This window comes from Oncorhynchus mykiss, chromosome 29, assembly GCF_057628025.1.
Source record: "Oncorhynchus mykiss isolate SJ-2025 chromosome 29, ASM5762802v1, whole genome shotgun sequence".
Lineage (NCBI taxonomy): Eukaryota > Metazoa > Chordata > Actinopteri > Salmoniformes > Salmonidae > Oncorhynchus > Oncorhynchus mykiss.
The window spans coordinates 41,354,899-41,465,085 of NC_143050.1; the positions used below are offsets into that span (position 1 = coordinate 41,354,899).

The window sequence follows — 110,187 nt, forward strand, 5'->3', positions numbered from 1 at the left end:
CATTTTGCTTGGCAAATAAGAGTGAAAATGGTCTTCCATAAAGTTGGTGCAAACTTCCAATGCATTTCAACAATATTGCCAGATGGCCAGGCATGAATTACATTTGACATGGTCTGTCAGGTGCGTGAATGAGGACCCAAAAGCGAATTAACAAAACAGAGTTTCTTTAATGACGAAACACATGTAGGCTCAGATGGACAGGCAGATTCCGACAGGACAGGACAAGGTTAGATGAACTGGCAGATTCCGACAGGACAGGACAAGGTTGCAGCAAACACGACGATAGTCTGGTTCAGGCATGAGAAACACAAACGAGAATCCGACAAAGACAGGAGCAGAAACAGAGAGAGATATAGGGGCCTAATCAGAGGGAAAAAGGGAACAGGTGGGAAAAGGGGTGAACGAGGTAGTTAGAGAAGACAAGGAACAGCTGGGGGAAAGAGGGGAAGAAAAGGTAACCTAATACGACCAGCAGAGGGAGACAGGGTGAAGAGAAAGAACAGGAACAGGACACAACATGACAATACATGACATGGTCACTTCTGCTGCCTGTCAACCCACTGGTGTTGGTAAGTACATTAGCTAAGTAGATAGCTGCTACTAGCTAGCTAGTAGCTACTTTTGGTAATGCTCGCGAGCCAGGCTTGCTATGAATCACAGATGAAAGGGGAATGTTACTGTAGCTAGATAAATAAATCAAGCTAATGTGAGATGTGATGTAGCATGTCAGAGGAAGATATGCATAGCTCACGTCAGGGAGCTACCTAGCTAACAACAGTTAACTGTAGCCCATTGGTATTTAGGGTCAATACATGGCAGGCACTTGGATACTAGCTTGCTAGCTAATCATAGGATGTGGCCAGCTTACTTTCAATAATGTTTTAACTCGAACTGGCTAGCTAGCTAAAGTGATCGCCAACTCATTTAAACTCAGACAAAGATATGATAACTAACCCAGATTTGCAAGTAAGGTAGCAAGCAAGCATTCGGGGACATCGTCTGCTTACTCCGAAACAACATGCCTGTTGCCTGTTTATTGTGTACTATCTAGAGCATAAAAAACACGGATTGGCGCACTCCCAGAAAAAAGTAGTTTGAGTGGAGGCGCTGACTAACTGCGAATAAACTATTAACTATCGAAATAAAGAGAGTCACACACTCCATATATAAACTCCCAGTAATTTATTGGGTATTTACCAACATTTTGGCATCACTGTGCCTTCTTCAGGGTAATGTCATGATTACTTGAACCAGGTTATGTAGACAAACAGTGCAATTAGTGCAACCAATGACAATAGTGAGGGGTGTGTCATAATAATGAAGTTAATTAGAATGAATTAGTGAAACTTTTAAAAAACAATAGTTTATGGCATATTAAATATTATGTTAGGCTATTGTTATCATATAGAAACATATAGAAACAATGAATATTGTACATAATATTAGCATCAACATACATTATTGTTTAATTCAATTTCACATATTTAATTGTTTCGTATTTAATTTAATATTTGTTACATGTAATTGCAACAGTATAGCTTTAGACCGTCCCCTCGCCCATACCCGGGCGCGAACCAGGGACCCTCTGCACACATCAACAACAGTCACCCACGAAGCATCGTTACCCATCGCTCCACAAAAGCCGCGGCCCTTGCAGAGCAAGGGGAACTACTACTTCAAGGTCTCAGAGCAAGTGACGTCACCGATTGAAACGCTATTTAGCGCGCACCGCTAACTAAGCTAGCCGTTTCACATCCGTTACACTCACCCCCCTTTTGACCTCCTCCTTTTCCGCAGTAACATGTGATCCGGGTCACGGCACCAATACAACAGTATAACTTTAGACCGTCCCCTCGCCCATACCCGGGCGCGAACCAGGGACCCTCTGCACACATCAACAACAGTCACCCACGAAGCATCGTTACCCATCGCTCCACAAAAGCCACGGCTCTTGCAGGGCAAGGGGAACTACTACTTCAAGGTCTCAGAGCAAGTGACGTCACCGATTGAAACGCTATTTAGCGCGCACCGCTAACTAAACTAGCCGTTTCACATCCGTTACATAATCTTTTGGTTCAACTGTAATGCATAAAAGCACCATCAACAGGGGGAACACATTAGGTGTACACTAATAAGCTGTAGAAAGAATATATCAATTTACAAGACTTGTTCATAAGAAAGAATTGTTCGTAAGGGCCTGAGATCAAAGTCAATATTCAGACCACTAGGAGTCAATGTTTTAGATAGGATATCCAGTAAGCCTCCCTTTATAGTAGTAGGATCTCGATGTTACCTTCTCTCCTTGGTAGAGCAACATGCTCAATTCCTGTGTATTTGAGGGAGGAAATTGGATGGTTAGCTTCAACAAAGTGAGCTGCTACTGGATAGTCAATGTTCTTACACCTGATTGAGCTGCGGTGTTCAGCTATGTGTTTTTTTTGTATTTTCATTTGTCCTACGTAGGCTTTTCCACATGAACAGGCGATGAGACAGATTACTCCCTTGGTTTTGCATGAGATGAAACCCCTAACAGGAATTTTACGACTTGTATATGGGTGTCTGAAGAAGGATGTTTTTATAGTGCTATTGCACTATGCGCATGAGCCACATTTGTAGTTCCTATTTGGAATGGATGTCAAGAGTGTCTAAGTGAGCTCAGGGAGCATGTCAGATCTCACCAAGCTATCTCCAAATTGTGACCACGCTTATAGACCACCAGTGGGGGTTCCTTGAAGAGGTGTGCGATTTCTTTGTCTGATTGCAGAATATGCCAGTGCTTTTTCAGGATTGCTTTAATTTTCTCCAAACCCTTGGTGTACATAGTGCAAAAGACGGTTGCTTTGTTTTTCTTCCTTGGTTGAGTTTTTAGTAATTCCTCTCTTGGTTTTTGAGATATTCTCATCATTGCACCATCAATAGTTTTGTCCTTGTAGCCTCTCATTTTGAATTTATCTGTAATGTTTGCTGTCAAAATCTGTCTAGTGGCCACAGATTTGTTTTACCCTGCATAACTGGCTATATGGTAGACCATTCTTGAGGGGAAGGGGATGCATATTATCCGCATATAGCAAGGTGTTGCGGTCTGTGGGCTTTGTGTATAAGTCTGTGTGTAATGCATAATTTTCTTTGATGATCCATAAGTCCAGGTACTTTATTTTTCTCTCATCAGTCTGCATGGTGAATTTGAGGTATTCAGAGTTGTCATTTAGTAGAGTTTGGAATTAATTTAGTTCCTGCTGACTTCCTTCCCAGAGCACAAAGACATAATCTATTTGTCTCTTCCATAGGATGATTTTAGAAAGCATAGGGTGTGTTTCTGTTTTGTACAGGAGTGCTTCTTCAAATTGTCCCAAATACAGGTTTGCATAGTTGGGGGAAAAGGGGGAGTCCATGGCTACACCCCAAATTTTGAAAGAAAAAGTCTATGAAGTAGTTATTGGATAATACCAGTTCAGTAAATTGTAAGAAGCATTAATTGTATGGAACAAGGGTAGAGTCTCTCTGCTGAAGGAAGTGTTGTAGTGCCTGCAAGCCTCCGGTGTGTGGGATGTTAGTGTACAAGCTCTCCACATCAAAAGCGGCCAGCAGGGTGCCCTCTTGTATCCTTCCTAAGCCCTCTATCAATGAGATAATGTGACTAGTGTCTTTGACATAAAATGGGAGATTCTCAACCATCAGATTAATGTGGTAATCCACAAATGTAGAAATGTTGGATGTCACAGAGTCGATTGCTGCTACAATGGGTCTACCTGGAGGAGACACTTGTTTGTGTAATTTAGTGACTGTATAGAAAGTTGGTATCTTGGGAAATTTCACATATAAATTCATCTTCTTTTTTGGTGATTTGTCCTGATTCCAAACAGCTTCCACTGTGGATGAGATCTTATGCTGGAATTCTAGGGTAGGGTCATAATTCAGTTTGCGATAGAAGTCACCTTTAGATAGTTGTCGGCAACATTCATTCACATAGTCACATTTGTTTTGTATACAAATTCCTCTTCCTTTCTCACATTTTTTTTGATAATCGAAGGCTCTGACTAAGTCCTTAAGAGCCATTCTCTCGTCTCTACTCAGGTTATCATAGGATTTCTGTTTCTGTTTGTCTTTCAGTAGGTCACCTACATCATCTTTAACAATCCTACAGAAGGTTTCTATGGACGCATTGCTTTTTGCTCTAAATGTGGTTCTCTCAGAGTTCTCAGGTACCTCATCTGGGTTAATGGCTCCATCTCCTTATTGACTCATGGTAGGACATGTAAATCTATTGATTAGCGTTGTAGACCTATGTATACATCTCACTGAGGATGAAATTTCAAGTGGAGTCATGTCAGTTTCACTGTTATCAAAGAACTCTCAGATTTCGGAAAAACTTGAATAGATCTATCTGGAAGTCAAAGTCATTAATGTATGCAGTAGGGATGCAACGGTACAGTGGGCCCATGGTTCGGTATGTATCAAATAAAAGTGTGTGCTTGTATGACTCTCATGCAACACATAGCTTTTCATCTCCTGATCCAGTACATAGTGAACCGTCAAAGTGAGGTAGCTTTGAGTTGCTCTGGAGTTCCAACTATCAGTGGAGAGAGCTAGATAGGGTGTCTGTCAATTCGTTTTCAATTTCTCTCTGTGATGTTTCATAAAGTTTGGGAATAACTTCGCTGCCAAAATGTGTGCGGGAGGGGACATTGTAACATGGTAAAAAAAATGCCATCAGGTGACAAAATCCCGAGTCAGTAACCACCGAATAGGGCTGCAAATCTTTGGCTATGAATACTCCCACTGCTTTCATTATGTCTGTATGTTTTTCTGAATTTGTCGACAATTTGTTGTTGAAAAGCAGCAGCGAGAGATTGTTGTGTTTTCGCTAAGGAGTGGACTCTCCTTGCTCCTGCCCCACCTGCAAGGGATACGGCCGGGTGATGGCGACGTAAATGACACATCATGTTAGAAGTGTTTCCACTTGAGTAGCCGACTGGCAAAGCAATGCTTGCAGACTGCACTTTGTTTGTTTACGGTCTTCTTACGCTCGTCATCGTATTGAACGCTGAATCCAAAATGTTCCCGCACAGCATGTTTGAAAGACCGCGGTGCCTCTTCAAATTTGCTTCTCTCTGTCTCGCTAACGCTCGCCATTGTCACTTTGGAGCTGAGAGAATATTTGTCTTTAGTTTCCCCTCTCTTCATGGGGCCCATTTAGCAAGGTTTCCTACTGAGATGTCATTGCAAATCGTCCACTGGTTGTCTTCTTGACGCTACCCATCCCTGTCGCGGGATCATTTTCGTTAGCAACCGCTGAATAGCATTCAAATTCATGAAATCACAAGTGCAATATTGCAAAACACAGCTTAGCCTTTTGTTAATCCACCTGTCGTCTCAGATTTTGAAATTATGCTTTACAGCGAAAGCAATCCAAGCGTTTGTGTAAGTTTATCGATAGCCTAGCATAGCATTATGTACACTTAGCATCAGGAAGCTTGGTCACGAAAATCAGAAAAGCAATAAAAATGAACCGTTTACCTTTGATGATCTTCGGATGTTTTCACTCACGAGACTCCCAGTTACACAACAAATGTTCCTTTTGTTCCATAAAGATTATTTTTATACCCAAAATACCAACGTTTGTTTGTCGCGTTATGTTCAGAAATCCACAGGAAAGAGCGGTCACGACAACGCAGACGGAAATTCCCAATAGTCTTCATAATGTCCACAGAAACAAGTCAAACGTTTTTTATAATCATTCCTCAGGTAGTTTTTAAAATATATATTCGATAATATATCAACCGAGTGTGTAGGTTTTTCAATAACAGCGGGAGGAACAATGGGGGCTTTACTCTGTAGCACAAACCTCACTCTGAGAGCCCCCACCTATCCACTTACGCAATGTGATCTTTCACGCTCATTTTTCAAAATAAAAGCCTGAAACTATGTCTAAAGACTGTTGACACCTTAGGGAAGCCAGAGAAAAGGGAATCTGGTTGATATCCCTTTAAATGGAGGATAGGCATGCAAAGGAACAGAAGGGTTTCAAAATAAGAGGCACTTCCTGATTGGATTTTCCTCAGGGTTTCACCTGAGGAAATTCTGCTATACTCACAGACAATATTTTGACAGTTTTGGAAACTTTAGAGTGTTTTCTATCCTAATCTGTCAATTATATGCATATTCTAGCATCTGGTCCTGAGAAATAGAACGTTATTTTTCCAAACATAAAAATAGTGCCCCCTAGCTTCAAGAGGTTAAGGGGGAGGGGTTGGGGTCACTGCGGTTTCCACATTTTGAGACATTACTGTTGAATAAAGTTTCTCAGCCCTCAGGAGCCCCCTAACGGCCTGGGGCCCCAAGCAGTTGCCTGCCTGCCTTGCCTGTACACAAACTGTGCGTCTGGTTCTGTGGATCTGAATGTACAATGTGCTTGTAGTCTGCAGCTCAATAAGCTGATTTCCAAGAAGGCGTTGCAGTCAGACGTCTTTGTCTTGTCTCGTCCAATGTATATATCTTTTTATATATATTTTTCTTCGCATTCTTTTTAATAATTTTCCTAAACCTCAACTAAATACTCTCCTGCAACCTGCCTCACCCAATGTGGCGTGGATCAATTAGTTTTTCTATTTCTATTTACCTCCGAACTGGAATACCTCAACTGAAGCTAGCTAGCTAACTAGCTACCAGCTATCAGTCAGCTAACCACTGCTAGCGGTCATCAGCTAACCTTTAGCTCGGAAAGAGCTCGCCAGTTCGTACAACGCGTTTCAAACCAGAGCATACCGGACCTATTTTTCTCTCCATATCCCCGGATTCCTACCGCAAACTCTGAACCTTTTCATCTGGATCATGGCAGCTAGCTAACCGCAACCCGGGTTGACTACTCCTGGCTAACGTTTCCATCCCGCGACCGCACGAGGAGGCAAAAACAGATGTTCCCCCATCGTAACGTCCCTCTAAGGCCCTTATGCTAGCTCGCTAACCCCGGTCTGCTAACTGCTAGCTTGCTAGCCCCGGGTCTGCTAACTGTCTTAATCGCTGTGTTCCCAGCAAGCCCAACCACACACTGGACCCATACGATCACTTGGCTATAGATGCCACTCCGTAATATCAATATGCCTTGTCCATTACTGTCCTGGTTAGTGATTACTGTCTTATTTCTATGTAGAGCCTCTAGCCCTGCTCAATATGCCTTAAGCAACCATGTTGTTCCACCTCCCACATATGCGATGACATCACCTGGTTTAAAAAAACAATATCTCTCTCATGCTATGCCTGCTATGCGGCCAGTTCTTATAGCCTTTAGCCGTACCCTTATCCTACTTCTCCTCTGTTCCTCTGGTAATGTAGTGGTTAATCCAGGATCTCCAGTGCCTAGCTCCACTCCTACTCCCCAGGTGCTCTCATTTGTTGACTTCTGTAACCGTAAAAGCCTTGGTTTCATGCATGTTAACATTAGAAGCCTACTCCCTAAGTTTGCCCCCCATCTATCTTCTGAGCTCGTGCTGCTAGGTGACCTAAACTGGAACATGCATAACACCACGGCCATCCTACAATCTAAGTTTGATGCCCTCAATCTCACACAAATTATCAATGAACCTCCCAGGTACAACCCAAATCCGTAAACACGGGCACCCTCATAGATATCATCCTAACTAACTCGCCCTCCAAATACACCTCTGCTGTTTTCAACCAAGATCTCAGCAATCACTGCCTCATTGCCTGCATCTGTAATGGGTCTGCGGTCAAACGACCACCTCTCATCACTGTCAAACGCTCCCTAAAACACTTCAGCGAACAGGCCTTTCTAATCGACCTGGCCGGGTTATCCTGGCATGACATTGACCTCATCCCGTCAGTCGAGGATGCCTGGTTATTCTTTAAAAGTGCCTTCCTTACCATCTTAAATAAGCATGCTCCGTTCAAAAAAATGTACAACTAGGAATAGATTTAGCCCTTGGTTCACTCCAGACCTGTCTGCCCTTGACCAGCACAAAAACATTCTGTGGCGTTCTGCAAATTTGATTTGATTTGCATTAGCATCGAATAGCCACCGTGATATGCACCTTTTCAGGGAAGGTAGGAACCAATATACACAGGCAGTTAGTAAAGCTAAGGCTAGCTTTTCAAACAGAAATGTGCATCCTGTAGTACAGACTCAAAAAAGTTCTGGGACACTGTAAAGTCCATGGAGAATAAGAGCACCTCCTCCCAGCTGCCCACTGCACTGAGGCTAGGAAACACTGTTACCACCGATAAACCCACAATAATTGAGAATTTCGATAAGCATTTTTCTACGGCTGGCCATGCTTTCCACCTTGCTACCCCTACCCCGGTCAACAGCCCTGCACTCCCCACAGCAACTCGCCCAAACCTCCCCCACTTCTCCTTCACCCAAATCCAGATAGCTGATGTTCTGAAAGAGCTGCAAAATCTGGACCCCTACAAATCAGCCGGGCTAGACAATCTGGACCCTCTCTTTCTAAAATTATCTGCTGAAATTATTGCAACCCCTATTATTAGCCTGTTCAACCTCTCTTTCGTATCGTCTGAGAATCCCATAGATTGGAAAGCTGCTGCGGTCATCAACCCTCTTCAAAGGGGGAGACACTCTATACCCAAACTGCTACAGACCTATATCTATTCTACCCTGCCTTTCTAAGGTCTTCGAAAGCCAAGTTAACAAACAGATTACCGACCGTTTCAAATCTCACCGTACCTTCTCCGCTATATAATCTGGTTTCAAAACTGGTCATGGGTGCACCTCAGCCACACTCAAGGTCCTAAACAATATCATAACCGTCATCGATAAGAGACTACTGTGCAGCTGTATTCATCGACCTGGCTAAGGCTTTCGACTCTGTCAAACACAACAGTCTTATTAGGCAGACTCAACAGCCTTGTTGTCCAGACCTCTGGCAGTCTCTATGGGGGTGCCACAGGGTTCAATTATCGGACCGACTCTCTTCTCTGTATACATCAATGATGTCCCTCTCGCTGCTGGTGGTTCTTTGATCCACCTCTATGCAGACGACACCATTCTGTATACCTCTGGCCCTTCGTTGGACACTGTGTTAACTAACCTCCAGATGAGCTTCAATGCCTTCCGTAGCCTCCAACTGCTCTTAAATGCAAGTAAAGCTAAATGCATGCTCTTCATCCGATCGCTGCCCGCACCTGCCCGCCCGTCCAGCATCAATACTCTGGACTGTTCTGACTTAGAATATGTGGACAACTACAAATACCTAGGTGTCTGGTTAGACTGTAAACTCTCCTTCCAGAGTCTCCTTCCAGACTCTTAAACATCTCCATTCCAACATTCGCAACAAAGCATCCTTCACTCATGCTGCCAAACATACCCTCATAAAACTGACCATCCTACCAATCCTAGACTTTGGCGATGTCATTTAAAAAATAGCCTCCAACACTCTACTAAACACATTTGATGGAGTCTATCACAGTGCCATCTGTTTTGTCACCAAAGCCCCATATACTACCCACCACTGCGACCTGTACGCTCTCCTTGGCTGGCCCTCGCTTCATACTTGTCGCCAAACCCACTGGCTCCAGGTCATCCACAAGTCTCTGCTAGGTAAAGCCCCACCTTATCTTAGCTCACTGGTCACCATAGCAGCACCCACCCGTAGCTCCAGCAGGTATATCTCACTGGTCACCCCCAAAGCCAATTCTTCCTTTGGCCGCCTCTCCTTCCTGTTCTCTGCTGCCAATGACTGGAACGAACTGCAAAACCTCTAAAGCTGAAGACTCTTACCTCCCTCACTAGCTTTAAGCACCAGCTGTCAGAGCAGCTCACAGATCACTGCAGCTGTACATAGCCCATCTGTAGACAGCCCATCCAACTTCCTCATCCCCATACTGTATTTATTTATTTATCTTGCTCCTTTGCACCCCAGTATCTCAACTTGCACATTCATCTTCTGCACATCCTACCATTCCAGTGTTTAATTGCTATATTGAAATTAATTTGCCACCATAGCCTATTTATTGCCTTACCTCTCTTATCCTACCTCATTTGCACATGCTGTATATAGATTATTTATACTGTATTATTGATTGTATGTTTGTTTATTCCATGTGTGACTTTGCTTTATTGTGGCCAGGTGGCAGTTGCAAATGAGAACTTGTTCTCAACTTGCCTACCTGGATAAATAAAAATAAAATAAAAAGCAAGTTTTGGAAATTATAGGAAAATGACAGGCATATCGTAATTCCGTGGTTCACGTGTGCGTATTGAACCGTAGGGGGCGTACCGAACGGTTCGACAAAATACTGTGTACTGTTGCATCCCTAGTATGCAGTGGGTACAAACGATAACCCCTTATTGAGAACACTGAGGTGAGCTGATGTCAGGGTCCTACTTGATAAGTTGAAGACGTTTAGCTCCTGTTGGACTGGGGGCCCATCCTGTCTCAATCGGTAGGTGTCGCAGGGTGGTAGTGGATTTCTTCTTCCCCCTCTTATGTGCTGGGGGTGTTGGCCTCGACGGTGTCCCAGCCCTCTGTTGTAGAAAAAACGCTCACCGTTGGTAGAGGAGCCAGAGTTAGCTCTGTCTGTGGATAGTCGGTCTGACAGAGGAACTCGGCGTCTGTCATCGGCTTGTCTCTTCCGGGTTTTGTGGTTTCTTGTGCTCAGGATCTCACCAGAGGTATATTAATCCTTTGTTCTTTTCCTCCAAATCACGTTTATACTTCTTCATTTTCTTCTCCTTCAGTTCAGTCATAATCTTAGTCTGAAGTTCAGCGTTACTCTTAATGAGATTATCCAGTTTGATAGGGTCATTAAGCTCGTCTCGTAGAGCTTGCTGTGAATTTTCAACTAAGGTAATATCCTTTGTAAGTTGTTCGATGATCAGAGTCATCAGGTCCAATGAACAGTTATTAAGTATAGCACACCATTGTTCACAAAACTCTTCAGTGCGTTGGCCAAGTGAATTTATCTAGGGCAAAAATAAATGAAATATGGTGCAAATATAGCTATGGCTCTGGCAGCAAAGAGCAAAATGTATCAGCAAGCATTCAGCAACATACACAGCTGGTTGCATAGTACCGGCAAAGATTTTTATAACTAACCCATATTTCCGTCAAGGAACAGCTACTATGTGAAATGTAGTGTGCAATAACTCAATTCGCCTTTGCACTCATGAACAACGCAATTTTTATAAAGGGTAAAGTCTACTAAACTTAGTCCACTGTGTTTGTAACATATTTTAGTTTGGGAACAGAAAACTGTCTTTAGATCAAAGGTTTCATCTATGAGAACATTTGCAGAGTCCTTACCATCTTCTCCAACTGTCCACCACTAGGCACCTCTTATCACCATATTTGGTGGTGAGTAGAAACGCCAAACGGATGTTTCAGATTTATACATCCGTTGAAACTCGTTGTTCTGTGTTAATGGCTAAAATGTGCATTGTGTGCAAGGGCGAATTGAGTTATTGCACACGCACACTTCTGCTTTCCTTAACGGAAATATGCAAATGAATGCTAGAACGTGCCAATCGGATTTAGCTAGCTCGTGCTTGGCTCTGCCCACATTTTTGCTTGATCTGCCCACTATGGTTAATTTGCTCCCATTGGAAATGACAGACTGTGGTCTGTCATGGGTAAGAAATCTTTGGTAATGTTGTCAATGTCACCGTCTTGAATCTATTCTGCAGTATACATTATTTCCAAACTAGAGATAATCATTTTTCTTCGCTGTATGTTTATTGAGTGATATTTATTTAATACACAGGCTATGTATAAAACCTGGTTGATTTGTTGTTCAGCAGTGTCCTGGGAATGCCCCTACCATTTAAGGAGCTGTTACAGAAGGCTGAGGCAGTGGCCAGACACCAGTCCCGCTTCAAAGTAATGGAGGACACTTGACTCAGGTTGGTCAAATTTGACCTGATTAATGTTCAAAATACTATCTGTCCTGGAATTCACCTAACCACCACTGATAACGTAATCTGTGCTCTGTGTATACAGTGCATTCAGAAAGTATTGAGACCCCTTCCCTTTTTACACATTTTGTTACGTTACAACCTTATTCTAAAACATCTCATCAATCTATACACAATACCCCATAATAGCATAGCGAAAAACTATTTTTGCTAATTTATTTTTAAAAAAAATGAAAAACATAAATACCTTACTTACATACAGCACCAGTCAAAAGTTTGGACAAACCTACTCATTCCAGGGTTTTTCTTTATTTGACTATTTTCTAGAATAATATTGAAGATATCAAAACTATGAAATAACACATATGGAATCATGTAGTAACCAAAAAAGTGTTACAGAAATTAAAATATATTTTATATTTGAGATTCTTCAAAGTTGCCACCCTTTGCCTTGATGACAGCTTTGCACAGTCACCTGGAATGCTTTTCCACCAGTCTTGAAGGAGTTCCCACATATGCTGAGCACTTGTTGGCTGCTTTTCCTGGAATGCATTTCAATTAACAGAATGTGCCTTGTTAAAAGATATTTGTGGAATTTCTTTCCTTAATGCGTTTGCACCAATCAGTTGTGTTGTGACAAGGTAGGGGTGGTATACAGAAGATAGCCCTATTTGGGGCCACTCCTCGGTAAAAGGCACATGACTGCCCGCTTGGAGTTTGCCAAAAGGCACCTAAAGGACTCTCAGACCATGTGAAACAAGATTCTCTAGTCTGATGAAAGCAAGATTGAACTCTTTGCCCTGAATGCCAAGCATCGATTGAGGGAAAGATGAACGGAGCAAATTACAGAGAGATCCTTGATGAAAACCTGCTCCAGAGTGCTCAGGACCTCAGATTGGGGCGAAGGTTCACCTTCCAACAGGACAATGACCCTAAGCACACAGCCAAGACAATGCAGGAGTGGCTTCGGGACAAGTCTCTGAATGTCCTTGAGTGGCACAGCCAGAGCCCGGACTTGAACCCGATCAAACATCTCTGGAGAGACCTGAAAAAAGCTGTGCAGCGACGCTCCCCATCCAACCTGACAGAGCTTGAGAGGATCTGCAGAGAAGAATGGGAGAAACTCCCCAAATACAAGTGTGCCAAGCTTGTAGCATCATACCCAAGAAGACTCGAGGCTGTAAACGCTGCCTAAGGTGCTTCAACAAAGTGCTGAGTAAAGCGTCTGAATACTTGTGCAAATGTAATATTAATGTTTTTTTTTTAAATACATTTGCTCAAACAAATTTCAACCTGTTTTTGCTTTGTCATTATGGGTTATTGTGTGTAGATTGATGAGGGGGAAAAAAATATTTTATTCATTTTAGAATAAGGTTGTAACATGACAAAATGTCAAAAAAGTCAAGGGGTCTGAATACTTTCCAAATGCACTGTATCTGTGTCTTGCATGTTGTAAGGAGGTGTACCCTTCCACTGTGCCCATGGACTACTGCTTGGCCCGAGTGTGTAATGCCAACCAGTCAGTGCCATGCTGGTACGTGTCCCTTGTGAATTAGCAGTGAATCAGGATCTCTGATTGGCTATGGTCAACCGTGTATTTACTGTTGGCTTCCATGACTGTATGGTGACAGTCTTTCTCTCTCTTCCTCCCTCTGTGATCTAGGAGCTGGGTCGGATATAGGCGCCAAAGTCAGGCTCCTTCATGACCAGTATCTGTGATGAGAGGGGCCTGGAAATGATCTACGCTGCCATGCCCATCAGACGTTAGCATACACTTCAGAAGGGACAAAAGGTAATAAAACAGTACATCACAAGTATTTAGTAATATCACGCTTTCAGTACAAGTCACTCATCAATTTCAGATCGTTTTTTGAGGTCTGTTCGATTTCGGTTTCAGAAAAATAATCAAAGTTTTAAATTTCGGGCCTCCCGGGTGGCGCAGTGGTTAAGGGCGCTGCACTGCAGCGCCAGCTGTGCCATCAGAGTCCCTGGCTTCGCGCCCAGGCTCTGTCGTAACCGGCCGCGACCGGGAGGTCCGTGGGGCGACGCACAATTGGCCTAGCGTCGTCCGGGTTAGGGAGGGATTGGTCGGTAGGGATCTCCTTGTCTCATCGCGCACCAGCGACTCCTGTGGCGGGCCGGGCGCAGTGCCCGCTAGCCAAGGTTGCCGGGTGCACGGTGTAGCCTCCGACACATTGGTGCGGCTGGCTTCCGGGTTGGATGCGCGCTGTGTTAAGAAGCAGTACGGCTGGTTGGGTTGTGTATCGGAGGACGCATGACATTCAACCTTCGTCTCTCCCGAGCCCGTACGGGAGTTGTAGCAATGAGATAGTAGCTACTACAACAATTGGATACCACGAAATTGGGGAGAAAAAGGGGTAAAAAAAAATAAAAATAAAAAAATAATAATAATAATTCAATTTCAGCTTTGATTTTTTTTAACAATAGATGCATTATGTGGGTTCAATGCGGTAACACATAATAAAACAATTGATGGTAGTGGTTGCCCATTACTATCACTTATTAGGCTCTAACCATCATTTATTCACATTACTTTAATAAAATATTTCAGTTGTGTACATTACATTTTTATTTTATTTAAGTCATCATCTCATGTCTGCTCAGGCAGTAGCAGCCAGCCAACCAGCCATCTATCAAAAAGTCATAATTCAGGCTAGTAGGCTGGCTAGCTGCTAACCTAGCTGCATAGCTGGCTGGCTTCGTGGCAAATAACACTGAAACATGCATGAGAGCACCAGCTGTTGTGGAAGACTGTGACCACCCTCTCCGCAGCCGATGTGAGTTAGACCTTTAAACAGGTCAACATTCACAAGGCTGCAGGGCCAGACGGATTACCAGGACGTGTTATGCGAGCATGCGGTGACCAACTGGCAAGTGTCTTCACTGACATTTTCAACCTCTCCCTATCCGAGTCTGTAATACCAACATGTTTTAAGCAGACCACCATAGTCCCTGTGCCCAAGAAAACAAAGGTAACCTGCCTAATTGACTACCGACCCGTAGCACTCACGCCTGTAGCCATGAAATGCTTTGAAAGGCTGGTAATGGCTCACATCAACACCATTATCCCAGAAATCCTAGACTCCAATTTGCATACCACCCCAACAGATCCACAGATGATGCAATCTCTATTGCACTCCACACTGACCTTTCCCACCTGGACAAAAGGAACACCTATGTGAAAATGCTATTCCTTGACTACAGCTCAGCGTTCAACAACACAGTGCCCTCAAAGCTCATCAATAAGCTGAGGACCCTGGGACTAAACACCTCCCTCTGCAACTGGATCCTGGAGTTCCTGACCACCCCCAGGTGGTAAGGGTAGGTAACAGCACATCCGCCACGCTGATCCTCAACACAGGGGGCCCCTCAGGGGTGCGTGCTCAGTCCCCTCCTGTTTTCCCTGTTCACTCATGATTGTACGGCCAGGCACGACTCCAACACCATCATGAAGTTTGTCGATGACACAACAGTGATCACCGACAATGATGAGGCAGCCTATAGGGAGGAGGTCAGAGACCTGGCCGTGTGGTGCCAGGACAACAACCTCTCCCTCAACGTCATGAAGATAAAGGAGATGATTGTGGACTACAGGAAAAAAAGGACCAAGCATGCCCCCATTCTCATCGACAGGGCTGTAGTGGAGCAGGTTGAGATCTTCAAGTTCCTTGGTGTCCACATCTCCGTCAAACTAACATGGTCCAAGCACACAAAGACAGTCGTGAAGAGGGCACGACCAAATCTATTCCCCCTCAGAAGACTGAAAGATCTGGCATGGGTCCTCAGATCCTCAAAAGGTTCAACAGCTGCACCATCGAGAGCATTGGTTGCATAACTGCCTGGTATGGCAACTGCTCGGCCTCCGACCACAAGGCGTTACAGAGGGTAGTGCATACGGCCCAGTATGCATACGGCCCAGTACATCACTGGGGCCAAGCTTCCTGCCTTCCACGACCTCTACACGGTTTCAGAGGAAGGCCCTAAAAATTGTCAAAGACTCCAGCCACCCTAGTAATAAACTGTTCTCTCTGCTACTGCACAGCAAGTGGTACCGGAGCGCCAAGTCTAGGTCCAAGAGGCTTCTAAACTGCTTCTACCCCCAAGCCATAAGACTCCTGAACATCTAACATCTACCCCCAAGCATTACCCCCCCCCCCCCCCCTCCCACCGGTATCCCTCTGTGTATAGTCTCGCTATTGTTGTTATACTGCAACTCTGTAATTACTTGTAACTTTTATTCCTTACTTGTATTTTTTATTTTTTATTGCATTGTTGGTTATGATCTCGTAAGTAAGCATTTCACTGTAAGGTTGTATGTGGGGCATGCGACTAATGTGACGACCCTCCCACTCTGTCTGCCGTATTCTCTCTTTGTTGTTTCCTTATTAGGATGCTGGTGGGTGGAGTTGGGAGGGTCGTCAGCTACATGGGAAACACCTGGGCCCGGTGTCTCCCAGGATAAATACATCACTTCCCCATTCATGGAGGAGACTCTCTCCATGCAGACACCTTTATGGATTTTGTTGTGGTTCTTGGTGGTTTTCGGGTTGTTTGCTTTAGCATCTTTTAACACCCTGCATCATCACATTCATGCACACAAACACTCACTTACACTACTGATTACACACACCATTGTATATTTTCCTTAGTTGCTTTAGTTAATAAATATATTTTTTGTTACGCCTTATCTCCACGTTGTCTCCATTTTTTGTTACGGGCTCTGAGCCGGTTCGTGACACTAATACAATTTGATTTGATTAGAAGGGCATGCAACCCATAGTTGGTCAATTCGTATAGGGCTTTTCAGTCTCAAAACTGTGGGCGACGAAACAACGGAGCCCCATTCAATGTAGGGACTCAAAGTGGGCGGAGGGGCAATTATCATGTGAAGCTTGGCAAAAAGCAGCATGACTTTTTGACATAATTGTAATCCTAACCTTAATTTCCTTGTGACACACTGAGCTTCCAAACTCTGATTTAGACACAACTGACTGACCCAAATTATTATATTTACACTTTGTGAGGTTTAATCATGTTATGTTTTAAGCTGGTAGTATTTGCCATTCTGCTTTGCTGTGAAATGTACTGCCATGGTTTTCTCCTCCCTCTGCAGCAAGTTGCCACGTTGAAACAAAAAATTATACCTTTGTAAAATAAACTAGAACCCTAGAGATTTGAGCCCAGTAAGCAATGTTAGTATTTTTTACATTTTCATTTTTCTAAATTTGTGGTATGCTTTTCTAAATATCGTATTTCCCCATTAGAGTCCATCTCTTGCGGAAGTAAAAAATGGAATACTCTACATTGTGACACTTATACTTTAAGTTAACTGTTTTCTCCTTGTCTGCAATTGATGCTCAACTGGAGATGAAGGTGGACTTCATGAATTTCTCCATGTCTAAAGGGCTGCCTTTAAAATGACACATTTTGGGGATGGTAAGTGTTGAAAGTATTTTTAAAGATAATAAATGTTTATGGAAATCAAAGGTTTTTCATTAACTTGTCATGGGCTGTTTAGGCTATATTCTTACCCTTAGACACATTCTGGAATCTTTAGCTGTCTTACAAAATCATAGGTGGGGAAAGTAAAGATGAGCCACAAATCGTTTCCTATGAAAACAATGCAACAGTAAACATGTCGTCCCCCACAAATGATGCAGCTGATTGGTGGTGCTTCCTATCATTCAGAAGTTATGTAGCATGCTAAGGTGACAATGCCTGACATGGACGTTTCCCAGGTCCGTTGAATGTTCAAAATCAGTGTAAGAACACTTTTTAAAGCCAAAAAGGATAACATGATCAAACTTTCAAAATGAGTCATTTTTGGCTAGCCACAACAGTCAAGTAGCTAGCTAGGTAGCTGTTTAGCTTTCTAGCACATTCACTAAATAACAAGCTAGTTAGCTACCACATGTTATTGTCAAAATGTCAGAGTAGCTAGCAAGCAAGATATGCCGAATAAGTCTAAAAACCACGAGCGCAAAATTCAGATTTGACCATTCAGACAAGTGACATGTCCAGGAATCAGATTTGCATAGTATTGGACTGAAAACGCAACGTGGCTTGAAATATCTGATTCCATGTACTTTTTGCCTGTTCAGACTGCAGGAAAAAGAACAGATTCGAATCGGATATGCAAAATAAATTGGATTTGAGTCACTTCAAACTGTCAATGTGAGTACGGCTTTATTGATTTAAGTTCAAAACCAATATGCAGAGTGCACATACAACAACCTGAAGTGATTACGTAGCTACACTACCTCCTAGACGCACCGAGGTGCTAGTTTTCCCTAATGTCATTTACAACCACGGAAGTGACGCACATTTTTATGTGAACATCGGCCGGTGGGGACATTTTGAAATAAGTAGCTAGCTGGTATTCGTATGTGTGAATGGATTAAGGTTGACGTTGCAAGTGTATTATTTGTATGTCATACATAAATATATATGCATATATAAAAATAAGATGTCACAGAAGTCGGACACTGAAGAAACAAGCGTGTAACACCCGGTCCAAGGTAAGTTGCTAGCTAGCATGTTCGCCTGCATAGCTAGATACGCCGTCAGTGCTAACTGGCTAGCATACCATGGCTAGCTGAAGGAATGCGTTTTAAATCGAATCGTCACTAGCATAGCTAATGTTACGTCTCTTCCATTTTAGGTAGTTGGCTAACTACGTAGTTATCTGCCCAGCGGGTTCGTGCTAGTATAACAAATGCATGGATGACCATGTTTACAAATCACCCGTCCTTCCCCGCAACTGAATCCACTCGTCAAAAACAATCGATTTATGGGAAACTTGCAGCCTTTCTCAGTAGCGGCCCGCAATTCAGGGCGTTCCTGCATGTGGGCATTCCTGCATTGCGACCAAGCATCCCATTGGTTCCTGTATTAAAGCCCCTCCCCTCCTATTCACCAGCCATCTTCATGCTTGTGAGACACTTGATATTCAGGATTTCCCGTGATTGTCAATGCGATTAAAATGTTTCAAAAGAGAAATGCAAGTATTTGAGTTTTTCTGGAGCAAAGGACACTGTCTACCGGTGTCCTAGCTAGCTACCTGTTTCGTCCCACCAGCTGTGTACCGGAGTCCTAGCAAGCACACAGTGACCTTTGCTCCTGCCTGCCGAACACCTGCCCTCAGAACTGCAGGTTAAGTGGTGCACGACTGGCGGGGGTGAAAGACACTAGCTAGCTACAGTTCTAGCCCCCGCCTCTTCTTTTGTTGGGTTTATCGGCGGTTGTCATCCAACGTTACAGTACAGTAATGCCACCTACTGTACTTGAGCGTCCTAGCTTAAAAATGGACCAATACAAATATGAGGCATTCCTGCAGAATGCCCTGAATTACGGGCAGCACCCTTCGACCCCCCCCTACCCACACACACTAATCTAGCTACCTAGCCAGACAGCTAAGCTACCATTAGCCAGCTAGCAAAGAAGAAAAATAGCCAGCTTCCTTAGGCGTTTGAACCAAACAGTCTGTGTGAAGTTGCATTTCTTTGTGTGTGTGTGTGTGTATGTATGTATGTATGTATGTGTGTGTGTGTATAAAAATGCAGGAGACACATTTCAGTTGAATGCATTCAGTTATACAACTGACCAAGTATCACCTTTTCCCTAAATATATATGTATTGTTGTTCCAGGTGAGTTCCTGCCCAGGCCCACTCTTCTAAGACAGTCAGACCACGGGGCCCTACTCTCAACTAGCCTTAAGATGGCAGACACAGAGGAGTTTGTGGATGGCGAGAACCTTCCAGAGTGTCCTAAACAGGTGGGGTCAGCAGCTGCTTTTAGGGGGGAGCAGGGGGAGCCCTTTAAAACAGAGAGCACCACCAGCTTTCCACCAGGAGAAGAGTGGGACAGTCCCTTGCAGATGGAGGGTGAGCCCAGCCTGCTCTCCATGCCCTGCCTCATGAAGGAGCTAAGGAGAGACTCTCCAGAGTCCCAGCACGCCTCCACCAGCAGTGAAAAGCCCGCCTCAGGCCACGTCTACGAGAGCGACTCCTCCAACCCCTGTATGCTCTCGCCCTCCTCCAGTGGCCACCAGGCCGACTCAGACACACTCTCCTCTGGTGAGGAGGGAGCCGCCTCGCGGGCGTCAGGTGATGAGGGCACCATGGTGGCTGACACCGGGCTGGCAGCAGGGTGCCAAACGTCATCGTCAAGCAGGCAAAAGTCCCGGCGTTCACGTTCTGAAAGTGAGATGTCCACCAACACAATGGCAGCCAAGAAGAACCGCTGCCAGCCGGCTGTGGCAGGAGGAGCAGGCGGCGAGAAGCAGACCAACGGCCGGCTGGCTAAAGTCAAAGGTCACCGGAGCCAGAAGCACAAAGAGCGGATACGGCTGCTGAGGCAGAAGCGTGAGGCAGCGGCGAGGAAGAAGTACAACCTGCTGCAGGATAGCAGTACAAGTGACAGCGACCTCACCTGTGACTCTAGCACCTGCTCCTCTGAAGATGAGACATCAGGCGGCAAGACAATCACCACAGATATCCCAGGTAACAATCAACACCAGACACATTCACCCCAACCCACCCAGCGGTAATATTCACCACATGTATATCCCATGTTAAATACATTTACTACAGACATTCCAAGTAACCCACATTTAGCATACCATGAAGTAACAATCACTATACATTTGCTCCAGACATCACAGGTATAGTGCATTTGGAAAGTATTCAGACCCATTGACTTCCACATTTTGTTACATTACAGCCTTAGTCTAAAATGGATAGTTTTTTCTTTCTTCCTCACAATACCCCATAATGACAAAGCAAAAACTTTTTTCTTTTAGGAAATGGAAATTTTATAAATCAAAAAAAATATTACATTTACATAAGCATTCAGGCCCTTTACTCAGTACTTTGTTTGAGCGAATGTATTTAAAAAAAAAAACATTAATATTACATTTGCACAAGTATTCAGACGCTTTACTCAGTACTTTGTTGAAGCACCTTAGGCAGCGTTTACAGCCTCGAGTCTTCTTGGGTATGATGCTACAAGCTTGGCACACCTGTATTTGGGTTGTTTCTCCCATTCTTCTCTGTAGATCCTCTCAAGCTCTGTCAGGTTGGATGGGGAGCTGCACAGCTATTTTCAGGTCCCTCCAGAGATGTTCGATCGGGTTCAAGTCCGGGCTCTGGCTGACTCGATGACATTCAGAGACTTGTCCTGAAGCCACACCTGCATTGTCTGTGTGCTTACGGTCATTGTCTTGTTGGAAGCTGAACCTTTGCCCCAGTCTGAGGTCCTGAGCGCTCTGGAGCAGGTTTTCATCAATGATCTCACTGTACTTTGCTCTGTTCATCTTTCCCTCGATTCTGACTAGTGTCCCAGTCACTGCGGCTGAAAAACATCCCCACAGCATGATGCTGCCACCACCATGCTTCACCGTAGGGATGGTGCCAAGTTTCCTCTAGACCTGATACTTCGCATTTAAGCCAAAGAGTTCAATCTTGCTTTCATCAGACCAGAGAATCTTGTTTCTCATGTTCTGAGAGTCCTTTAGGTTCCATTTGGCAAACTCCAAGCGGTCTGTCATGTGCTTTTTACTCTGGAGTGGCTTCCGTCTGGCCACTCTACCATAAAGGCTTGATTTTTTGTCTTTCTGGAAGGTTCTCCCATCTCCACTGAAGACCTCTGGAGCTCTGTCAGAGTGACCGTTGTGTTCTTGGTCAAGGCCCTTCTCCCCAGGTGCTCGGTTTGGCCGGGCGGCCACCTCTAGGAAGAGTCTTGGTGGTTCCAAACTAGAGACGTGAAGTAACGATTGCTCCCAAGCCAATGCTGACTGACGCTTCTGGTTATTCATGTTTGCTCATCTGAAATGGATACTAGCACAGGCTTCACTGAGTGTTGAATGTTTTAATGACTGTTCCACTGTTTTAATTTGTCTCCATTCACCATGCCTTTTGAAGATTACAACACATCGCGTCTTCACCACGTAATCCACACGTCGGTAGTGTTCTTGTTGAACTGTGACTGTCGTTATTGGCATGTTGTGGGAATATAGACATCATTTATTGAGAATGTTACAATTGGGTTATTGTTTAGCCTCTAATTTGCTAGTTTGTTCTGTATATGACCTCACTGTGTGGTATTCACTGTGAGAACAGTGTGCAGCGGTAACCTTGTGACATAGTAGTAACCTTGTGACATAGTAGTATCTCAAAGCTGTGACATACCATAGTAGTAAATGTGTCATTCACGTTGAAGGCATACATAGTATTGCGTTGTTCCATTTGATTTCAATCACTTTTTGACCGCACATTATTTTGATTTGAACAAAACTTTCCATATTTATCCTTTGTATAAGTGGTCAGAAATTGAAGTTGACCCATTTTGCATACCCTACCCTACCACGAGACATCCATGTCTTAATCACTGGAAAAGGTAAAGGGTTGAGTTTGATATTTAAATGCATACCAACAGGTTTTTGTCAAACAAATTTGTAAAAACATGTATTTTTTAATCCTTTAACGTCAATTGCTATAATAAAAAAAACTCCCATGAAGAAAATTATTATTTATATATATATTATAATACACACACAGTTGAAGTCGGAAGTTTACATACACCTAAGTTGGAGTCATTAAAACTCGTTTATCAACCACTCTACAAATTTCTTGTTGCCAAAACTAGTTTGTTGTTAAGTTGGTTAGGACATCTACTTTGTACATGAGACAAGTAATTTTTCCAACAATTGTTTAGACAGATTATTTCACTTATAATTGGAACCACAATTCCAGTGTGTCAGAAGTTTACATACACGAAATTGACTGCCTTTAAACAGCTTGGAAAATTCCAGAAAATTATGTCATGGCTTTAGAAGCTTCTGATAGGCTAATTGACAACATTTGAGTCAATTGGAGGCGTACCTGTGGATGTATCTGAAGGCCTACCTTCAAACTCAGTGCCTCTTTGCTTGACATGAAAATAAATAAAGAATCAGCCAAGATCTGAGGAAGAAAATTGTAAACCTACACAATTCTGATTCATCCTTGGGAGCAATTTCCAAACGCCTGAAGGTATCACATTCATCTGTACAAACAATAGTACGCAAGTATAAACACCATGGGACCACGCAGCTGTCATACCGCTCAGGAAGGAGACGCGTTCTTTCTCCTAGAGATGAACGTACTTTGGTGCAAATCAATCCTAGAACAACAGTAAAGGACCTTGTAAAGATGCTGGAGAAAACAGGTTCAAAAGTATCCATATCCTCAGTAAAACGAGTCCTATATCAACATAACCTGAAAGGCTGCTCAGCAAGGAAGAAGCCACTGCTCCAAAACCGCCATAAAAAAGCCATAGGGTTTGCAACTGCACATGGGGACAAAGATCATAGTTTTTGGAGAAATGTCCTCTGGTCTCATGAAACAAAAATAGAACCGTTTGGCCATAATGACCATTTTGTGTTTGGAGGAAAAGGGGGGAGGCTTGCAAGCCAAAGAACACCATCCCAACCGTGAAGCACGGGGGTGTTAGCATCATGTTGTGGGTGTGCTTTGCTGCAGGAGGGACTGGTGTACTTCACAAAATAGATGGCATCATGAGGTAGGAGAATTGTGGATATATTGAAGCAACATCTCAAGAACTCAGTCAGGAAGTTAAAGCTTGGTCGCGAATGGGTCTTCCAAATGGACAATTTTTTTAATTGAACCTTTATTTAACCGGGTAGGCCGTTTGAGAACAAGTTCTCATTTACAACTGCGACCTGGCCAAGTTAAAGCAAAGCAGTGCGACACAAACAACACGTTTACATGGAATAAACAAAGTACAGTCAATAACACAAAGTCTATATACAGTGTGTGCAAATGGCGTGAGGAGGTAAGGCAAATAGGCCAAAGTAGCAAAGTAATTACAATTGAGCAAATTAACACTGGAGTGATAGATTTGCAGATGATGATGTGCAAGTAGAAATACTGGTGTGCAAAACAGTAAAAAACAATATGGGGATGAGGTAGGTAGATTGGATGGGTTGTGTACAGCTGCAGCGATTGGTTAGCTGCTCAGATAGCTGATGTTTAAAGTTAGTGGGGGAGATAAGTCTCCGAATTCGTTCCAGTCATTGGCAGCAGAGAACTGGAAGGAAAGGCGGCCAAAAGAGGTGTTGGCGTTGGGGATGACCAGTGAGATATACCTGCTGGAGCACGTGCTACGGGTGGGTGTTATCGTGACCAGTGAGCTGAGATAAGGCGGAGCTTTACCTAGCAAAGCCTTATAGATGACCTGGAGCCAGTGGGTCTGGCGACAAATATGTAGTGAGGGCAATGACCCCAAGCATACTTTCAAAGTTGTGGCAAACTGGCTTAAGGACAACAAAGTCAAGGTATTGGAGTGGCCATCACGAAGCCCTAACCTCAATCCTATAGAATATTTGTGGACACAACTGAAAATGCGTGTGCGAGCAAGGAGGCCTACAAACCTGACTCAGTTATACCAGCTCTGTCAGGAGGAATGGGCCAAAATTCACCCAGCTTATTGTGGGAAGCTTGTGGAAGGCTACCTGAAACGTTTGACCCAAGTTAAACAATTTATAGGCAATGCTACCAAATACTAATTGAGTGTATGTAAACTTCTGACCCACTGGAAATGTGATGAAAGAAATAAAAGCTGAAATAAGTCATTCTCTCTGCTATTATTCTGATATTTCACATTCTAAAAATAAAGTAGTCAGCCTAACTGACCGAAGACAGGGAATTTTTACTTGGATTAAATGTCAGGAATTGTGAAGTACTGAGTTTACATGTATTTGGCTAAGGTGTATGTGAACTTCCGACTTCAACTGCATGTTGCGTGTGTGTGTGTGTGTGTGTGTATATATATATATCGTTTCTCCCACAATGGTGTAGTTTAGACTGTATTTTGCATAAGGTGAGTTTTGTGTTGTGCCTACCATCAGCAGAGACAAAGCATTCTCTTGAATATGGGGTAGGTATATTTCAATCATAGAATTGACATATCCCTTCAGACTGCTGCAAAAGGATTGTTAAATTCCAATTACTACCACAAAGATGGCTGCTGGTCCAGCCACCATCGAATGTCAACATAAATAGAGGTCTACTCTATTGCCTATATTTCTATTTCAATGGGTTTCCTATGGAAGATTGACAGTATAATGTAAAACCTCTATGTGATCATTTGAAAGTTGAAATGTCAATTCTATTCCCATTTCAGTACATTTATCAGCCAAAACACGACACCCACCCTGTATTCAAGAGCATGCTGTTTCTCAAACAATGGCAAGCACAACACAAACACTTCAAATCATGTAAAATAGGGTCTAAGGTAGAGAACTACCGATAAACAACTGAGCTCATATATCGGGCCGATATTGGCCTTTTCTAGTCTAATGCCGAGGAATATCTGGCTCGGAAAATCAGCAGCAAGCTAGCTCATTCTCCAAAAGAAAGGTTCGGTATTGCGAACTGAATTTAACCAAAATTAAAGTAACCAAAATTAAACTCCTGTTGCAAATATTAGTTAATTTGCCAATCAGGCTTGTGTCGACGTGCCCCGACATGCATGCAATAAGCTAGCCAGCTATCTAGCAAAGCAGACAGCTATGCGATCTGTTAGCAAATATTACGATAACTAACCCTTTAATTTGTGTTGTTGGCTAGCTTGCTATATTAGCTACCTTGCTGGTTAGATAAACATGATGCTATGAGCTAATTGCCAATGTAACTAGCTAACGTTAGTTGGTTAGTTATCATTTTGAGCATGCACCATTTTCAGCAACAAGCCATCTGACTTGCACTGTAAGGTTAGCTATTTCCTGGTGTGCTGATTTGACTAGCCGCAATTGTATCCGTGAATTGAAAAGTCGGATTAGATTGCTATAATAGGGAAATGCGTGTTTTAATATGCCCAAATAAAGGTTAGCAATGGGTTTAGCTACGTAAAGAATATTCCTGCATGTTTATGGAGCAAGAAAGCTGTAGACCAGCGTGTGTCTGAGTACTCACTTCTCAAACCATGGGCAGATTTGAGTAATTCAGACAGAACGTGCATTGTTTTCATTTTTTTTCCTCCTCTCCTTGTTAGATATTATGCAAATGTTATGGCTTGGTAGCAAATTTCATCGCCGTTGATCTAGTTCTCATAGTACCTGGAAACAGCAGCACGTGATATTAGCGATGGAGGGAGATGTGAAAGGGAGCGGAGTTACACTCTATCCAATCGTAGCCGTAGGATGAAGTTACAACCTGCCCATTTCTTGACAGATAGCTGAACTAGCGAATTTCGTCCTGGCAGCTGTTTAGAGATGCGTCCTGACAGTTACATTTTTATTAAAAAAATTAAATCACGGAAAATGACAAACTAGTTTCATACGCATCCGTGATCACAAATAATGACGTTACATAGGACCCATTTGCTTTGAATATATGTTATTTTATGTTCTCAAACTAATAGCAGTGCCTATATAATGTCCTTCCATACAGGCGTGATATGCTGGAGTGATGCTTCTATAACAAATGTTGGCTAGTAAGTCCCAAATGGAAAGCGAACAGATTGTTTGTCATCCTTAGCACCATAGACTCCACTGATCAGCCAGAACAAGCTCAATAACTCAATGCATGCACACGCTCTTATTGAATGGGCATTCACCTGTATTGTGAGTAGGCCTATGCCATCTTAATTTATTTAGGTCATCAAGAGATTTACCATTCAGATAAAATTATTACCGTTATGTCGTTAGATTGGTTACACTTATTTTTTTATTAAATTGATGCATTATAATTCATACATGACTGTATTCATTTTCTAATTTAATGATTTTGAAATCGACCTAAAATATTGGCCATCTTGACCCCCCCCCCAAAAAAAAAAATCGGTATCTGCATCAGCCTTAAAAAAAAATCCATATTGGTCATTCTCTAGTCTAAGCTACAACAAATGTGAAAAATTCAGAGTTGATGTAAAAGGTCAAATGTAAAAATAAAAATAAATTATTAAACATTTGTAAAAAATAGTTTGACAACCCTGTTTGTAAGCTTTTATATTAAACTCAACTATTTACCTTTTCCAGTGATGAAGACAGGGCTGTCTCATGGTAGTGGGGGTATGCAAAATGGGTCAGCTTTGAGCACCTCTCCTAAATGTTGTGGCATTCAGGTCCAAAAAGTTACTTTCTGGCGACTTCTATTATGGTCAAATATGTCTACCTTTGTTCAAATTTAAAAGGGGTGCGGTCAAAAGGGATTGAAATCAAATGGAACCACCCTATTGTGATTTACTTCTCCCTGTCCTTTGTCATAGAGAGACTGATGCAGAATGGAATGAGATGTCTCCATCTTCCAGAGCCTTCCAGTAGTTCACCATGCCATTTTGCACTGGATTTCTAGCCTACCGTGCTGGTTGTGTTGAGGAACTGTTGAATTATTCAATTGTGGCCCTTCCAGTTTCCCCTGGGCGCCAGTCCAGTGTTGTACAGACAGAAGTAGCGCCTGTTTTCAGTGCAGTAGTTCTCGACGCAGCTGTTTTCATAGCTCTGGTTCTCGACGCAGCTGTTTTCATAGCTCTGGTTCTCGACGCAGCTGTTTTCATAGCTCTGGTTGACTGTTACAGCAGATGCTTCAAGTCTATCTAATAGGTTCTAATAAACACCTTTGTTGGCAATGCGGTGCCCATTTTTAGGAGATCCTTATGGGGTAGCAGGTAGCCTAACGGTTAAGAACGTTGGGCCAGTAATCAAAAGGTCGCTGGTTCGAATCCCCGAGCCGGCAAGGTGTAAAAATCTGCCATTCTGCCTTTGAGCAACAACAGCTGCTCTCCTGATTCTGAGGGGTTGGGTTAAATGTGGGAGACACAATTCGGTTGAATGCATTGTTGTGCAACTGAATAGGTATCCCGTTTCCCGTCCAATGATTGCACTAACTGCAGCATCTCGTCAAAGCTAGCAAAAAAATACAAAATCATAGACTCGGTTTATAGGCATTTTTTGAGTACACCATTTTAAGATTAATTATATTCTAGATTGTCACACATTGTCTTATTGATGTTTTATAAGTGACCCTTTGTCTTCCCTGTGACTTGATTTCCTGATAATTGGAGTGAATTGATAGATTTTTATTTGACAATTTAAAAAAGAAATAAAAATAACCACGTGGATACAATGGATTTAAAAATGGGTAGAGGATAACACAAAAATAGAATAATGTATTTCCATTGTCATACCTTTTTTGTATAGCTCAAACAGTTGTCAAGGAGGGCGGTCACATGTTCTAAAGCAGAGGATCACTGGTTCGAGCCTGGTATGGGGACAGGAACAGTGGAGGAAGCTAAACTTAGCAGCACACTGACGTTGGGTTCACAAATGAGTTCTTGAATTACAGAAACAATGTGTTGTTCAACTTCAATCAGTACAATGGGTCAAATATAAATTGCCCTAGTACTGACTTGCCCAGTTAAATAAAATAAACTGTAGATCAAATAAATATAATTATTGCTTTAAGCTCTTGACCTTTCATATTGAGTTTTTTTTTTCTTCTTCTTCTTCTGTTTCTTACTCTGGCATTCCATTGTTATCTCAATGATGTTGCTAGCTGGTGTATTACAGTTTTGGCGTATGGTATTACTCAGTGTTTTGTTTTGTTTTTGTATTACTATGATCAGGGCACCCTTGAATGAGACCCTGGTCTCAATGGGTTTTCCCTGAATAATAATAATAATAATAATAATAATAATAATAATAATAATAAAAAGTTGGCAGTGCGGTGACAAATTTATATTAATTTGAGGTAGCATTGTCCTTATTTAGACTGGGTTAAAGCACAGAAATAACATGGAGGTAGTGGTAAAATGCTTTGCCTGCTACTTGCCTGCTAGTGCTAGATCAAATAGGTCATATATCTTGCTTGTTTAAGTACATTTGACGTCCCAAGGTGGAATTTCAAAACCATGGTACTTTGTGGCTTGGTGCTTCATCTTTAATTATTGTATGCTGTAATTGTACCGTGCGTGTAGTTAGTTTCTTTATTTTATCGCCAAAACTATAGACGGTTAATCTTCAGTAAACACTTTCAATGAAGAGGTACAGCAACTCAATCTCCTAAAACACAAATTTCTGTCCAGAATGGATCTGTAGAACTCCATGTTATCAACCATTACTGCATTCCCTACACAGACCTGACTGCTACAACTGCATGAAAACGTAGTCCGTCATCAGCATGAAAATGTCGATCTGCACGTCAACAAAACTAAAAAAACAAATTTGTAATTTTTTTTATCAAACAAACAAAAACAGTCCACCAGCGTGCGTACATGAAAAGTACTACTGTGTTTCTTATGGCTTTGGCCTCAATGTCTTTAAAGCTGGCTTCTGCCGTGCAGCGGAGGGTTCCGGAGTGAGCGCTCGGATTCAGGGCCTGTTGGACAGCGGTGGCTCGTGGGACAGGAACAGCATTGGCAGCGTGCTGGAGGAAGCCATGACGCGCTTCGCCGTGATGCAGCAGCAGACCGAGGAGCGCTTCCGCGTCTGGATGGAGAAGCTGACGCGCCTCGACTCGGACGACAGCGGCGACTCATCCATCCACTCGAGCGACGCTCCTGTGCGGCACCGTCACAGGGCGCCACGCCCGTCACTGCCCAGCTCCTTCCTTCCCTCGTCGGAGTCGCAGGAGACAATGGCGGCGTACATGTTGGCCCAGGAGAACATCACCATGAGCAGCATGTCCCCCGATCCCCTCAACAACAACGTCCTGCCTGACGTAGTGCCAGTGGCCACCCAAAATGGAAACCCGGACATTTCCGACCCCGGGCTATTGAAAGTGGCTTGTTTGACTCATGGGCTGCATTAGTGCTGTATTTCCCGAATGGATAAAGTTCCATTACCATCACGCACACAGTGATGACTGCAGATGTGCTTATCTGATTTACAAATGTTATCGTTGATTTTAGTCACCAAGCCACCAATTCTACTGAAAGTCCATTATGTGCAGTATTCCATACTAGTTAACCCGGAGAGCATGGCTGTGCATTGCCTGTGTTTTTACATAAAGACTGTACAAGTACAAAAACAACACAATCAACCGCAGTTAGATACAGGTGATTACATTTGAATGGCACTCTAAAGTCCTCCATGCCTGCAGAACTTGAATCACTGTGATTCACTGCACTGAATCCATGTGAAATCTCTTAATGCGTTTTAAACAACTCAACGGAGCCAAATTACTTGTTTGTACTGCATAACATGCATCATTGACACGGACAATGCATATTTTATCGACAGAGACTGTCAAGTCAGGGCTCTCATTGTATTGCTTGCAGTATGGCCTATTCCAAAAGTATACATGTTTACCAGCTAACACACACACACACACACTGTGTCAGTTCGCACAAAAATGTGCATTACAGCACCCCAGACAACCAATTAGGCAGGGGGCTGCTTCATAGCATGTGCCTTGACATACTGAATTCATGCTGGGAATGAGAACGTTGTGAGGAATATCATACTGCCATTTTACTCAGAGCAACAGCCACTAGGTTAGGATTTGTAATTGATTAAATACTGCTCTACTAACAGTAAACATTCTGGAGAGAATTATATTCTTAACGCAATATACCCACTGCCCCATATGATTCCTTGAATTTGGATGTCCAACTCAGAACGTTGTTAAACTTTTATATGTAGGTAGAGTTGATGTCTCTTTTCACCTGAACAGCTGTTGTGGTGGCACTGATACTGTGAAAGATTAGGCCTAATACAGTGATAGCAGTTTTTTATTTGCAGATTGTGGGCCTTAGATGTGTTATCTTTTGTGTTGAACAAGAGATAAAATATCAATATTATTATTTTCATATCCTCAGTGGTTAGTAGGGCCGGAACGATACCTGTATCACAATATTTTTTCCATGGTAAAAAAAGAACACGAAGCAGATCAAACTCTTTGGTCCTTTAAAAAACTGCTGTAGATAAAATATTCTGTGCTATAGCTGGATGACAACATGTTTGTTTCTGACCTTAGTGCTGTTTTCCTAAATGTTAAATCTGCTTGGTTTTTTGTTTCCTTGCCACGATACTAATGCAATACTGGTATAGTCCCGGCCCTAGTAGTTAGGTGTTGGTTGTGTGTTTGTCTGCCAACCTGGCCTGTGCTTGAAGCAAACACAGCCTTTTTTAGACTAGTAGTTGTATTGATAATACTTGTATTATCAAACTGAAACCAGGTTTCACACTAACACAACAGAGTTTGGGTTCCAGAGTGGTAAAGCGTATGTTTGTTTACTGGTTCCTATATCGGCCTACATAAGATACAGGTGACAACGTGGCTTTTTCTGGTTCAGATCCTGTTGCTTGAGTCTGAACAACCTTCTCCAGTTTCTTTTAAAATAATAAAGATGGGGCCTCCCATGTGGCTCAGCGGTCTAATGCTGACCCCGGTCACCAGTGGAACAGTGTTTTCTCCGACACATTGGTGCAGCTGGCTTCCGGTTAAGCTGGTGGGTGTTAAGAAGAGCGGTTAGGCGGGTCACGTTTCGGAGGACGCATGACTCCACCTTCTCTCCTCTCCCGAGACCGTTGGGGAGTTGCAGCGATAAGACAAGATTGAAAAAGGGGGGTAAAAAAAAAGAAAAAAAGAAGAGGACTTCTTAAAACACTACACATTCAGGACAGCTAAAGGAACAAATCTGGAAGCACATTCAGTTGGGCTGTATCTTTTGGTGTATCGCAATTTGCAGATCAAAATGTACTGTGGAATATAGCGACAGTTATCAAATCCACAAGGTTTAAACTGCATTCATTTCTTACTGTTTGCTTGTGATCTTCGCTGTATGTCAGTGTCATATGTGTTCATATGCTCATGAATTGTAGTGATTGACATTCTTTGATACATTTTTTTTAACCTTTTATGTTAACAAGACTTTGTCCACCTTCCATCTCCTGCCTTTAATTTCATGGTGCACAGTTCATTTGATATATTTGGTTTGCTTTATTGTCTGGTATGGATCACAGTACTGTAAATGGTCTTCTATTTGTTTACCACAGTATTGTATCATGTCAGCATCTCACTGGAGAGCGAGCCCAGTTTTACAAGTGCATCAAATACCTTTATGGTTATTCTCCATTGAGGACAGGTATGTTTAACAAAGTGAGAATCTTGGTTTATATTAGTCATTTTTATCTTCATTAGGCCTAGTTATAGGGAGGGCCAAGAGTTGTTCCTGACCCTGTGATTCTGATCAGCCAGGAAAACTCTGGGCCCTTATCCTTTGGAGTGCCTGGCATCTGCTGTGAACCTGGTGCCCTTTTCTCTTGACTTGACTCCCATACGGCACTGTATGCACTCACAAATTATGCAGCCGAGATTCCTATTACAACAGGGATCGACAACAGGTAGGAGTGATTTTATTTTGGCCCCCTCAAAGTTTTTAATAAAGAATGTATGCGTACATAACATGAAGGACACATGCTCTTTCCATGACATAGCCACCCTTTGCCTTGACGGCTTTGCACACCTGGTCTGTTTATTTGAAGAATCTCAAATATAACACATATATTTTGATTTGTTTAACACTACATGATTACATGATTACATATGTGTTATGTCATAATTTTAATGTCTTCGCTAATTATTCTACAATGTAGAAAATAGTAAAAATATAGAAACTATTGAATTAGGTTTTCTAAAACTTTTGACCGGTAGTGTTTATATAAAACACAGTGCACTTGGAAAGTATTCAGACCCCTTCACATTGTTAGGTTACAGCCGCCTTCTAATTTTTGTATTTAAAAATAATAATAATTCTCAGTCTACATACAATACCCCATAATGACGAAGCAAAAAGTACTTAAAAAAACAACATCCTCTTCAGGTCCTCTCAAACTCTGTCAGGTTGGATGGGGAGTGTCTCTGCACAGCTATTTTCAGCTCTCTCCAGAGATGTTCAATCGGATTCAAGTCCAGACTCTGGCTCGGCCACTCAAGGATATTCAGAGACTTGTCCCAAAGCCACTCCTGCGTTGTCTTGGATATGTGCTTAGATATGTCCTGTTGGAAGGTGAACCTTTGCCCCAGTCTGAGGTCCTGAGCGTTCTGGAGCAGGTTTTCATTAAGGACCTCTCTGTACTTTGCTCCGTTCATCTTTCCCTCGATGCTGACTGGTCTCCTGCATCTGAAAAACAACCCCACCATGCTTTACCGTAGGGCTGGTATTGGCCGGGTGATGAGCGGGGCCTGGTTTCCTCCAGATGTGATGCATGGCATTCAGGCCAAAGAGTTCAATCTTGGTTTCATCAGATCAGAGCATCTTGTTTCTCATGGTCCAAGAGTCCTTTAGGTGCCTTTTGGCAAACTCAGTGGGCTGTCGTGCCTTTTACTGAGGAGTGGCTTCCGTCTGGCCACTCTACCATAAAGGCCTGGTTTGGTTGAGTGCTGCAGAGATGGTTGTCCTTCTGGAAGGTTCCCCTTCCTTCTGGAATGTTCTCCCATTCCCACAGCAATTCTGGAGCTCTGTCAGTATCACCATCGGGTTCTTGGTCACCTCCCTGACCAAGCCTCTTCTCCCCCGATTGCTTAGTTTGGCCGGGCAGCCAGCTCTAGCAAGAGTCATGGTGGTTCCAAGATTCTTCCATTTAAGAATAATGGAGGCTACTGCAAAATGCTGCAGGCATTTTTTGGTACCCTTCCCCAGATCTGTTCACGACACAATCCTGTCTTGGAGCTCTACGGACAATTCCTTTGACATCGTGGCTTGGTTTTTGCTCTGACATGCACTGTCAACTGTGTGACCTTATATAGACAGGTGTGTGCCTTTCTAAATAATGTCCAATTAATTGAATCAACCGCAGATGGACTCCAAGTTGTAGAAACATCTCAAGGATGATTAGTGGAAACAGGATGCACCTGAGCTCAATTTCGAGTCTCATAGCAACTGGTCTGAATACTTAAGTAAATTAGGTATTTAAAAAACAAAAATGTTATTCATTTTAGAATAAGGCTGTCACATAACAATGTGGAAAAAGTCCAGGAGTCTGAATACTTTCCGAAGGCACTGTATGAACTGTAACTCACTAAAATCTTTGAAATTGTTGCGTTTTTATGTTTTTGTTCTGTACATTTTCATCTCAAAGCAGTCTCGGACTGCCCGCTGACAGTGCTGCAATGATCTGTCGGATCCCGCTGGAATGCAGCCCTCAAGTGCAGGATTAGGTGGTGACGGGTCCCATCAGGGTCAGACAGCCAGGCAAGACCAGTCTATAGAGTTCAGGGGAATTTTACAGTATGTAACAATATCAGTGAATGATACAACGTTCCATCTTGACTTGATGGGTAGACCTACAGTAGCTACAAGACAGCAGCTTAAAGCTACAGTCTGGGATCTGGGAATAATGGTCAATTATTATTTTCAATTATTGAACCATTTGATTCTATTTTTGGGTAAAATTATGTATAAATGTACACCATGGTAATTCTTTGTCATGCCTTAATTTAAGAGGATCAGATGGTGACAGGGGTCTCCACAGGGTCAGGTAGCCAAGGAAGACCAGTCTGTGACGGAGCTGAGTTGAACGCAACACTTTTATTTTCTCTGTGAAGCAAACCCTGAACTCGCCAGATGCTTTTATTTTTTTAGGCGGCATGACAAACCACAAGTTGTTTTACAAACTGGTCAAGGGGTATTAGAGGCTTTTCCCGATGACACAAAACATGTAAAACAAAAACGTGAAGAAGACCTGGTAGAAGCTATCGATGATGATGACTGGATACAGATGTGTTTGAATGCCCAGTCATGTGCATATCATCTCAGTCATAGATTACTGCAGTTTAAGACCATCCTTAGAATGTAATATATGCCAGTGAAACTGAATTACATGCACTCAGAAATGTCATTCCTCTGCTGGAGATGTAAACACAAAAGGGGACATATTTGCATATGTTATGGTCTTGTGAAGGCTGGCTGAATTCTGGCAAAGAGTATGATCTTTTATCTCAGCATGTCTACAGATTCTCCCATCTCCCTGTTTTATTTTTTAATTTTTTTTTAAAAAAATTTAATTTTTTGCTTAGAAATGTTGATACTGGAGACCATCTGAAGAAACAGTGTAACCAAGCATTTATAGCGGCTAAGAAATGTATTACAAGATTAAGGGTCTACTGGGCAACTTTCATGAGGTCTGGATTACTTGTATTGAATACAGTACGACTAAAGGAGTCTGTATTGAAAATGTGCCCACGTCATGGAAGATACCTATTTCGGCAATCCCTAGCTGCTGGATTGCTCAGTCCTGGCCCTGGGTGTCTGCCATCCTGTGGGTTGTCACGTTGGCCTTGGCCTAAAACACCCTAAACCAATAATGAATGTTTCACTTAGATCCTAAACCTTAGTGGGGTGTGTTGGGTTGAGGTGCTGCAGGGTGGTGGACCACTAGCAACAGGACGGCGTGACATCGCTTTATTATGTGCAAAAAATGATGTAAAAAGAGCTCTATCGTACTATTAGGCCTATGAGATTAATTATTTTGAGAATTTGCTGTTTCTGGTTGTTAATGTATATTTGAGGTGTATGTGTTATGTCATTTTTTTTTACCTTTCACTTGGGAACAACAAAAAAATAAAGATGGGAACTGGTAAGGAACTTGTGTTGGGAGAGTTGAGTTATTGACTAGACTGGTGGAGGTCGAGTGTGCAGGCAGATGGGGCTGGCTGGTCAGTCTGGCTGAAATTTGATATAGAGGATGCCTAATAAAGAGAATCAAGTATTTTTTTTTCTAGAGATGATAAGTTGTTAGGCTATTGGTTAAAGGTGCAACACAATATTTATTATTGAATTACCTTTGATCTAATTCAGTCTTATTAATCACTTAAAAATGTTTCACGTTCTCTTACCTAGCTTGATGACTTTGGGCAATTTTGCTTACTTTTTGTTCTAAATAGAGCTGGCATATTGGATTGTGTAGAAATGCAGGAAATGAGCTTTAGAGGCCCAAAAAGAAACCTGCCAGGTTATGTCCCCCCACTCCTAAAACCAAACCCTGCATTTACAGCTGAGCAAAACAAAGGCAATTATTTAGGTCGAATAGTTAAATTATTACTAGCTTGTTAATTGTCTAGCAACAAAAATATTTACAACTGAAACGCATGGTCATTCAGTACTGCGCATGACAGGTGACATTAAGCAGTCAAGATCATTAATTAAAATATTGGAAGTTGTAGAATGTGGGTTTTTATGATGTATCTGATCCACTCAGTCATTCCATGTCTGAAATCCTATCGTGCGCTGTTATACTAGACCTACAAACAGTCTGCTCTAGACCTACAAACTGCTCTGCTACAGTTTTGTGTACCGTTACATAATCTGCCATGGGGGGCTGCAAGCAACTTGGTCTAACACTTATGATATTGTCAGTGGGGTTGTAACCTTTTCACAGGGAAAATGGCAAAGAATGCATTTGTGCTCATGGAGGTAGCTACGTCTGCTGCGAACACTGAAGTCTGCTAACGTGAGACCTCCTGAGAGACACCGTGATTTGAATAATGAAGTGTTTTCTGTTGTTTCTACAGACGGGCCTCCCGTAGTGGGCCACTATGATATTTCGGACACTGATTCTAACCAGGAGAGCTTAAGTGTGACTGTGGAGAGAGTGTGCCTGCGCCGGACAACCGTGATAACACATGAAAGGCTAAAAACACACAGGGACCAGGATATGGGAGCAAACTCTGGGGCAGTAAGAGTACAGCATCTGTGCTCTCTCTCAGCAGGTCAGTTACAAACTCGCTATATCACACTGAAATTTCCACCCTCTCCGGGATGACTTCCTGTATAATCCGCAGACAGTTTGACAGGCACAAGAAGATTGTTTAGGGCAACAAGTAGTGATAGGAACCAAACTCTCCGAGATGAAGACCTGGTAATATTGTCATAATGATGTAATTTCCTCCATCTCAAGCTCCATGACATAGATACGGTTGCATAGAACATTTTGTACTGTGCTCCGAAGGTTGGAAAGGGGAGATCTTTTGGAGTTTGAAGGAGAAATGACACCGTCTATCTGCTTGTCTTTTCCTTTCTGGCGCTCCAAATGCTGTTTTTCTTTTTGAGGTTGCCTTTTTCTTTTTCGTCTTGCTGTACATGTATTTCATAGCAATTCAGTTAGTCAATTGACATAGCTGTATACTGAACAAAAATATACATGCGACATGCAACAATTTTAACGATTTTACTGAGTTACAGTTCGTATGAAATCAGTCAATATAAATTCATTAATTCCCTAATCTATGGATTTCACGTGACTGGGCAAGGGCGCAGCCATGGATGGTCCAACGATGGGAGGGGGAGCCAGTCCCAGCCAATCAGAATTAGATTTTCCCCACATCAGCTGTCCGAGTGGTTGGTCTCAGATGATCCCGCATCTGAAGAAGCTGGGTGTGGAGGTCCTGGGCTGGCGTGGTTACAAATGGTCTGTGGTTATGAGGCCGGTTGGACGTTACTGCCAATTTCTCTAGTAGAGAAATCAACATTCAACTATCTGGCAACAGTTCTGATGGACATTCCTGCAGTCAGCATGCCAGTTGCATGCTCCCTCAACTTGAGACATCTGTGGCATTGTGTTGTGCTTCTACACCTGCATTGCTTGCTGTTTGGGGTTTTAGGCTAGGTTTCTGTACAGCACTTTGTGACATCATCTGATGCAAGAAGGGCTTTATAAATTGGATTGTGTGACTAAACAGCACATTTTAGAGTGGCCTTTTATTGTCCCAAGCACAAGGTGCAACTGTGTGATTATCATGCTGTTTAATCAGCTTCTTGATATGCCCCACCTGTCAAGTGGATGGATTAACTTGGCAAAGGATAAATGCTCACTAACAGGGATGTAAACAAGTTTGTCCACGAAATTTGAGCGAAGTAAGCTTTTTGTGCACATGGAAATTATTTCTGAGATCTTTTATTTCAGCTCAGGAAACATGGGACCAACACTTTACATGTTGCGTTTATATTTTTGTTCAGTATAAATTGACATAGATCGACTGCAATTTAGAGTAAACCAGATATTCGTGTCCATTAGACTTCCAGAAGAGGTGTGTGAACTGTATAATTTCAGTCTCCCCTAACTTCACAATTCATTTTGTTGTATTTGTTTTACTGGGGTGCAAAGCTCTACATGTCCCTTTGCATTCTAAAGTGTGTTGCATTGTTGTGTTGCAGGTCACATGGAGGCAGAACTGGCCAACAGGGAACCCCCTCAGCACAAGGGCCACATCAACATCCCCTCCTCAGACAGTGAGGTAGAAATAGTAGGAGTGCAAGAAAACGCAAGGTGAGTTCAGAAAGCTTAACTTACAACACACACTGAGGTCACATCTGCCTGCACTGCAAACACTACGAAACTGTAATCGTTATATGGTGTTTCTCTGAAACGTGTTCATGGTCATGCGACTGTTTTATTGCTGCAACAAAACTGTCATTATAGTTTTACTGTGTGACAACGTCAAGGAACTGGTGAACTGCAATGCATAGTTTGCACTTACCAAATCCTCAGTGTAATGTTGTTGCCCAAAGATTGATCTTACATTGCTCTAATGTCTTTGTTGTGTTATTGTGCTGCTTCTCTTAACAGATGTGCCCATCCCAGGGCCGGAGTGATCCAGAGCCTGTCCTCTGCCTGGAAACCCAACTCAGGGGAGCACTTCAACAACAGCACAAGGCAATCCTCCCAGCTCTGGACTACCGTGTCCCCCCAGCCCAACTGGGTGTCCCCTCCGGAGGTAGTGGACCTCACTCTGGATGAGGATACTAGACACAAATTCCTACTTTGAGCAACTTGTGCGCTGAAGACTTCCTTACACCCCTCTCCTCCTCCCCCACCACGGCGGAAGCCCTTCCTGAGTATTACAGCCACCACCTGTGACTCGTGGGAAGTGTCTCGAATGACACCCTATTTGGTCAAAAGAAGTGTGCTATATAGGGAATAGGGTGTCTTGAGATGCAGCCCCATGGACTCTTCTCTTCTTGCTGAGTGCTGTTTGTTTATAACCTATAAGCTATTTTAACTAAGGTGATTCCTGTTCGTTTTTAAAAAATATATAATAATCAGGAGGGCAAGACACTAGAGCAGGTGGAACCATAGAGACGTTTTACAGTAAAACACATAGCAATATTCTCCCTGTCCTGTACCTCATTCATCCCGGAGACTGTCGTGCGTACGTAAGTAGGCACTTTGTGTTCTGTCCGCTAGCTGTAACAAGACTTAAAAGCTGCTGCATGAGGGCGGGACAGGATCAGTGGCTTGAACCTGCTGCACTACAGACTGGTGACCTATTCTCCGACTGACTGGACTGGGATTTCAGTTGATACTAAATGGCAACTGGTACACTTTCTACAGCATGATCCGCCGGCCTGTGACAGGGCTTTGGTGGCTTGACCTGATTCATACATCTCGATAAGAGTCACTTTTTTAGGTGTTAGTATGTTAAGATTTGACCACTGGCTCCACACTCTCACTGGTCAAACTACCGTAATAATGTTGATTTTACCTTACTTCGCTTACAAAAATATATAGCCAATTATGTTTAATTTATACTATTGATAACTGTGCTGTCAGTGACTCGATGCCTTTAAGACCGTAGCTAAATCAAGTTCTAAGCTAGCTAGATAGGAAAAAAATACTATATATTCAAGGAAACAAACAGCATCACTGGTCTATGCTCAGTTCCTGTCTTTCTCTTTGAGTAGCTAGTGGTCAGACACACAGGACAAGATGAGTGCTGCAGTCCTGTTTGTACTTAAACAGTTGCTGCAGCTCTCTGACATAGCAGGTTATGTACAGTACTGTTACTGTAAGACAGGTCTGCTGGCTGTTGAGCCAGCCCGTTGCTATGGAGAACAGTCTGAAAGTGTCCCAGGTGTCATTCTGGTAGTCAGTGACTGTATGACCCTGCAGTGCTAACTGGATGCACTTATATGGATTGTGTGTATGTGTATCAGTGTGAATGAGATATCCCTCCTCCAAACTTTTCGAGACCCCCTTCTGACATCTGAGGAAATGTATCTTCCATTGAACATTAAAAAGCGAAGATTGCCTGAATGCCTTGGAATGTGAACTATTTTCTTTCAGAGTCATGTATATTCTCTTACCTTAAAGTGTGGCGGATTTTGCCGCCTCTACAAAAAAGTTATTTTAATAATAGATGTGAATTTAAGACGTAGATATTAACAAGGAAAGTACTGGTGAGTGTTGTGCCCATTTGGGGGCTTTATAGAGATACCTATTTAATGTACGAATTGTTTTAACCCTGATTCCTCAGGACTACCTGGTTCTCCTGTTTATTGTGTACTCATGCAGTACTTCAGGCTTGGTGAGACTGCAACCACGCCTAGTTAGTTTTTACCAATGATCTGGTATGAAACATCACATCCATTTGAACTGCATTAACCTCTTGGTCTCTATCTCTCTTTCCCTCATTAGAGGGTTATATTGAAGCATTTAATTCACTCCTGCTGGTCACAGAAAGGGAAAAGTCCTCGACACCAGGAACTGAACCAAAGTCTAATCAAATTTTTGTCAACGAAAGACTTAAAATCATTACAGACTTGTGATGTTTAAGCTTTTGACAGCTTTTATTTCCCTTTGCATGTATTAAATTATTTTGAGGTCTATGAATTTATTCTTACGTTGTTTAGTTGATTTCAACTTGAATGTGTTAACATCACCCTCCTTCCAGAGAAAAATACTGTGTAATTTAGATGATGACATGATTATGTTGGAATTTCAGTATCACCATGACGGTTTCTAACTGGCCAGTTTTCTCCACTGCATGCAGCTACCACTAAAATGTACCTTTTTTTATTCCAGACCTATTCTCTTGCATGCAACACCGCTAAGCCCATTCTTGTTGTGTAGCTCTTCATTATGATTATTGTTTGTCAGTTAAGACATTGCTCATACCTTTTAGGCTTAGTGGATTGCTTTCTGTAAGAAACTAGGGCAGCATCACTCAAGTAATGGTTGCGCGTTACATTTTTGTCCTCAAGTTAAACATTGTTTCAACCCGCTCTCAGTAATTTAACCCTTTTGTTCTGTTTAATTTATTTTACTGTCATTATTTTAAATTAACAAGAAATGAGAGTTAATATTTTGCAAGTCCCGGACTTCTTTGAAATGATGTCTGTAGAACAAAAAGGAAACTATTTTAAAACTAAATAAATAACGTATTAAGGACTGTGTTGATTGTGATTTTTATTTTATGTAATTCCCACCATGTACTGTTGGGTTTGTCAGTGTCTTTGCCTTATCAGAGTGACAGGGATGTTTCTGCTTCACTTATTACTTGTCTCTGATTCAATATCTGTGTAGAGCAGTGTTTCCCTTCTTCAGTACCCCAACAGCACAGAGGACTCCCTCTCTTCATGAACAATATGACCCCTCACCCACAAAGGGACAGGGTTAGAGGTCAGGCAAGGGGGACCAGAGCTGTGCGATCTGCCTATCCTAACCTCAACCACGGAGCCCTTCTGCCATCTCTGTTAATCCTGAGGCCACCACTACAGCTGTATGCTAATTCCCATGGCTAGTCCCCTTGTCATTGGTGAGTAGAACAATTGCTAATAGATATTTTACTAGCCTAGAAAATAAATTAAATTGTTATGTGCTGGTATTTTAGGGAACTCTGAAGGAGGTGATTGGATATCTGAGTAGCCGTTGGTTCGTGCCGTTTTCATTGAAATTATGTCTGTGATTGTAGAGTACACACTTGACCACCAGAGGGCCCTGTCCTAGCAGAAATCAAAACGAAATGTTCACATAGGTAAGGACCATCGTTAAGTACCAGTAAGCGAGTCCTTGAAATTAATGGTAAAATACTAGGTTATTCAATATGTTGTAAACAATCCACAGGTTTATATTGCATGTCACCATTTACCTTCCCCTACCCCTGCCATGTCATAGGCATGAACATGGTGTTGACTTCATTTCAGCTAACTGCTGCCTGCTGGAGGACGACCGAGCTGTCACTGTATTGAGTTTGCAATTAATTTCACAAACCAACGATCGTAGCCTACACACAATATTAAACAAATATTTCCACCATGTACTTGCTTGACTCTGCAAATAAATGCAGAAGTTAATCTGTGTGCAGGAATATCCTTTTATTATCCAAAGATAGCTATGTGATGGGGATTTTATTGCCATCAGACTTCCGAGATCAGTGTAACGCTCTGTGTCTGAATATTCATATTTTGTACCAAAATTAACCAAATATCTCAACTGGTGGGTGTCTGATTTATCTGGGCAACAATGCATAGGAATGGTTTTCCATTTTTTTTCTCCTGATTTGATCAATATGACCGTTGTGATTACTTGTCACACTAAGTAAAGGGTCAATTTGATAGTGGGGATGTCAAAGAGTGTTGGTCAGTCTCTCAGTCAATATGATATGAAACTAAAAGGTAAATTAGGTTATATCTGTGGCAGGAGCATGACCTCCATAAAGGCATCGACAGTCAGACTGCGGGGGTGCAGTAAAGAGCTCAGGGTCCTTTGTGCAAGACCATGGGGGATTATAGTGGTGGGTAGGCTAGGCGGTATAAGGGTTGCCACTGAGTAGAGAATGATTGAGTTTAGTGACCCCCTCTACCTCCCCTCTCCATCTGTTCCCATGTCAGACTTGCTCAGCTCCTGTCTTAACTCTGGTGGTGCAGACTGGAGAGTCTAGCCAGGACACCATGGCATGACAGTATCCTTCTTTCAAATAATAGGCCTTCAACAACAAAAATGTCCTGGAGTACATGACACAGGAACATGACACAATGTGTACATTTTTAGCAGCATCGTTATTGGTATGAAAGAAATTCAATGATATGCAACACTGGATGGATCTGAGCCTGATTGACTTGAGTAGATGTCCAGAAGACGGACATTACCACCTCTTTGTAATTCGCAAAACGCAAGTCGCTGATTTGATTGGCTGTCCCGTGTGCCACAGGAAGAGGCTACTAAGAGAGGTGTTCATTGATTGGTTCGTTCTGTCTTTGTATGCCAGGCAGCTGAGCAGCTTGTCGGTTTGAATGTGCAGGGATTGGAAGGGACCATTTCCATGGACCATCTGTCTCACAGGCTAGCGATACAACAAAGGACCCAGGATGGTGTTAGTACATGTCGGATATTTGGTTCTTCCCGTATTTGGCTCTGTAAGAAATAGAGGTAAAGTTATGTATTTATTATGTCATTTTTGGGGGGTATTTTCTCGTTCCTGAATGATGTAAATATTAAAGCCAGCTGCCATCTGCAGTGCCAGAGGCCAAGCTAATAATGCTAGCCAGCCAGCTAACGTTAGCTGCTTAGCTAGCCAGCCTGCTAGCTCAACTTCGCTCGAGCGACTAAAATCTGGGTTTGCAGTAACGTTAAAGGTTGTAACTAATCGAACAAGGTCAAACGAAATACTCAACTTGTGTACCTGATGTAACTAACGAATGCGTAATGTTTGCAATCCTTTCTAGCTTGCAATTCTTATTGTCAAAGCCAAACGTTATCCTGTCAAGCTAACTAACGAAGCAAAATGGCAGCTAGCCAGCCAACACTGCTAGTATGGGCCACCCTGGCTGAGCCAGCCTTACTATTAGGCTGATAGACGCGCAAGGACCATCAGTAGAATAGTCAATTTTCTTACTAACAGTACAGTAGGATATAACTAGCGGAGTCGTTTCTACCAATTTGGCCTACAGTATTCTAACTATAAATGTATGTTTTACACCGTCGACTAATACATTAACTGGCTGTTGTATTTACTCTGGTCGAGCATTTGGTTAGCGAACATCACATCAGTGGCATCAATTGTTTACCCTTATGTATTGTTTTTTGGCGAGTGACAATATCGTGCTAGTGTGTGCTGTGTGGGATTAGTTGACTTCAGCGCACTATTTGGTGTAGGTAGCTTCATGTTATTGGCAGAGGCTGTACTTTAAATCGGCTTACTAAACCCCTCATTTATATACATTTTCATTAAGCAATTAACTCCCGAAAACGACTGCCACGTTCAATCTGAGCTGGTTGGCTGACGTTCGGCGTTTTAAAATGCACTGCAGTCTAGTGACGCGTTTTCTTCTTAGTCAACTATAGTACGGTCAGAAACGCTATCCCGTAGCTTTGTAAATTGTTTTTTTCTTCTCTCAAGCCCGAAACCATACCCCAGGTCTAGTTTTGAGCTATCAATCTAACGTTATATATTCCAGGAAAAACATGAGCACAACTGATTGCCTTTTGTTTCGCTCGATTGCAAACACCATACTCGCCGAAGCGGCCAAAATAAGTAACATCCTCGATATGCATTAAAAGGCTATACTAATCATGTAATAATAATCATATGAACGTGCATTTTAAGAGACATGCATTAGCACCAATGATTTCATTGTGCTTTTATTTGTGTTCTTTTTTCCTGTTCCATAGTATCGAGGCTGGCGCTACATTCCGCATATCTCAGACCTTTGTCCCCTTCCATTGTGTTGCTAACGATCATCTGCTGCTGTCTGCCGTAGCCTCTGCCTGTTCTCTGCATCTAGCTGTATTGTGAACCCCTTCTTCCTCATTTCCTATTTCCATCTGAAGACGACATTGGCATTAAAACCCGAGTTCTCCCACTCATACCGTATCCTTCTGTGTAACAGACTAAAGAATAACACCTTCTCTAGAAAACAGTTTTGTCTTTATTTAAACTGTCATGTTGCTCTTTAGTAAATAACCCATTGTAGCCTTAGACCTATTACTACAAAATGTCATTGTGATTCTCCCATTCAGTGTGGATAGACTACATTCTGCTGTAAATTTCTGTAAAGTGGATACATTTTGACCCCTTGGCCCCTCGATTAGATTATAGCCCGGCTTGATCGAAGCTGTCTCCAGTCATCCCTCTTGAATCTAAGGTGCATTGTACCAACTTGCATTTGTCAATTGGACCTGATAGCCTGTTTGAAACACATCACATTCATTCCCCCTTCCAAATGCTATCATCCTAATCACAAATAACCAATTGGACAACTGGCTGCAATAAATCTGCATTCTAATTTGCATGCCCTTTCCCCAAATGATCCTAAATTGCCACCTTTGATGGTCCATGCACCTGTTCTGGTGGCTAAACGGCCAGCCATAATCCTATATGTGTGTACGAGCCTTTGTCTCATCTAAATGAATGAACCCATTTAGTCTGTCACAGCGAATCGGCGAGACTTGACTTGCTTTTTAATATTCCTTTTGTGATCCAGTCATGCTAAATTCCCCAGTCTCAACACCTCTACAGAATGCTATCCATTTTACAGGGATGTGTATATCCTGCACTGCTGTAGAACTCCTTTTAGAATCAAAATGTCTTTATTCTTTGGTTGTGGTTTCTCTACCTTATGTTCTTGTATTAGAACCTAATGCATGATCATTTTTTATTACTTTTATGTTTTCACATTGAACAGCAGATTCCAATGTAATCTTGTTGTAGAGATGTCCCTGCTGTACTGAAATGTGCTGTAGCATACACATCTACTCATTGGATGCTGCTTCTGTTCTGTTAACCCTACAGAGCATGGTCGGGCCTTGCCTTTGGTCTTTATTTGCATGTAGTTATATTATTATTACTATTATCACACAGTGCCACACATACTAATATTTTCCAATAAAGACTTGTAGTATTTTTCCTAACCTTCAGTGTGCTTTTTGCTGATTTCCATGCGTGTGTGTCCCCACCACCGTGCCATCACTAAGGCAGCCCCCCTCCTCCTCCTCTCTCTGTGCTCTCATCTCTCTCTTGCGGAGGCACTTCAAGGTGCTGCTCTCTCCCCACTCCCAATCATAGGATTAGGGACAGTCAAATCACTTGGTCCTACTGGGAAAATACATTTTGACTTAGACATGGGAGGCAGGGATTAATGTTGGAATCATAGTCACCCCCCCAATCAATACACATTCCATCTGTATTTGACTCTTGTCAGCTGTAACACATTGGTTGTTTACTGTAGTAGTAATAGTGAGCAAAATCTGTTTCTTCCTTTCACCCTTTTTTGTCAGTCTCGGTTTGTTTTTTAAAGATTGTTGTAATCTGGTTACAAAACTGTTATTCCGTATATGCACCATATGTCGCACGCAACGGATGAATTTGGCGTTGAATCTTTTGCAAAATAATGAATCTTGAAATAGTGTCTTTCAGAAACTGACCAGAACGGGAGATTGAGTGTTGTTATGAGGCTGAATACACACCTTGAAGTTCCTCTACATGACACCCAACATAAAACACTGATTTACATGCTATGGAGGTTATGCCGGTTCTGTTTACTTTGGTGTTCTTGAATAGAGTTTTGACACGTGGCACCAGCCATTCAATAGCTGTACAGACTGAGTTGGTCAACATAAAGCATTTGAATTGTTATATTTGCTATATAAACTAGCAAATAGATAGACTTGCCTGTATCTGAAAACTAGCAAGTGAAACCTTTACTTTGACAACACCACAGCGCAAGGAACAAGTGATGTCTTTACCTTGACATATACACTTAGATGCATAATTCTCTCTTGCTTCAATATGGAATGACACCTAGCTGTTCAGGTGAGCTAGATCAATCAGCATCAAACTGAACTCAATTAGCAAAACAACTTTATACAATGAATGAATGATACTGTATTTAAAATGCATTTGAACAGCTCAATACACTTTGCAGTAAAAGACATTGCATCAACCCTAAGTCGGTATAAATCTGTGACAAAAGCATAAAATCTCTGAGTTGTCTTGTTTTACCTTTTGGATAATGTCTTAAGCAGACTTCTGTGGTTGTATCAGTTTTATACACAGATGAAGTTGGATCTGATTTAAGTGCAATTTGAAAATGGGCAAACATTTGTACAAGGAAAAGGTAAAACAGCTTTTGTCGGCTAGGCCTATTTGTTGATGATATAAATTTAGGCTAGATTGTTAAATTTGGTCTACACATGACCAATTAAATAAAAGTCTGCAATGATGGTGCAGAGCACTTTTCGTGCATAGTCAACTGCCCTCGTTTAATGGTTATCTCATGTTTTTGGGAAAAGAGGCTTTCTATGACAGTTTCTTGTACCAAAAAACCTAAGATATCTGGCTAAGGTTTATAGCTTTCCTACCTAGCGCACACAGGTAAAGGTTATTGTCACCGCCTTGTTCTTCAAACGCTTACAAGGTCATATTCGGCAGTCAATTACAAATGATTCAACCCTACTGTAGTGTTCCATGCAAGCAGCCACTTTAGACTTTACATGTGTATTCTAATCATGTGATGAAATAATGCACAAATCACTAGAATTGATATGTGCACCTTATCTTACTATACTTTAGTATGCACTGGACACCTACATCCATAATGAGTTATGAATCTTTTGATACTTAGGGTTATTTATATGTAAAACATAAGGTGTTTCTTAGCTACCCCCTCAAACCAGTTTCCAATTTCCTACTAAACCCTGCACTTGGGCACATTACATGCCATTACATCAGATAGACCTAGGTACTAAATCCTTCATGATTGGTTGATAGCTACTGCACTGATTAGCCTACACATGACCTCTTCACCCCTCTATTTGTGCACTGTAAAGTAATGGGATGCTTATGCTGCCGAGGGAATGGGGTGTGTAGTGTAGATGGGGATTATGTTGGGGGGAGTAGTAGCAGTGATTATAAAGCTGCAGAGACAGCCGGGTTGGACGTCAGACTGCTGCATTCATGGATGGGCAGGGCTACAGGCTTGTCAGTCAAGAGGGGGAGCTATGCCGCAGCCGCACCATGAGGGAGGGGCTGGGTGTGTGCGTGCAGCTCTGGAGGGTCTGAGCACAGATATGCACCAGTCAGGAGATTTGCAGCCTGAGCTCAGTACAGAGGTATGAGCAGACAGACAGTCAATTATAGGCTATAGAGGCTGTATGCTGCTCAGTCTGTGTCAGTGGTGCAATGTGTACCAAATAAGGTGTATTTAGTAGGCTATTTCATGGTCCATTTATGATTAGAATCATCAAGGGTTCTCTCCAAGGAATGTAAGAGGTGCTCGCACACCTTGTGACAGGTGTTCAAAAATGAAATATTGTTATATCCAAATCTAATAAAAATGTATGATCATGTTTCTCCTTTGTTACTGGGGTCAGTTTAACTGTTTGTTATTGAGTTCTGTAATATAAGTAGCATTTGGATTTCAATCCCAATTTTCTTACATTTATGAATATCGTAACATAACAAATGTAAAGCCTTCCGTCAGAACGGAGTGAAAATGCTTTGAAATGGCATCCTCTGGAACAAAGCCAGAAGCCAACAGTTTTTTTCCGCTCTACTTCCTCAGCCAGCCAACACAATTTCTCCTCTTATGGCTGAGGTTCACTGGGTTTCCTGTGTCTCAGGGCAATATATACTGTATCAAAAGAACAACCAAGCAGAATATGTCATCTTGGTTTGTGACTAGAACATTCAAACTCCTTTGAATTACGTAGGCTATGATGTAGAGGGGGGGGATTATACAATTTTGAGTTGATCTGAAGTAACCTTTTTCGGGTTGTAATTTAAATAGTCCAACCACTGTATCAGATAAATACATTTGTCACTTGAATTGGTTACACAATGTGATTCAACTATCAGCTAAAAGTATCAACACCTCTGCTTATCATAATCATTACAGAGGCAGTTCTACTTGAAATTCCCCTCTGAACAGTAAAGATAATGATTAAACCCTCTCGTCTCTGCATCAAATTAGAACGAAGTTGCATAGCTGTTTTATGAGCCATTCTTTATCATTTATGGAGGTCAGTAGTATCGTTTTATTATCACAATAATAGTCAGAGCACACAGCTTGGGTGATTCCTCACGAAACTATAACAAAAAAAGAACATGACTTTGGGGATTTTCACAATGTATTCCATAGAAGGGTCCTTTGGAGGAAGGATTGTTGACATACATTTTACATGTATCTTAAAGCTTAATTGAGAAATAATTAATTGAAGTTGGAATATTTGTGACATTTTGGCCTTGCTCTGGCCTCCTTTAAGACTCCATAGTGTTTCATCCGGTAGGTGCTACAAAGCAAGAATTGATGTCATATGAAGCTTTTCCGCTTGCTCTGTAATCTAAGTAGTATTTTGATTTCAATCACAATTTTCTTATGTTCATTTATGAATATTGTAAAATAACATGAATATTGAAAATATACCATTTTTTCATTTGGCTATTTTTTCAATACATTGTTTAACATAATATACTCTAAGGGCATATACAAGTTGAACAAATGTCACCTATATGTCAACTAGACTTCCTCCGAAGGACCCTTCTATGGAGTACATTTTAAAAAAAAAAATACTTTGGCTTTTTTGTTCTTGTTTTGTGAGGAATTACCTGCTTGCTGAATAAACTAGGCCTTGGAGTCCCAGACCTTGGAGTCTGCTCCCCGGCTCAGACAGCTGGGGGGCTATAACGGGGGCTGAAGGAGCAGCTGCCTCCCCCTCCTCACCTCCCTTCTGTGTGTAATGGATATTGATTGTTTGGCTGCGACCCAGCAGTGTGCTGATTCAGCAGGTTGGCCAGCGCTTCACAACTCATCCTTTGAGGAACAGAGAGACAGACCGAGAGGCGGCATTAACCCGGGGGTGATACATGGGGAATATATCAGCAGCAGTTTGCCTCAGATGGAAGTGTAGGATTAGCTACAGGTCTGCACCTCAATAGTCTAATTGTCTGTATTGGCTTCCTCTTGTGTCCTTTCCTTCTAGCCCAGTTCTCTTTCAGATCTGTGTGAAGGACGGTTCCCAAAAGGATCTTAAGTTCTTCATTAGAACCTTCGTTGGAGCGTCGTTAAGTCTCCGGGCTGTTTCCCAAAACCATTGTTATTAACGTTGCACTTAAACGATCGTAATCTAACGCCTGCCTCAGACCACTTGTAGAGCGCTAAATGTGTAAAAAAAATAATAAATTGCCCTCCCGCATCACTTCATACACAGATGTCCGCTAAACATAGAATCACTTAGGTTATCCGTCTCTGACCGCCGATAACTTCAGAGTAAAGTTGACTACAAATACAAAGTTACCACTGTCTTTGCAATTGATACAAACAAGCGACATATTAAAAGGTGCATCAAATGAAAACCAAGATGACTTCATTAAAATATAAACAGTAGGCTATAAGCCTATTTATTCAATCATATTGAAATACATTTAATGTTCAATTGTGTTTTATTTTGCTACTTGTAGGCTACTTTCTGTAATTTGTCTCAATATATTTCATGATGTGTAGCCTAAAATGCGGGCAATGATGTGCCAAGTAGGTGATTTTGCGAATTTTTATTGGGCAAGCATTAGAATAAGCCACCTCAATATATGCAGCCGTAGGTGGTAATATCTCTCTAGGAGCTGATCCGTCTGTTAAGCTATTATTTCCTTTCTTTCGATCTTATTGGTATAGAAACACCCTCCAACCACGCACTTAGCGACCTTTCTTTCTTCGTGGTGTTTTGGGGAACGATTGTTATGTCTTCGGGCCGTTGTAGGAAAGATGCATCATTAAAAAACTTGTAAGCTTAAGTTCCATCAGGAAACTGGCAACCCTGGACAAGTGAAAGCAATTTTGGCATGTATATCTGCCATGTTGTGTTCACCTGCCTTGTCTTTCCAGATCAGCGAAGATATAAGAAAATGAGACAAGGAGAGGACCCCACTTTAGACTATTGAGTCGTACCCCAAGTGGCTGGTGGATCTATCAGTTGATCCCATAACGCCAGGCTCCATAATGAGAGAGGCCTAGTGTTCAGAGGTCTGATGGTAATACTGCAGTTACATCTCACAGCTGGAGAGGCAGGTAGACAGTGGCTGTTTTCCTTGTGAATAAGTAGCATGTTGAACGTTGAAAATATGTACCGCCACATCACGTTAAACATTCTCATACACTGGAACTCCGTACCATATGAAAATATGTGTTCATTCAAGGTGCAATTAAACCCAGGGTACTTATTTATAACTTTTATACAAACCTACTTAAGCAAAAGTCCTCATCAAACCTTGAAATTAAACTTAGCTGATATTATCAGAGACCTGCTTGAAGTCCAAATCAAACTAAAGGCCAGTCGGTCGGTGCCCAATGATCCCCTTCACTCCCAGCTGACTCTGTAGAACGGCAGGATATGAGCTGGATAGTTTGGCTCTCTCTGGAGGTTAGAGGTCGCTCCACTTTGTCAGTTCTTCATCTGCTCTTTCATCTGTTTTGTGTTTTCTTCCTGGGTGAGGTCACTTTCTGTTTTCTCTCTGTGTATGATTGATCTGTATGACTGTGTGTGAGTGATCTCGTGTGTGTGTGTGTGTTGTCAGTTTGTTTCTGAATGTGTTTTTACGATTGTGTCCTGACTGTTGGTTAAAACTCTGTGTGCGTGGTTTTGGTTTCTGTCTGAGAATGATTTGTACGTCTCCTGTCTGTTGTCAGATTGTTTGTCTGATTTTGTGTCATTGTGCTATTATTAGATCGGTCTGTGGCCGGCAGGTAGCCTAGCGGTTAAGAGCATTGGGACAGTAACTGAAATGTCGCTGGTTCAAATCCCCAGAGCCAATTAGGTGAAAGATCTGTTTTGATGTGACAAGTAATACACTTTACTATAATTGCTTATGTAAGTCGCTCTGGATAATAGCATCTGCTTAATGACTAAAATGTAATGTAAAATGTCTGTGTAGTTCTGTGTGATGTTTAATTGAGTGTGACTGACTCCCTCTATCTGTTTGGCTGTTCACTGTCTGTCTGTGATTGGTGTGATCACTCAATCTTTCTACTCTCTCTGGCGTCTTCTTTGATTGGGTGAGTGTTCTCTTGTCTTGGTTGATCACTCTGTCTGTCTATTCTCCGGGTGGGTGTGATTCTCTATCGTCTGATTGGCTGAGTGACTTTTCGGGTCTTGTCTTGATTGGTTGAGGCCTACTTCCTCTAAATCCTGATTGGGTGCGCTTGTCTCCCGCAGGAGCACACTTCACCAGGCATCAGCACAGCCATGCTACCTCCTGCCGACATTTTAACCTGGTGGCCCCCCAGGCTCCCATCTCAGCAGAGTTCCCCCTGGGCCATGCCAGCCAGCCCCCCCAGACTGGCCTGGCCCCTCACCTGTCCCCAGCCCCCCACCAACCTCCGGCCCTGCCGGCCCCCCCTCAGTTCCAGGACGTCCAGGGGCCTCCGTTTCTACCTCAGGCCTTACACCAGCAATACCTCATCCAGCAGCAGCTTCTAGAGGCGCAACACCGCAGGATCCTCCCACACCCCCGGTATGACCACACACTTTTTTAAGCTCACTCTCCAAGACACTTTGACATGCTCAGTTAAACACACTCTTGGATGCTCATTAAGACACACACTTTGATACACTTTATCGCTCCTTCTTTCTCGCTCTCTCTCACACACACACACACACACACACACACGAACAGACATTAGAGCACTACAGCCCCTTCCAAATGCTAATGGATGTAAATGCCTCCTTCGTGCAGGCGAACACAGGAGCGCGTTCCTCTGAACCCTCACAGGCTCCGCTCGGGGTATGACTACACCCCTCCCCTCCACGTCCCCCAGCCAATCAGCCAACAGCCGCGCTACCTGGCCGAGGGCACAGACTGGTGAGTCACTGTTTGAAATTAAACCGGGAACCATGGAGACGTTAAGTCATTGTTCCACCGCCGCGTCTGTCAGGCATTAGTGTGTTTGTTGATTTAGGTGTCTCTCCACCTGCATGTAGGGAGCACCTCAGGAGTGTTTATGGCTTTGGGTAGTTACTCATAAGAACAGATCTATTATTAGCATACCCATTCCAAATCCCAACCTTAACAATTTGGGAGGTAAACGCTAAACTGACCATAGATCATAGCTCAACTGTCCTGCCGTTCTTGATTTCTTTTTTTTTCTTTTTTTTTGTATTTTCTTCCACTTTACATTTTAAGTGTTTGACATTTTACTTAATTGTAAGGAGCTAGTAACATGAGCACTTTTTGTCTTTATCTCTGTCATTCAGCCAAGTGAATACAATCTATTTTCTCTCACTCATATAGTACATATGCGACCGATAAAGTTTGATTTGATAATTGTTCATCAGGCATTTTACAGAAGCGGTTCTCTACTATGAGCTGCACTGCTAGCCCGGTGCTCGAGGTGCCAAAATATGACATTAGCTGAAGTATTGAGCGGCCGCTGTGCATGGTTGACCAATGAGCAGAGTTAATCTTGTCAACCAATCAAACAATGTTTTAATGACAACATTCGAGCTGACAACAACCGGGACCTGGTCTCTACAAACAGTAGGCCGATGTTCTTGCGGTTCAATTGCTATTTATCGCAGCCTGTCTGTAAACGCCTTCATATTCTGTGTTGATGTTAATCGAGGTCACTCACTGTCCCTCTGTTCGTAGGGACCTCAGTGTGGACGCTGGCCTCTCTCACCATCAGTACCAGCTCCAGCAGCTTCCACAGCACTATCAGCATTACCTGGCGGCATCCCCCAGAATGCACCACTTTCCCAGGAACACGACTTCTACTCAAGTGGTACATCAATGACTTGGCTGTTTTGGTCTGTCTCTGCTTTGTTGTTGTTTTATGTCTATCTTTATTGTTCAGTGTCTTTGTAGATCTATGCTTTAGCTTTATTTTAGACTTTGTTGCTGCCTGTTTTGGGGTCTATGTTGGTGGTTTGTCTGTCTGTCTCTGTTAACATCTTTTGTTTGGTGTCTGTCTCGCTGTTTTATTAGGTTTAGGTTTTTGCTTCACTTCTGTCCCGTGCTGTATGTTTCGGTCATATCTTACGATGTTCTGTGAATGACTAAAGTGTTTTGTGTGTTTTTTTTGACAGGTTGTACACGAGATCAGAAACTACCCATACCCCCAGCTACACCTGCTGGCTCTACAGAGCCTCAACCCCTCACGCCACGCTTCGGCTGTACGAGAGAGCTATGAGGTAAACGTCCATCTCTAGATGTATCCTACCATTATTCTGTTTTACCTATAGCTGTATTCTATATCTGTTGTTACTAGTGTTATACATGTGTACTAGAGGTCGACCGATTATGATTTTCCAAACCGATACCGATTATTGGAGGACCAAAAAAGCCGATACCGATTAATCGGCCAATTTTTATTTATTTTTTATTTGTAATAATGACAATTACAATACTAAATGAACACTTATTATAACTTAATATAATACAACAAAATCAATTTAGCCTCAAATAAAATGAAACATGTTAAATTTGGTTTAAATAATACAAAAACAAAGTGTTGGAGAAGAAAGTAAAAGTGCAATATGTGCATGTAAAAAACGTTTACGTTCCTTGCTCAGAACATGAGAACATATGAAAGCTGGTGGTTCCTTTTAACAGGAGTCTTCAATATTCCCAGGTAAGAAGTTTTAGGTTGTAGTTATTATAGGAATTATAGGACAATTTCTCTCTATACGATTTTGTATTTCATATACCTTTGACTATTGGATGTTCTTATAGGCACTTTAGTATTGCCAGTGTAACAGTATAGCTTCCATCCTTCTCCTCGCCCCTACCTGGGCTTGAAACAGGAACACATCGACAACAGCCTCCCTCGAAGCAGCGTTACCCATCGCTCCACAAAAGCCGCTGCCCTTGCAGAGCAAGGGGAACAACCACTCCAAGTCTCAGAGCGAGTGACGTTTGAAACGCTATTAGCGCGCACCCCGCTAACTAGCTAGCCATTTCACATCGGTTACACCAGCCTAATCTCGGGAGTTGATAGGCTTGAAGTCATAAACAGCTCAATGCTTGAAGCACAGCGACGAGCTGCTGGCAAAACACACGAAAGTGCCGTTTGAATGAATGCTTACGAGCCTGCTGGTGCCTACCATCGCTCACTCAGACTGCTCTATCAAATCATAGACTTAATTATAACATAATAACACACAGAAATACTAGCCTTAGGTCATTAATATGGTTGAATCCGGAAACTATAATCTCGAAAACAAGACGTTTTTTCTTTCAGTGAAATATCGTTCCGTATTTTATCTAACCCGTTATTTTATCTAACGGGTGGCATCCATAAGTCTAAATATTCCTGTTACATTGCACAACCTTCAATGTCATGTCATATTTACGTAAATTCTGGTAAATTAGGCGGCCCAAACTGTTGCATATACACTGACTCTGCGTGCAATGAACGCAAGAGAAGTGACACAATTTCACCTGGTTAACATAGCCTGCTAACCTGGATTTCTTTTAGCAAAATATGCAGGTTTAAAAATATATACTTCTGTGTATTGATTTTAAGAAAGGCATTGATGTTTATGGTTAGGTACACATTGGAGCAAGACAGTCCTTTTTCGCGAATACGCACCGCATCGATTATATGCAACGCAAGACACGCTAGATAAACTAGTAATATCATCAACCATGTGAAGTTAACTAGTGATTATGATTGATTGATTGTTTTTTATAAGATAAGTTTAATGTTAGCTAGCAACTTACCTTGGCTTCTTACTGCATTCGCATAACAGGCAGTCTCCTCGTGGAGTGCAATGAGAGGCAGGTGGTTAGAGCGTTGGACTAGTTAACTGTAAGGTTGCAAGATTGAATCCCCGAGCTGACAAGGTACAAATCTGTCATTCTGCCCCTGAACAAGGCAGTTAACCCACCGTTCCTACGCCATCATTGAAAATAAGAATGTGTTCTTAACTGACTTTCCTAGTTAAATAAAGGATAAATAAAGGTGTAAAAAAAAAAACGGCCAAATCGGTGTCCATAAATACCAGTTTCCGATTGTTATGAAAACTTGAAATTGGCCCTAATTAATCGGCCATTCCGATTAATCGGTCAACCTCTAATGTGTACTATACATGTTTAACAATTTAGTTTTAACGGCAATGCCTTATCTGTTCTATATCCCGTTACCAGTGGACTTGTAATTGCAAATGCCTAGTGAAGTTCTGTCTAAAGCCTTGTTCTCCTGTGTCCTAGGAGCTGTTGCAGCTTGAAGACAGGCTGGGAAGTGTCAGTAGAGGAGCAGTTCAGACCACCATAGAGAGATTCACCTTCCCACACAAATACAAGAAGGTGAGGAGGCAGCTCTTTCAGCTACAAGTATACACAGAAGTGGAGCTCTATTGCAAATGTCTTAGACCAAGAAGACATCCTCAAGGTCTGTGGGCTTTACAAGTCTCAGACAGGCCTACCTCACCACTAAAGCATGATTCCAAATCATCATAGATACACACAAACTCATCATAGATACACAAGCACAGGTTAGCATTCTGTGTGGTATGATTATGGTGCTGTATACAAACAAAGTAAAACATTTTTTTTTTTTTTTTTTAAAGCAATGTCGCTTACTTCTGAAGCCTTTTGTCTCTTTTTAAAAACTCTTGAGCACTGATGACCCCATTTGATTATGGTCTGGATATGTCATTCGATTGGTCCACAGAGGAAGCCTCTGGATATGAAGATTGGTGAGAAAGACGAGGAGACTGACGTGGATGAGAAATGTACCATCTGCCTGTCGATGCTGGAGGACGCAGAGGATGTCAGGTAATGACTGTCAGGACCCTCTGAATAATGAGTAGGCTGCTACTGATATGCTCCCAAAGGTGATTTGTTGTGTCCATTTCTGCGTCTCGTCAATCAATAACCTTTGGGAGCATATCAAATATCCTGAACCAGTGTGATGTGTATACCGTATATTTCTTTCTTTCAATATATGTGAATTGATGACCAGACGATTTATCTTCCTCCTTTTCTCCCCCTCACCCGTCCAGGCGGTTACCCTGCATGCACCTCTTCCACCAGGGCTGTGTGGACCAGTGGCTGGCGACCAGCAGAAAGTGTCCAATCTGCCGCGTAGACATCGAGACGCAGCTCCATCCTGACAGCTGATGGCCCGGGGGTGAAGCCTGACGGCCTGGCTGCTGTCAATCACCCTGGTGTGTTTCCTGCTCCCATCCACCCAGGCCCTGGTCCCTCCTCACACGGGTGCTTGCCAAATGTCTCCAGACGTCATGTGACATCACCCTCTGACTCACGCTTTACTGAGCCAATCCAGGATTACTTACTGCACGAGAGAATGGAGTTTCTCTCTCTTCCTCTCTCTCAATAAAAGCACATCCCCGGCAAAAAGACACACACACACACACACCCACACACACACACACACACACAGGGTTTACTAGTTGCTTGCTGGAGGTGGGGTGTTGTTGCCGTCGTGTTGTTGTAGGTAGGGGAGGCAGGTGTGTGTCCTGTTTCCTGTGTCTTTGTAGCATGTTCTTAAAGCCATGACATTAATGTACTGAGTGAAAAACACACTACCCCACTTGCCAGCTGGCCACTCACACACACACACACACACACCTTGCTTATTCTGCCACAACAGGAATCTAAATCAATCACGTAAAAGCCCTGTCGCCATGTTTGCCTACAGATAATTTGTGGTAGTACAGTAGCAGTATCAGACACAGCAATACAGTAGTTGTACATTTGCTTGGGACTGATGCTGTCATCAGTGTTGGGACATAATACGACTATTTCACCGCTGCCATGTCAGCCTGCCCCAATGCATGGGTTGGCGTGTGTTTGAGTAAATACACAGGTTAGTGAGTGTTTCACCAAAAGAGTTATGGTATCGCTTGACCTGCTGCAGCACGGGTTAATGTGTGTGTTCTGCCCCAGTGTGTGGGTTTCAGTGTGTATATAACCAATGCGTGATCATGCGTGACAAACTTAGTGCGGGTTCAAGTGTGTATCAAGGGTTAAAGGGGAATATAGAAGTTAGATTAACGGTGGTTTGATTGGAGTGCTTGTAGAATACAAAGCCAAATAAGGACTTTAAAAAATGCAAAAAAGAAATGTGGTAAGACCCAATCCCCCATCATGCACTGCAGTGACTGGGTGAGGTGTGGGGCATTCTGGGTATGCAGGAGGGTTAGCTGCCCTGGAAACAGCGACTCTGTGCCATCCCCTCCTGGCGCAGGCGTTATGGCTGAGCAGTGTAGTGAAATGCATGTTTCAATGTTGGCTTGGGCTGTTGTGTTAGCGTACAAAAAAATTATAAGGGGAGGGGAGGGGGTTGTCTGTGCATGACTTAGTTAATCTGAGCTGTGACTATCTTTCTCAACACTAACAAAGAAAAAATAACTGAGCACCATGTCAGTGGCTGTCCCTGACCTGTAGCGTGTGTTCATCCTGCCCCTTTTTGGTGGCAAACAAAATGGAATCTTATTGTGACGTTTACCTTATTGCCTAAAGAACAAGCACATGTGATGATAGATATAGCAACAACCTCTTTCTTTGGTATTGCATTTGCGTTGGTTTCTGTATATTTAGGTATATAAACACGCAATGTTTTGGACCGAGTGAGGAGCTTAGTTGTTGAACTTGTGTTTTTGTGTGACAGATCTCCCCTCGTTGTTGCTATGCTGGTTTCTATGCTGTATTGCTAGAACAACAATGTAGAATGTTGTGTGATGGGGGCAGTATCCACAGTGCACACGGACAGACGGGGGGGGGGGGGGGGATTTAAATGTTGATATTTTATGTTTTCCTTTTGATCTGTTGCCCTGTGACGTTTAAGTCAATGTGCATAAACAGTACATAGCAGTGCCAATCCTTAAGAACCTATCTGTCATATGCATTGTGGACTGAGTATTGAAGCATTAGGAAAAATTGAATTGCCCTGTGGACTTAGTTGTGAAGGATTGGGACAGACCCTTACTGACCTGTGCACTGCCAGTGTTGATACTGCCTCCTCCTTTAGTGGAGTTTTCTATGGGATGTTTTGATAGTTTACACAGGGTGTTGTCAGTTGAGATGCCTTAAGTATTTAACAATCATAATTTATTACTAACTGTAGATATCATGGGTACATATTTAATTTGATATAGTTTGTTTTGTTGCAATTTAATCAATTTATTTAGAAATAACAAAAAATGATTTACCTCATTTTTGCGTTGTTTTAAATGGGAATGCTCCGCATGTAGTTGTATTTTTCCTGAAGAAATTAAACAAAAAAGCCCTGCTGTTTGATCTCTCCCCGAGCCGGCTGTGCTATGTTTACTGTCCCGAGCTGAGCTGTCTGGCCTGCTCTTCTCATGTGGTGCTGTGGATATCTTGGTTACATTCCATTCAATGCAATTTTCCCTTATCCCCTATGCTGTGACGTAGTGGACAAACTGCAATGAAATGAAATGGTTTTTAGTTGAATTGTTTTCCTGTTTCTCATTTTGCACTCTTAGTTTTAACATGGGAACCCTCTCACTGGCATAACAGTTTACGAACATAGATGTATTATCATCATTATTATATACTCTGTCATTTCCAGCTCTCTGCGTCTCATCCTTCTATCCATTCTGTCTGTTACGAAGCATGTTCCTTCTCGTCTTTGTCATGGGATATTTCTCCTTACCTCTTTTCCAGAAAAACATGTCGTTTTGAGTCCAACAAGTGCCTCGCTTCTAGTGTCAAGAGATATTACCTTATGATTTAAACCGCACTAATTTACCCAAAATCCATGTCCAAATAGTGTATAATGTTGTCTTTCCTCCCTTATTCCCTCCTTTCTCTTTTTAAGGTCACCACTGACCAACCTGCAAGGTGAAATAAATATGTCAGCCCCCATAAGTGAAGTGTGGGATCATCCGGTGGTGTGGTTGGCATATTAATGCTTTCACTAACCAAATATATCTGTGATTACCTTATGAGAGAAATGAAAGCAGCTATTTAGGAGTATTTGGACATAACTAAAAAAAGGAGAACAACTGGTTCAACTCTAAATCGTACCTAATCAGACCATTCCTTTAAAATAACTTTGTTTTATAAAAAATGTATGAAATATTTGACCAAAACCTTTCTACAAAGAGGCACGTTTCACTGTGTTCATCGACGCTACACTAATTATTCCCATCTTTCACTTTCCCTTTATTTTTTCATGACCGTCCATCCCTTCCGTCACTCAGAACCCATCCAATGTTTCCCTTCACAATCCTCTCTCAAGGGAAAACAAGAACAGAGGATCTCTTAAAGCACAAACTAACTAAAAATGCATGTATTTCTCAGGTTTGGATATATATATATATATATATTCTCGATGATATATAAGTATATGGTGAAAATATTTGCAGATTACACTAAGAATAATACAAATAATTCATTTTGCTGCTGCTTGCATCTGACAAACAAAAACTGAAGGAAAGAGAAAATATCCCAAAAAGTGCCAGTGAAAGGGCAACCGCCACCTTTGTATGAGATATCTGCTGTTTTAGCTGTGACTGCGCAATGTTTTTCAATATAGGATATTTTATCGGAGAGTAGAACTATTTATCATTAATATTAAAGCAATAGCTCATTAATGATGAGTGTGTTGATGAAGAACTGGATGAGCGTATTGTGTAAAATGTTAGATTCACATTTGGTGGAATTTTGTACTTTATTTATTACTACTAATAATGATTTTAAAAGTTGCATCGCTAAACCCAAACTGTTCTCTTTTTTTTCAATTTTATTTCAAGGCTTGTATATTATCCTTTTTGTATGTGCTCTTTTTGTAATAAATTGGATAAAATGGAAGGTGTATTATGGGTGTGCGTGAGTGGAGGCTAACTTGTGTCCCTAGAAGGCCAGCTAGCCATGACTCTAAATGTTTTTCAAAAAATACTTTCATTGAGAATGAGACATGATCTCCATCCTGATGATGCTGACAATCATGTTTTGATTTGTTTTCCGAGGCTCCCTTTAAAGTAATCAATCTCGCCTGGAGCTGAACACATCTGATAAAGCATTTAAAAAATATGTTTTCAGAAACAAGTGTTTTGAATAAGCAGTACAAAACTGTATACACTTATAAAACCTCATAAAACCTCCTTTGCAACATGTCATCCCTAATAGGTACTTAAAAATGGTGGCACGATCATGTTACCTGAACTTTTGACCCTTTTGTGTTTTAGCCATCAAGTCCAGGCCATGGGCCATGTCCATGGGAAAATGAAATGGCTGCTCACATCCAAACTCCACTTAGTTTGCATCTCTCCATCACGAAGATGCTTGGAAATGGTCCAACATACTGTGAGGCCTTTCCTGCACGGCTGTGCAATTGAGCCCCGAAGCTTATAGTAAGTGCTTGATATAGTGGAGAACTCTCAATATAAGGTCTTTAGTACTTTGGGTAGAGGACCCTGAAGATCTGGCAGTCCACTTTCTTGGTGTCCAGCCACTTCCCACACAGGAAGATGGTGATGTCGTTGGCCGGGACTGAGTCCAGCAACTCCAGCAGGAAGCGGTCCGTCTGGCCACGCTCAAACAGGTCGCGGGACTTCTGCCGCAGCAGTTGGAACCATAGATGCTAATGAAGACGTTGGCATCGGTGCCCACCCCCTTCTCGTTGCTCGTGATAATATTGTACTTGATGGTTACCAGTCTCCGGGCCTTGCTTGCGAAGCTCTCGATGGTCTTGGTCACAAACTTGTCCCTCTTCAGGTAGAGCGGGATCAGGGCGTTGCAGATTAATAGGATCCTGGAACAGGAGGGATATGAAAGGAGTGATTCTCTCTTCCACAAGATGGAGAACTTGTGAGTTTCCACACAATATATTTCTAGCAGCAGGGTCTTGTACCCTACCGAATAAGCACCAGATGGTTGATATATAGTACATGGGTTCAGGCTAGGGGTCATTCACCTGTTGTTTAGCTCTTTCTCTATGACGACGACCTCCTCCACATGCCAGAATGCCTCTCCTTTCACCTCCTTCCCATCCTTGGCAGTGTAGCCCAGGCAGATGCCAGCAATGTCACCCAGCTGTTTGGAGAACTTCCTCTGAATGAAAATAAGACCCATTGCGCGAAAAGCAGTAAAGAATATTACAAGCTTCATTAAATACGTTTTGCAAAGATTTGATCTGAAACAAATAGGTGTGGATTAGATTTTATGAGCTCTTTTCATGCCTGGCGATCGAGTTTATTACTACTAGTGATTGAATTCCATAAGAGCAGAGTATACTGTTGAGAGGCCTGACTCATCAGTCTGTAAAAGAGCTCTTATTGCCAAGTGAGATCATTCTAATCCTGGCTGGCATAACAGTAAAAAAAGAGAAAACCCTCCAACCCAATTATTTCTGCTTATTCTTTACATAAACACAAGCCCAAGAGCAGCGTACCGCAATAACCTATTTTTCTTTGAGTTCTCCATCACAATTTATTTTGATTGCCCCTTCTTCCCCTCCAGTGCGATCCAGATGGTCTCTGCGTCCTCTGTGTCCACCGTGGTGGTAATAATTTCATATTCTTTCAAACAAAAGTACAGACAAAATGCGTTAGCTTGGCCCTGGGGGGACCGAATTCTCTTGAACAGTCCATTAGGTCATTAGTAGAGTCAGTGTCCAGCCCTTGCATAACCCCAATGTTGGACATTTTTGTTGCAGACCTGATTCAACTAATCAAGGGCTTAGAAGGCTAAGACAAAAATGTGAAACTGGGGTTATGTGAGGACAGGATTGCAATAGGATAGGATTCAAAGTAGATTACAGTACACTATAGTAATTTCATCATGATCTGATTGGAACACTGGAAATACAAGAGCCAGGAATTCTTCCTGACTGCATAGCCTTACCAGGAGAAATGCTTGGCCCTACTAAAGAGAACTCAGGCTTGTGTGCAACTGATCTTACAGGTCTTCTCGTTGAGGTCTAGGATGCCGTTGTTGGCGCAGGCCAACTCCCTCGTGATCTGACCGTCGTCCTCATTCTTGGCCAAAGAGCGGTCTCATGGGAAACGGAACGTCTTGTCCAGGGCCTCATCTTTTACATCAATGCATTCTATGTGCTACCCTGGAGCAGGCCCTGATCATGACATATCAGTAGAGTATAAAACAACTGACAGGGTATGAAATAGACAGGCGTGATAAACAATATATCATAAAAACGACCTAGTTCACAGTCGGTGCATAAATACACAATGCAGATTTAGGTATGGAGGGAAGGGCGTACAGCTCCCTGCCATCCAGCACCTCTATACCAGGCAGTTTTAGAGGAAGTCCCTAAACATTGTCAAAGACTCCAGCCACCCAAGTCATAGACTGTTCTCTCTGCTACCGTACGGCAAGTGGTACAGATGCACCAAGTCTGGAACCGACAGGACCCTGGACAGCTTCTACCCCCAAGTCATAAGACTTAACTATCTGCATTGACCCTTTTTGTACTAACTCTTTTGACTCATCACATATGCTGCTGCTATTGTTTTATCTATCCTGTTGCCTAGACACAGTGTCCCTACCTACTGTATAGGTACATACAGTGCCTTGCGAAAGTATTCGGCCCCCTTGAACTTTGCGACCTTTTGCCACATTTCAGGCTTCAAACATAAAGATATAAAACTTCACTTTTTTGTGAAGAATCAACAACAAGTGGGACACAATCATGAAGTGGAACGACATTTATTAGATATTTCAAACTTTTTTAACAAATCAAAAACTGAAAAATTGGGCGTGCAAAATTATTCAGCCCCTTTACTTTCAGTGCAGCAAACTCTCTCCAGAAGTTCAGTGAGGATCTCTGAATGATCCAATGTTGACCTAAATGACTAATGAGGATAAATACAATCCACCTGTGTGTAATCAAGTCTCCGTATAAATGCACCTGCACTGTGATAGTCTCAGAGGTCCGTTAAATGCGCAGAGAGCATCATGAAGAACAAGGAACACACCAGGCAGGTCCGAGATACTGTTGTGAAGAAGTTTAAAGCCGGATTTGGATACAAAAAGATTTCCCAAGCTTTAAACATCCCAAGGAGCACTGTGCAAGCGATAATATTGAAATGGAAGGAGTATCAGACCACTGCAAATCTACCAACACCTGGCCGTCACTCTAAACTTTCAGCTCATACAAGGAGAAGACTGATCAGAGATGCAGCCAAGAGGCCCATGATCACTCTGGATGAACTGCAGAGATCTACAGCTGAGGTGGGAGACTCTGTCCATAGGACAACAATCAGTCGTATATTGCACAAATCTGGCCTTTATGGAAGAGTGGCAAGAAGAAAGCCATTTCTTAAAGATATCCATAAAAAGTGTTGTTTAAAGTTTGCCACAAGCCACCTGGGAGACACACCAAACATGTGGAAGAAGGTGCTCTGGTCAGATGAAACCAAAATTGAACTTTTTGGCAACAATGCAAAACGTTATGTTTGCCGTAAAAGCAACACAGCTGAACACACCATCCCCAATGTCAAACATGGTGGTGGCAGCATCATGGTTTGGGCCTGCTTTTCTTCAGCAGGGACAGGGAAGATGGTTAAAATTGATGGGAAGATGGATGGAGCCAAATACAGGACCATTCTGGAAGATGATGAACCTGATGGAGTCTGCAAAAGACCTGAGACTGGGACGGAGATTTGTCTTCCAACAAGACAATGATCCAAAACATAAAGCAAAATCTACAATGGAATGGTTCAAAAATAAACATATCCAGGTGTTAGAATGGCCAAGTCAAAGTCCAGACCTGAATCCAATCGAGAATCTGTGGAAAGAACTGAAAACTACTGTTCACAAATGCTCTCCATCCAACCTCACTGAGCTCGAGCTGTTTTGCAAGGAGGAATGGGAAAAAATGTCAGTCTCTCGATGTGCAAAACTGATAGAGACATACCCCAAGCGACTTACAGCTGTAATCGCAGCAAAAGGTGGCGCTACAAAGTATTAACTTAAGGGGGCTGAATAATTTTGCACGCCCAATTTTTCAGTTTTTGATTTGTTTAAAAAGTTTGAAATATCCAATAAATGTTGTTCCACTTCATGATTGTGTCCCACTTGTTGTCTATTCTTCACAAAAATATACAGTTTTATATCTTTATGTTTGAAGCCTGAAATGTGGCAAAAGGTCGCAAAGTTCAAGGGGGCCGAATACTTTCGCAAGGCACTGTATCTACCTCAATTACCTCGTACCCCTGGACATTGACTCGGTACTGGTGCCTTGTGTACAGTGGGGCAAAAAAGTATTTAGTCAGCCACCAATTGTGCAAGTTCTCCCACTTAAAAAGATGAGAGAGGCCTGTAATTTTCACCATAGGTACACTTTAACTACAACTATGAAAATCCAGAAAATCACATTATAGGATTTTTAATGAATTTATTTGCAAATTATGGTGGAAAATAAGTATTTGGTCACCTACAAACAAGCAAAATTTCTGGCTCTCACAGACCTGTCACTTCTTCTTTAAGAGGCTCCTCTGTCCTCCACTCGTTACCTGTATTAATGGCACCTGTTTGAACTTGTTATCAGTATAAAAGACACCTGTCCACAACCTCAAACAGTCACACTCCAAACTCCACTATGGCCAAGACCAAAGAGCTGTCAAAGGACACCAGAAACAAAATTGTAGACCTGCATAAGGCTGGGAAGACTGAATCTGCAATAGGTAAGCAGCTTGGTGAGCAAAAAATCCCAGAACCACACGGGGGGACCTAGTTAATGACCTGCAGAGAGCTGGGACCAAAGTAACAAAGCCTACCATCAGTAACACACTACGCCACCAGGGACTCAAATCCTGCAGTGCCAGATGTGTCCCACAGTGCCAGTACATGTCCAGGCCCGTCTGAAGTTTGCTAGAGAGCATTTGGATGATCCAGAAGAAGATTCGGAGAATGTCATATGGTCAGATGAAACCAAAATATAACTTTTTGGTAAAAACTCAACTCGTTGTGTTTGGAGGACAAAGAATGCTGAGTTGCATCCAAAGAACACCATACCTACTGTGAAGCATGGGGGTGGAAACATCATGCTTTGGGGCTGTTTTTCTGCAAAGGGACCAGGACGACTGATCCGTGTAAAGGAAAGAATGAATGGGGCCATATATCGTGAGATTTTGAGTGAAAACCTCCTTCCATCAGCAAGGGCATTGAAGATGAAACGTGGCAGGGCAACGAAGGAGTGGCTTCGTAAGAAGCATTTCAAGGTCCTGGAGTGGCCTAGCCAGTCTCCAGATCTCAACCCCATAGAAAATCTTTGGAGGGAGTTGAAAGTTCATGTTGCCCAGCAACAGCCCCAAAACATCACTGCTCTAGAGGAGATCTGCATGGAGGAATGGGCCAAAATACTAGCAACAGTGTGTGAAAACCTTGTGAAGACTTACAGAAAACGTTTGACCTCTGTCATTGCCAACAAAGGGTATATAACAAAGTATTGAGATAAACTTTTGTTATTGACCAAATACTTATTTTCCACCATAATTTGCAAAGAAATAAATAAAAAATCCTACAATGTGATTTTCTGGAATTGTTTTTCTCATTTTGTCTGTCATAGTTGAAGTGTACCTATGATGAAAATTACAGGCCTCTCATCTTTTTAAGTGGGAGAACTTGCACAATTGGTGGCTGACTAAATACTTTTTTGCCCCACTGTATATAGCCAAATTATTGTTATTCATTGTGTATTTATTCCTTGTGTGATTCTTTTTCTATTATTTCTCTCTTTTTCTTTCTGCTTTGTTGAGAAGGGCCCGTAAGTAAGCATTTCACTGTTCGTCTACACTTGTTGTTGTTTACAAGACGTGACAAATAACATTTGATTTGATAGAACCAATAGGTATGCAGGTTTCTTATTTTGACTTGTTCACTGTGATTGCAATTGGCTCCCCTCCAGGTCATGGCATCATATTCCTGATGACTTATTGGCTGACCTGAGTTGTTGTGCCACACCCGGACCTTGGAGAGCTCCCCGATGCGGAGCACATCAGGGAAATGGATCACGTCGGTCTGCTTGTGATCAAACTTGTTGGATTTCAGAGCCAAGGTCCCAGTGTCACAGCTCTCCCTAAACACAATGATCCTCATGTTGGCGTCAGTGACTGCGCCTGTGGAGAGAGAGGAAGGAGAGTCACCAACTTCTATGAAAAGCTGCAGTGATTTTGTGGCTGACTGGGCTCCGAACCCGGGTCTCATGGGCACCACAAGACTGTGTTAACCCTCTGAGCTTAAGGCCATGCAAACTGAATCCCCTTTGTTATACTTTTACAAATCTAAATGCCTGCTTTTTAAATGCTCAACTTACCATCAGCTGAAACTACAGCCTTCATAAAAATCTATTCACCAATAACCATTCCCCGTCGCCAGACGATAACACAGATTATATAAACCTAATTTCACCCCAAAGGTCTCTGTAAACCTTCCCCATTAGCCACTAACATTCTGCCTTTCAAGACATCACTTCACCATCTGTCAGACATCCTTGAAAATGTATAAAATCACTAAAATATTTACTTCCATAGACTGCCTTTCAAATAGTCCCCTATTAACAACTAACCAACTACCTTATCAAATTAAATCCCTGTTTCCTCTGAGTCACATGTGACGCATGTGCTTGCAAGTTTGTGTGTGTGTACATCAAGTCTTTAACTTGTGTGCGCGTGAATGCCCGTGTGTGTGTGTGTGTGTGTGTGTGTGTGTGTGTGTGTGTGTGTGTGTGTGTGTGTGTGTGTGTGTGTGTGTGTGTGTAATGTTGAGATGGAGGTTAGTGATTCTCTGATGTGATTCTCTGATCCCCCCCCCCCCCCCCCCTACACACACACACGGCCTCAGTGGGAAGATGAGGGCCATGTCTTCAGTAACACTGGCAGCCAATGGCAGAATGAGGAGCTTTTTGAAGTGAGCTCAGACACCTAGCTCCTCTATCATGTCAATCAGCAGCCTGCCTCTCCTCTGCGGTGGAAAACTGTACGGCAAAGGAGCAAAGCCCAGCAACAGCTTTCAGAGTAGTATCTCATTCATTAGCCTATATGAGTCTAAATGGAATGTCGCATTCCACCTCTGCTGCAGCGTCATGTCTCTCCAAGCAGAAAAGAGGCTCCGCTGTGCCACAGAGATAAAGTGAATCAGGAGGATATACTGTAACAAACATCCCAGCTAGTTAGGAACAGGACTTAAGCTGGATCTGGGGCAGTGTATAATAAATGGTGTTGATTTGCAGTGAAAGATAGAGAGTGAGGGACACTGTGATTACAGAAAATTGATGTAAATGTGGTTCAGGGAACTACATAATAGGCTGAATAGGCTTTAGTTCAGTGGAATAATGTAGTCTTGAGATTGATACCTGGGCCTGTATTCATAAAGTGACTCGGAGTAGGATTGCTTTTCTAAGATCAGGTCCCCCCCTGCCCATTTATTATAATCTAAAAGGCAAAAACTATCCTAGATCAGTATGTTTTACTCTAAGACGCTTTATGAATACAGGCCCTGGTTAGTCACATGAACATGGACTTTAATGAGGACTGTAGAATGTGTTGTTTGTCTGACCCACCTCCGATGTCGCTGGTCTTAACCTGGATAATGTAGGTGGTGCTCTCCACCATCTCCTCCTCTTCCACCACGGCAGCCATCTCACATATCATGGTCCTCTTGTGCCCTTTGGTCTTAGACAACCATTCCTCACAGGTGAACTCCGACACATTATCTGTGGTCAGCATGATAATCTGTGGGAAATTATAATTCATAAATTATCAATTAGTCGAAGTCATTAACCCTTATTTGACTAGGTGTGAGGTAAAGTGGCTGACACATTGACCAATTCGTCACAGCAACAACCTTTTCAGAAATTTAGAGTGCATTTTTAAGTGGATTTGCATATTAAAGTGAATGGGAGCCTTTACAACTGCTGTAATTATATTAGGATAAAGCATCAATCAACTATATGTTGTCAGGATAAGGCAATACCTGTGTACAGGACTAATCTGAAGGACAATTCCATTATCTGTAGGACAATACCAGACAAACATCAACAAAGATCAACCATAATCCATAGTGGTAAAATGCAAAAAATATAAATACAGTCAGGTCCATAATTATTGGCACCCTTGATAAATATGAGCAAAAAAGACTGCATAAAATAAATACAAATACTGAGCTATATTGTATGCAAAGAAATTTACATTTTATTATTTTATACTAATACAATTTCTCAGAGAAATAGATTTGGTTTAACAAGCAATTTAAAAAAAGATATCATAAAGATAGGAGTTACAATTGTTGGCACCCCTGTTTTTAATATTCTAGCACCCTCCCTTTGCAAGGTTAACAACACAGCCTTTTTCTAAAATATTTTATGAGATTGGAAAACACTTTGGGAGAGATCTTAGACCATTCTTCCATACAGAATCTTCCCAGATCCTTGATATCCTTAGTCTGCTCTTTACATTCAAACCACAGGTTTTCAATGGGTCAAGTCGGGAGACTGAGATGGCCATTGGGGTCTAAGCTCTCTCCCAAAGTGTTTTCCAATCACATAAAAGGTTTTCAAAAAAGGCTGTGTCGTTATCCTCGCAGGGGGAGAGTGCTAGAATATTGAAAAGAGGGGTGCCAATATTTTTGACCCCAATTCTTTGAGATTTTTCTGCATTTCTTGTTAAACAAAATATTTGTCTCTGGGCAATTGTATTAGTATAAAATAACATAATTTCCCACCTTTTTGGAGCATACAATATAGCTCAGTATTTGTATTATTTATTTTCTTGTCTTTTTGCTCATATTTATCAAGGCTGCCAATAATGATGGACCTGACAGTATATGTAAATACTGTGCATTATGAGCATATCCCTCTTCCCCCCAGTGAGTTTGACCACTTGTCATGGACAGGGTGTAACTGTAGAAAGTACCCTACTGTAAAAACCCAAGGCTCCGGTAGCCTAACCTTCATTAACTACCATCAATATATTCATTTGAGTGAGATTAGCATGCTGGCAGTGTGCCCAGTTCACTGCAGTGGCCATTTGAATAAACAGTGTGTAATCCATAACGTTAGTACACATCTGTTTGGGATGCTGTACAGCTACTGGGTCAGTCCAAGGACATGGCCCAGCCACAGACTGACACGACTGGGTATGAGCCTTGCCTGCTAGTGTTTCACTAGTCTACAGGCATGCTGGGTGATATGGAAAGACATGGAGGGGTTGTTACTGCATAGGAAATGCCTGTGGTAAGGTAAAGTCTTGGCATCGAAGTGAATTTGGGGCCAGCGTTCATATTGTTCTGACAGGGGGAAGCCATCTGCCAGTTCAATATTGACCGTCAAATAGAACTGGAACACAATTATGTCTCAATGAGAAACTTCAAAATGTAGGAGAAAATCTGTAATGTTTCCTGGAGGTGTGTGAGGGGGGTGGTTCAGAATTGTTGTATTGCAATTCTTAGTGCATGTATTACTTCTGTCAACAACAAATACATATCACAACTAATTGGTATGGTAATACATTGAGACAATTAACAATGCCCCTGTGATGTCACATCATAAAATATCAAGGAAGGTGAGTGTGTCATATATTTCATGACAGGGTTATACAATTCAACTTTGTCCAATGTCTTTTTGCTGTCTTGTGTCATTCACAACCCCCTTGACACCACATAAAACAGTAAAACATTGGGATAAAGCATTGTGCTTCTGCTATTGCTCATTACTGAGCCTGTGTCTGTCTGTGTCTGGGGAGAACAGATTCAGCCCAGTATCTGAAGCCCGCCTGCTCCAACCCCACACTGACTGAAATGGGTCAATACACTCATGTGCCATTCAATGAAGCTCACCCCAGATGAACTCTTACCCCTACCGTGCAGAGCTGTGTGAGTGTGTCTGTCCGGTGTGTATGGCTGAATTATGCAGTGACCTATCGCCTGCAGGTAGAGAGAGATCAGTGTGTGTGTGTGTGTGTGTTTGTGTGTGTTTGTGTGTGTGAGAGAGAGAAAGAGCAAGTGTGAGAGAAAAAGTCAGAGGGGATGTTGGGGATTGAGCAACCCGGTGACCTAAGACTTAGGGCTGATGATTAAATCTGTAGCACTGAAGACCTGTGCTACAGCGCAATACAAAAATACAAATGTAAAGGCAATGTTCCTGCGTTAGTGGAGGCTGCATTCACGATTCGCCCAAACGCTGCATATGTCGGCTCAATCAGAAATTACTTATAAAATGTCAATCGCGCCATAGTGCTGAACTTCAGCGATACGGATTGAATCGAGCCCTTACAGACATCAACCCATGTCTCTCCCTTTCTCTCTCACGTGCGTTGGGCACTTAGTTAATAACACCTGTTATTATCGTATTAATAACACCTGGTTAATATCATTCATATTCCATTCACGCAGGTCAATGTGCACTACATGGCCAAATTAGTGGATTCGGCTATTTCAGCCACACGCGTTGCTGATAGGTGTATAAAATTGAAAAACATTGGCAATAGAATGGCCCATACTGAAGAGCTCAGTGACTTTCAACGTGGCACCGTCATAGGATGCCACCTTTCAAACAAGTCAGTTTGTCAAATCTCTGCCCTGCTATAGCTGGAAACGCGTTCTCCGGAGTGATGAATCATGCTTCACCATCTGGCAGTCCGACGAACAAATCTGTGTTTAGCGGTTGCCAGGAGAATGCTACCTGCCTGAATGCATAGTGCCAACTGTAAAGTTTGGCGGAGGAGGAATAATGGTCTGGGGATGTTTTTCATGGTTTGGGCTAGGCCCGTTAGTTCCAGTGAAGGGAAATCTTAACGCTACAGCATACAATTACATTATAGATGATTTTGTGCTTCCAACTTTGTGGCAACAGTTTGGGGAAGGCTATTTCCTGTTTCAGCATGACAATATCCCTGTGCAGAAAGCGAGGTCCATACAGAAATAGTCGGCATGGACGATTAATTAGGGCCAATTTCAAGTTTTCATAACAATTGGTAAGCAGCATTTTTGGATGCCGATTATGGCTGATTACATTGAACTCCACGAGGAGACTGCTGACCACCTGTTACGCGAGTGCAGCAAGGAGCCAAGGTAAGTTGCTAGCTAGCATTAAACTTATCTTATAAAAAACAATCAATCAAGTTGAAGTGTACCTATGATGAAAATTACAGGCCTCTCATCTTTTTAAGTGGGAGAACTTGCACAATTGGTGGCTGACTAAATACTTTTTTGCCCCACTGTATATAGCCAAATTATTGTTATTCATTGTGTATTTATTCCTTGTGTGATTCTTTTTCTATTATTTCCCTCTTTTTCTTTCTGCTTTGTTGAGAAGGGCCCGTAAGTAAGCATTTCACTGTTCGTCTACACTTGTTGTTGTTTACGAGACATGTGACAAATAACATTTGATTTGATAGAACCAATAGGTATGCAGGTTTCTTATTTTGACTTGTTCACTGTGATTGCAATTGGCTCCCCTCCAGGTCATGGCATCATATTCCTGATGACTTATTGGCTGACCTGAGTTGTTGTGCCACACCCGGACCTTGGAGAGCTCCCCGATGCGGAGCACATCAGGGAAATGGATCACGTCGGTCTGCTTGTGATCAAACTTGTTGGATTTCAGAGCCAAGGTCCCAGTGTCACAGCTCTCCCTAAACACAATGATCCTCATGTTGGCGTCAGTGACTGCGCCTGTGGAGAGAGAGGAAGGATATAGATGATTTTGTGCTTCCAACTTTGTGGCAACAGTTTGGGGAAGGCTATTTCCTGTTTCAGCATGACAATATCCCTGTGCAGAAAGCGAGGTCCATACAGAAATAGTCGGCATGGACGATTAATTAGGGCCGATTTCAAGTTTTCATAACAATTGGTAAGCAGCATTTTTGGATGCCGATTATGGCTGATTACATTGAACTCCACGAGGAGACTGCGTGGCAGGCTGACCACCTGTTACGCGAGTGCAGCAAGGAGCCAAGGTAAGTTGCTAGCTAGCATTAAACTTATCTTATAAAAAACAATCAATCAATCTTAACATAATCACTAGTTAACTACACATGGTTGATGATATTTCTAGTTTAACTAGCTTATCCTGCGTTGCAAATAATCAATGCGGTGCCTGTTAATTTATCATCGAATCACAGCCTACTTCACCAAACGGGTGATGATTTAACAAGCGCTTTCACGAAAAAAGCACTGTCGTTGAACTAATGTACCTAACCATAAACATCAATGCCGTTCTTAAAATCAATACGCAAGTATATGTTTTTAAACCTCCATATTTAGTTAAAATAAATTCTTGTTAGCAGGCAATATTAACTAGCGGAATTTTGTCACTGCTCTTGCATTCTGTGCAAGCAGAGTCAGAGTATATGCAGCAGTTTGGGCCGCCTGGCTCGTTGCGAACTGTGTGAAGACCATTTCTTCCGAACAAAGACCGTAATTATAATTGCCAGAATTTTACATAATTATGACATAACATTGAAGGTTGTACAATGTAACAGCAATATTTAGACTTCCGTATTTCACTGTAAGAATAAAAGTTTTGTTTTCAAAATAATTGTTTCCGGATTTGAACATATTAATGACCTAAAGCTCATATTTCTGTGTGTTTATTATAATATAATTAAGTCTATGATTTGATATTTGATAGAGCAGTCTGAGCGGTGGTAGGCAGCAGCAGGCTCGTAAGCATTCATTCAAACAGCACTTTCATGCGTTTGCCAGCAGCTCTTCGAAATGCTTGAAGCACAGCGCTGTTCATGACTTCACGCCTATCAAACTCCCGAGATTAGGCTGGCAATACTATAGTGCCTATAAGAACATCCAATAGTCAAAGGTAAATGAAATACAAATGGTATAGAGAGAAATAGCCCTATAATTCCTATAATAACTAGAACCTAAAACTTCTTAACTGGAAATATAAAAGAAACCAGCTTTCATATGTTCTCATGTTGTTGTGGAATAATCAGAATGGATTGGTAACATAAGTAAGATGTTTTATATTCATCATATGTTTGTAAGTTACTTCTCATCAGAATGTTATTTTTGTATAATACTGTGGCGGGGTTGCAGTATCTGTTCTATGTCAAGACTAAGTTGCTTGGGCCGGAGAGAGGGGAGAGGTCAAGCGTGTATCTCTTGGCTCCACAATGTCTGTGTGCCAGTCAGGGTGTCTCTGTGATCTTGTCAAGATAGGATGGATTTGAAGAAAAATAAAATAACATGTTTTAGGAGACAAAGCTGAACGTTGAATTATGCCGATGCTGTCTTATCCTGTGTGTGTCTTTGCTATAAAGGATCTCAGTTGAAATGTGGAAGGGACTCTCAGAGAATTCATTGATATACACTGAATTGATCTGAGAGTCACAGGGTTGTGATAGAGCTCATATATTACAAATGGACTTTGTGATAACTAACTCTGACTTGTGTGTGGTTTGCTCTCATGATTTGGTAAGAAGAGGAAATTTCCACGATAATGTTCTGAGCAAGGAACTTAAACGTTAGCTTTTTTACATGACACATATTGCACTTCTACTTCCTTCTCACTATATTTTTGAATTATTTAAACCAAATTGAACATGTTTCATTATTTATTTGAGACTAAATAGATTTTTATTTATGTATTATATTAAGTTAAAATAAAAGTGTTAATTCAGTATTGTTGTAGTTGTCATTGTTACAAATATATATATATATATATATGTATATATATATATATATATATATATATATATATATATATATATATATATATATATTTTACATCCTGTGCACCTACGGCTTTTTTTCCCCCCTCCAATAAATCGGTATCGGCGTTGAAAAATCATAATCGGAACCTCTAGTCCCAACATCTAGTGGAAAGCCTTCCCAGAAGAGTGGAGGCTGTTGTAACAGCAAAGAGCGGACCAACTCCATATCAATGCTAATTCTTTTTTAAATGAGCAGGTGTCCACATACTTTTCGTCACGTGAAACATCACTAGACGTAGGCTACTACATGATACTTCAATTTGCCCTATATCCATCGTGAGGTTGCTATAACCTAGCCTACAAATTAAAGTTCATAACGTAGGTGCACAGGTTGAGATAAATTAGAGTAATCAAGGTGACAGACAGTGAGTGACACATTCAATACCGCCTTGCACACTCTTGCCTGTATGTGATGTGCATTCTGACTGAGTGACAGCAAACTTGGCTGCCCGCTGCAAGTTGAGGAGAGACACACACACCCCCCTCCGCACACTGCTCCTAATCTGCAATTGTTTTGAGGTCAGAATGTGTAGGGAGGAATTTTGCCAACATATATTTAGGCATATTAAAACACTTCCGTTTTTTCCGACCACATGTATCATCTGATCCGATTATTAACTGTCAATTTACGAATACGATTATGAGTATGGCCATGTAGGCACAGCTCTAGTACCTTTAAACTCAACTCTGGACCTCGAAGCCAGTTCCATTTTTGTATTGCTCCCCCCTGATTTAGACCCAGGACACCAGGTGTGTGCAATTAATTGTCATGCAGAACAGAAAACCAGAAGGCTCTGGACCTCGTGGGATAAGAGTTGAATACACCTGCTAGTAGCTGATGTGCGGTGTAAGTAATCAATAGTCCAAACAGTCCCAAAATCGTCTGTTTTGCAAGGAAAACCAAAGTTTCTATTGGACGAATCCAGGTCCTTCCCCGGTTAGTTCCGTTAATGAAATGTTTTGCAACAGAATCGGCGGACTGAATACACCCTTGATCACCCACACACAGTTCAATTTCATAGCAGTCACATACAACATCCTCACTATGCATGTAGTGGACTACAGTCAACTCCAATGTGAAGGAAGTTTATGATGAACTTCACCAACAGAGTGGAGCAGAGGCCAGGGTTTGTGTAATCTAGCTCTGACTACATCGATTTGCCCAAGGTCAATAAAAAAAATATCATGAAATGACTACCTTGTACTTATGTTCGTCCTCTGTACTTGCGTGCCTTTCTTTGTTTACTGAAATCTATACCATTTCAAGAAAAGTTAATCAAATACAACCAACTTTTTGCTAGTTTCTGTTTCTCAAATGGCAATTTAGCATGTCAATTGAATCTCCGATGACGTTTGTAAATTATACCTGGGCTATAAAATTATTGTAAAAAAATAAGTATTTCTTTGATTTCTATCTCATTATTTATTAGTATCTCAGGACAGAAAATGTACCAGGTTTATAAAGTTATCTGCCAAATTCCATGTTTATAGCATACTGCCCTTGCATCCCACTGCTATGCTGGCTTGACACTGACGCTAAGCAGGGTTGGTCCCTGGATGGGAGACAAGATGCTGCTGAAAGTGGTGTTGGAGGGCCAGTAGGAGGCAAATTGAAAGGACATATAGCCAAGCCAACAAGAATACTTTTTTCTAAATAACTAGACCATTCAAGGGCAGGCAAAGACTGGAAGTAGTTATGCGGCATTACTAAGACTAGCGAATTATATCAGGATTACCTTCTCTCGACGACGTCAGCTAACTGACAAAAAAGCTAGGGGTAAACAAACTGACATAAGTTTAATGCGACAGCTTTACTATCTTTACCGTCAGTGTTAGCAGGTCGGGTAACCACTCTTAAGTGGCAGAATAAGTATCATGCAAATAATTTGTTGTGACAGCCATGTACAGTGGATGCCGCCGAAGTTAGGATAATTACATGGGACTAACGGGAGTGCCCTACCATGCTGACTACACCGGGCATGCGCATGTTTATTTTGTCAATCCACACCAGACGTGATCAGGACAGGCAGGTTGAAATATCAAAACTAACTCTGAACCAACTATATTCATTTGGGGACAGGTCGAAAATCATTCAACATTCATGCCAATTTAGCTTGCTTTACTAGCTAATTTGTCCCAGGATATAAACATTGGGTTGATATTTTACCTGAAATGCACAAGGTCCTCTACTCTGAAAATGAATCCACAGATAAAAGGGTAAACCGAGTTTGTGTCTAGTAATCTCTCTTCCTTCAGTCGTCTTCTTCTTTGGACTTTATATGGAGGTTGGCAACCAACTTTAAGGTGCATTACCACCACCAACTGCACTGGAGTGTGGACCTCAGTTTACCCATGTGGATATATGCTCCTAAAAACCAATGAGGAGATGAGAGAGGCAGGACTTTCAGCGCATCAAGCGTCACAAATAGAACCAAGTTCTATTTTAGCGCCTGGCTATGCAGACGTGCGAACAGTGTGGATGCAATGATTGAATAATGTATGTGTAAATGTATTTTGCAATGCTCGGGTACATAACGCGAGCGGTGTCGTCAGGGACCTCGCGACACCTCGCCGTGGGCATTTATTAAATTGACACATGCACATTCACACTAAATTGCCATTAGAAATTAGCAAAAAGTAGGCGGTTGTATTTGATTAACCCTTATTGAAAAGGTGTGGATTTCAGCAAACAGAGAAAGGAACACAACTACAGAGGACAAACATAGGTACAGGGTTTCATTTTTTTTTTTTTAAGTATTGACTTGGGTGTATCTGTGAAGTCGGTGGTAGATTCCACAAAGCCTGGTCTCTCGTTCTCTCTCTCTCTGTGAAATCATAAACTTCCTTCATGGAGTGGAGTTTAGTCCGCTACTTTGCTAGTTGCATAATTCCTTCTCGCATCTCCTCCTCTCACCTTTTCCTTTTGCTTGTGGACTTTAGTGCACAACACAACAGCTGTCTTTGACCAAGCGCAAAAACTTCCGTGTCGCAAGGATCTGTACACAATTCCTGGAAGCTGAAAATGTCCCAGTTCTTCCATGGTCTGCATACTCACTAGACATGTCACCAATTGAGCATGCTTGGGATGCTCTGGATCGACGTGTATGACAGCATGATCCAGTTCCCGCCAATATCCAGCAACTTCGCACAGCCATTGAAGAGGAGTGGGACAACATTCCACAGGCCACAATCAACAGCCTGATCAACTCTATGTGAAAGAGATGTGTTGTGTCGCGCTGCATGAGGCAAATGGTGGTCACACTAGATACTGACTGGTTTTCCGATACACGCCCCTACCTTTTTAAAGGTATCTGTGATCAACAGATGCATATCTGTATTCTCAGTCATGTGAAATCCATAGATTAGGGCCTAATGAATGTATTTCGATTGACAGATTTTTTTTATATGAACTGTAACTCAGAAAAATATTAGAAAATTGTTCCATGTTGCATTTATACTTGTAGTATAGTTTTATCTAAAAAGGATAACTTATCTATGTTAAAACTATTCCCCCCCCCCCCCCCGAAATTCACTGAGTAGGATGGTCCTCCCCTTCCTCCTATGTGGAGCCTCCACTGACTGTATGGTACTGTATTATATTCTTACTGTAAACATGGAGCAATTACTGCTCAGAAAGGTCAAATACAAAGACTGTGTTGTATTGAGCTGGTAAACTGTGACATGTTGTCAATGCTGACCTTATCCAGGACCTTACCAGAGCCGTCGATACGAGCCTTCATCTTCCTCAGGGGAGCAATGTCCTCGACCTCCAGGGTGAACATGTCCTCCTGACCCCGCTCAATCCTAAAGACAGCCAGAGTGTGAGCGCAATGCTTTATGGGAGAGTCTTTGTAAACACACCACTAGTCCACATCACATGCACTCTGAAACTACAGTAAGTGCAACTATTCAAATATAGTTTTTTATGTGGATTAATGTGGAATAGAATTGCAGTTTGGTCGTTTCAAAACCACTTTATGTTGGCTAATTGGGGTGTGTTTATTTGGGTGTGTTAAATTTATGCATTTGTTGAAGTGTGAACATTTGGTCATATGGGTGAACTTTTGGGTCAGGTGTGTTTGATAGCGTTTAATCAGTGTGTTTGGTTGCCTGTGAATGTTTGGTCAGGTGTGAGAAATTGGTCAGGTATGTGTTTGGTCAGGGTCAGGTGTGTGTGTGGTAATGTACCTGTCCTCATTATTCTGCAGCAAGATCCCCTCTGTAGTGATGTTAGCCCAGAACACAGACAGGTAGATCTGGGTGTCTGCACTTGCATTCAGAACATCTCCCATCACCACCGTCACCTCATAGATGATCTGACAATTACAGACAGACAATGATTAATAATCAGTCAATAAATCAATCACTCAATCAAATTAAACAATTCATATTTGTTTAATTGATGAGATAACATATGCTGCCAGGTAAACCAAACAGATAAACCAACCAAACAAATCAATGTGACAAAAAGTACATGTTAATACATTTCCTTGTAGGGGAGAGTGGGGTAAGTTGAGCCAAAGGGTTAAGTTGAGCCAAAGGGTTAAGTTGAGCCACCCTTGAATCTAGGAAACCATTCAAAAAATAAATCATGTGACCAAATATTTAGCAAAAGGTCATAATTTCATGGAGTCTGAAGGAAGACAACAGATTTTCACCAAGCCAAATGAATTGTGTTAGAAGTATCATGATGCTTGTGTCTAAACCAAAGTAGATTGTTTTATACATCAGTTGGGGTCTTCATAAGCTTCAATATGAGGTCCTAAACCTAGCATGAAAGTGCATCCTTGTAGCTGAGTGAGCTAATATAGTAAACATTTTTGTTTTGGGGTAAGTTGTGCCAATGGCCATAGGGTAGGTTCAGTCAATGGTTGAGCCAATGGCAAGTTGAGCAAATTGAAGTGCTTTCTTCCCAGGTGTAATACAAGGCATTATTGCTGGGATATGAGGGAACAACAGGGCCTGGCCTATGCTATGAGTGTAAAAAAAAAGTACAAAGTGTTTAAGTGTAAGCCTGTGTTAAAAGATGCTAAAAATGATTAAAAGACAAATATAAATTGTGTTTGGGAAATAAAGATAGACATGGTTTTAAAATGTGTGGGTCATTTTCTGGCCCTCGCTTCATATTCATTGCCAAACCCACTGGCTCCAGGTCATCTATATGTCTTTTCTAGGTAAAGCCCCGCCTTATCTCAGCTCACTGGTCACCATAGCAGCACCCACCCGTAGCATGCGCTCCAGCAGGTATATTTCACGCATCACTCCCAAAGCCAACTCCTCCTTTGGCCGCCTTTCCATCCAGTTCTCTGCTGCCAATGACAGGAACAAATTGCAAAAATCACTGAAGCTGGAGACTCATATCTCCCTCACTAACTTTAAGCATCAGCTGTCAGAGCAGCTTACAGATCATTGCTCCTGTACATAGCCCACCCAACTACCTCATCCCCATATTGTTTTTGTTTTCTTGCTCCTTTGCACCCCAGTATCTCTACTTGCGCACATTCATCTTCTGCATATCTATCACTCCAGTGTTTAATTGCTAAATTGTAATTATTTTGCCACTATGGCCTGTTTATTGCCTTATCTCCCTAATCTTACTTCATTTGCACACATTGTATATGGACTGTTCTATTGTGTTATTGACTGTACGTTTGTTTATTCCTAGTGTAACTCTCTGTTGTTTGTGTCGCACTGCTTTGCGTTATCTTGGTCAGGTCACAGTTGTAAATGAGAACTTGTTCTCAACTGGCCTACCTGGTTAAATAAAGGTGAAATATATATATATATATATATATATATATATATATATATATATATATATATATATATATATATATATATATATACAGTGCCTTGCGAAAGTATTCGGCCCCCTTGAACTTTGCGACCTTTTGCCACATTTCAGGCTTCAAACATAAAGATATAAAACTGTATTTTTTTGTGAAGAATCAACAACAAGTGGGACACAATCATGAAGTGGAACGACATTTATTGGATATTTCAAACTTTTTTAACAAATCAAAAACTGAAAAATTGGCCGTGCAAAATTATTCAGCCCCTTTACTTTCAGTGCAGCAAACTCTCTCCAGAAGTTCAGTGAGGATCTCTGAATGATCCAATGTTGACCTAAATGACTAATGATGATAAATACAATCCACCTGTGTGTAATCAAGTCTCCGTATAAATGCACCTGCACTGTGATAGTCTCAGAGGTCCGTTAAAAGCGCAGAGAGCATCATGAAGAACAAGGAACACACCAGGCAGGTCCGAGATACTGTTGTGAAGAAGTTTAAAGCCGGATTTGGATACAAAAAGATTTCCCAAGCCTTAAACATCCCATGGAGCACTGTGCAAGCGATAATATTGAAATGGAAGGAGTATCAGACCACTGCAAATCTACCAAGACCTGGCCGTCCCTCTAAACTTTCAGCTCATACAAGGAGAAGACTGATCAGAGATGCAGCCAAGAGGCCCATGATCACTCTGGATGAACTGCAGCGATCTACAGCTGAGGTGGGAGACTCTGTCCATAGGACAACAATCAGTCGTATATTGCACAAATCTGGCCTTTATGGAAGAGTGGCAAGAAGAAAGCCATTTCTTAAAGATATCCATAAAAAGTGTCGTTAAAAGTTTGCCACAAGCCACCTGGGAGACACACCAAACATGTGGAAGAAGGTGCTCTGGTCAGATGAAACCAAAATTGAACTTTTTGGCAACAATGCAAAACGTTATGTTTGGCGTAAAAGCAACACAGCTGAACACACCATCCCCACTGTCAAACATGGTGGTGGCAGCATCATGGTTTGGGCCTGCTTTTCTTCAGCAAGGACAGGGAAGATGGTTAAAATTGATGGGAAGATGGATGGAGCCAAATACAGGACCATTCTGGAAGAAAACCTGATGGAGTCTGCAAAAGACCTGAGACTGGGACGGAGATTTGTCTTCCAACAAGACAATGATCCAAAACATAAAGCAAAATCTACAATGGAATGGTTCAAAAATAAACATATCCAGGTGTTAGAATGGCCAAGTCAAAGTCCAGACCTGAATCCAATCGAGAATCTGTGGAAAGAACTGAAAACTACTGTTCACAAATGCTCTCCATCCAACCTCACTGAGCTCGAGCTGTTTTGCAAGGAGGAATGGGAAAAAATGTCAGTCTCTCGATGTGCAAAACTGATAGAGACATACCCCAAGCGACTTACAGCTGTAATCGCAGCAAAAGGTGGCGCTACAAAGTATTAACTTAAGGGGGCTGAATAATTTTGCACGCCCAATTTTTCAGTTTTTGATTTGTTAAAAAAGTTTGAAATATCCAATAAATGTCGTTCCACTTCATGATTGTGTCCCACTTGTTGTTGATTCTTCACAAAAAAATACAGTTTTATATCTTTATGTTTGAAGCCTGAAAGGTGGCAAAAGGTTGCAAAGTTCAAGGGGGCCGAATACTTTCGCAAGGCACTGTATATATATATATATATTTTTAAATATCGGAAATTATTCAGACCATTTCCCTTTTTCCACATTTTGTTACGTTACAGCCTTATTCTAAAATGGATTAACATTTTTGCAAATGTATAAAATAATAAAAACCTTATTTACATAAGTATTCAGACCCTTTCCTATAAGACTCGAAATTGAGCTCAGGCTCATCCTGTTTCCATAACCAGCACTTACACTGGAAAACGTATTTAACCCCTTATGTTGGCATGGCAACAGCTAGGTATCAGCTCTCAGGAGAGGCCCCATCTGAGCTATATCCCGGGCATGGAGCAACTACATCCATCAGCGTATGTGTTGTGACCCTTGCACTTGATGAAGACTTCTGTGTCTAAACGCTGTTTGTGTAACATGGTACAGGAATAAAGCACTCATTGTAGCAGCATTAAACTATGTGCAGGCATTTTCTTTCTTTATCTACAGTATATTTTGTACACCACCACTTTTCTTTGGGATATGAATATTCTGTATGCTTAATGTCATGTGACCCGTACCTCCACCTTCGTGATCTCTCCCACATCAACGCCATGCGACTCGAAGGACTCCAGAGACCCAGAATTGAAGCACCTATTCTCCGCAGGCAGGTCCAGCCACAGCCTCTCCGTCTGGGTGTCCCATGGGTGTCCCATGGTGACCACAGACCCTGCTGCTGGTACTGGCTTCCTTCTCTGCCCCTGTTGAGATGGTGAAGTGGTATGGCATGACCGCAAAGACACAAGGTAATGTGTTTTGACTGTATGTATATGTGTGTATAGTTGTTTCTCCAAACCCTACCTCTACAAAGTGTAATGTGAATAAATACTTATTTCTGGAGTGATCAATCAGCTTATTGCAATGTATGCAACTGGTGAAATACAGTATTTTATCACAACTCTCTATGTGCTTGTGTGTGTGGGTTTATATTGGCCGTATTGTGTTTATTTATTGGTGCTCTTCTTTTGGATGTCCTCATTCGTATTACTCCTCTTGTTCATGTTGCTGTCTACACTCTTCATGATCAGAGCTGAGCTCTTCTTCCTGCCTTGGAAAGTCTCCCTCTCCCCCTCATAACCCTGTGAGAATATACAGGTCAGGTAACACATACTTTGTCAGGGTTCTGTGTGCTCACACACGTGTACGCACTCACACACACATACAGTGCCTTGCGAAAGTATTCGGCCCCCTTGAACTTTGCGACCTTTTGCCACATTTCAGGCTTCAAACATAAAGATATAAAACTGTATTTTTTTGTGAAGAATCAACAACAAGTGGGACACAATCATGAAGTGGAACGACATTTATTGGATATTTAAAACTTTTTTAACAAATCAAAAACTGAAAGATTGGGCGTGCAAAATTATTCAGCCCCTTTACTTTCAGTGCAGCAAACTCTCTCCAGAAGTTCAGTGAGGATCTCTGAATGATCCAATGTTGACCTAAATGACTAATGATGATAAATACAATCCACCTGTGTGTAATCAAGTCTCCGTATAAATGCACCTGCACTGTGATAGTCTCAGAGGTCCGTTAAAAACGCAGAGAGCATCATGAAGAACAAGGAACACACCAGGCAGGTCCGAGATACTGTTGTGAAGAAGTTTAAAGCCGGATTTGGATACAAAAAGATTTCCCAAGCTTTAAACATCCCAAGGAGCACTGTGCAAGCGATAATATTGAAATGGAAGGAGTATCAGACCACTGCAAATCTACCAAGACCTGGCCGTCCCTCTAACCTTTCAGCTCATACAAGGAGAAGACTGATCAGAGATGCAGCCAAGAGGCCCATGATCACTCTGGATGAACTGCAGCGATCTACAGCTGAGGTGGGAGACTCTGTCCATAGGACAACAATCAGTCGTATATTGCACAAATCTGGCCTTTATGGAAGAGTGGCAAGAAGAAAGCCATTTCTTAAAGATATCCATAAAAAGTGTCGTTTAAAGTTTGCCACAAGCCACCTGGGAGACACACCAAACATGTGGAAGAAGGTGCTCTGGTCAGATGAAACCAAAATTGAACTTTTTGGCAACAATGCAAAACGTTATGTTTGGCGTAAAAGCAACACAGCTGAACACACCATCCCCACTCTCAAACATGGTGGTGGCAGCATCATGGTTTGGGCCTGCTTTTCTTCAGCAGGGACAGGGAAGATGGTTAAAATTGATGGGAAGATGGATGGAGCCAAATACAGGACCATTCTGGAAGAAAACCTGATGGAGTCTGCAAAAGACCTGAGACTGGGACGGAGATTTGTCTTCCAACAAGACAATGATAAAAAACATAAAGCAAAATCTACAATGGAATGGTTCAAAAATAAACATATCCAGGTGTTAGAATGGCCAAGTCAAAATCCAGACCTGAATCCAATCGAGAATCTGTGGAAAGAACTGAAAACTGCTGTTCACAAATGCTCTCCATCCAACCTCACTGAGCTCGAGCTGTTTTGCAAGGAGGAATGGGAAAAAATTTCAGTCTCTCGATGTGCAAAACTGATAGACATAGCCCAAGCGACTTACAGCTGTAATCGCAGCAAAAGGTGGCGCTACAAAGTATTAACTTAAGGGGGCTGAATAATTTTGCACGCCCAATTTTTCACTTTTTGATTTGTTAAAAAAATTTGAAATATCCAATAAATGTCGTTCCACTTCATGATTGTGTCCCACTTGTTGTTGATTCTTCACAAAAAAATACAGTTTTATATCTTTATGTTTGAAGCCTGAAATGTGGCAAAAGGTCGCAAAGTTCAAGGGGGCCGAATACTTTCGCAAGGCACTGTATGCATGCACACACACACATTGACACACTCTCTTGTTGTGATGTGTGTTTTGTCCTATATTTATATTGTATTTATTTTACATTTTTTGTCCCAGGCCCCTGTCCCCGCAGGAGGCCTTTTGCCTTTTGGTAGGCCGTCATTGTAAATAAAAAATGTGTTCTTAACTGACCTGCCTAGTAGAAGTACAGTTCACACTTATATTGGTGTATACACACTGTGGCACGCAAACACAGTACCTTGACATAGAACATTCTCTCAATGATTTTGTCCTCTCTTTTCCTTCACAACTAGCGCTCCTACATCGAACACTAAGACCTCCTACAGATCCTCATCAACCACCTCTACGTGGTCCAGGTACCAATCAGCACTCACCATGCTGTTGTCATGGCGAATCTTAATTCTAAACACCTGGTACAGGTCCACCGCCTCTTCGGAAAATGTATCCACCTGAAATAGGAGGCACATTTAGCACAAGCAGTATCATTTTTTATTTAACCTTTATTTAACTAGGCAAGTCAGTTAAGAACAAATTCTTCTTTACATTGACAGCCTAGGAACAGTGGGTTGCCTTGTTCAGGGGCAGAATACCTAGTCAGCTCAGGGATTTGATCTAGCAACCTTTCGGTTACTGGCCCAATGCTCTAACCACTAGGCTACCTGTCGCCCCAGGTAGCCTAGTTGTTAGAATGATCCAAAAAGACACATGAATTAGTATTTTCCTTCTATATTGCCTTAATATCACTGTCATTTCTGGATATTATTACGTTGTGATGCAAAAGCCAATAAACCTACTCAAGTACAAATAATATCCAGAAATGACAGAAAGTCCTAGTTATGGATATGGTGTGTTGTTCTGTCTCTTACCGCTCCCCTCTCAAACTTGTTGCTGTTTGTCTCAACCTTGCAGAGTTTGTGTTCACCCGTGCCTCCCAGGTCTCTGTAGATGGTGAGGAAAACGTTGGCATCTGTGCCCGCTTTGTAAACGTCAGCCGTCATCACAGACACATTGTAGGTGGACACAGATAACAGAAAACACAGACTGAGATAACCCACAGACAGAAAGCATAATAATGGGCTAAAGTGTCCAAATGGGAACAAATTCCCAACACTGTGTGACTGCAGCAGAGAAAGACATCAATTTAGAGCAGAGAACTGCCACATCATTTACCTGTCAGGCAGACAAAGAATCTGACAAACGAAAAGGCACATTCTGCTGTAATGGCCGGCCTCCGGTGTGTATGTGTGTGCATGTGTACTTTCCACTGAGTCTTCCTCCTCAGTGTGTGTGTGTGTGTGTGTGTGTGTGTGTGTGTGTGTGTGTGTGTGTGTGTGTGTGTGTGTGTGTGTGTGTGTGTGTGTGTGTGTGTGTGTGTGTGTGTGTGTGTGTGTGTGTGTGCATGTGCGCATGTGTTCGCTTGTGTTTGTGTGTATGTACTCTCCAGTGCATCTTCCACCTCAATCTCGCTGACTTTCAGGGTTCCGTCTCGTAGTAGTTTCTCCGTTATGATGTCAGAAGGTACTAATTCTCTCACTGTCTCTCCGTCATCCTCTGACTTGGCCAGCCAACACTCACAAGGGAAGACGATAGTCTCCGACCCCTAGAGAGATAGAGCAGCAATGCGTGAGTGACTGAAAACACACCAGGTCTCTCCGTGAGGAGAAGAGCACCACCTTGTGACTAGAAATGGTATTGTTTTGATTTATAATATGATGTCATCCGTCTCTTTTTACTGAAGACGGGTGTAGTATTGCTCTGATCTTTGACACTGGACTAGGATCAGTTTTGTGCTTTTCCCCCCATATTGTTAAGGTTAGGATTTGTGAATGGTAAGCGTATCCTAGATCTGTAGCTGAGTTAGTAGCCTTTCTCCTGTGTATCTTTCTCTTTCTCAGCAGTCGTCTGCTCTAACCGCGATCCTAAAAATGCTCACAATGACACCAGCCTCAGTTTCTCCCTCAGCTGTCATGACCACTATAGATCTTCTCTATGACGTCGCCCATGTCCTCCAACTGCATGGTGTTACAGAAACATCATCCTCATCATGAGGATCAAGAGCATCATCACCCATATTGTCATCCTCTTCATCATCACCATCATCCTCATTAAATAACCATATAGTCCTTACTCAACTGTCTGCTCTATACAGTGTTTTAATAGGCGACTACTGTGTGGTTGTACCTCAACGATGAACATGTCTTGTTGACACAGAGAGTCCTCTGCTGGGTGCACACCCCGCCTCGACCGTACAGCACGGTGAACACGTCTGCATCTGTACCCGCAGCAAACAGGTCACTGGTTTTGTTCTCGTATGGCACAACTGCGACAGAGGGGAAACAAGGGTATGATATGGCATGGTAGTTGGTAGGATAAGGTCCTGTAAGATATGGATTATCTACAATAAGTACAGTGTGCTTTAGACTGGCATTTCTGGTATGTCAGATATGACCTGATATGGTATGATATAAGATAGTAAAACTGTATAGGGTAGTGGTATGCTGGCTAGTAGGCTATAATATGGGTTATCTAAGTATAGCATGTTGCAGGTTGGTTCTTACATGGTTTGTCGAAATCAGTCTGGAGGTCTGCAGGGAACAAGTCCCTGACGATAGTCCCGTTGTCGTTCTTCCTCTCCCTTGTACAGCCAGCGACCACAGGGGAACCGTAGCATCTGGCCCAGGGACGGGGCGTTCAACCTCTACCCAGTCAAGGAACCAGCCTGCTGCGGCCGCTGCACAGGCATAACACATCATATCACAAGGACTGTGTGTGTGTCTGTCTGTCGGTCTCTCAGTCTTTTTCGTGATCTCCCCATTTTTGTGATATCTAAATTGGTAGTTACGGTCTTGTCCCATCGCTCCAACTCCGGTACCGACTCGGGATAGGCGAAGGTCGAGAGCCATGCGTGCACCGAAACACTGCTTCTTGACACACTGCTCTGTCCATTGCTTCTTGACACACTGCTCGGTTAATCCGGAAGGCAGCCGCACCAATGTGTCGGATGAAACCTCTCTGTTTTATGTATTCGTATCACATAACTGCCTGTGGAAACACACAGCAGTAAATGGCATAGTTAGTAGTATATTCAAATGCACACGATCAGACACAAACGTGTGTATTATCAAAATATATTTTTTTGTGCCGTACAGGGTGGCAAATGCGTTGGCATCGGTGTCCACATACTTCTTGTCTCCAGTATTTACCCTCATTGTGAAGGTGGTAGACATGGCTGACAGAGAGAGATCAACCAAATCAGATAAGAATGTATTCATGGTATATAATGCATTGATATTATTCAATCAAATGATATACTGAACAATGAAATGTGGGTAACTAGGCCTAGATGTTTGCATCTGTTATTTTCCAGAAGGAATAGAACATACACCAAATTTTTAATGGGAGCAAACAATTTGTAATTCTAGCCCCTTGTGTGTGTATTTATCACCCTTCTGTTCCAGGACGAGTGTTGAACTGGAGTCTTTCTCCCCCTCCTCATCATCATCACCATTCTTCATAAAAGGCCTTGTCCACAGAGACCAGCTCCCTGGTGATCTGTCAGTCAATGTGCCAACCACCGTTTACAGGGGAAGTAGTACCTAGAACATTGTTTTTGTGTCTGCCACTAGCCTAGCCTGCCAGGCTTCTAGGCCTGTCTGACTGTCTGTCTGTGACTTGATAATAATCCCATAAATACAATTTCTGACCACCAAGGGGAGCTGTGCAGTTGTTTTCTTAGACCAATGGGCAGGCCTTTTTATATCCTGAAAAACCACACCTTTTCTCAAAACATACAGGCAGTCTTGGAAGAGATGCATAGATTTTTTTGGACCAGCTATTTATCTATAAATCACCTTCCTTGCCATATAGATATACATGTATGGTGTGTCATATGGTGTAGAATGTAGATAAGTGGTAATAATAAAATAGAAAATGGCAATATTATCTCAAATGGTGTAGTAAAGTGGTTAATAATCCTCACTTATGTGTAATCCTGTGCCTGTCTCCTCCCCTCCCGTATGTGGTGTTGTCTTTGTTGTCCACTATCTCCACCTAGTCCAGGAACCAGGGCGGCATGATGCTGGCTGTTGTCATGGCGAATCCTCAGCTTCTTCAGAACGCCCAGATTGATGGCCCGGGATGGAGAATACGTCCTCCTGAACCCCACAAAGAACCACGGGAAAGGTCAGGGTTCAAAGGCATAAATAAAAGGTTAATAAAAAAGGTACCTGTTTAATTATCAATAATTGTTTAAATGTTTTACATTTATTTGGTTCTTAACAACACGGGACCGTGCACAAAGATCAAACAGCTAGGTCAATGGGAAAGAGGTTGTAGTTCAACAGCGACTCAGATATTGACATCATCATCATCATTTTGACAGATGTCTCACCTGCCCTTTCTCAAATGTGTTCAGGTTGTTGAGTCTTCCTGAGTCTCCGCTCGGCCCTTGTCGCCGATCTCTCCGTAGATGTTAATGTATACATACGCCCTCCAGGTCTCAGAGGTCCTCTGGGAGGAGCTCCACCACGATCTCCCCATCCTCCTCGTCACGGTTCAGCCAGTGCTGACAGGGAAAAGTCACGCTCTCCACCACCTCCTGGAGCTCTGTCACATGCTCTTCTTCCTCCTTCTCCTACTTCTTGTCATCCTTCGGCTTCTCCTTCGCCACCTCCCTCTGCACCATAGCGAGACACTTTGACGTCCACCGTCTCAAGGAACCACCCGTCGCCCATACCAGAACCGTCGTACCCAATGCAGATCTTGAATAATTTGCACACATTCAGTACCTCGATCAGAGGGGTGAGAGACTGTAAGACAGGCCAATCAATGGTGGTTATTCAGAGATTTGTCCTCATCGCTCCACAACATGGCAGAATGACTGATTTTATGCTAAGTCTTCTCAAAACCAATGACAGCTGTGCTCTTCATGAATACAACTAATTCACAAAAAGGAAAATACTTTTCGTCCCACAATTTGAAACCAACGAATGTGTAGTCCGTAGACTACTTCCACTGGTTCACTGACCGTGTCTGACTTTAAATATCTCTGTGGTCCCGCGCTCAAAGTGGTAGGAGCGGCTCTTGAGGCAGATGAGCTCAGTCTTGCCGTCCTCTCCATAGATCTGACAGAACACATTGACGTTGGTGCCACCTTTGTGCATGCTCCCCGTAACCGCTGTGATCTCATAGTTTATCACTGCAAACGAGAGGGCAGAGCAACATGTCACTAACCAATTAGACAATGGCAGGATGATGGAGAGTGGGCTAATGCCCCACAATCCATCATAATCACTAAGTAGGAGTTCATCACTTGCAGGACAGAACTGTATTTATCAAGTGAAGTCAACTGGTTACAGGTTTATTCAGTGTCAATGTAGGTATTCTATCATTTTGAGTATTCCTGTACTTTTTCCATTGGGTGTCCTTGAGAGAACTTGGGTAGCTGCATTGCGTATACAAATGCCTCAGTGTATTTGAAAGCTCTAGTACAGCACCTAGTGTGTATAAATATTACCTCTGCTCTGGCCAAAATAAATACACACTGTAAATATATTCATTTAACTTTAACATGATATAATAGAATTCTCTGGCACAGTAGGCGGGTAAAGGGTGAAGCTTATTTGTCCTATTTCTGTTAATACGCATGTGAGAATTGGAATATGTGTGTTTTGCATATCCCACTCTCCCTGTGACACCCTCAGAGAGTGAAGTCATGGCCAGGGTCGGCCATTATCAATGGTGACCCTGGAGCAATTAGAGTTAAGTGCCTTGCTCAATCGATTTTTCACCTTGTTGGCTCGGGGATTCAAAATAGAAACCTTTCGGTTACTGGCCCAACACTCTAACCACTAGGCTACCCACTGCCCTGTACAGTATAATGCATGTATTGTCTCAGAACATAAACTCTAGTAAATGTCCTGTTACGTTTATCGATGTTCAGAGTCTCGTTGGGGTAGATCTCTACCTCCATCTTCCCATCAGCCTCATCCTTACAGAGCCAGCAGTGGCTGGGAACTTGTACTGCTATCCATGGACTGGCACAATGATCTGCACACTGTCCAGGAACCAAACAGCACCTAGACCCTTAGTGTGGCCAATCAGCAGACCGTGGATCTACAGAGAGAAATCAGGAAGTAAGAATCAAGGTGGGATTGATGGTCATTATAGATGCTTTTATCCAGCTAACATTGTCAGTTTGTGAGACCCAATCAGGAATCAAACCCAGAACTCTGATGTTTAAGGCACCACACAACTCCAAAAAACTGAGACATACTGTTAGATTAATTTAGTTCTTATGTACCTACCCGCCTGTCCAACATTACTACTCTGGACGGCTCCGACTTAGAATACGTGGACAACTACAAATACTTAGGTGTCTGGTTAGACTGTAAACTCTCCTTCCAGACCCATATCCATATCAATCTCCAATTCAAAGTTAAATCTAGAATTGGCTTCCTATTTCGCAACAAAGCATCCTTCACTCATGCTGCCAAACATACCCTTGTAAAACTGACCATCCTACCAATCCTTGACTTTGGCGATGTCATTTACAAAATAGCCTCCAATACCCTACTCAACAAATTGGATGCAGTCTATCACAGTGCAATCCGTTTTGTCACCAAAGCCCCATATACTACCCACCATTGCGACCTGTACGCTCTCGTTGGCTGGCCCTCGCTTCATACTCGTCGCCAAACCCACTGGCTCCATGTCATCTACAAGACCCTGCTAGGTAAAGTCCCCCCTTATCTCAGCTCGCTGGTCACCATTGCATCTCCCACCTGTAGCACACGCTCCAGCAGGTATATCTCTCTAGTCACCCCCAAAACCAATTCTTTCTTTGGCCGCCTCTCCTTCCAGTTCTCTGCTGCCAATGACTGGAACGAACTACAAAAATCTCTGAAACTGGAAACACTTATCTCCCTCACTAGCTTTAAGCACCAACTGTCAGAGCAGCTCACAGATTACTGCACCTGTACATAGCCCACCTATAATTTAGCCCAAACAACTACCTCTTTCCCTACTGTATTTTATTTATTTATTTAGTTTGCTCCTTTGCACCCCCATTATTTTTATTTCTACTTTGCACATTCTCCCATTGCAAATCTACCATTCCAGTGTTTTACTTGCTATATTGTATCTACTTTGCCACCATGGCCTTTTTGCCTTTACCTCCCTTATCTCACCTAATTTGCTCACATCGTATATAGACTTGTTTATACTGTATTATTGACTGTATGTTTGTTTTACTCCATGTGTAACTGTGTCGTTGTATGTGTCGAACTGCTTTGCTTTATCTTGGCCAGGTCGCAATTGTAAATGAGAACTTGTTCTCAACTTGCCTACCTGGTTAAATAAAGGTGAAATAAAATAAATAAAAATTAACCAATTCAATTAAAATACTCCGTCTGTACCCAGAGTTTGTAAGGTTCTGGGGGAAATGAAACAGACGGAGACCAGTCAAAAATAGTCAGTGACGTTTATTCTCGAGAGCTCTTATCATAATCACATGTACATTAGTTTATATATCACACATGGCGTCATAGCGTACAAAATGTCCCTCCTCCTCTTGGACAATGACGAAGCTGCTTTTCAATTAAATTCCAACACATACATATTGCTTATCTTATGCTACCACATGTTACACAATCTACTGCAAGCCCAACGGTTTCTCCCCTCCCTTGGTGTGGACGAGACATTTTTCCTGTTGTTAGTTTCACAGTGGTCACAAGTTGTCTGTTAACACTTCCTGTTTGCCTATGTACAAACATATTCTTCATCAGACAGCATAGAATTCTATTAGTTATAATTCTAAGTTAAATGTATGCATCATTTAGTCATTTAGTCATTATAGTTTAAAATCCCATAACACATACACTATAATTGCATACTGTAGGGATAAATTGGTATAAATAAGATGACTATAATCTATAATCTATGTTTCTAGGTTTCTGATAGTGTATTCTATCTGTATTTTCCTATGTTTATAAAACATAAAGAATAGAGTTATGATGTCATAGGTCTTTACGGTGAAGAGATCAGTTTGCCCTGTCTCATAGTGGTTACTCAGGCCGTTGTCAGAGACCACCAGGAGGATCCTGTGGGGTCGCCCTTCTTCCCGTACAGCTTGACAAACACCTTGGAGTCTGAGCTGGCACCATTGATGCCGCCTGTCCCCCGAGACATGATAGATTATATCTAAAAATAATATGAGACAGGCCTTTTACTTGTATTTTACACACACACACACACACACACACACACACACACACACACACACACACACACACACACACACACACACACACACACACACACACACACACACACACACACACACACACACAACTCCAAATTGTAATGGGATTCTGGACCATCAGCTGGCTAACTGCTTTAAGCGCGTCCATTGGAGAACGGCCATTAGAGACAGACTGGGCGTGGCCGGTCCGGATGACTGTCTTCCCTGAGGCAGTATGGCTGTTAGTGAAACACTGGCTGTTTGGTGCTTTTGCTTTTTACTAGTGAGGGAAGTGAGTGATTGGATGAAATTCATTATCAGGGGGAAAAAAGTACCTGTCGCACAGCACTAGTCCATGTATACCATGAAAGTAACTTTCCAAACTCTCAGAAATGTTCATTTCAATAAATTAGTTACATTTCAGTAAAATATGTTGCGTAAGGGCTCGATTCTATCTGTAGCGCTGAAGATCAGAGCTGTAGCACAATTAAAATTTCAAGGTAATTTCAGACTGAGCTGACATTGTCACACCCTGACCATAGTTTGCTTTGTATGTTTATATGTTTTGTTTGGTCAGGGTGTGATCTGAGTGGGCATTCCATGTTGTATGTCTAGTTTGTCTGTTTCTGTGTACGCACCCTGCGCACCAGCCCCAACGGCACCGCCTTGATCAGGAACTCATCAGCCTGTGGAGAAATTAGGCAGATTAACCACTCAAAACCAAGTTAGCCCACTGAGCTAAACGCCTAGATATTAGATCTGGGAGCTAACACAAGTCGTCAGGTCTCTTTTGGATTCCATGAAGAACCATTTCGGGAAATTGTTTTACCTGGAACCAAAAAGGGTTCTTCAAAGGGTTCTCCTGTGGGAACAGCCAAAGAACCCTTTTAGGTTCTAGATAGCACGTTTTTTTCCTAGGAGTGTACTCTTTCTCAGGAAGTGTCCAATCCAGCTCCAGCGGTGTCTCTTGAGCATGGTATCCATGGCTTCCTGCTTTGTTTGTCTAAGGAGGCTGGTGTTTGATATTGTGTTTGGCCCGACAATGTGCATGATTCTCCGGAGGGAAGTTGTGTGGAAGGTGTCATTTTTTTCAAGTCTGCTTCTGTCATTTTGCAGCATTCTGAACCATAATGGAGAGTTGCCAGTACACAGCTCTGGAATATTTAGAGTATTGTATTTGTTCTATATTGTCCAGATTTCCAGACTCGTTGCTCTTGCTTTATTGATTCTGGTGCCGATGTGTTTGCTGGTGCTTCCATCGTGACATATGGTGCTCCCAAGGTAAGTAAAACTGTGAGTTAACTCCAGGTCCTGTTCCTTGATTTTGACTGCGTTTGCTGTATTGATGTTGATGGGCATGACCTTGGTCTTGCTGCAGTTGATAACCAGGCCGACTTGCTGGCCAAAGGACCTGGACTCTGTCAGTTTTGTATTGTAGATGTTGGTGTGTGTGATAAAAAAACTGGTCATTGGCGAAGTCAAGGTCTTCTAGAGTAGAATACAAAGTCCAACAAAGCTCAAGTCCAGCAAAGCTCATGTTGCTGGTTCCCACAGTGCACGAAAAGTAGCTGTGGTACTGTTTAATGGTGTTAACGACATGGGTGGGGGTTCCATAAATTCTTAAGATCTTCCATAGTCTTTTGCTGTGAATGCTGTCAAAAGCCTTCTGGTTGTCATTAAAGTTGATGTAGCGTTTCCGTTGTCACTCACTACATTGCTCAATGATGTTCCTGAGAGATCTTGTCTGTACAGCTGCTTCCTCCCCTGAAGCCCACTTGTTAGTTCATAATCACTTTATCTACAGCTGAAGACATCCGTTGTACTCTTGCAAAAGATCTTGCTGGGAACGGAAAAAAGTGTGATGCCCCTCCAGTTGTTGCAATCGGGTAGTGTGCCTTTAGGTGCCTGAATGATGACCCCCTTGGTCCAATTTGAAGGTATCTTTCCCTTCATCCAGATGTCAATGAAGAGTGTAAGAAGGATGTTTGCAACCAATACTGGATCGATTTTGAACAGCTCTGCATTGAGGTTATCAGGACCTGGAGCTTTCACATTCTTTAATGACTTGATGATAGTGATTATTTATTCTTTGGCAGGTGGGTGTTTATGTCTAGATCTTCTGGAGCAGCTTCAGGTGAGTTAATTGGTCCACAGGGTTGAGAGCCTTTCTGAAATATTCTGTCCATCTTGCTTCCTATTCATTTTCTGTAGTAGGAGGTTGCCTTTGCTTGTCTTTGATTTGAGTATTTGACTTTCTGCCACAGATTAGGTTAGTCATTTTGTATACTGTTCCTTGCTTCTTGTTTGCTGCTGCCTTTTCAGCTGCAATTGCCAGCTCCTCCAGGAAGTCCCTTTTGTCTCTTCTTACTAGCCTTTTGACTTGTGTGAGAATTTTTCTGTGGTGTGCAGTGTAGTAGGATCCTAGTAATGGCCTACCACACCATCTTCAGAGATAGCTGAGCACATGGAGATGTTTTCCCCATGTTGTCCAGGCAATAGGACATCATCAACAAAGATATACTTGTGATGGGTCACAGCAGCATCAAGCACCATCACCTTCTAAAAATATATGTTGGTTAGTTATTTTTACAGTATAGTTCCAATATGATATTGTGAAGTAGCATGCGCATCAAATAGTAACAGTAATACAGTATATAGTACTACACCTGAACGTACTCGGCCCGCAGTTTTTTCACCTGGTCGTTGTTTCAAAAGGCACCAGGTAAATGTTTTTCATAAATACCTGGTGCCTCTTCAAAAGGCAGGTGATTGTTCGTAGGCTGATGGATGCCACACACTGCCACGGCCACCACCATGGGGTCTTCTGTCAATTCTGAGGGTAGAACAGAGTATACTGTCAATATATCATACTGTATTGTAATGGATGTAAACTTTGTGAGTTTACATCCATTCCAATATGTAATTTAATGAAAATGTAATGGTATAGGATAGAGGGGAGTTAGGTAGTCTAGTGGTTAGAGGGTTGGGCCAGTAACCTGAGCCGACAAGGCTCTGTCGATGTGCCCTTGAGCAAGACATTTTAAATATAGTGCATATCCTGCAGACTTACCGGTTTTCCTGGCAAAATGTTCCCATAATTGAACTGACAGTTGATCTTTCCAGGTTGGGGTGAACTCATTTTAAGGGCCTCTGCCATGATAAGGCCTCTGCCAGCCTCTTTTACCTTTTTGATGGGGCCCATGACCACCTCTCTGACGGGCCCCTTGTCCACAAGGTCTTTGATTTTTTTCCTCTCCCTTGCTGTCTATCCTGATCCATGTTGAAAGAAATAGCAAGTGTTCACACGTCCCCTTTTATACTGAACAAAAATATAAACGCAATATGCAACAATTTAAGTTCATATAAGGAAATCAGTCAATTGAAATGAATTCATTAGGCCCTAATCTATGGATTTCACATGACTGGGCAGGGGTGCAGCCATGGATGGGAGCCAGGCCCAGCCAATCAAATATTTTTTCCCTACTAAAGGGATTTATTACAGACCAAAATACTTCTCAGCAAAAAGTTATCTTTGTCACTAGCTAGCCACCTCTCCTCTTTGATGATACTAAATGAAACAATATAGAATAAAATCAAACAACTAATGACAGAAAGAATAGCTACAGTGCAGTGCTTGTATTCTCGCAGCTGACTCAGAGAACAACTAACACTTGAGATGTAAAACACAAAGATTGTCTTATTTCACCTGTGTCACCATGATCTCCAAAGATATTCAGGAAGTGGGTCACCATCTGACCCACTGCCCTTCTCGTCAGGGGTGAACACAATTACTGTATTTATACATTCACTGTACATTCACAAAATATCAAACAGCATAGAAAGGGGCGGCAGGGTAGCCTAGTGGTTAGAGTGTTGGACTAGTAACCGGAAGGTTGCAAGTTCAAGCCCCCGTGCTGACAAGGTGCAAATCTGTCATTTTGCCCCTGAAATGTTCCTAGGCCGTCATTGAAAATAAGAATTTGTTCTTAACTGACTTGCCTGGTTAAATAAAGGTAAAAATATATATATTCATGGTCTGTTCATGATATTTCACATTGACACAGCCATCATGGTACTTTTCATGCTATGCAATCAATCATTGTCACTGAATCTTAAATTCTACCGTGACCTCTAACCTCTCTTTAATTCCTGTCTAGTCTCGTGCCTTGTGCGAGTTTGTGTGTGTCTCCTCCCCTTTTCTCGCAATAGACATAAGGCAGAGTTCCTCTAATCCCAATAAGCCAGTTTCCAGGTGAAATATTAATAGGTGAAATATTATTAGGTTGACAATAGGTGTGTGTAAGTGTGCCTGTCAGGGTGTGTCTGGTCCCGTGACAGCTGTCTGGTTCGGAATAATGGGTCTACTTTAACCACTCCTCCAGTCTTCAATATACTTGAAAAGTAGGCGCGAGAGGAGGCATGATCTGTGTCTACTACGGTGGTCACATTTGGCCACAAGACACATGCACCCTGCATCCTCCTCTCTCTGTCTGATAATGAGATGTAAGATGAAGGTCACATGGTAACAAGAGGAATATAAGGCTTACCAGATGATTAGGCTCCATGAGGTACCTTACCCACAAGTAACAGTAGGCAGAGTAACTTACCTTTAAGAACATGAAGCGTGCATTAACTACAAATCAAGTTGGCTATGTAGCTCCTAAATTACGCAAATCTGGGTTTCAGTTGCCCTATACTTTGCAGCTTAAACTGTATGCATGTTCAGTGTAATTGGTTTGAGTGTTTTTGAACCATGGGCCTCATGCAGTGTCACCTTCTATATTCTATGTAGTGTGGATGTGTATCCTGTACTGTGTGTAAAGGTGTGCTTTCCAGATTGACCTACATTTGGGAACATCCATGGGGTTGAGGCTGCCCAGCAGATCTCTGACATACAGGCTGTCCCCCTCCTCTCAGCTCAAACAGTTGTTTCCGGTTAAAAGTAGAACCTCAGGTGCGGATGGTTCATGTCGGTGACCACGACCCAGTCCAGGAACCAGCTGGCATTCAAGCCACCTGTGTTGTCATGTTCAATCCTGGGGGCACAGTGGCAGTCAGCTATTGATGGTAACAGCTTGTCATTTCACAATTTGGCCTTCTGATACTCTGACACCTACACATAACTGTTAAAAGAAACACCAAAACAATTCCAAAAAATCTTGCAACTACTAGCTACAATCTCCACCTGGCACAGCCAGAAGAGGACTGGCCACCCCTCATAGCCTGGTTCCTCTCTAGGTTTCTTCCTAGGTTTTGGCCTTTCTAGGGAGTTCAACACCTGCATTGCTTGCTGTTTGGGGTTTTAGGCTAGGTTTCTGTACAGCACTTTGAGATATCAGCTGATGTACGAAGGGCGAGATAAATACATTTGATTTGATTTGATTTTGTCTGCTGAAACAAAAATAGAACTGTTTGACATAATGACCATGTTTGGAGGAAAAAGGGGGAGGCTTGCAAGCCGAAGAACACCATCCCAACCGTGAAGCACGGGGTGGCAGCATCATGTTGTGGGGGTGCTTTGCTGCACGAGGGACTGGTGCACTTCATAAAATAAAATTTGAGGATGGAAAATTACGTGGATATATTGAAGCAACATCTCAAGACATCAATCAGGAAGTTAAAGCTTGGTCGCAAATGGGTCTTCCAAATGGACAATGACCCCAAGCATACTTCCAGAGTTGTGGTAAAATGGCTTAAGGACAAAACTTCCGACTTCAACTGTGTATATGTATGAATGTTTACATATATGGGTATATCTATCTATCTATCTATCTATATCTATATCTATATCTCTCTATATATATATATATATATATATATATATATATATATATATATATATATACACACAGTGGGGAGAACAAGTATTTGATACACTGCCGATTTTGCAGGGTTTCCTACTTACAAAGCATGTAGAGGTCTGTAATTTTTATCATAGGTACACTTAAACTATGAGAGACGGAATCTAAAACAAAAATCCAGAAAATCACATTGTATGATTTTTAAGTAATTCATTTGCATGACATAAATATTTGATACATCAGAAAAGCAGAACTTAATATTTGGTACAGAAACCTTTGTTTGCAATTACAGAGATCATATGTTTCCTGTAGTTCTTGACCAGGTTTGCACACACTGCAGCAGGGATTTTGGCCCACTCCTCCATACAGACCTTCTCCAGATCCTTCAGGTTTCGGGGCTGTCGCTGGGCAATACGGACTTTCAGCTTCCTCCAAAGATTTTCTATTGGGTTCAGGTCTGGAGACTGGCTAGGCCACTCCAGGACCTTGAGATGCTTCTTACGGAGCCACTCCTTAGTTGCCCTGGCTGTGTGTTTCGTCTCGTTGTCATGCTGGAAGACCCAGCCACGACCCATCTTCAATGCTCTTACTGAGGGAAGGAGGTTGTTGGCCAAGATCTCGCGATACATGGCCCCATCCATCCTCCCCTCAATACGGTGCAGTCGTCCTGTCCCCTTTGCAGAAAAGCATCTCCAAATGATGTTTCCACCTCCATGCTTCACGGTTGGGATGGTGTTCTTGGGGTTGTACTCATCCTTCTTCTTCCTCCAAACACAGCGAGTGGCCTTCTCCCATTCCTCCTCTGGATCATCCAGATGGTCATTGGCAAATTTCAGATGGGCCTTGACATGCGCTGGCTTGAGCAGGGGGACCTTGCGTTACTAATGGTTTTATTTGAGACTGTGGTCCCAGCTCTCATCCGGTCATTAATCCATGTCCTTAGTCTGCTTGTCTTCAGCAAACTGTTTGCGGGCTTTCTTGTGTATCATCTTTAGAAGAGAGTTTCTTCTGGGACGACAGCCATGCAGACCAATTTGATGCAGTGTACGGTATATGGTCTGAGCACTGACAGGCTGAACCCCCACCCCTTCAACCTCTGCAGCAATGCTGGCAGCACTCATACGTCTATTTCCCAAAGACAACCTCTGGATATGACGCTGAGCACGTGCACTGAACTTCTTTGGTGGACCATGGCGAGGCCTGTTCTGAGTGGAACCTGTCCAGTTAAACCGCTGTATGGTCTTGGCCACCGTGCTGCAGCTCAGTTTCAGGGTCTTGGCAAAATTCTTATAGCCCAGGCCATCTTTATGTAGAGCAACAATTCTTTTTTTCAGATCCTCAGAGAGTTCTTTGCCATGAGGTGCCATGTTGAACTTCCAGTGGCCAATCAGTATGAGGGAGTGTGAGAGCGATGACACCAAATTTAACACACCTGCTCCCCATTCACACCTGAGACCTTGTAACAGTAATGAGTCACATGACACCGGGGAGGGAAAATGGCTAATTGGTCCCAATTTGGACATTTTCACTTAGGGGTGTACTCACTTTTGTTGCCAGCGGTTTAGACATTAATGGTTGTGTGTTGAGTTATTTTGAGGACCCAGCAAATGTACACTGTTATACAAGCTGTACACTCACTACTTTACGTTGTAGCAAAGTGTCCTTTCTTCAGTGTTGTCACATGGAAAAATATACTCAAATATTTTCAAAAATGTGAGGGGTGTACTCACTTTTGTGATATACTGTATATATATATATTTACCCCCAAAATATATTGGCGATTGGAAATTATGCAGACAATTAACGTATACTCACGTAAACTCGTACATTGCCCTTATTTTAGTGCCCCAAAAACGTAATGCTTCCAGATCAACTGTAATGTCAATACCATTGTAAAGCACAATATCTCCCCTTTCCAACCGAATCAATTACATGACCTAAATGCTGCCCGTTTCTGCATAATTCAAGCAGGCAATGAGCCCCGTCGGGTCTTTTTAAAAATGGCGGGTGGGGAAGCGAAACTAATGCGTGATAGGGAGAAGGAGAATGTTGTGTTAGAAAATTGCTTTTTTTCACTCGATCTGTCCAACTTATCTACTTATCGCCTCTAAAATGTAAATAAAACACTATAAAGAGTTTATATGTGTCATTACATACCTATTTGAAGGTTGGTGTCGAATTTGAATCGGGTTTTTAGGGCGGTGCTAAAGTGTTCTTAGAAGTAAACAGCGGCTTTGAGAATGATGATCGCGTGCAATGATGACGAAAAAAATGACTTGGTATCCCCCTTACCCCCGTCACTGTCCATTGTTTTTAAGGGATGATAGAAGTGCTACACCTGGTGGAGAGAGATTGTAAGACAGAAATAGTTGCTTTATGCGTGCTGTACGTTACGACATGACATGTCAAGATATAACGGAGGGTCAGTTTTTTAAACTTTTCTCCAATACTAATAGAGCCATTACCATGTCGATTAAGGCTTGAATAGAAACCTAGTTCACACCCCCAATTTTGACGTCAACACAGTCGCTACAGTCCCATTCGTTTTCTTTGTCGCCTTGTTTGAATGTTGCGGTTGCGCACATTTGTGCGGAATGGGGTGAGTTTACATTACATTGATAGAAGCAACAATTTTTCGCAATATTAAAGCTGATCCACCCCTTAAAATAAAAGAAAAAAAATAGAATAAGTAAGTGTACTTACTCCCTGTCTACTGCCCTACAAAATTAGGTTGTTGAGTCATACTTTGGGAAAAAAGGAAATTAGTATAGCCTTTTAAATGTAAGCAGAAGACCGAACCTGACATAAAAGAAAAAATAACAAAACAAAACAATGACAAAATAAATACTATTATTTATATATTATATGAATCGAGGCTTACTATTTCAGTGAACAATGAGGAAAATGTATGTATAATGCAAATAAAAAAAACAGGAGGCTACATGTGTCGGACCTTACCTATCTTACCACTGCACTGCAGAAAGGCTAAATATCAATCTCGTTGCTGCAGTCAGTCTGGGGGAGTAGTTTCCTTCAAGTTCTTGTTGATGAAGTCAATTGCAGAGGTCGGGTCGTTGAACTTGTGAAGAGCTCAGCTTGGTAGTGTGATCCTGCGCTCGGCTGGGAAGAAGAGGCCAAACTTGACTCCTGGACAGTTTTGCAGAAGCCGCTTTGCGTTACCAAACGCCACTCGTTTGAATGATCTTTAAACTTTTTGTTCATGCAGCGATTTTTTTTAGAGGTGTAAAGAAATCCGCGGCAAAATGCCTCTCACAGACTTCAGTCACATCATGAAAAAACACAAGACCAGTCCTTCTACAACGTTGTCAGTAGCCTAGGCCTTATTATTGAGTAGCTATGCAATTTTGCAGAGATAAAATGTTACCCAAATTAGCAATTTAGAGATTAAATAAACTACCCTACGTTATCAGAAATTCTAGGCCTATTAATTTAGGTGATGGTTAATTGACAATTAGCCCTGGCACATTCATCTACAGTAAGCTAATTTCAAAACACATTGAACTGGATAATGATGATGGTCTAGATAAAACCGCTTGTATTTTGCACTTTTCAGATTTTCAGATGACCTGCAGCAATGCAGATGTTTTTAAAAATGTATATTCACTCCTCAAAAGATAGATCTAGGCTATTACCAACACCCAGTGTGTTGCAGTCACTCAGACATAATCTATGTATGTTCACTTTTTAGGACTGAGATGTGACCCAAATCCCATCTCTAGCACCATCACCATCACAACCCCCAAAGAGCAGATGGTGCTTAACACTTCCGAGGAAATCCCCAATAAGCTCAGTCTGAGACTGCAGTACAGTGAGTATGCTGAAATGATTATAATGTAGTGTACATTGAATTAAACTAGGGGTTTCTGCCACCATGATGCCATTGTCATACCGTACCTCAGCTTCTTCGATGGCCTCACATTGTGTGATTTGATCTGTAACACGTCTGTCTTGTTTTTTTCAAATGCCGTTCGGCTTCCGTAACGTGAGAAGAGATAGATACTATGAGCAAAAGGGAGAGACAGACTGCAAGATAAATAAGGATAAAGACAGATCTGGTAAATTAGAGCTTGTGATAGATCAGCTTACTGTGTGGCACAATGATGGTCTCATGCCAGATTGGTAGAGTGGCAGAATCCCAATATGCTGTTGTCCCCTCTTAAATATAACACTTTCTTAGGCAAGAGTGGACCTGAATGTATTGTACATGACACCTAACAACAAGTCTTATGTCATATTTATGCCACTGCATATAAATGTCATAAGAACGATAAAATAAGGTGTTACCTGAAAGACAATCCTATTCAGTATCTGATTCAGTGTGCTTTGCATAGAGGCCTAATATGTTGTCTCTGTCACAGGGTGGTAGAATCGGACACCTGACCAGAGCCAGTCTGGGGTTTTGGCACGAGTCTACCCCCTCCTCTGACAGTGACACAGATGGCTAGTGTCTCTGTGGCAGGTCTTCCACAGCCAGCTGTGGTGAATCAGATACGATAGACTCCAACAATGGAGAATATACCTGCCATTGTAATTGACACACATATCTCTCAATGCTCCCCTTTTGGCAATTATGGTCAATATTCAAATCTATGTGACAAGTGCAAGGCTGCCCTCCCTAATTAAAGGGGCAAAATGCATCAATAACATTTCCGCCACTAAATTACTGTCCAACAAGTTCGCCCTGTCTGTGTCTAAAATTAACCTTCAAAATAAATGGCACACTGACCTTGACAAAACAAATCAACCCCAATGCAAACTTTGGAATTCATGTCATTTGAGCAGTTATCTCCACAATTCCATTAGAATTCCAAAATGTTGCATTTCGCTCTGCCTTGATTGCTCCAATCCCGCAGACCTGTTCAAAACCATGACCACATGTGTCATGATGCAAATGTTAATTGATCATTCCATATTAGGACATATAAAGGCTATATCTGCTGCTATAACAGCCTCCCCTCTTTTGGGAAGGCTTTCCACGAGATGTAGGAACATTGCTGCAGGGACTTGCTTCCATTCAGCCACAAGAGCATGATGTTCAGTGATTAGATTTGGCTCGTAGTCGGCGTTCCAATTCATCCTAAAGGTGTTTGATGGGGTTGAGGTCATGGCTCTGTGCAGGCCAATCAAGTTCTTCCACACCGATCTCGACAAACAATTTCTGTATGGAACTCGCTTTGCGCACGGGGGCATTGTCCTGCTGAAACAGGAAAGGGCCTTCCCCAAACTGTTGCCACAAAGTTGGAAGCACAGAATCGATAAGAATGTCATTGTATGCTGTAACGTTAACATTTCCTTTCACTGAAACTAAGGGGCCTAGCCTGAACCATGAAAAACAGCCCCAGGCCATTATTCCTCCTCCACCAAACTGTACAGTTGGCACTATGCATTGGGGTAGGTAGCATTTTCCTGGCATCCTCGAAACCCAGATTCATCCGTCGGACTGAAGCGTGATTCATCCGTCGGATGGTGAAGCATGATTCATCACTCCATAGAATATGTTTCCGCTGCTCAAGAGTCCAATGGCGGAGAGCTTTACTCCACTCCAGCTGAGGCTTGGCATTGCGCATGGTGATCTTAGGCTTGTGTGCAACTGCTCGGCAATGGAAACCCATTTCATGAAGCTCCCGACGAACAGTTCTTGTGCTGACGTTGCTTGCAGAGGTAATTTGGAACTTGCTATTGAGTGTTGCAACCGAGGGAAGATGATTTTTACACGCTACGCGCTTCAGCGCTTGTGTGGCCTATCACTTTGCGGCTGAGCTGTTGTTGCCCCTAGACGCTTTCACTTCACAATAAGAGCACTTACAGTTAACCGGAGCAGCTCTAGCAGGGCAAAAATTTCACAACCGACTTGTTGGCAAGGTGGCATCCTATGACGGTGCTACGTTAAAAGTCACTGAGCTCTTCAGTAAGGCCATTCTACTGCCAATGTTTGTCTGTGGAGATTGCTTGGTTGTGTGCTCAATTTGTGGCAGAAATAGCCGAATCCACAAATTTGAAGGGGTGTCCACATACTTTTGTATATATACAGTGCCTTGGGAAAGTATTCGGCCCCCTTGAACTTTGCGACCTTTTGCCACATTTCAGGCTTCAAACATAAAGATATAAAACTGTATTTTTTTGTGAAGAATCAACAACAAGTGGGACACAATCATGAAGTGGAACGACATTTATTGGATATTCCAAACTTTTTTAACAAATCAAAAACTGAAAAATTGGGCGTGCAAAATTATTCAGCCCCGTTAAGTTAATACTTTGTAGCGCCACCTTTTGCTGCGATTACAGCTGTAAGTCGCTTGGGGTATGTCTCTATCAGTTTTGCACATCGAGAGACTGAATTTTTTTCCCATTCCTCCTTGCAAAACAGCTCAAGCTCAGTGAGGTTGGATGGAGAGCATTTGTGAACAGCAGTTTTCAGTTCTTTCCACAGATTCTCGATTGGATTCAGGTCTGGACTTTGACTTGGCCATTCTAACACCTGGATATGTTTATTTTTGAACCATTCCATTGTAGATTTTGCTTTATGTTTTGGATCATTGTCTTGTTGGAAGACAAATCTCCGTCCCAGTCTCAGGTCTTTTGCAGACTCCATCAGGTTTTCTTCCAGAATGGTCCTGTATTTGGCTCCATCCATCTTCCCATCAATTTTAACCATCTTCCTGAAGAAAAGCAGGCCCAAACCATGATGCTGCCACCACCATGTTTGACAGTGGGGATGGTGTGTTCAGGGTGATGAGCTGTGTTGCTTTTACGCCAAACATAACGTTTTGCATTGTTGCCAAAAAGTTCAATTTTGGTTTCATCTGACCAGAGCACCTTCTTCCACATGTTTGGTGTGTCTCCCAGGTGGCTTGTGGCAAACTTTACACAACACTTTTTATGGATATCTTTAAGAAATGACTTTCTTCTTGCCACTCTTCCATAAAGGCCATAAAGGATTTGTGCAATATACGACTGATTGTTGTCCTATGGACAGAGTCTCCCACCTCAGCTGTAGATCTCTGCAGTTCATCCAGAGTGATCATGGGCCTCTTGGCTGCATCTCTGATCAGTCTTCTCCTTGTATGAGCTGAAAGTTTAGAGGGACGGCCAGGTCTTGGTAGATTTGCAGTGGTCTGATACACCTTCCATTTCAATATTATCGCTTGCACAGTGCTCCTTGGGATGTTTAAAGCTTGGGAAATCGTTTTGTATCCAAATCCGGCTTTAAACTTCTTCACAACAGTATCTCGGACCTGCCTGGTGTGTTCCTTGTTCTTCATGATGCTCTCTGCGCTTTTAACGGACCTCTGAGACTATCACAGTGCAGGTGCATTTATACGGAGACTTGATTACACACAGGTGGATTGTATTTATCCTCATTAGTCATTTAGGTCAACATTGGATCATTCAGAGATCCTCACTGAACTTCTGGAGAGAGTTTGCTGCACTGAAAGTAAAGGGGCTGAATAATTTTGCACGCCCAATTTTTCAGTTTTTGATTTGTTAAAAAAGTTTGAAATATCCAATAAATGTCGTTCAGTTTTATATCTTTATGTTTGAAGCCTGAAATGTGGCAAAAGGTCGCAAAGTTCAAGGGGCCGAATACTTTCGCAAGGCACTGTAAGTATATGGCTGGATGATGGCCGAGCGGCATAGGCGAGGTGCAATAGATGGTATAAAATACAGTATATACATGTGATATGAGTAATGTAATATATACGTAAACCTTATCAAAGTGGCATTATTGTATAAAGTGACTGGTGATCCATTTATTAAAGTGGCCAGTGACTGTAGGCAGCAGCTTAGAACTAGAGTACCTTACAGACTTACCTGAACTAGGTAGAGATACTGTCATGCCCCGGCTGTGGTACTTAACCTCATAGCCACATCAAATCAAATTTTATTTGTCACATACACATGGTAGCAGATGTTAATGCGAGTGTAGCGAAATGCTTGTGCTTCTAGTTCCGACAATGCAGTAATAACCAACGAGTAATCTAACTAACAATTCCAAAACTACTACCTTATACACACAAGTGTAAAGGGATAAAGAATATGTACATAAAGATATGTGAATGAGTGATGGTACAGAACGGCATAGGCAAGATGCAGTAGATGGTATCGAGTACAGTATATACATATGAGATGAGTATGTAAACAAAGTGGCATAGTTTAAAGTGGCTAGTGATACATGTATTACATAAAGATGCAGTAGATGATATAGAGTACAGTATATACGTAGACATATGAGATTAATAATGTAGTGTATGTAAACATTATATTAAGGAGCATTGTTTAAAGTGGCTAGTGATATATTTTACATCAATTCCCATTATTAAAGTGGCTGGAGTTGAGTCAGTGTGTTGGCAGCAGCCACTCAATGTTAGTGGTGGCTGTTTAACAGTCTGATGGCCTTGAGATAGAAGCTGTTTTTCAGTCTCTCGGTCCCAGCTTTGAAGCACCTGTACTGACCTCGCCTTCTGGATGATAGCGGGGTGAACAGGCAGTGGCTCGGGTGGTTGTTGTCCTTGATGATCTTTATGGCCTTCCTGTGACATCGGGTGGTGTAGGTGTCCTGGAGGGCAGGTAGTTTGCCCCCGGTGATGCGTTGTGCGGACCTCACTACCCTCTGGAGAGCCTTACGGTTGTGGGCGGAGCTGTTGCCGTACCAGGCGGTGATACAGCCCGACAGGATGCTCTCGATTGTGCATCTGCAGAAGTGTGTGAGTGCTTTTGGTGACAAGACAAATTTCTTCAGCCTCCTGAGGTTGAAGAGGCGCTGCTGCGCCTTCTTCACGATGCTGTCTGTGTGGGTGTACCAATTCAGTTTGTCTGTGATGTGTACGCCGAGGAACTTAAAACTTACTACCCTCTCCACTACTGTTCCATCGATGTGGATAGGGGGGTGTTCCCTCTGCTGTTTCCTGAAGTCCACAATCATCTCCTTAGTTTTGTTGACGTTGAGTGTGAGGTTATTTTCTTGACACCACACTCCGAGGGCCCTCACCTCCTCCCTGTAGGCCGTCTCGTCGTTGTTTGTAATCAAGCCTACCACTGTTGTGTCGTCCGCAAACTTGATGATTGAGTTGGAGGCCTGCGTGGCCACGCAGTCGTGGGTGAACAGGGAGTACAGGAGAGGGCTCAGAACGCACCCTTGTGGGGCCCCAGTGTTGAGGATCAGCGGGGTGGAGATGTTGTTACCTACCCTTACCACCTGGGGGTGGCCCATCAGGAAGTCCAGTACCCAGTTGCACAGGGCGGGGTCGAGACCCAGGGTCTCGAGCTTGATGATGAGTTTGGAGGGTACTATGGTGTTAAATGCTGAGCTGTAGTCGATGAACAGCATTCTCACATAGGTATTCCTCTTGTCCAGATGGGTTAGGGCAGTGTGCAGTGTGGTTGAGATTGCATCGTCTGTGGACCTATTTGATAGGATGAGTTCGTTTGGTAGATCATTAGCTCATCGTGGCAGCATAGTCCATCTGCTTGGCCTTGGTCTTTTCTTTCTTTCAGCTGATCCCTTCTTCTGCTTCTTCATGTTTTTTGTCTTCTTCTCCCTCCTGATCTTCCAAGAGGGACTCCTCATCCTGAGGCTTCTTCTTCCCTCCATTTTTGGACTTCTTGTCTTTGGACCCAATCTCCTCCTCTCCTCTTCTCTTCTTTAACTTCTCCATCAGTCATGTCCTCTTCTTTGGATTTCTTCTTCTTGGGTTTGGTTTTGGTGGTGTCATTATTGTTCTGCTCTTCATCCCCCTCTTCATCACCTGCTTTCTTTCTTTGTCTTCTTTTTTTCTTCTCTTTTACCTTATTGTGGCTTTCCCCCTTTTTTTCTCTCCCTTCCTCTGGTGCCTCCTCTGACTCTCAAATCACTCCTCTGGGCTCTTCTCCCCGTTTGGCTTGACGTCTCTGTTGGTATCAAACTTGCTTTTACTTTTCAGTTTTGGCTCCTTTTCCTCCACGTTGTCATCAACCTCTCCAGTTTCCTCCGTTCCTCTGCATCTTTTATTAATCCGCTTTCCTGGCCTTCAGTTTCACAAAAGCTTCCTTGAGTTTTGAGAGAGACAATTCATTTGACCCGTGGCAGCGAGCCACGGCGAGACCCCTGGGTACACTAGACTGGACTGGCCGACTGTCAGGTGTGTGGATGTGCTTGAGGAGGAGGCTGGGGCCACATGGAGCTCTGCCTGGCCAGGAGCGCTCCTCCTGGGGCAGGGCCGCCGACATGCTCTGCTCATGAAAAATTACTGTCCCCACGGGAATCATTTGGCCCACATGAGAAAACCCTGTGAAAAAGGTTGCCTTGCCGAGATAACTTATCCTCTTTGCCCCACGCGGTGCTCTCCATTATTCATCATGTCAGGATCACTTCACGGGCCAGGTGTGTCTCGATTTTACCGAGGCGCACACACAAGCGCACACGCACAGACACACGTGCACACACACACACACACTAACAACTCATCATCACCTAACACGCCTGGACATATATCATCCATGATCATGTACAACTGCAGGACATGATTGAGCATACTAGTGTATATTGAACTCATATTGGTCCCAAGGCCTTCTGAAACCTGTAGCTAGTCTACAGTCACAAACTAAGAGTCCAGCTCCAAGGTTTATGCCCAGAGCTTGCATGTTGTCCAAAGAAATTATTATCCTGTGTTGCTGCTGCTATTGATCCACTTTGTTAGCGAATAGTTACGTCTGTGTTCAGAATAGGGATGTTTCATTTTATTAGGATATGGTTGTATGTACTGTATGTAAGATACATACATCAGCAGGAATATAAAAATATAATGTACTAGAATCTCAATAACACTTACAGTATCTGACAACCATCAACCATAAAGTAAAAGTAAAACTTAAAATCAATCCAGCTCGTATAAATCCAGATGTGTTTTTGTTTTAGGAAACAGCATTTCATGGTAATTAACAACCTTTTGTATTTTCGGTAACACCCCTTATAATGCATTATAAGCTCATTTAATAACACCTTATGAGCTGTTCATAAACATCTATATCTCCAACCATAGAGTATTATGCCCAAGTTGCATAATGCCTTATAAAGCAAAGTGTTATAATTAAGCAATAAGGCACGAGGAGGTGTGGTATATATACACAAGGATACAGGCAAAGAAATACATAATCTAATCCTCAATAAAATTCTTATCACCATTAGTACTGTAGTGTACGTTGATATCCCTTGTTCTATGAATGCGAAACAAATGCAAAGTACAGCAAAACCTCATGTTGAGAGGTTTTTGGAGAACGAGAACCTCAGATCATTTATTATTTTGTAATCAAATTCATGTGCAAATGCATACATCTCTGCACCTGATACCTGATCATCTAGGCACGAGGTGGTCAGGTGGAAGGGGTCTTAATTAAGGAAGGGGATTGGAAAGTACTTGAATACAACCCCAAGTCGGCCTATATCGCAAGAAAGCGTCATACCCACTCATGTGATAAGCAGGTAAGAAAGAGATTGTTTGTTTAACGACTTACCTCTTTATCCATACCTTCTCACCTGCTGATCGTCATAATCATTGTGACAACCTGCATCTACAGACCTGGACGTGCTTACAGCTCA

General features: G+C 42.3%; 2 protein-coding genes and 2 pseudogenes across 16 annotated transcripts; 2 read left to right on the forward strand and 2 right to left on the reverse strand.

Annotated features, from left to right (window-relative positions):
• Positions 1 to 17,205: 17,205 nt before the first annotated feature.
• On the forward strand, positions 17,206 to 41,076 carry LOC110509562 (protein ARK2N). 11 transcript variants are annotated; one of them, XR_016493467.1, is made up of 7 exons: positions 18,217 to 18,426; positions 19,556 to 20,410; positions 31,906 to 31,994; positions 32,104 to 32,253; positions 36,422 to 36,619; positions 38,064 to 38,175; positions 38,476 to 39,942. XR_016493467.1 is itself a non-coding variant. In XM_090227378.1 (5 exons), the coding sequence occupies exons 1-5, from the start codon at positions 17,326 to 17,328 to the stop codon at positions 38,672 to 38,674; spliced, it is 1,383 nt and encodes a 460-aa protein (XP_090083504.1). In that variant the 5' UTR covers positions 17,206 to 17,325; the 3' UTR covers positions 38,675 to 41,076. The 11 variants fall into 11 exon arrangements, 10 of the variants coding, with proteins under 10 accessions (XP_090083504.1, XP_090083507.1, XP_090083506.1 ...); XM_090227378.1 differs by lacking the exons at positions 18,217 to 18,426; positions 31,906 to 31,994; positions 32,104 to 32,253 and adding an exon at positions 17,206 to 17,344 and having other exon boundaries at positions 38,476 to 41,076; XM_021590515.3 differs by lacking the exons at positions 31,906 to 31,994; positions 32,104 to 32,253 and having other exon boundaries at positions 38,476 to 41,076.
• Positions 41,077 to 42,937: 1,861 nt separating this feature from the next.
• LOC110509561 (E3 ubiquitin-protein ligase ARK2C) lies at positions 42,938 to 60,418 on the forward strand. Of its 4 annotated transcripts, none has more exons than XM_021590513.3 (10): positions 42,938 to 43,056; positions 44,299 to 44,497; positions 46,390 to 46,438; positions 51,832 to 52,129; positions 52,352 to 52,477; positions 53,264 to 53,396; positions 53,701 to 53,805; positions 55,826 to 55,921; positions 56,289 to 56,392; positions 56,620 to 60,418. In XM_021590513.3, exons 3-10 carry the CDS (start codon positions 46,390 to 46,392, stop codon positions 56,735 to 56,737), a joined length of 1,029 nt encoding a protein of 342 aa, XP_021446188.1. In that variant the 5' UTR covers positions 42,938 to 43,056; positions 44,299 to 44,497; the 3' UTR covers positions 56,738 to 60,418. The 4 variants fall into 4 exon arrangements, with proteins under 4 accessions (XP_021446188.1, XP_090083484.1, XP_021446186.1 ...); XM_090227358.1 differs by having other exon boundaries at positions 55,829 to 55,921; XM_021590511.3 differs by lacking the exons at positions 44,299 to 44,497; positions 46,390 to 46,438.
• LOC110509307 (lipoxygenase homology domain-containing protein 1-like) lies at positions 59,620 to 92,856 on the reverse strand (annotated as a pseudogene). Its single transcript, XR_016493152.1, has 26 exons — positions 92,559 to 92,856; positions 90,477 to 90,667; positions 89,588 to 89,748; positions 88,942 to 89,359; positions 88,570 to 88,705; positions 87,997 to 88,147; positions 87,649 to 87,780; positions 87,110 to 87,282; positions 86,733 to 86,871; positions 86,434 to 86,563; positions 85,976 to 86,153; positions 85,418 to 85,568; positions 84,790 to 85,000; positions 82,724 to 82,850; positions 82,291 to 82,502; positions 81,948 to 82,055; positions 81,051 to 81,070; positions 78,484 to 78,661; positions 78,006 to 78,099; positions 73,695 to 73,721; positions 68,130 to 68,301; positions 66,514 to 66,687; positions 62,511 to 62,681; positions 61,982 to 62,127; positions 61,524 to 61,660; positions 59,620 to 61,361 (listed from the first exon to the last, which is right to left on the reverse strand). The product of XR_016493152.1 is annotated as a lipoxygenase homology domain-containing protein 1-like (transcript).
• Positions 92,857 to 107,972: 15,116 nt separating this feature from the next.
• Positions 107,973 to 108,818, reverse strand: LOC149970454 (uncharacterized; annotated as a pseudogene).
• Between the last annotated feature and the right edge of the window lie 1,369 nt (positions 108,819 to 110,187).

Coding starts and splice junctions, on each gene's coding strand:
- LOC110509562 (XM_090227378.1), top strand. Junction 20,411..36,421: donor AATCACCACAGATATCCCAG/GTAACAATCAAC, acceptor TTGTTTCTACAG/ACGGGCCTCCCGTAGTGGGC. Junction 36,620..38,063: donor TCTGTGCTCTCTCTCAGCAG/GTCAGTTACAAA, acceptor GTTGTGTTGCAG/GTCACATGGAGGCAGAACTG.
- LOC110509561 (XM_021590511.3), top strand. CDS start 42,996: ATGGTGTTAGTACATGTCGGATATTTGGTTCTTCCCGTATTTGGCTCT. Junction 53,806..55,825: donor CTGTACGAGAGAGCTATGAG/GTAAACGTCCAT, acceptor CCTGTGTCCTAG/GAGCTGTTGCAGCTTGAAGA. Junction 55,922..56,288: donor TCCCACACAAATACAAGAAG/GTGAGGAGGCAG, acceptor ATTGGTCCACAG/AGGAAGCCTCTGGATATGAA.